Source organism: Calliphora vicina, chromosome 5 (assembly GCF_958450345.1).
Source record: "Calliphora vicina chromosome 5, idCalVici1.1, whole genome shotgun sequence".
Classification (NCBI taxonomy): Eukaryota; Metazoa; Arthropoda; class Insecta; order Diptera; family Calliphoridae; genus Calliphora; species Calliphora vicina.
The window spans coordinates 17,878,740-18,022,918 of record NC_088784.1 but is presented as its reverse complement, the minus strand read 5'-3'; positions in this window follow the sequence as shown (position 1 = coordinate 18,022,918).

Sequence of the window (144,179 nt, the reverse complement as noted above, 5' to 3'; positions counted from 1 at the left end):
TTCTCGAAATCAGTTTATCGCCAAATTTTGATTTCAATAACTTAATGGTTGCAGTCGTCGTATAACACGTAGTGCCTTTCTGTTGAAATCGCATCTAGCCCGAAACAATTGATCATGGTGCATTGACCTCCATTGACCGTAACGCTAGCTCCAGCTTCATTTTTAATGAAATAAGGTACGATAATTTTAACAGCACGTTAATTTTAACAGTCTGTAGAGTCTGTTGTGGCTTGGTCTCACTTCGTTAGCAAAAAATTAGCCTCATCGCTGAATATAATTTTGCGACAAAACAGTCAGTCGTCTATAAGTTGCTCGAATCGATGACTGATTTTCAATGAAAATTTGGATAATTTGGTAACGTTGTTCAAGAGTTATGATGATTTGCCAGATCATATACTGGTTATAAATGTCAATAAGTGGGCGCAGTATGATAGTTCGTTTGACGGTAATTTCTTTCGTAAGTTCTAAAGCCCTTAAAAACACCCTTTATTAAAAGAATTTAAAATCACTTCAATCTTTTAAAAAATTCTCTGAGAGTTATTAGGTTTTCCCTAATTAATTTGCCACGTAAAAAATATAAAGTAGACATGTTATATATCAATGGATAGGAAATTTTGTTTATTTTTCAAAAATATATGTACATAACTTTTGGCAATTAAAAAATTCATGGAATACTTTTTTGAAAAATATGACAAAAAAATGCTTTTTATTGAGTTTTTGCATAGATATACATTTTTCAAATTGAAATTAAATTTTTATTTATGAATTTTTTTAATGAAGTTTCACAGTTATGTAGATTTTTCTAAAAAAAAATTTTAAAAAAATTTTTAAATTTATTGTCCGGTATCCCGCAATTCCAAAAAAAGTTATGAGAAATCTCAAAAGTGGGATTTTTTAATTTGTTTGGCTATAATATCCACATCAGGGTCGGAGTTATCAGGACCCTTTACAAGATAATTAGGAAGATATAGGGCCATCTAAAATCGGTTACTACATTTTGATATCGACTATTCAATTTGAGAATTTTTGCCCTAAATTTGAATTTTATTAAAAAAATGGGCGTTTTTTGGATGGATCTGGTGCCCTTGGTATCAAAAATTTTCAAATTGTTTTTCATTTGGAATATTTCTTGTAAAGTTAGCTTTTCAAGAAGTATAAATATTTTATACATCTTCTTAGAAATTTTTTGAGTTAATTTCAAAAGAAGAAAAGTATTTTTTTTCCCAAAAAATTGGCGAAAAATCGCCATTTTAAAATTTTTTAATTTTGAAAGTATATAATTCTGAAGTTAGTCTTTATTTCTAAACAATTCTGTTTTTGTTAGTCCAATAAAGGAAAAATGGAGAAAATCGGGAAATATTTGAATCAAAGAACTTTGAAAATTTTACCTTTGGGTCAAAATAAGGAACATCTGAATGCATTTTAGAGGTATGGTTTCTTGGGCAAAGTTTCATATTTTGATTCCTAGAATACGATTTTCCATGTCACTTGGGCGATTTTGTTGCGTCACTACAAATCGACACGACTTAATATACAGTCTATACAGTCATATTTGTGGTTATGTTGTAGGTGATATTTTAGCTGCGATCGTAGGTCTTAATACCTCCACATTTTAGCTTCATTCGTAAGTTTTGAGACAGTCCTCTTTAAGCTTTATTATAACTTCCACTAATTTAGTGGGGAGTGTTTATTGGGTAAGTGCTGCTGTTTGCAAGATATGAGCCTGAGAAAATTATCACTTTTTTGCAAAAATTACACCGAGACCTCAAATTTTTGGAGGCCCATAAAAAATGCATGACTTTGGTCAAAACTGGGACACACGGATCTCTTTTTTTGTCTCTTATCACGTACTGATGTCCGTATGTGGTTATATTTCCATGACTTAAAAAATTACAAACAGTATTAGTAAATCAGTTATAGTCTGCTATTTAAAATCGAGCAAATCACCTGAGATATAAGTAAAAATCTGCTACCTCCTCGATTTTGTCACCCATGTTTCACCAAAATTACGTTTTTCATCCCAATTTTTTTTCATCAAAATTTTGTTCACCAAATTTTTCCTTCCGACATAAATTTGTTTGCCAACATTTTTATACCCTTCACCATGAGTGGCAAGGGTATATATAAGTTTGTCATTCCGTTTGTAATTTCTACATTTTTCATTTGCGACCCCACAAAGTATATATATTCTGAATCGTTATAGATAGCGGAGTCGATATAGCCATATCCGTCTGCCCCTCAGTGTGTTGAAATCAACTTTCTGAAGCCCCCAAATAACTTACATACACGATATCTCCGAAATTCTTCCGGCTCGGTTGCTATTTAAAATCGAGAAAATCGGTCCACAAATGGCTGAAATATAAGGAAAAAACCAGGACAACCTCGATTTTTTACCTATTTTTGACCCATATCTGGATTACTAAATCATTATTATAGACAATATGGATATCTAATGATAGATATTTGAAAGACCTGTGCAACGACGTATAAAAGACCATAGTAAGTTGGACCTACAATGGGTCAAAATCGGAAAAAATATTTTTTAACCGGATTTTTTTTTTCATATTAAAAAAAAAAAAATTTAAAAACTAAAGAAAACAATTTTTAAAATTAAAAATAAAATTATAAAATTTAAAAAAAAAATTTAAAAAACAATTTCGAAAAAACAACTGGAAAAAAATGAAAATTTTGTTTACCTAAAAATATTTAAAATTTTTATTTTAAAGTATAATTTGGTGAACGGTATATAAGATTCGGCACAGTCGAATATAGCTCTCTTACTTGTTTGCTTAAATTTTGTTCACCACAACAATACTTTTTTTTAATATTTACTTAAAGTACACTTTGGTGAAGGGTGTATAAGACTCAGACTTGTTTTTATTTATTTAGTTTTCTTTCTTCTTTTATTAGTTGGCCATTTTATTGTCTTTATAACATTTTATAACCATATATTTTTAAAACATTTACACGCTTGACTGATTTTGTGTAATCTATGGTTTGCTGCTATAGTTTTTGCTACTGTCTGACTTTTTGTAGTGTAAATAATGTTTTATATGTAAATTAGTAACGAAAATTTTAAAATTAAAGAGTTTATATAGAACACCTTAAGGTATGCTACAATTTTAAACTTAAATGTTCTGTTACAGCTGTTAACTAATAGTCAAAACCCTGGCTTAAAGTTGTTTGTATACTTTACAAATATTTAAACTTTGTTTAAGCTTTAACCAGGGTTTAAAATGTGATCAATTATTTGAACTCAATATGGAAATTAGTATGTACTTGAGTATAACTGTCTTTGTTAGTTTACTGTATAGATGGTTTTGATGCCCAAACAAAAACTGTGTTTAAATTTCCCTATAGTTAAGTCAGCAAGTCAAGCATAACAATTGTTATTACTGTTGTTGATTATTTATATCTTTATTGTATTTTTTAAACAAATTTTAAGAATTTTAAAACCAAATGGCTTTTCTTTGTTCAATAATATGTGCAGCCAAGTGGTTTTAGTGCCTGGGTTTAATATAAATTTCTTGACTTGTTTAAGTAAAGTTATTTGTTTATAATCAACTTCATATATTGGCATCTTATTCCATCCCTTTCCTTGCTTTATGGGAGTGTTTAGCTTCTTTGTTTATCTTGTTGTTAGCTTAACAACAAAAAGTCAAAATTAATTAATAAAATCATAAAGCATTTTTTGTTTATTGTTTTCTTAGCTGGAAACCAAATGAAAGCCAAATAGTTTTTTTATGCTGCTACGAATTTTTGCAAAAATTGATTAATTAAATGAAAATATGTATTTATTGTTTTAAGGAAAGTAAATAATAAACATAAATAAAACACCATAAATAAATTCTTATCTCTATTTACTTGAACTAAATTGTTGGTAAAAGAACAAAAACAATAGATTTTAATATTAAACGAATTAAACTTTCACACAAAAACTTTAATTTATAAAATTAGAATTCAAATAATATTAGAAATAAACTGTGGTGTGAATTAGAATGGCTCAAGAAAAGTAATTATTTAATTTGGAAAACGTTTGTTGTAGATCCATGATCACTGACAAGATCGAAGATTAGAACAGAACTAGAACAGAACTAGAACAGAACTAGAACAGAACTAGAACAGAACTAGAACAGAACTAGAACAGAACTAGAACAGAACTAGAACAGAACTAGAACAGAACTAGAACAGAACTAGAACAGAACTAGAACAGAACTAGAACAGAACTAGAACAGAACTAGAACAGAACTAGAACAGAACTAGAACAGAACTAGAACAGAACTAGAACAGAACTAGAACAGAACTAGAACAGAACTAGAACAGAACTAGAACAGAACTAGAACAGAACTAGAACAGAACTAGAACAGAACTAGAACAGAACTAGAACAGAACTAGAACAGAACTAGAACAGAACTAGAACAGAACTAGAACAGAACTAGAACAGAACTAGAACAGAACTAGAACAGAACTAGAACAGAACTAGAACAGAACTAGAACAGAACTAGAACAGAACTAGAACAGAACTAGAACAGAACTAGAACAGAACTAGAACAGAACTAGAACAGAACTAGAACAGAACTAGAACAGAACTAGAACAGAACTAGAACAGAACTAGAACAGAACTAGAACATAACTAGAACAGAACTAGAACAGAACTAGAACAGAACTAGAACAGAACTAGAACAGAACTAGAACAGAACTAGAACAGAACTAGAACATAACTAGAACAGAACTAGAACAGAACTAGAACAGAACTAGAACAGAACTAGAACAGAACTAGAACAGAACTAGAACAGAACTAGAACAGAACTAGAACAGAACTAGAACAGAACTAGAACAGAACTAGAACAGAACTAGAACAGAACTAGAACAGAACTAGAACAGAACTAGAACAGAACTAGAACAGAACTAGAACAGAACTAGAACAGAACTAGAACAGAACTAGAACAGAACTAGAACAGAACTAGAACAGAACTAGAACAGAACTAGAACAGAACTAGAACAGAACTAGAACAGAACTAGAACAGAACTAGAACAGAACTAGAACAGAACTAGAACAGAACTAGAACAGAACTAGAACAGAACTAGAACAGAACTAGAACAGAACTAGAACAGAACTAGAACAGAACTAGAACAGAACTAGAACAGAACTAGAACAGAACTAGAACAGAACTAGAACAGAACTAGAACAGAACTAGAACAGAACTAGAACAGAACTAGAACAGAACTAGAACAGAACTAGAACAGAACTAGAACAGAACTAGAACAGAACTAGAACAGAACTAGAACAGAACTAGAACAGAACTAGAACAGAACTAGAACAGAACTAGAACAGAACTAGAACAGAACTAGAACAGAACAGAACTAGAACAGAACTAGAACAGAACTAGAACAGAACTAGAACAGAACTAGAACAGAACTAGAACAGAACTAGAACAGAACTAGAACAGAACTAGAACAGAACTAGAACAGAACTAGAACAGAACTAGAACAGAACTAGAACAGAACTAGAACAGAACTAGAACAGAACTAGAACAGAACTAGAACAGAACTAGAACAGAACTAGAACAGAACTAGAACAGAACTAGAACAGAACTAGAACAGAACTAGAACAGAACTAGAACAGAACTAGAACAGAACTAGAACAGAACTAGAACAGAACTAGAACAGAACTAGAACAGAACTAGAACAGAACTAGAACAGAACTAGAACAGAACTAGAACAGAACTAGAACAGAACTAGAACAGAACTAGAACAGAACTAGAACAGAACTAGAACAGAACTAGAACAGAACTAGAACAGAACTAGAACAGAACTAGAACAGAACTAGAACAGAACTAGAACAGAACTAGAACAGAACTAGAACAGAACTAGAACAGAACTAGAACAGAACTAGAACAGAACTAGAACAGAACTAGAACAGAACTAGAACAGAACTAGAACAGAACTAGAACAGAACTAGAACAGAACTAGAACAGAACTAGAACAGAACTAGAACAGAACTAGAACAGAACTAGAACAGAACTAGAACAGAACTAGAACAGAACTAGAACAGAACTAGAACAGAACTAGAACAGAACTAGAACAGAACTAGAACAGAACTAGAACAGAACTAGAACAGAACTAGAACAGAACTAGAACAGAACTAGAACAGAACTAGAACAGAACTAGAACAGAACTAGAACAGAACTAGAACAGAACTAGAACAGAACTAGAACAGAACTAGAACAGAACTAGAACAGAACTAGAACAGAACTAGAACAGAACTAGAACAGAACTAGAACAGAACTAGAACAGAACTAGAACAGAACTAGAACAGAACTAGAACAGAACTAGAACAGAACTAGAACAGAACAGAACTAGAACAGAACTAGAACAGAACTAGAACAGAACTAGAACAGAACTAGAACAGAACTAGAACAGAACTAGAACAGAACTAGAACAGAACTAGAACAGAACTAGAACAGAACTAGAACAGAACTAGAACAGAACTAGAACAGAACTAGAACAGAACTAGAACAGAACTAGAACAGAACTAGAACAGAACTAGAACAGAACTAGAACAGAACTAGAACAGAACTAGAACAGAACTAGAACAGAACTAGAACAGAACTAGAACAGAACTAGAACAGAACTAGAACAGAACTAGAACAGAACTAGAACAGAACTAGAACAGAACTAGAACAGAACTAGAACAGAACTAGAACAGAACTAGAACAGAACTAGAACAGAACTAGAACAGAACTAGAACAGAACTAGAACAGAACTAGAACAGAACTAGAACAGAACTAGAACAGAACTAGAACAGAACTAGAACAGAACTAGAACAGAACTAGAACAGAACTAGAACAGAACTAGAACAGAACTAGAACAGAACTAGAACAGAACTAGAACAGAACTAGAACAGAACTAGAACAGAACTAGAACAGAACTAGAACAGAACTAGAACAGAACTAGAACAGAACTAGAACAGAACTAGAACAGAACTAGAACAGAACTAGAACAGAACTAGAACAGAACTAGAACAGAACTAGAACAGAACTAGAACAGAACTAGAACAGAACTAGAACAGAACAGAACTAGAACAGAACTAGAACAGAACTAGAACTAGAACAGAACTAGAACAGAACTAGAACAGAACTAGAACAGAACTAGAACAGAACAGAACTAGAACAGAACAGAACTAGAACAGAACTAGAACAGAACTAGAACAGAACTAGAACAGAACTAGAACAGAACTAGAACAGAACTAGAACAGAACTAGAACTAGAACAGAACTAGAACAGAACTAGAACAGAACTAGAACAGAACTAGAACAGAACTAGAACAGAACTAGAACAGAACTAGAACAGAACTAGAACAGAACTAGAACAGAACTAGAACAGAACTAGAACAGAACTAGAACAGAACTAGAACAGAACTAGAACAGAACTAGAACAGAACTAGAACAGAACTAGAACAGAACTAGAACAGAACTAGAACAGAACTAGAACAGAACTAGAACAGAACTAGAACAGAACTAGAACAGAACTAGAACAGAACTAGAACAGAACTAGAACAGAACTAGAACAGAACTAGAACAGAACTAGAACAGAACTAGAACAGAACTAGAACAGAACTAGAACAGAACTAGAACAGAACTAGAACAGAACTAGAACAGAACTAGAACAGAACTAGAACAGAACTAGAACAGAACTAGAACAGAACTAGAACAGAACTAGAACAGAACTAGAACAGAACTAGAACAGAACTAGAACAGAACTAGAACAGAACTAGAACAGAACTAGAACAGAACTAGAACAGAACTAGAACAGAACTAGAACAGAACTAGAACAGAACTAGAACAGAACTAGAACAGAACTAGAACAGAACTAGAACAGAACTAGAACAGAACTCGAACAGAACTCGAACAGAACTAGAACAGAACTAGAACAGAACTAGAACAGAACTAGGAACTAGAACAGAACTAGAACAGAACTAGAACAGAACTAGAACAGAACTAGAACAGAACTAGAACAGAACTAGAACAGAACTAGAACAGAACTAGAACAGAACTAGAACAGAACTAGAACAGAACTAGAACAGAACTAGAACAGAACTAGAACAGAACTAGAACAGAACTAGAACAGAACTAGAACAGAACTAGAACAGAACTAGAACAGAACTAGAACAGAACTAGAACAGAACTAGAACAGAACTAGAACAGAACTAGAACAGAACTAGAACAGAACTAGAACAGAACTAGAACAGAACTAGAACAGAACTAGAACAGAACTAGAACAGAACTAGAACAGAACTAGAACAGAACTAGAACAGAACTAGAACAGAACTAGAACAGAACTAGAACAGAACTAGAACAGAACTAGAACAGAACTAGAACAGAACTAGAACAGAACTAGAACAGAACTAGAACAGAACTAGAACAGAACTAGAACAGAACTAGAACAGAACTAGAACAGAACTAGAACAGAACTAGAACAGAACTAGAACAGAACTAGAACAGAACTAGAACAGAACTAGAACAGAACTAGAACAGAACTAGAACAGAACTAGAACAGAACTAGAACAGAACTAGAACAGAACTAGAACAGAACTAGAACAGAACTAGAACAGAACTAGAACAGAACTAGAACAGAACTAGAACAGAACTAGAACAGAACTAGAACAGAACTAGAACAGAACTAGAACAGAACTAGAACAGAACTAGAACAGAACTAGAACAGAACTAGAACAGAACTAGAACAGAACTAGAACAGAACTAGAACAGAACTAGAACAGAACTAGAACAGAACTAGAACAGAACTAGAACAGAACTAGAACAGAACTAGAACAGAACTAGAACAGAACTAGAACAGAACTAGAACAGAACTAGAACAGAACTAGAACAGAACTAGAACAGAACTAGAACAGAACTAGAACAGAACTAGAACAGAACTAGAACAGAACTAGAACAGAACTAGAACAGAACTAGAACAGAACTAGAACAGAACTAGAACAGAACTAGAACAGAACTAGAACAGAACTAGAACAGAACTAGAACAGAACTAGAACAGAACTAGAACAGAACTAGAACAGAACTAGAACAGAACTAGAACAGAACTAGAACAGAACTAGAACAGAACTAGAACAGAACTAGAACAGAACTAGAACAGAACTAGAACAGAACTAGAACAGAACTAGAACAGAACTAGAACAGAACTAGAACAGAACTAGAACAGAACTAGAACAGAACTAGAACAGAACTAGAACAGAACTAGAACAGAACTAGAACAGAACTAGAACAGAACTAGAACAGAACTAGAACAGAACTAGAACAGAACTAGAACAGAACTAGAACAGAACTAGAACAGAACTAGAACAGAACTAGAACAGAACTAGAACAGAACTAGAACAGAACTAGAACAGAACTAGAACAGAACTAGAACAGAACTAGAACAGAACTAGAACAGAACTAGAACAGAACTAGAACAGAACTAGAACAGAACTAGAACAGAACTAGAACAGAACTAGAACAGAACTAGAACAGAACTAGAACAGAACTAGAACAGAACTAGAACAGAACTAGAACAGAACTAGAACAGAACTAGAACAGAACTAGAACAGAACTAGAACAGAACTAGAACAGAACTAGAACAGAACTAGAACAGAACTAGAACAGAACTAGAACAGAACTAGAACAGAACTAGAACAGAACTAGAACAGAACTAGAACAGAACTAGAACAGAACTAGAACAGAACTAGAACAGAACTAGAACAGAACTAGAACAGAACTAGAACAGAACTAGAACAGAACTAGAACAGAACTAGAACAGAACTAGAACAGAACTAGAACAGAACTAGAACAGAACTAGAACAGAACTAGAACAGAACTAGAACAGAACTAGAACAGAACTAGAACAGAACTAGAACAGAACTAGAACAGAACTAGAACAGAACTAGAACAGAACTAGAACAGAACTAGAACAGAACTAGAACAGAACTAGAACAGAACTAGAACAGAACTAGAACAGAACTAGAACAGAACTAGAACAGAACTAGAACAGAACTAGAACAGAACTAGAACAGAACTAGAACAGAACTAGAACAGAACTAGAACAGAACTAGAACAGAACTAGAACAGAACTAGAACAGAACTAGAACAGAACTAGAACAGAACTAGAACAGAACTAGAACAGAACTAGAACAGAACTAGAACAGAACTAGAACAGAACAGAACAGAACTAGAACAGAACAGAACAGAACTAGAACAGAACTAGAACAGAACAGAACTAGAACAGAACTAGAACAGAACAGAACTAGAACAGAACTAGAACAGAACTAGAACAGAACTAGAACAGAACTAGAACAGAACTAGAACAGAACTAGAACAGAACTAGAACAGAACTAGAACAGAACTAGAACAGAACTAGAACAGAACTAGAACAGAACTAGAACAGAACTAGAACAGAACTAGAACAGAACTAGAACAGAACTAGAACAGAACTAGAACTAGAACAGAACTAGAACTAGAACTAGAACTAGAACAGAACTAGAACAGAACTAGAACAGAACTAGAACAGAACTAGAACAGAACTAGAACAGAACTAGAACAGAACTAGAACAGAACTAGAACAGAACTAGAACAGAACTAGAACAGAACTAGAACAGAACTAGAACAGAACTAGAACAGAACTAGAACAGAACTAGAAAAGAACTAGAACAGAACTAGAACAGAACTAGAACAGAACTAGAACAGAACTAGAACAGAACTAGAACAGAACTAGAACAGAACTAGAACAAAACTAGAAGTTTCTCGATATCAATTCTTTCCGAATAACTGCGAGTTAAGTTCGAAGGATCTGATGATACATCTGCTCCTTAGTATTTTATTTCACAAAAAGATAATTAATACTTAATATGTAGGCAATCTGATTTCTTACAATGTTTCCTCCTCTTGTGGTAGCATTTTTTTCACCAGTTTTTTTTCCAATTAAAATTGTTCTTAATATTTTTCTTAGCTATATTTTTTTTCCAAATTTGTTTGGAAAATATCTCTATTTTCACTTAAAACACGAATCGTCAAATAAAATTTGCAACCACTAAACGTTATCTGAATTTACTAAAATTTTCAATACGTATATGGTTTTAGATGTCCAAAAATTTAAATAAGATAATAAACCTTTCAACTAACTAAACTGTTTAAAAAAAATCTTAAATATTAATGACAAGTTCTGACATAAAATGCTTTTAATTTTAATGATTCTTTAATTCAATTATCATGCTGAAGATTTTCGTTATTTCATAAAACATCTATTCAACATTTATTTTAATATGAATAAAACCAACCAAAAATTTATTAGAAATAACAATTTGTTTAAAAACAAAATTGTTTTAAGAGAAAATAAAATTCAAAAATAAAATTAAATATTGCTGTAAAATAATGTAGCTATTGTTATAGCTGCTGCTGCTGCTGCTTGCATTGCTTTACTAATATTTGTAGTCCTTTTGAAATGAAATAAAAAACGTGACTATAATACTTTTTGAAATGATGTAATTTGTGCAGCAGTTTTATGTTAGTCTTGTTACTTTTGCAATTTAAGCCATGTAGCTGAATTTCAGCTACTCCACTTAAATATAATTTTTATTTCAGTTTTTCAGTCATGACTCATGGCCAACAGTTTTACTATGTATCTATGTATTTGTAATTTCTGTTGGCTTTGGCAGTTAGACAAAAATTCCACAAAATCTAAAATTAAAAAAAGAGAAGCAAAAATCTACACAAAAAACCATTCGTTGGTTCGTAGTTATTTACCAACTAAACATTTGTTATTTTTTGGTTTTGTCTAGTTGGCAAACGGATATTTGTTGTTAACTCTGGCTACACAAAAATTTAACTAAAACTCTTAGATGAGCTGCCATGTAAAGTTTTGCTTTTATTTTTGTTTTATTTTAACCGCATTGAACAGCGCGGCATGCTTTAAATGTACTAGGAGTGTAGATTGAAATAATATTATTTGTCTATGCTTATTATTGCACAACGTTGGGCTGCAATTATTTTGCATTTCGCACACACTCTATGGAAAGTGTTACCAAAAATAAAATATTTATAGCGGGTGCTTACAAATAGGAAAAGAGAAACGGGAAATGAAATAAATTCATTGGCTAGTTCCAAATCTGTTCTAACATGTCTTTACTTTTCTCATCGGTTTTCCACAGTTTGTATATTGTTTGTATCAAAGAACTACTTGATATGATAGTTAACCTTACCATGTTTATGTTCCAACATTCTTTTTTATTACTGATCCTGCATTTCCAGCTATATTTTTGGAAGTCTCATATATGCTTTCCAAACAAATTGGAATTCATACCAATTCAAAATCTAGTCTATTCTCCACCAAGTTTACGTCTTTTTCCGCATATACTCTATATTGTGCTTCCAGAGTAAAAATTAAGTGAAGCTGCTACCTTTCAATCATATCCAAGTATTAAATTATCGCTTGCGAATTTATATCTGCTTCCCTATTTTAATACCAATTGTTTCTTTGACTGCCTATTTATGCTAATTAGGTTGAGGTTTCTCCATGTCAAAAATTAGCTTTTTTTTAATCTGCTTGGTCTCTTTAAAATACCTTTCAGCATCATTTAAGAATGACCTTCGTCTATAGGCTCGTCTATAATCTCGTCTATAATCTCGTCTATAATCTCGTCTATAATCTCGTCTAAAATCTCGTCTATAATCTCGTCTATAATCTCGTCTATAATCTCGTCTATAATCTCGTCTATAATCTCGTCTATAATCTCGTCTATAGGCTCGTCTATAGACGAGACTATAGTCTCGTCTATAGTCTCGTCTATAATCTCGTCTATAATCTCGTCTATAATCTCGTCTATAGGCTCGTCTATAGACGAGACTATAGTCTCGTCTATAGTCTCGTCTATAGTCTCGTCTATAGTCTCGTCTATAGTCTCGTCTATAGGCTCGTCTATAGTCTCGTCTATAGTCTCGTCTATAGTCTCGTCTATAGTCTCGTCTATAGGCTCGTCTATAGTCTCGTCTATAGTCTCGTCTATAGTCTCGTCTATAGTCTCGTCTATAGTCTCGTCTATAGGCTCGTCTATAGTCTCGTCTATAGTCTCGTCTATAGTCTCGTCTATAGTCTCGTCTATAGTCTCGTCTATAGTCTCGTCTATAGTCTCGTCTATAGTCTCGTCTATAGTCTCGTCTATAGTCTCGTCTATAGTCTCGTCTATAGTCTCGTCTATAGTCTCGTCTATAGTCTCGTCTATAGTCTCGTCTATAGTCTCGTCTATAGTCTCGTCTATAGTCTCGTCTATAGTCTCGTCTATAGTCTCGTCTATAGTCTCGTCTATAGTCTCGTCTATAGTCTCGTCTATAGTCTCGTCTATAGTCTCGTCTATAGTCTCGTCTATAGTCTCGTCTATAGTCTCGTCTATAGTCTCGTCTATAGTCTCGTCTATAGTCTCGTCTATAGTCTCGTCTATAGTCTCGTCTATAGTCTCGTCTATAGTCTCGTCTATAGTCTCGTCTATAGTCTCGTCTATAGTCTCGTCTATAGTCTCGTCTATAGTCTCGTCTATAGTCTCGTCTATAGTCTCGTCTATAGTCTCGTCTATAGTCTCGTCTATAGTCTCGTCTATAGTCTCGTCTATAGTCTCGTCTATAGTCTCGTCTATAGTCTCGTATATAGTCTCGTATATAGTCTCGTCTACAGTCTCGTCTATAGTCTCGTCTATAGTCTCGTCTATAGTCTCGTCTATAGTCTCGTCTATAGTCTCGTCTATAGTCTCGTCTATAGTCTCGTCTATAGTCTCGTCTATAGTCTCGTCTATAGTCACGTCTATAGTCTCGTCTATAGTCTCGTCTATAGTCTCGTCTATAGTCTCGTCTATAGTCTCGTCTATAGTCTCGTCTATAGTCTCGTCTATAGTCTCGTCTATAGTCTCGTCTATAGTCTCTTCTATAGTCTCGTCTATAGTCTCGTCTATAGTCTCGTCTAAAGTCTCGTCTATAGTCTCGTCTATAGTCTCGTCTATAGTCTCGTCTATAGTCTCGTCTATAGTCTCGTCTATAGTCTCTTCTATAGTCTCGTCTATAGTCTCGTCTATAGTCTCGTCTATAGTCTCGTCTATAGTCTCGTCTATAGTCTCGTCTATAGTCTCGTCTATAGTCTCGTCTATAGTCTCGTCTATAGTCTCGTCTATAGTCTCGTCTATAGTCTCGTCTATAGTCTCGTCTATAGTCTCGTCTATAGTCTCGTCTATAGTCTCGTCTATAGTCTCATCTATAGTCTAGTCTATAGTCTCGTCTATAGTCTCGTCTATAGTCTCGTCTATAGTCTCGTCTATAGTCTCGTCTATAGTCTCGTCTATAGTCTCGTCTATAGTCTCGTCTATAGTCTCGTCTATAGTCTCGTCTATAGTCTCGTCTATAGTCTCGTCTATAGTCTCGTCTATAGTCTCGTCTATAGTCTCGTCTGTAGTCTCGTGTATAGTCTCGTCTATAGTCTCGTCTATAGTCTCGTCTATAGCCTCGTCTATAGTCTCGACGATAGCCTCGTCTATAGTCTCGTCTATAGTCTCGTCTATAGTCTCGTCTATAGTCTCGTCTATAGTCTCGTCTTTATGGAACAATAAATATAGTCTCGTCTATAGTCTCGTCTGCAATAGCATGATTTAGAGCAAATCCAATAATATCTTATCTATTCCGTCAGCAGTATATTTAGCTGTCTCATGGTAAGGTTGACCTTCGTCTATAGTCTCGTCTATAGTCTCCTCTATAGTCTCGTCTATTGTCTCGTCTATAGTCTCGGATAATAGCAGAAATGATCTTAAATTACACTAAATAATAATATTAATAATAATATAGAAACTATATAGTCTCGTCGATAGTTTCGCTCTTGCAAGTAGCCTTTGCACTAGCCTACAGTCTAAGCTTTACATCTGCATATAGCCCAGTACTTGCTCTAGCCTACTTCTAGTCTTGATACTAGTCTATAGTCTTTAAGCTAGTCTATGTAATAGTATTTACTCTATTTGATAGCCTAATATCTTCACTATTCTGTAGCTAGTGTACACACTAACCTCTGGCCTAGTCCTTACACTTGTCTATAATCTAGTTTTTATTCTAGTAAATTCTGTAAAAAAACTTTTAATGTGAAGTAAATGCTTATGCATAAAAGATACTTTATTATGTTGCTATTTATTCGTCATGCATCTTGCATTTCAGCTCCTTAGACGTATACTTGTTACGATGTGCCAACAACCAAAAATATTAAGTATACGCCCCAATGTATGCTGCAATTTAAATTGCAGTTATCTCTACCACTACACAAGTACTTAATAATATCAATAGAAAAAGTTTTTCTTGTTTTTTGTTGTTGTTGTTTGTTTTTCTATTATGTGGTCTACTTTAAAACCCATTTACTAGTTAAGAACAATTTTCATTTCAAATATTTAACATATTTATTGTTCCATAAAGATTTTTTTTTTCACATTTTGCACATAATATGCAAGTGTGTAAATAAATGTATGTAGATATGCCTGTGTATATAAGTATGTATAAGTTTTTTATGTATAGACCACCCACATGTTTTACTAAGTTTACTGTATGTATTTGGAAATATGTTGCCTGCTAGAGCTTAAAGATGTGTGATGGTGGCATAGAGGAGCCTGCATAGAGAAAAGAATCGAAATCTTTCACTTAAGTTGCATTATTCACACTCGAGTGCATACATGTTGTAGATAAGTCATGAATGTTGCCACTACTTATTATTGTTGTTGTCATCATCAACCATGGCAACATGGTATTTAGATATTTTTTTTTATTTTTTTTGTTTTTGCTGTAATGTTGCAATATTTTCTGTATATTTTTTAATGCTGGCAAGAAGTAGCAGAAAATTGAGGAGAAAAAAAAAACTTTCTATTTTTTTGTGGTTTCATGTAAAAATGATGGTGATAATGGCTGTTTTATAAACATTCCAATACACTTACAAAGTTTACGCACTTATGTACATTAGGGTGGTCCAGTTTGTATCACTGAATATATTAAATTGTTATCTTTCATTAAAAGTCTTATTTATTGTGCATCAAAAGTACCAGCTTTAAGGTTTTCTGTATTAAAAACCTGAAAACTTATCTGAAAGAATAGCTAAACATGAAACAGTTTTAACTAATACCTTCACATATTGCTTCATAAGTCCCAATTTGATGTGTAATGGTGGCAAAATGATCTTATGTTTAGAACCAAAGGCGGATTTATAAAATTTTATTTTGCAGCCTTCATGTTTTTTCTCAAAAGCTAATGTTTTTTTGATACAATGGTAATTTTTTTCTTTGGTTATATATAGTCTCGTCAATAGTCTCGCCTATTGTGTCGTCTATAGTCTCGTCTATAGTCTCGTCTATAGTCTCATCTATAGTCTCGTCTATAGTCTCATCTATAGTCTCGTCTATAGTCTCGTCTATAGTCTCGTCTATAGTCTCGTCTATTGTCTCGTCTATAGTCTCGTCTATAGTCTCGTCTATAGTCTCGTCTATAGTCTCGTCTATAGTCTCATCTATAGTCTCGTCTATAGTCTCGTCTATAGTCTCGTCTATAGTCTCGTCTATTGTCTCGTCTATAGTCTCGTCTATTGTCTCGTCTATAGTCTCGTCTATAGTCTCGTCTATAGTCTCGTCTATAGTCTCGTCTATAGTCTCGTCTATAGTCTCGTCTATAGTCTCGTCAATAGTCTCGCCTATTGTGTCGTCTATAGTCTCGTCTATAGTCTCGTCTATAGTCTCATCTATAGTCTCGTCTATAGTCTCGTCTATAGTCTCGTCTATAGTCTCGTCAATAGTCTCGCCTATTGTGTCGTCTATAGTCTCGTCTATAGTCTCGTCTATAGTCTCATCTATAGTCTCGTCTATAGTCTCGTCTATAGTCTCGTCTATAGTCTCGTCTATAGTCTCGTCAATAGTCTCGCCTATTGTGTCGTCTATAGTCTCGTCTATAGTCTCGTCTATAGTCTCATCTATAGTCTCGTCTATAGTCTCGTCTATAGTCTCGTCTATAGTCTCGTCTATAGTCTCGTCTATAGTCTCGTCTATAGTCTCGTCTATAGTCTCGTCTATAGTCTCGTCTATAGTCTCGTCTATAGTCTCGTCTATAGTCTCGTCAATAGTCTCGCCTATTGTGTCGTCTATAGTCTCGTCTATAGTCTCGTCTATAGTCTCATCTATAGTCTCGTCTATAGTCTCGTCTATAGTCTCGTCTATAGTCTCGTCTATAGTCTCGTCTATAGTCTCGTCTATAGTCTCGTCTATAGTCTCGTCTATAGTCTCGTCTATAGTCTCGTCTATAGTCTCGTCTATAGTCTCGTCTATAGTCTCGTCTATAGTCTCGTCTATAGTCTCGTCAATAGTCTCGCCTATTGTGTCGTCTATAGTCTCGTCTATAGTCTCGTCTATAGTCTCGTCTATAGTCTCGTCTATAGTCTCGTCTATAGTCTCGTCAATAGTCTCGTCAATAGTCTCGTCAATAGTCTCGTCTATAGTCTCGTCTATAGTCTCGTCTATAGTCTCGTCTATAGTCTCGTCAATAGTCTCGCCTATTGTCTCGTCTATAGTCTCGTCTATAGTCTCGTCAATAGTCTCGCCTATTGTGTCGTCTATAGTCTCGTCTATAGTCTCGTCTATAGTCTCGTCTATAGTCTCGTCTATAGTCTCGTCTATAGTCTCGTCTATAGTCTCGTCTATAGTCTCGTCTATAGTCTCGTCTATAGTCTCGTCTATAGTCTCGTCTATAGTCTCGTCTATAGTCTCGTCTATAGTCTCGTCTATAGTCTCGTCTATAGTCTCGTCTATAGTCTCGTCAATAGTCTCGTCTATAGTCTCGTCTATAGTCTCGTCTATAGTCTCGTCAATAGTCTCGTCTATAGTCTCGTCTATAGTCTCGTCTATAGTCTCGTCTATAGTCTCGTCAATAGTCTCGCCTATTGTGTCGTCTATAGTCTCATCTATAGTCTCGTCTATAGTCTCGTCTATAGTCTCGTCTATAGTCTCGTCAATAGTCTCGTCTATAGTCTCGTCTATAGTCTCGTCAATAGTCTCGCCTATTGTGTCGTCTATAGTCTCGTCTATAGTCTCATCTATAGTCTCGTCTATAGTCTCGTCTATAGTCTTCTATTGTCTAGTCTATGGTCTAGTCTATGGTCTCGTCTATAGTCTCTTCTATAGTCTCGTCTATAGTCTCGTCTATTGTCTCGTCTATTATCTCGTCTATATTCTCACCTCCATACTAGGGGGACCAGCCTAATGTACTTATATGGGTTATTACAATTACTTTAGCTCATGTCCTGACTCATAGGCACTGACTTTTATAACCAGGCATTATGGTTTTTGTAGTACACTGACATTAGTGTTAGAAAATGCTTCCTTATGTTTAGTTATTGTCTACATTAAATTGTGTTTGTCAGTGTAACAGCCAGTGCAACCTTTCTTTTTCGCTTGTCTCCTTCTCTGGTGCATTTCCGGCGGGGTGTCTATGAGTCGCGTTAGTTGTTCGGTTAAACAATTGATTTGCTTTTAACTGTGTTGTATTGTGTGGTGTTCTTAGCGGTGCTTGTATGAAGGCAAAACTTTTTTGGCCTTAAGAGCTTTAACTTTAAAAATTTATATTTATTTAAGCTGCTAAAAGTTTTAGTTATTTTTTTTTTAGCACAAGGATTAAAAATACTTTTATTGTAAGAAGACTGGCATGTTGTGTAGGGAGTGTGTGTTAAGGAAACAATGAAATATATTTAAGTAGTTAGAGATTTAAGTATAAATGCGTTTTGCGACAATAAAGTGGGCTTTTTTGGATCATAATTGGATTATGATATAAAAATAGGTTTAAAATATAACTGATTTGCCAATATGTTTAAGGATTAACAGCTATTTATTAAGAAAAATTATTAAAAAATACACCCTGAGAGTCTCTGGCTGGAATCCAGCCCGCCACCCTCAGTTTGATAGTCCAGCTCACTGTCGTCCAGTCAATCGGGGCTCCCTATGAAGCAGTGGCTACATTAACTGGGAAATTGTATCTCATTACAGCTCATCAAATAACTTTTGGAATTTTGTTAACAGTTTATTTTTAGCATTTTTTATAAATCATTTTAAAGCAAAATTAATTTTACTTTAAAACCCCAACATTCTAAACCAAATTTCCTTTTGCCAGCAATTATCTTAATTTTCCTTTTAATTCCTTAATTAAATCTTAAACAAAATTAAACACAATTTAATTTAGCAAACAAACTGAAATGTTTTCAAATCCCCAGGACAATACAGAGAATAAATAATGCTGATAAGGTTTGGTGATGATAAAGATAATGATATAAAAATGTTAACACAAGCATTTAATAATTCATTATATACAATTTAATTAGAGTAATTGTGTCTTTGTTGAAGATTGTCTGTGTTCTAAGTGTTTTTAGTAGGTTATTTAAGAAGATTTTCATATTCAATTACATTATGTTATTATATTAAACTTGGGTTGAAAAACACGCTTAAATGAGTTTGATTGTCAGGTTATTTTAAAGATAAGTCGATATAAAAAAATTACGTAGTTATACCAAAGTGAACCGAAAAAAATATGCAGGAGTTTTCATATGAAAATCATTAAATTACTTGCAAGAAAATCAATTGTCAAAAGTACATATTTTTTTCTCCACATGCATATAACGATTGGCCATGTATTAGCTGTCATAACATTGGTGTGTGTGTGTGTGTGTGAGTCTTTTGATGATCATTTTCATTCTCAATTCATTAATAAACCGCACATTATCAAAATAAAACCACAGATGTGTGTTAAACCAATGCACACCACAACTGCATAGAGCGGATTTGTGTGGTCTTAAAAACAAGTGTCTTCTTATAATGTTCCAACCGCTGAAATAGTAAATGTCTATGAACACACTAACGATTAATAAACATACATACGTATGTATGTAAGTAAGTAAGTATGTATGGAAATGAGTGCTTATTAGGGTGGCCCTAATTTTAATATATTGTTCTGCGTCATCTGAAAAAATGGGGTTAACATCGAAAGTTGTTATTCGTTTGAAAAGCCTATCGATGTCATTGTGTATGAACAAGATAATGCCCTCAAATCGCTTGTGCAGAATGTACAATGTGACAGGAGCACTGATATATAGCACTCGCCATTTACGGTGAAGGCCTGGCCAACGTGGCGCACCGCGGCGAATGTAGAATAAGTTGCCCTATGTGCCCCTAAAAAATATTGAATAAACCTATTTAACAGAACATTGTCCAACGATTTTAAATATGCTACTATCATTACAATCAGATTTTTGGCTAACAAGATATAGCCCTTCAAAGTTAACTGATTTTCAGTGTTAAAAAACACAGACCATTTTTAGGTAATTTGGTCCGCTTTCAGATACAGTATCTCGAAAACTAGATAAGGGATCATCATTATTTTTGATTCTGTTGATAGATGTATTTATTAAGAAAATAATGAAATCAAATTGTACTTTTGCTTTGTCTTTGTCAATGTAAATTGATTTTTACCAACTATCCATTCTTTCAATATGTCTCAACTTTGATGGAAAATAAAAAAACTATCAATTTCTATATTTGCCATATTTACAAAATAAGTTCTTTTGATTATTCCTTTACCTAATACAAAAATGTTCAGCTGCCCGCCCTTGCCCCATTTTAAGCTAGAGGTAAAATTTTGAAAAAAGACATGGATCCAAAAATGTGTTGCATGAATTTTTGGACAATTTATAAGATATAACAATGAAAACCCATTAGATTTTACGGATTATGAGCAATATTTTACAAAATATTTATAACTATATTTAAAAAAACTCTGTTCTAGAATATTTTATAAAAAATTTAAAAATAAATTTAAAATAATTTTTTTTTAATCTTTGGAATAATTCTAAATCATTAAAGGGAACATAAAAAATCAAAAATTTTAAAAACTATTTTATTTTACTTCACATAAAATTGATTTTTCCACAAATATCAACTTTGTTAACCCATAAGTAGGCTTCTAAAAGGCGTAGGACCCTTTTCAAACACTCATTTCATGGGTTGATCAATTACACAGTGCAACATTGAAAAAAACACGCGATCATGACTATATAGGTTCGACTCTACTACCAAAGGGTAGTAAAACCCTATACTCAGTTTGTCCATTTTGGTGACCGATTTTTTTTATGAGCCTCCAAAGTTTCTGAAAATCAGTGGGGCCTCTAAAAAAGGTGTCAACAGTTTTTGGTGAACAGCTAATTCAGACTTTGTGATACGGCTTAACTTTATATGCCAATAATATAGCTAATAGTCCGCCAAATAAACTGTGTTAAAATTTTTTTTCCAAAAAATAGCTTTTTCGTGCACTTTTGTTGAAAAAATATAGGAAGAAAAATTCTTTTTTTTTTACTTTTTTTAGAATAACTTCCAGGGTCTCCTAATTTTTCACTAACAATTTTTAGCAAAGTTGTAGCTTCATTTGTTGCATAGTGTTATCTATCATATGCCTTTTAAATTGTTTGATTATCTCTTTTGGTTCAAAAGTTATGATTTTTGCAACAAAAAAACTCAAAGCTATGCACATTGATAGCTGGTGTCCATATCATCTAATGCAGCTCAATATAAGTTTGTAATCAACGACCTATAGTGCTCGCCATTGACGGTGATGGCTTAGCTAACGATGTTCTCAAAGAAATATGGAAAAAATCCATAGTTTTTATTGATGCATTCGACGCTCTTGAATCTCATATGGGTTTCAAACTCGACAATTGCCTCAACGTAAAATGAACGAAAAACGAGGAACGTTGCACGAGCAGAACAACAATTTTCATAAATTATTTTATCATTTGCTCGAGTTGTTGAACGCTATAGACGTCCATGCTGATTTAGCAAAACAGCGGAAGAAGATCCTTTTTGAAGGGTAAAAAAATTTGAAATTTTAATTTTGAAATGCCAATATCTCGTAAACTATAATGTATAGTCTAGTTTGGAAGGGACTTACACTATGTAAACTTTCACTCAGAGATAATACGGTCCATTGTGATTCCCTTCAACAGTCAGATTCAGATTATTAATGCATAAAACTGGGACATAAAGAAAAGTAATAAGAAGAAAGCTAATGTCTTAGAGAAAAATCTAAATCTGCATAAAGAGGGTGAAGGTGATTACAGATTCGAATTCTCTGTAAAACATTCTTTAAATAGACAATATATTACCCTGATTATACCAAGTAGGTTACACAATTTATAATCAGCAACACTCCCAAGTACATTTGGAAATCTCTGTATTTTCGGGTAGCTGCATATAATGTGCTGTAGTGTCTTCAATTCCTCTACATCCCAACATACTCTACAAAAATCCTGTGTGCTATTATCATATTTACCTATACACAGCCTCAAAAGTGAGTAAACACCTGCGAATTGTTTGATTTTTTTTAAGATCATGAAAATCATTATAGTCCGACTTAAATCTTTTTTTTACAACCAAATCTATTATTCAATCAAATCTCTAACAAACCCAAACTAAATATTTTAATCGATGGATAAATTTTAGGATTTTCATTATCTTAAAAAAAATCAAATAATTTTTGAGGCTCACTGTACAAAGGCCAAAATTGAACAGTGACCGGTTATCAATCCTACTAGAATTCTGAGACTAAACCTATTCAAATCTAAACCAATCCAACCCAATTAGTGTTTTGGTTTCCTTTGCATCCAGTTTTTGGCAAAAGGCTTTGGACACTTGACAATCAGTCCTATTATTTTAGGATTGGTTGGAGATGAGCCTGTAGTAGTGCTAAAAAGGAGGTCTTACTCCAAGGCCCGTGATTCAGAATTGAGCCATGTGATTCCATGTCATGTGCTATCTCATTTCCCTCTATATTACAGTGGCCTGTTGCCGAACACAATCTGACATAGTAGTGTACTAATAGCTCTTTAAGAGCTCTCCTGTAGTCTTCCTCTAAGCTAGAATGTATTACATGATATTCCAGAGCCATAATTGCCGTCAGACTGGCTACATGGATTGTCACTACAGACCCCTTTGGGACATTCGCTTTTGTCAAATCCGTTGCTTTTCAGATCGCTAAGATCTTTGCCTGGAAGACGCTGCAATCGTCAGAGAGTCTTTATGACTATTTAATAGCTTTGTCGACCATTTAAACCCCAACCTCAGTACCAGGGTCCATCTTGGATTCATCAGATAAAACTGCAGCCGCTTCGAACAGTTGATCTCTACTGCGGAATTCTACTGCGGCGAGACACGGAAGTTAATGATCGCAACCCTATGATCCGTCATTCCAGTGGGAATCTGCCTGTAAAATATTCAAATCGGATAGAGCACAAAAATTTGGCTGCATTTTTAGTATTTCATATAAGGAGTGAGATCGAAAAAATCTTAACAAAGATAAATGTTAAAAAGAAACCAGTAAACCTATTGTTTTGATTTATTTTATTTGATTGAAATTATTATTACAACTTATAAAAAATATTATTTTTTTATATTTCAAATCAATAGTGATGAATTTATGAAAGTTTTCCGGAAACCCTTTCATTAAGGTTTTTATAGAGCTTTCTGTCACTTTGTTCGAACTGGTAGTCCATCTCCGTTTAAAATCTAACACAGTTTTAGACATAATTTTTGTGCTCTTCAATTCTCCTTTAACAAGAGCCCAATTTCTCTGGCCTTAGCTCCAGGAAGTTTGGAGGATTTGCCTCTCTTGGTACAAATACCTCATTATTGTTCTTTGTCCTTGCTTATCATAGTGACAGGATGCCAAATCAGGCCAAAAATAAGTGGAAACATTAAGAAGTCTTATGAATGGAAGCATTCTCTTTTCTAAACATTGATTTATGTAAATTTCGGTATTTATAGCGCCCTTTGTAACGAATGTGTGGCTTCTTTTGCTGCAACTGCATATTGCCAAGAACTTTTTGGGTCCTAAACTGCTTTTGAGTCCTAAGCTTTTCTACAACATTCTCTCCAGCATCAGCAACATAAAAATATTGACCCGGAATCTGCGAAAAATTATCCATTTTATCATCCATTATGCAGCAGTTATTTTTTTTTTGTATTAATTTTGACTTCAATTTCCGTGCTCTGTCTTTGGCATCTAAATTTTTAGCAGATTTCCTGTTTGAGCTTTGTATGTTTTTAAACCAGCATTGGCTTTAACTTTTCGTAGCAAATAGTCTGAGTACTGAGCTAACCGGACTGCTTTCCTACCGGATGTGTTGGGAGCTCTTTTGAAAATGCTTTCTATTTATTGGCTTTAGAAACATTATGTGGACCATTCCTTCTACATGAGCCAGGTTTTCTATCAACTGACAAGTTCTTCCGATACTGTTTAATAACATTGAAATCAGTTTGACGGCAGACCATTGATTGTTTGGCCAACTTTTTGTAGTACCAAGTTGGATTTTGTTGAAAATATTTAATAACTAGCTGACCCGGTGCGTTTCGCCACCCCAATTAGAAGAAAGAAATAGTACTATCAAGTCTCACTTTGTGAATCTAATTGAAAATGTCTAATTTCATATTTCTGGGTCTATTATTATAGAAAATACAAAAAAGTACCCATGAGAATAAAGAAAAAGTACCACGAAGTATGCCCTTGAATTTTCACTCACTTGGGACCATATACGCCTAATTTCATATTTCTATGTCCATTATTACAAAAAAGTACCAAAAAACCCACACTTGTGGTTTCCCACTCACTCGGTTTATATATAAGCTTTATTTCATGTTTCTAGGTTCATTGGTGAAGAAATTACAAAAAGTACCATTCCAATAAAGAAAAAGTACCAAAAAGTCTCCCTCTAGAATTCTCACTCACTTAGGACCATATATGTTTAATTTCATGTTTTTAAAACCATTGTTATAGAAATTTCAAAAAAGTACCATTAGAAGAACAAAAAAGTACCTATAGTTCAGTTCACAAATTTTGGTACCTAAATATTATCCCCTATTCCTAACACTAACTTCACTAAGATGCATATCAGCTAACTTTAATGTCTATAAGTGTAATAATTAAAATATTAAAAAGGTACCATTAGGAAAAAAGTACCAATTTCCCTTTTCCTCCTTGAACACACCTAAAGCTTGAAATTTAAAAATACTCCATTTTGCCAAAATTGTTTATGCTACAGACATGTCTCAAACGATTGAAATCTGTGTTAATGTGCCCAAGAAAAAATATGTTTTAAAAAAAGTACCAAAATGTTTACCCGGATTTGGACCAATATACACCTATTCACTCGAGTTCCAAATAACATCCTGATAGTTAATTTTTGTATGAATCCAGGAGCCAATGTTAAAACAATTATCAAAATTGGCTTAATAATTTCAAATATAATGTATTTTCCCGATTTTATCCCCTTTTTGGTACCTTTTGTATCCCTATTGCGGTGGTAAAATATTATTAAAATAATTTTCTGTATCGTGGTGGGAGCTCATAATAAAATATTCGTATGTCTATGTCAAATTATAAAAAAACATATTTTATGAAAAAGTACCAAAAATAAATACAATTTTTATACCTTAAGGGTTCGAATTTCCAAAAAGTACCAAACTTATATTTTTTATTTTTTAATAAGTAAAGAATGCGATTTAAAATTTGTTTATATGTTTATTGGTTTAAAAGATACATAGGGTGCCAAAAATGTACCAAAATACAGTTTTTACCCGTTTTCTCCCCTAAAATGTTCGAATTTCGAAAAAGTACGAAACACCTGTCAGCTTATTTATTAGATGAAGTAACGTGCAATTTTAAGTTTTTTTGTATCTTTATTAGTTGAAGATATTAGGTTACCGAATTTACCCGTTTTTACCCCCTAAACGTTCGAATTTCCAAAAATCCCTTCTTATCGGGTCGTTTTGGTGGAACCCACAGTTAAAATTTCATGATTCTAGCTTCAGCCGTTTGGGCTGTGCGATGGTGAATCAGTCAGTTAGTCAGTCAGTAACGTTACTCTTTTATATATGTATATAGATTTTAGTACGCACTTTTTTCTCTTTACTCTTGACGTACAAAAAAAAATCACATAATACTTGGGTTACAAGTTTTAAGGAAAAACGTGTGTTAAGGTTTTTTCGATCTAACTCCTTATCCAAAATACTTAACTTAAACTCAACTATAAGTCCTCAATAGCCATAGGCAATTTTATTAAAATAGTTAAGCGTTTAGAAGTTACAGTTTTATTTTCACCCCACTGTGCGTCAGCTGATTTTGCTCAAATATTCTGCGGAAATATTTTCGACTTTGTGAAATCCCTTATAAGGACCACGCTAATATACATGTGTTTTCATATAGAGAAAACTACATGTGATTTTACGCTTGTATGACAAATTCTACAAATATGTAGGTGTTAAACTGAAATGCAATATTTGAACAACTAGAGCTGGTTACCTGTGTTGTTTAAAATATGTGTGTTAAGTTATATACAACAGTTTAATACAGCTTTTTTGAACTCACCCTTTAAATTAGAATCATAGTTCTACTAACCGCAATGCAATAAAAATGTGCAACACACAGTTAAACAGAGTTAGAAAGAGTGAAGAGAGAGAGAGAGGGAAAGAGAGATTGAAATGAAAAGCTTTGGTTAAATTTAGTTATCTGTGTAAATACTACGTGCCAAAGTTAAACAAATTGAATTAAATTCGATGGCAAATGTAGGAAATGACATGTAACAAAATCTATTTCCGCATAAAATAATAATAATAGTACTTATTGTTTTGGTTCGGCTGCTATTTTTGGGAGGACATGTTGTAGTAATATTACAGCTATTATAATACGTAAACGCACACACAACTACTCTTAAAACAAAATGCATAAAATTGTATAGCTATTAGGGTGGCACTTATTTTACACTTTTATAGATATATAATGATTCCAAGATCCAAATGTTGTAAACTTTATCAAAATCGGATAACGTAAAGAGTTTTTATATTTCATTTAAACTTTCTATCCAGAAAAAATTTAGTGATGACTTTTAATATAAATTACTTACAAGTCGTTCGTTAATGTCTGTTTAAAAATTTATGAACAAACATTAAATTTTCTAACATTTCACAGTGAGGCCAAAAGTCGATTACGACTCCGTTATCAGAATTAGCAAATTGGCTAATTGATTAAAAGTTTTTGTTTTGATATTATTAAAATATGATATTTTAAAAATAAACAAATTAAAAATATTGGAATGCAATATGGCGATTGTACATACTAAAAAAAATAACAAAAAATTATTATTGTACTAGCTGACCCGACAGATGCTTGTGTTCGATTTGTGAATTTGTGAGAAGCGGTTTAAAAGGGTAAAAATAGTTAAAATGAAAAAAAACGTATTATTGAATGATAATTTTTATTCATATAGGACATAGACTAAAATATACATAGAAGCGCTACTGAGAGACAAAGAACCTAAGTTTGTTGTCAAAAACCTAAGTCTTGCAACAACAGAATACATGTAAATCAATGTACAGTGCCGAACTTAAGTATTGGCACAGAATGCTCATTGTACTTTAAAGTCTATTTAGAGGCAGTATTGTAGACATTTTTAATAAAAAACAAGTAAGAGTGCTATATTCGGCTGTGCCGAATCTTATATACCCTTCACCAAATTATACTTAAAAATTTTAAATATTTTTAGGTAAACAAAATTTAATTTTTTTTCCAGTTGTTTTTTGAATTTTTTGAAAAAAAAAATTTTGTCGATTGTTATTTTAAATTTAATTATTTTTTTTTTTAAATTTTAAAAATTTTTTTTTTTTTAAATTTAAAAATTTTTTTTTTTTTAAATTTTAAAAATTTTTTTTTTGTTTTTTCAATTTTTTTTTTTTTAAAAAAAAAAATTCGGGTTCAAATTTTTTTTCCCGATTTTGACCCATTGTAGGTCCAACTTACTATATTCTTATATACGTCGTTGCAAATGTCTTTGAAGTATCTATCATTAGATATCCATATTGTCTATATTAATGTCTTAGTAATCCAGATATAGGTAAAAAATAGGTCAAAAATAGAGGTTGTCTTGGTTTTTTCCTCATATCTCAGCCATTTGTGGACCGATTTTGCTGATTTTAAATAGCAAAATTCTCGAAAGCATGTCTGACCGAATTATTGAAGATTTGGATCCCGAAGATATCTGGGGTCTTCAGAAAACTGATTTCAACAGACAGACAGACGGACAGACAGACAGACAGACAGACAGACAGACAGACAGACAGACAGACAGACAGACAGACAGACAGACAGACAGACAGACAGACAGACAGACAGACAGACAGACAGACAGACAGACAGACAGACAGACAGACAGACAGACAGACAGACAGACAGACAGACAGACAGACAGACAGACAGACAGACAGACAGACAGACAGACAGACAGACAGACAGACAGACAGACAGACAGACAGACAGACAGACAGACATGGCTTAATCGACTCCGCTATCTATAAGGATCCAGAATATATATACTTTATAGGGTCGGAAATGAAAAATGTAGAAATTACAAACGGAATGACAAACTTATATATACCCTTCTCACGAAGCTGAAGGGTATAAATATATTTACCAGATAGACTGTTGAATTTCCTATAAAATATAACCAACTTCATTTCAACAATTTAATACCACTATTTATTAATAACAAAACAACATAAAAAATACTTCATTTCAATGAACAAAATTATTGGCACACTTCATTAAAAGCTAAAAAAACATTTGATTTAGGAAGCAACATTGCAAAATTTAGTATATAGTTGCAAGTGATTTTTGCTTTATAACTGCCTCGAGTAGCTTAGGCATAAATCCACCAACTTGTTTGTGATATCTGATCCAATACTTTGCCATTCTTCAACTAATTCCTTTTTCACTCGCTTATCTAGCTCTTCTCACAGATGCTCCATTGGGTTGAGATCCGGAGATTGTGGAGGGTGTAGTAGGGCATGCGAAATATTGTATGAAAGCCACATACGTCTAGTATAGCCGAATTTTTGGGGTCATTGTCATTTTGAAAAGTGAAAGAAAATGGTAAAATTAACTTTTCTGCACTTTTTCTGAGGTGTATCCATATATTTCACTTTGTCCATTATTTCGTCAATGAACACCAGCTCTCCAACCCCTGCAGCGGACATACAACCCCACACAATTACCTCTCCAGCACCATGTTTTACTGTTGAAGCAATATTTTGTTTTTCCAGCTCTTTATTGGGTTTTCTCCATACCGTTTGACGGCCATCAGAGCGAAAATTATTAATTTTGCTTTCATCAGAGAGTAGCACTTGGTGCTAAAAATCATGTGGCTTACGTAAATTCCTAAACGGCATATTCTAAACGCTTCTTTTGGTTCACAGATGAAATAAATGGTTTACGTCTAGCAATACGACAACTATAGTTTGTCTTCTAGAGCACTCTTCTGGCTATTGCTGCGTGAACTTCTTTCCCAAACTCTTCTTTAATCTCTGCAGCAACCTCTGTTAAAGATATTTTTGGACATAACTTGACCTTTATGATTATATGGCTGCATTTACGCTCACTTAACGATCTAGGACGACCTGTATATTTAGCACTTTCAATTGTTGATGCTCCCTTAAAACGTTGCACGATACACCGAATTGTAAAACGGCTCCTTTCCATAATCTCTACAATCTCAGCATACGATTTTCCTTGATTGTGCAAGTGAAAAATGATTTTGCGCTCAGATTCTGTTGTTTCCTTTTTTTTGTTAGCAATTTTCAGCAAAATTGATAATTATTGGGCAAATTTTTTACAAATTGACATTAACAGTTTTAGAAACGAAAACTGTTAAATAAAAGAAGATAAAATGGCATTTTTTATGAACAAAAAGTGGATAGATTGATAAAATTTGAAGAATCTGGTTAAATGTGCCAATAGTTTTGTTCGACGGAAATGGGGAATTTTTCGTCTTTTTATTATTAGTAAATAATATTGCAAAATTGTTGAAATAAAGTTGGTGGTATTTTGTAGGAAATTCATCAATCTATCTGATAAATATATTTTTTTATTAAAAATGTCAACAATATGGCCTTTAAATCGACCTTAAAGTACAATGATCATCCTGTGCCAATACTTAAGTTCGGCACTGTACATATTTTGAGTTTTTATAAAAAATATCGTTTTTTTTTTGTCAGAAATATAAGTTTGTTCAGAAATATGAGTGATCACAGTTCGAGCTCTTTTTGTTGATTAAACGCTTATTGGCCAAGTTATTTGCGAATTTAGATATTTTGAGTTTTTATATAAAAAATCAATTTTTGTTCAGAAATATGAGTAATCACAGATCGAGCTCCTTTTTTTAATTTACGCTTAGTGGTTAAATAAGCGTTTTGAGCTTTTATATAAAAAATCGATTTTTGGTCAGAAATATGAGCGAATTTAGATATTTTGAGTTTTTATAGAAAAATCAATTTTTGGTCTAAAATATGAGTGATCACAGATCGAGCTCTTTTTCTTGATTAAACGCTTATTGGCACAGTTGTTAGCGAATTTAGATATTTTGAGTTTTTATATCAGAAATATGAGTGATCACAGATCGAAGTCCTTTTCTTGATTAAACGCTTATTGGCACAGTTATTAGCGAATTTAGATATTTTGAGTTTTTATATACAAAATCGATTTTTGTTAAGAAATAGTGAGCACAGATCGGGCTCCTTTTCTTGATTAAACGCTTATTGGCCAAGTTATTATCGATTTAAGCTATTGTGAGTTTTTATATAAATAATCGAATTTTGGTCTGAAATATGATTGATCATAGACCGTTGTATTTTACAGATGTATTTAATAAGTGGGCGTATTAGTGGACGTGGACAATTTTTATTTCTGTAAAAACTTTTGCTGACTATTGCGAACATTAAAACAAAATTAGTTAAATCGATCCAGGCTTCCTGCTATTTTAGATATATCGAAAAAAATAATTGGCATGGTCAATTTGGCTTTCAGTAAAAACTTAAATTGGATTACTATGATCATTTAAACAAAAAATTAGCCAAATCGATGTAGCCGTTTTCCGAATTTAGATAAATCGAAAAAAGTGGGCGAGGTAAATTTTTCTTTCCGTAAAAATGACCAACATTTAAAAAAAAATTGTTTACATCGGTCCGGCAGTTCTCTACTGATGCAATTACCAACGAACCAAATTTGCTTTTTATACCCTTCACCTTCGTGAGAAGGGTATATGTATGTATATAAGTTTGTCATTCCGTTTGTAATTTCTACATTTTTCATTTCCGACCCTATAAAGTATATATATTCTGGATCCTTATAGATAGCGGAGTCGATTAAGCCATGTCTGTCTGTCTGTTTGTCTGTCCGTCTGTTGAAATCGATTTTCTGAAGACCCCAGATATGTTCGGGATCCAAATCTTCAATAATTCTGTCAGACATGCTTTCGAGAAGTTTGCTATTTAAAATCAGCAAAATCGGTCCACAAATGGCTGAGATATGAGGAACAAACCAAGACAACCTCGATTTTTGACCTATATCTGGATTACTAAGACATTAAAATAGACAATATGGATATCTAATGATAGATATTTCAAAGACATTTGCAACGATGTATATAAGACCATAGTAAGTTGGACCTACAATGGGTCAAAATCGGAAAAAAAAATTTTAACCCGAATTTTTTTTTTCACAAAAAAAAATTTAAAAAACAAAAAAAAATTTAAATAACAATGAAAAAAAATTTTTTCAAAAAAATTAACAAAAAAATTAAATTTTGTTTACCTAAAAATATTTATATTAAAGTATAATTTGGTAAAGGGTATATAAGATTCGGCACAGCCGAATATAGCTCTCTTACTTTTTTTCTTTAAATATTGCTAATTTGACTCAAAACTCGAAACTTCAAATAAAATGTTCAACCTCTAAAACGATAACCGATTGTAGACAACCTCGGAAAACCCGAAAAGTGCAAAATAAGGGCCAGCCTAATACATACATATGTACTAGTATATGTGTAAATTTTAGCATAATGATGATGATTATGATGACACAGAGCATTAATGACAGTTGTTATAGTTGATTGAGTTACAAGTGCTGACACTTGTGTGCGTGTGTGTGGCTTTGTGTTTAAATGTGTTTATGTCAGCATGTGTATGTGGGAGTGTTGGTGTGTGTTTCAAATTGCAATTCCGTTGAAATGTTGATGTTTTTGTTTGAGTTTCTCAAATGTCGTTATTGCAAGTAATAATTTTATATGGCCAATATTTACACTCAAACACACAAACGATATCAACCACCTCAAAAACTTTATGTCAAATAGTAAATACATGATTTACAGTGACATTGCTGGAATTCCTTTCAGGGCAATTATTTGAAGAGACCCGCCACCACTATTTCGTATTAATTATGATAAATTCCTTAATATTAAATTGGATTAATATTGTAGACCACCATGATGCCTTGAAACAAATACTTAATAGCAATAGTTGTAAATTGTTTCATTTACCTCCACAAAAATTCACTTAATTCTACAAAAATTCCATAATATTTTGCAGTAATTTCTTAAAATCATCACGTTTCCCAACTACTCTCTATTGACCACTTTACTTTTAAAACTTTCATGTCCCATAGGGTACCAATTAACTTCCTTTAAATGATTAGTACATGACAATATTCTTAATAACTATTGCCAATAACAAAAACTATTTACTTACAACAAAAATTTTTAGCCAGTATTTTTACACAATTTCCTTGCTGCATGTTCTTTTGTTGGTTAACTTTAATAAAGAAAGCCTTTTTATTAAATGTAATTATAGTCTATCATGGTTAGTCAAGTACTTTTTTGACAAGTTGTCTACCAAGTTGAAGCTGCATTTAATAAGAGTGCTAAACCAAAAATAGCAACCATAATACTAACAGCAAGTAATATGAAGTGCTATGTTTGGCTGTAACGAATCTTATGTAGCCTACGTTTGGCTGTAACGAATCTTATGTCAAGTCTTGGATCGAGCCTATAGGTCATAATACGAAAAGTCAACGCAAGCAACTTCGGCTATATGTACGTCATAGTTGAATATACAGCTGTTATTTCTCCCCAAATATAAACCACGATTAATTTTTTAGAGCCATAAATCCCCTTGAGGAGCCTATTCGTTCAGCCGAGTCTATAGTCGAAATTATAGTCTGCAATCGATTATTCTGTACTCGATTCTATAGTCAATTCAATAGTCAAGTCTATAGTCGAGTCTATAGTCGAGTCTACAGTCGAGTCTATAGTTAAGTCTATAGTCGAAACTGTAGTCTATTCTGTACTGGATTCTATAGTAAATTCTATAGTCGAGACTATAGTCTATTCTGTACTCGATTCTATAGTCAATTCTATAGTCAATTCTATAGTCAATTCTATAGTCTATTCTGTACTCGATTCTATAGTCAATTCTATAATCGAGTCTATAGTCGAGTCTGTCTATAGTCGAGTCTGTCTATAGTCGAGTCTGTCCATAGTCGAGTCTGTCTATAGTCGAGTATGTCTATAGTCGAGTCTGTCTATAGTCGAGTCTGTCTATAGTCGAGTCTGTCTATAGTCGAGTCTGTCTATAGTCGAGTCTGTCTATAGTCGAGTCTGTCTATAGTCGAGTCTGTCTATAGTCGAGTCTGTCTATAGTCGAGTCTGTCTATAGTCGACTCTATAGTCTAGTCTATAGTCGACTCTATAGTCGAGTCTATAATCTAGTCTATAGTCGAGTCTATAGTCGAGTCTATAGTCGAGTCTATAGTCGAGTCTATAGTCGAGTCTATAGTCGAGTCTATAGTCGAGACTATGGTCGACTCTATAGTCGATTCTATAGTCGAGACTATAGTCGAGTCTATAGTCGAGTCTATAGTCGAGTCTATAGTCGAGTCTATAGTCGAGTCTATAGTTGAGTCTATAGTCGAGTCTATAGTCGAGTCTATAGTCGAGTCTATAGTCGAGTCTATAGTCGAGTCTATAGTCGAGTCTATAGTCGAGTCTATAGTTGAGTCTATAGTCGAGTCTATAGTCGAGTCTATAGTCGAGTCTATAGTCGAGTCTATAGTCGAGTCTATAGTCGAGTCTATAGTCGAGTCTATAGTTGAGTCTATAGTCGAGTCTATAGTCGAGTCTATAGTCGAGTCTATAGTCGAGACTATAGTCGAGTCTATAGTCGAGTCTATAGTCGAGTCTATAGTCGAGTCTATAGTCGAGTCTATAGTTGAGTCTATAGTCGAGTCTATAGTCGAGTCTATAGTCGAGTCTATAGTCGAGTCTATAGTCGAGTCTATAGTTGAGTCTATAGTCGAGTCTATAGTCGAGTCTATAGTCGAGTCTATAGTCGAGTCTATAGTCGAGTCTATAGTCGCGTATATAGTCGAGTCTATAGTCGAGACTATAGTCGAGTCTATAGTCGAGTCTATAGTCGAGACTATAGTCGAGTCTATAGTCGAGTCTATAGTCGAGACTATGGTCGACTCTATAGTCGATTCTATAGTCTAGTCTATAGTCGAGTCTATAGTCGAGTCTATAGTCGAGTCTATAGTCGAGTCTATAGTCGAGTCTATAGTCGAGACTATGGTCGACTCTATAGTCGATTCTATAGTCGAGACTATAGTCGAGTCTATAGTCGAGTCTATAGTCGAGTCTATAGTCGAGTCTATAGTCGAGTCTATAGTTGAGTCTATAGTCGAGTCTATAGTCGAGTCTATAGTCGAGTCTATAGTCGAGTCTATAGTCGAGTCTATAGTCGAGTCTATAGTCGCGTATATAGTCGAGTCTATAGTCAAGTCTATAGTCAAGTCTATAGTCGAGTCTATAGTCGCGTATATAGTCGAGTCTATAGTCGAGACTATAGTCGAGTCTATAGTCGAGTCTATAGTCGAGACTATAGTCGAGTCTATAGTCGAGTCTATAGTCGAGACTATAGTCGAGTCTATAGTCGAGTCTATAGTCGAGTCTAAAGTCGAGTCTATAGTCGAGTCTAAAGTCGAGTCTATAGTCGAGTCTAACGTCGAGTCTATAGACGAGTCTAAAGCCGAGTCTATAGACGAGTCTATAGTCGAGTCTATAGTCGTGTCTATAGACGAGTCTATAGTCGAGTCTATAGACGAGTCTATAGTCGAGACTATAGTCGAGTCTATAGTCGAGTCTATAGTCGAGTCTATAGTCGAGTCTATAGTCGAGTCTATAGTTGAGTCTATAGTCGAGTCTATAGTCGAGTCTATAGTCGAGTCTATAGTCGAGTCTATAGTCGCGTATATAGTCGAGTCTATAGTCGAGTCTATAGTCGAGTCTATAGTCGAGTCTATAGTCGAGTCTATAGTCGAGTCTATAGTCGAGTCTATAGTCGAGACTATAGTCGAGTCTATAGTCGAGTCTATAGTCGAGACTATAGTCGAGTCTATAGTCGAGTCTATAGTCGAGACTATAGTCGAGTCTATAGTCGAGTCTATAGTCGAGTCTAAAGTCGAGTCTATAGTCGAGTCTAAAGTCGAGTCTATAGTCGAGTCTAACGTCGAGTCTATAGACGAGTCTAAAGCCGAGTCTATAGACGAGTCTATAGTCGAGTCTATAGTCGTGTCTATAGACGAGTCTATAGTCGAGTCTATAGTCGAGTCTATAGTCGAGACTATAGTCGAGTCTATAGTCGAGTCTATAGTCGAGTCTATAGTCGAGTCTATAGTCGAGTCTATAGTTGAGTCTATAGTCGAGTCTATAGTCGAGTCTATAGTCGAGTCTATAGTCGAGTCTATAGTCGAGTATATAGTCGAGTCTATAGTCGCGTATATAGTCGAGTCTATAGTCGAGTCTATAGTCGAGTCTATAGTCGAGTCTATAGTCGAGTCTATAGTCGATTCTATAGTCGAGTCTATAGTCGAGTCTATAGTCGAGTCTATAGTCGAGACTATAGTCGAGTCTATAGTCGAGTCCATAGTCGAGACTATAGTCGAGTCTATAGTCGAGTCTATAATCGAGACTATAGTCGAGTCTATAGTCGAGTCTATAGTCGAGTCTAAAGTCGAGTCTATAGTCGAGTCTAAAGTCGAGTCTATAGTCGAGTCTAACGTCGAGTCTATAGACGAGTCTAAAGCCGAGTCTATAGACGAGTCTATAGTCGAGTCTATAGTCGTGTCTATAGACGAGTCTATAGTCGAGTCTATAGTCGAGTCTATAGTCGAGTCTATAGTCGTGTCTATAGTCGAGTCTATAGTCGAGTCTATATAGACGAGTCTCTAGTCGAGTCTATAGTCGTGTCTATAGTCGAGTCTATAGTCGAGTCTATAGTCGAGTCTATAGTCGAATCTATAGTCGAGTCTATAGTCGAGTCTATAGTCGAGTCTATAGTCGAGTCTATAGTCGAGTCTATAGTCGAGTCTATAGTCGTGTCTATAGTCGAGTCTATAGTCGAGTCTATAGTCGAGTCTATAGTCGAGTCTATAGACGAGTCTATAGTCGAGTCTATAGTCGAGTCTATAGACGAGTCTCTAGTCGAGTCTATAGTCGAGTCTATAGTCGAGTCTATAGTCGAGTCTATAGTCGAGTCTATAGTCGAGTCTATAGTCGTGTCTATAGACGAGTCTATAGTCGAGTCTATAGTCGAGTCTATAGTCGAGTCTATAGTCGTGTCTATAGTCGAGTCTATAGTCGAGTCTATATAGACGAGTCTCTAGTCGAGTCTATAGTCGAGTCTATATAGACGAGTCTCTAGTCGAGTCTATAGTCGAGTCTATAGTCGTGTCTATAGTCGAGTCTATAGTCGAGTCTATAGTCGAGTCTATAGTCGAGTCTATAGTCGAGTCTATAGTCGAGTCTATAGTCGAGTCTATAGTCGAGTCTATAGTCGAGTCTATAGTCGAGTCTATAGTCGTGTCTATAGTCGAGTCTATAGTCGAGTCTATAGTCGAGTCTATAGTCGAGTCTATAGACGAGTCTATAGTCGAGTCTATAGTCGAGTCTATAGACGAGTCTCTAGTCGAGTCTATAGTCGAGTCTATAGTCGAGTCTATAGTCGAGTCTATAGTCGAGTCTATAGTCGAGTCTATAGTCGAGTCTATAGTCGAGTCTATAGTCGAGTCTATAGTCGTGTCTATAGTCGAGTCTATAGTCGAGTCTATAGTCGAGTCTATAGTCGAGTCTATAGTCGAGACTATAGTCGAGTCTATAGTCGAGTCTATAGTCGAGACTATAGTCGAGTCTATAGTCGAGTCTATAGTCGAGTCTATAGTCGAGTCTATAAACGGGTGTATAGTCGAGTCTATAGTCGAGTCTAGAATCGATTCTATATTCGAGTCTATAGTCAAGTCTATAGTCGAGTCTATAGTCGAGTCTATAGACGAGTCTATAGTCGAGTCTATAGTCGAGTCTATAGACGAGTCTCTAGTCGAGTCTATAGTCGAGTCTATAGTCGAGTCTATAGTCGAGTCTATAGTCGAGTCTATAGTCGAGTCTATAGTCGAGTCTATAGTCGAGTCTATAGTCGAGTCTATAGTCGAGTCTATAGTCGAGTCTATAGTCGAGTCTATAGTCGAGTCTATAGTCGAGTCTATAGTCGAGTCTATAGTCGAGTCTATAGTCGAGTCTATAGTCGAGTCTATAGTCGAGTCTATAGTCGAGTCTATAGTCGAGTCTATAGTCGAGTCTATAGTCGAGTCTATAGTCGAGTCTATAGTCGAGTCTATAGTCGAGTCTATAGTCAAGTCTATAGTCCAGTCTATTGTCGAGGCTGTAGTCGAGTCTATTGTCGAGGCTGTAGTCGAGTCTATAGTCGAGTCTATAGTCGAGTCTATAGTCGAGTTTACAGTAGAGTCTATAGTCGAGTCTATAGTCAATTATATAGTCGAGTCTATGTCATGTCCATAGTCGAGTCTATCTTCTATGTTGAGTCTATATATGTTCGAGTCTATTGTCGAGTCTGTAATCGAGTCTATATTGGAGTATAGGCGAGTCTATAGTCGAGTCTATATTCGAGTCTATTGTCGAGTCTGTAGTCGAGTCTTTAGTCGAGACTATAGTCGAGTATATAGTCGAGCCTTTAGTAGAGTTTATAGTCTATTCTGTAGTCGAATTTATAGTCGAGTCTACATTTGAGTCTATAGTCGAACCTTTAGTTGAGTTTATAGTCGAGTTTTTAGTCTAGTCTCTTTCTGTTTACGAGTCTATAGTCGAGTCGTTAGTCAATTCTTTAGTATTGTATATAGTCGAGACTAGAGTAAAATCTAAAGTCGATTCTTTAGTTGACTGTCTAGTCGAGTCTTTAGTCGAGTCTTTAATTAAGTATTTATTCAAAGAATTTTTTTTCTTTTTAACCACAACATTCTTGTGGTTATTTATAGACCGAGTTGAATGTACTGCATTTCTGTTGCACTTCTGAAATATTTAAATAAAATGATTTACTTAATATAAAATGTTTTTACTTTAAACATTTACTGTGTAAATTTCGTGGTTATGTTTTACATACATATGTGTATCGTGTCGTATTTAGCCCCCATCCCTGTCTGGCTAAAGAAGCTCAATCTGAATATTGTTTATAGCTAGTTTGTTTATTGTTCTGTAACCCTAGAGTATCTTAGTGTTTGTTGTTATTGCTATTATTTTTGTAAGTTTTTGGGAACATGCAACGACTTTTTTTAGATTTTGTTTCGGTGGCTTGTTTGGTTTAAATAAAAGTTTTCTTGCAGTTGTTTTTGCTGTTGTTACAAAAAATACACAATGTTTTGTAGTTTTTTGTGTCGGACAACATGTTTTGATTGTAAGTGCATATTGGGTTTTTTTTGATTGTTTTAATAGAGACCACACAATGAGTCGGTTATTTGGTCAGGTTGATAAGAACATTTTAGTTTTAATGGATGTTGGTAGTAGGTTAAACACCGTAACCATGTGAGATAATAAAAGTAATTAAAATGTTATTTTATTATTGCTTAAAATTATATTTTAAATTTTAAAATTTAATTTCCATATTTTATTTTGTTTAATTTTCATTTATATTATCGATTATTCGTTTTTTATTATGCTAACACTATTTTTTTGCTAAAAGTTCTACAATCTGAGTTTGAGCTTTAAAAAGTTTTTGCATGTTCATGAAAATGTTAAAAAAAATCGGAAAAAATAGAATGATGTTAACGACTTTACAAATGTGTTGCAATTTGCACCTATTTTTTTTTTGTGTTTTAGTAAAATTGGGCAAATATTAACTTTTCAAATGAAATTTTTTAGTTTGCATTTTTTTACTGAATGGTCAATTATCAGTAAAACGTGTCGTATGAGTGATAAAAAATTAAATATGAAAAATAAATAAGTAAAAAAATAAGTGGGTCAAGTCTGATCATACAATACCCTACACTGAGTAAATGGACTTATGTAGGGACATCATTAAATGGGCGTTACAAACATCAGCACAAACGCGATATACCCTACTCACTAGGGTGCTGTAGGTTATAAAAATAGTCATATTCTCTGGTGGACCAACATGCAATTGATTGCTATTTAATTTGAATAATGCAGTGAGGCATATGTTCTGTGAAAAATTATTTATTTGCTGGTGTGGTTACATTCATTAGTTTGATTCATATTTTTTTGATTAATATTAAATTGTTTTAAAAAGCTATTATGTTTAATCAAAATAGAAATATACAACAAAACTCTAATTGTATGAATATAATCTGACTATAGACGTGATAGACTCAACTATCGACTCCACTGTAGATTTTATTATAGACTCTACTATCGAATATAGACTCTACTAAAAAATCGTCAATGGACTCGTCTAAACTTTCTACTATGGACTCGACTATAGACTCGTCCATAGATTCGACTGCAGACTCGAATGAGGTCTCTACTAAAGACTTTAATATTGGCTTTACTATAGATTCGACTGAAGACTTGATTAAAGACTATTCAATAGACTTGACTATAGACACGACTCCAAACTCGAATTATAGCGTCGACTATAGACCCAATTAAAGACTCAAATATAGACTCCACAAAAGAGTTGTCAATAGACTCGACAGACTCATTTATCAATTCGATTAAAGACTCATCTATAGGTTCGACTTAATACACTCATAAAGACTTCATAATTGACTAGACTAAAGATTTGATTATAGACTCGTCAATAGACTCGTCAATAGACTTGACTGTAGACTCGACACCAAACTCGACTATAGACTTGTCAATGGAATCGCAAAACTGGACTAGAGACTAGGAAAAACACCCAACTATAGTGTCGATTATAGACTCAACTAAAGACTCAAGTATAGTTTCCGCAAAAGACTTGTCAATAGACTCGACTGAAGTTTCCTCTACAAACTCATTTATAAACTCGACTAAAGACTCATCTATAGTTTCGACTTAATACTCGACTTAGCAACTGCACTATCGATTCAACTAAAGGCTGGACTATAGACCTTACTAAACACTGGTCAGTTTTCACTATAGACTCGAATAGAGTTTTATTATTGACTCGACTATAAACTCGACTAAAGGCTCGACTATAAACTCGACTAAAGATTCGACTAAAGACTCGACAACAGGCTCCACTACTGACTCGAATATGTACTCAAATATAGACTTGGCTATAGGATCGACTATAGACTCCACTACAGACGAGAAAATCTATAGATTATATACTCGACTATAAACTCGACTATAAACTCGACTATATACTCGACTAAAGACTCGACTATAGACTCGACTATAGATTCGACTGACTCGACTATAAACTCGATTATAGACTCTACTATAGACTTGACTATAGCCTCCACTAGAGATGCGAAAACAGACTCGAAAGACACTCAATAAAGGCTCGGCTATAGACTCGACTATAGAATCGACTATAGAATCGACCATATATTTGAATATAGACTCGGCTATAGATTCTACTATAGATTCGACTGTAGACTTGACTATAGACTCGACAATAGACTCGGCTATAGACTCTACTATATACTCTAATAGAGACTCCACTATTAGCTGCACACAAGGCTCGTCCATAGACTCGTCTAGGGAATCGAATATAGACTCGTTAATAGACTTGAATACAGACTTTAGTCAAGTTTCCACTATAGACTCGACTACAGACGCGACAACAGACGCGACAATATACTCGACTATAGACTTGTCTATAAACTCCACTAAAGGTTCGACTAAAAACTCGACTATAGAGTTATTTATAGACGACACTTTAAACAGACTACAGACTCGAATATAGACTCATCTATAGACTTGGCTATGGACTCTACTCTAGACTATACTATAGACATTAATACAGACTACACTATTAACTACACTGAAGGCTCCTCCATAGACTCTTCTATAGATTCGTCTAGGAACTTGAATACTGGTTTATAGACTCGACAACAGACTGTGCTAAAGTCTTTTCAATATAGTCGACTAAAGTTTCCACTATAGACTAGACGATAGGCCCCATAATAGTATCGACTTGATTACAGATATATCCATGGACTCGACTACAGTATATACGTATATAGACTCAACTCTTAAGACAGCAAGTGATGCATCCATATCAGTGAAACGCACGAATAACAAAAGAAAAGAAAATTATTAGTGGAATGATAAAATAGCAAACTGAGAAAGGACTGTCTTCGATGCAGATGACAGTATCAATGAAGCAAAGTACGTCCAGCAATACTTGCAAAAGCCTATAAACCACAGTAAATTTAGAATGTTTCAAACAATTGTGTATGAAAGCTGATTCAATCCCATGGGATAAGGCATTTCAAAATGTAATGCAACGGCTAAAAGAAAAGAGGTCACCACAAATTGCATGTCCAAACCAGATGGAGAACCGTGGACCGATTCATCACCACCTACGACGAAAATTGAAGTAGATGTATTAGTGGAAGAAGACAAAAATGCACCAGTATTAGACTGTATTCCAAAAAGAGAACTTAAATTGGGACTTCAACTAGGACCGGATTTATTTGCGCAGATATTCAAAAAATGCCTGAATAAAAGCACCAAAAGTTCTCGGAGACCCTCCATTGTTCACACCAATATGTTTGATGGTCACTATTGGCAAATGCCTCAAACAAATTATACACAATAGATTGCTTGAAGTCGTTGAGAATGCAGATCAACTACAGATGCCATAAACTATGTTGTGGATGAAACCAGAAAGACACAGAAACTACTGCGCTGTCATCAAGCTTGACATGAAAAATGTGTTCAATTCTGCTTGATGGAATCATATTCTGTTCATCCCTCAGGAGTATTAATTTTCCAAAGTATTTAATGAAGATAATGCAAGACTACTTCGCAAATAGAATACTAAAAGTGGAAACTGACATAGGCATAGAAATCAGGTGTTCCCATGGATCGGTCTTGCAGATGACATTGCAAGCAAGGCACATAAAAGACGTCGAAATATATGCAAACGAAACAGTCAGAGAGAGTCAAAGAGTTGGGTAGCATCTATAAATTTACAATTAGCTGAGCACAAAACGGAGTTGGTTTTCATAAGAGCAAGGAAAGAAAATGTGGGAACATCGGAAATACAATCCTTAGAGGCTATCAAGTACCTTGGTGTTATTCTAGATGACAGACTCAGCTTTAAGTCATAGAGTTTTGATATCCCGAGTAACTAACTCAACGTTGTTGTATGGAGAACCAGTTTGGGAGAAAAATCACAATCAAAGAAGAACATGCTAGCAATATTTAGGAGAGGAAGTTTAAAAATCTGCATTGGTTTCAGAACGATATCAGGTGAAGCAGCAAATGCCGTTGCTGGAATTATAACAATAGATATTGTTGCTAAAGATCTATCCAATTTGTATAGAGAGTTAGCGGAGATTCCCTCAACTCCCATGAAAATCATCCGCAAGATGGCTAAGAAGATGGGAAAATATCCCAAAATTCTTAAAATACTTTTAGGCTACTCCCTCATATCGGAATGTGGTTAATTCGTTCACATGGAAAATATTTGTGTCGATTCGGGCGAGACAATATTATTGCCGTAATGTTGGGATGTTATAAATTAATTCATATCTGGAGTCAACCAAACACTACACAGAAAAAACAGATTCGTAATGGCAACCGAATTTGTTGCCAATCGAATGATTCTGCCTTGGTGATCTAATTTTATAGTTGTGGATACAAAATTTTAGAACTTGAAATAAAAACATGGTTGCTACAACGGAAATTCTTCTTTATCAAATGATTTTCAGTTGATATAACCGAAAAATTCTATGTATGCAACCGAATCATTCGATTGGCAACAAATTCGTTGGCCATTACGAATCTGTTTTCTCTGTGTAGTTAAGAGAGACAGAAGAATTTCGTAAAGCCAACCGGAATAAGGATATTACAGAGTCGCCCATTAAGCCTCTTATAGACTCAACTATAGTCTACGTTAGTTAAATTGAAGGTTTCATCTAATTCACAACAGCTGAACCTTATCAGCTGAGTCAACAAAAAAAAAACCTTTAAAAAAATCTAAAAATTTAAGTTTTTTTTTTGTCCTTTTTTTAACATCAAATCAGCTTTTTGCATAAATTTCATTTGAAAACTTCATTGAATAATTTAAAATGTCTTTAACAAAAATTTTAAAAAGGAAAACTGTATGTGTAAGTGTGTTAGCAAATCCCAATGAAACATAACATCCGGTTTCAGTTAGGAATTCTGTATGTCTTTGTTTCTTGTTGCTGTTAATAAACTTTGATGTTGATGTTTTAGGTTTTTGTTTGCCATAAGTAAATATATGAATAAACTGAATTCTACAGCATCAAAATGAAATCAATGATAAGCCATTAAAGGTTTTTTTTTTCTAGAAAAATATGAAGAAAAAACTGAAATGTATTCAAGATAATTTTAAGGAAACACAAAGAAAGCAAGTTTTGTAATAGGGAGTAAAAGACCAAAGTAAAATTATACTATAGTGTTTCAATGTAAATTTTAAAGCTATCATATGCTGCTTGTTTTATTCAGCTCACCAAACATCTATCCATCTATTCAATTCTTAGCATAACTTGTTTTGCAAAAGCCACTTATCTTTACAAGAAAATATATATTTCAACATTCATTCAATTTAAGGTCTATCTAAGTATCTCTACCTGTGAAACAGTTTCTGTTTCTTTTTGTGTTCTTCTTGTTTTATATACAACAGCTAAACACAAAAGTCATTATGTAAATTCCCCTAAAGGTGATGAGAAATAAATGATGTTATATGGAACAAAAAATGAAAAACATTTTTAGATATTCAGCTAACTATACATGAAAAGTTACAAACAACATCAAAACACACTTTTTATACTAAAAAAATCAAATCAAAACTGAGGCTGAGGCCATTTTAAAAGTGACAACATATTTTTTGATAAAATCCCTACAGTAGGCAAACAGAGACAGTTAACAAAACATGGCCAGTATTCAAAATTAAAGTAACAGCTTGTATTAATATTAATCATACGTCAAGGTGGTCAAAATTTTACAATGTTCAAGAATCTTGCTTTAGCAAGGTGAAAAATTAACGCTTCTAGGAAACTAATAATAGTATCAGTAGGGTACACTATTCTCTTCACTTTAACCTCCATTACTTTTGATATCTGCCATTTGATAACAACTTTATATTATTTTTATTTATACAATACTTTTGTTTGAACAAAGCAAAGATTTTCATGTTACATTTCCTCTTCTGTTGACAAGATACAAAGTCTAAGGTTTAAATGATTTTCGTCCTTTGCTCACAAAGCATTTTTTTTTCAAACCACTTGCTGTAAGAATGTGAAGAGGATGTTATTTGCCTTCTGCAAACATTTAAATAACGAGAACAAAAAAACTCTAAACACAAAATTGCTGTCTGCATAGATTTTGCCAAGGTAAGTTGAGTATTTAGTAGATAAGAGTGTGGAAGGATTATTAAAGGTCAGTGAAGCTTGAATTTTTGTAGTTTTTTTAAAGAACAGTTTAAGGATATTAAGCAGTTTAGGGAAAAGAAGAAAATTTAGAGATTTTCGAAACACTTACAATTCGAAAAAAGAGGAATGATAAAAAACATATAACAGCATTGCTAATGATGGATTTAAATGTTCATACTAGTTAGTATTTTAGTATTTATCATTGATTTTTATAACTTCACTTTCTTCGTTATTTAGTTAGACAGGACAATAGACCCGACAATAGAATCGACAATAGACTCTAGAAGACTTGATAATAGACTCTACAATAGACTTGATAATGGAGTCAACGGGAGACAATAGACTCGGCAAGAGATGCGACAATAGACTCAGCAATAGACCAGACAATAGACTCGACAATAGACTCCGCAATATGATCAACAATAGACACGACAACATACTCGACAACAGACTCGACAAAAGCCTTAATAATACACTCTACGCGGGACAATAGACTCGACAACAGACTCAGCAATAGACTCTACAATAGCATCGACAATAGACTCCACAATAGGATCGACAATAGCCTCGACAATAGATTCGACAACAGACTAGACAACAGACTCTAGACTCTACAATAGATTCGACAACAGACTCGACAACAGACTAGACAATAGACTGGACAACAGACGCGACAACTGGACTGGACAGCAGACTCGTCAATAGAATCGACAATAGACTCGACAATAGACTCGACAGCAGACTCGACAATAGACTCGACAATAGACTGGACAACAGACTGGACAACAGACTTGACAGTAGGCTCGACAACAGACTAGACAAAAGACTGGACAGTAGACTCGACAGTAGACTCGACAGCAGAATAGACAACAGACTGGACAGTAGACTTGACAACAGACTCAACAATAGACTCGACAACAGACTGGACAACAGACTTGACAGTAGGATCGACAACAGACTGGACAGTAGACTCGACAACAGACTCGACAATAGACTCGAGAATAGACTCGAAAACAGATTCGACAATAGACTCGGCAATAGACTGAATAATAAAGTCGACAGTGGACTTGACTATAGACTCGACAATAGACTCGACAAAAGATTCGACAATAGACTAGACAACAGACTGGACAGTAGAATCGACAATAGACTCGAGAATAGACTCGACAACAGATTCAACAATATACTGGACAATATACTCGACAATAGACACGACAATAGACTCTACAATAGACTCGACAACAGACTAGACAACAGACTGGACAGTAGACTTGACAACAGACTCGACAATAGACTCGAGAATAGACTCGAAAACAGATTCGACAATAGACTCGGCAATAGACTGAATAATAAAGTCGACAGTGGACTTGACTATAGAGTCGACAATAGACTCGACAATAGATTCGACAATAGACTAGACAACAGACTGGACAGTAGAATCGACAATAGACTCGAGAATAGACTCGACAACAGATTCAACAATAGACTCGACAATAGACTCGACAATAGACTCGACATAGACTCGGCAATAGACTGAATAATAAAGTCGACAGTGGACTTGACAATAGACTCGAGAATAGACTCGACAACAGATTCTACAATAGACTGGACAATAGACTCGACAATAGACTCGAGAATAGACTCGAAAACAGATTCGACAATAGACTTGGCAATAGACTGAATAATAAAGTCGACAGTGGACTTGACAATAGACTCGAGAATAGACTCGATAACAGATTCGACAATAGACTTGACAATAGACTCGACAACAGACTCGACAATAGACTCGAGAATAGACTCGACAACAGATTCAACAATAGACTGGACAATAGACTCGACAATAGACTCGACATAGACTCGGCAATAGACTGAATAATAAAGTCGACAGTGGACTTGACAATAGACTCGAGAATAGACTCGACAACAGATTCGACAATAGACTGGACAATAGACTCGACAATAGACTCGAGAATAGACTCGAAAACAGATTCGACAATAGACTAGACAATAAACTCGACAATAGACTCGACAATAGTCTCGACAATAGACTCGAGAATAGACTCGAAAACAGATTCGACAATAGACTTGGCAATAGACTGAATAATAAAGTCGACAGTGGACTTGACAATAGACTCGAGAATAGACTCGATAACAGATTCGACAATAGACTTGACAATAGACTCGACAATAGACTCGACAATAGACTCGAGAAGAGACTCGACAACAGATTCAACAATAGACTCGACAAAAGACTAGACAACAGACTGGACAGTAGACTCGACAATAGACTCGACAGCAGACTCGGCAATAGACTGAATAATAAAGTCGACAGTGGACTTGACTATAGACTCGACAATAGATTCGACAACAGACTCGACAGTAGACTCGACAACAGACTAGACAATAGACTGGACAACAGACGCGACAACTGGACTGGACAGTAGACTCGGCAATAGAATCGACAATAGACTCGACAATAGACTCGACAGCAGACTCGACAATAGACTCGACAATAGACTCGACAATAGACTCGACAATAGACTCGACAATAGACTCGACAGTAGACTCGACAACAGACTCGACAGTAGACTCGACAATAGACTAGACAATAGACTGGACAACAGACGCGACAACTGGACTGGATAGTAGACTCGGCAATATACTGAACAATAGACTCGACAATAGACTCGACAATAGACTCGACAATAGACTCGACAGTAGACTCGACAATAGACTCGGCAATAGACTGAATAGTAAAATCGACTGTGGACTTGACAGACTTCGTAATAGGCTCTCCAATGGACTCTAAAACAGACATGAGAGTATTCTCGACAATAGACTCGACAACAGAGTCAACAAAAGACTCGATAATAGAATCGACAACAGACAAAATAAACTTGACAATAGCCTCGACAAAAAACACGACAGTAGACTTGACAATAGACTCGAAAATGGACTCAACAATGGACTCGATAATAAACTCGACAATAGACTCGACAGTAGACTCGACAAGAAACGCGACAATAGACTGGACAATAAACTCAACAGTAAACTCGAAAATAAACTCGACTCGGCAGTACGCTCGATAATAGGCCCGACTTTAGAGTGACCTAAAGAATATTACACTATTCTAGTTCTTCCAAAACCTAAATTAAAGTTATAATTACTTCTTACAAAAACACTCACAGTCAATAGCAAAAGTAACAAAATTAATTGAATTCTTCGACACAATCGTAAAAGAGTACTTCGAAATCATAAGTACACAACAATTTGTTTATTTATTCAACAAAAAGCAGCCAACAAAGGTTTGTCTTTAATGAAAGAACTTCTATAGTTTTGTCTTTTATAAAAAAAACCCAAACTTTTTTTGTTTAACTTTTTGTCACGTTATTGAATACTAAGCAAATGTATAGAGATGATTTTGCAAAGATTTCTTATATAACCTTCATACACCATTGAAATATAAGGACAAACATATTTACACTAACATATCCTTGTACATAAGGATACACCATATGTTTGTATATTATTTCTCTCTTCTTTTTTTTTGTTGACTATTCATACTTAAATTAAAATGAATAAAGAGTTATCTCAATGCTGGCTGTGGTGCAGCGTTTCTATAGAAATAACCAGCAAGAAACAGACAATAAACACTAGAAAGCGGAAGCAATTCATAAAGTTAAATATCCGCTAGCAGTGTGAATGAGAGTATAAATGGTGGGAGGAGGCTAAGGTGGTGTCGGGTGGTGGGAGAGAGTTTGTTTGAGTTATGGATACTTAGCTAAATAATTTTGTTTTATAAGTAGTCATAAATAAAACTATGAATTTGTGAACTTATATTTACACTTATTAAACAAAAAGTTTCAAGAGCAAAATCCCATAGAAATCATTAAAATTTTAGGAGAAAATTTTGTTTCGTAGATATATTTCCGGTTTCTTTTGGTATTAAATGTAGAATCCATACCAAAAGAGACATAAAACACCAGTTATTAGTTATTAAATTTCGTTTTACATTTCGTACTTACATTAATTTTAAATTACACAGAAAATAACAAAAAGATAAATATTATATTTATAGTTTTCTGAAAGATATCATTTCTGGAAATATTATAAAAGCAAAACAATATGAAAATTTGTATTATTGCGTGGTCCAGAGCCTTCCGAAGTATACCTATTTTTTTATATAAATTTCAACTTTAGACAACATTTTTTTTCAAATCGCATAGCAGCTTTCAAAAAATTAAGACCTGTTTTGTATGTCCCAATATATTCTTCAATATTGTGCAAAGGGATTTCATAGCCTCGAGCCTGGTGCCTTCAATAAATCAAAAAATCTAAAAAATTCCAATTTTGGGATTTTTTGAAAGTTTTTTGGGAATTGTGGGATTTTCATTAACAATACACAAACATCTTTTTCACTTTTGGATTTGGATCGAAAGTTTCTATATAATTGTAAAATTTCATTAAAAACGATTCATAAACAAAATTTTTATTGAATTTTAAAAATTAAAATTTTCGATATTTTTGAAAAAAGTCTTTTATAATTTTTTTAATTCTTAAAAATTTTGTACATTTTTGAAAAGAGGACATAATTGCCTACACGTTGATATATAATGTGTATTTCTTTTCTTTTCGCTAGTCAAATTAATGGCTACCAAATACATAACTCGCAGCAATTAGCTTCATCTTGTTGTCGTTTAGATGTTAAAGATTTATTTCCTCTTTTTTTCAGATCCCCCACTATGCAACAGTCGATGACCTGATCGTGCATTCGTCTACATTAACATACACAATCATATGTCACACATAAACATTATATAAATAGATAATTTTATAAAATAAAAAAAAACGAGTAAGAAAGTATGGTCGGTCAAGCCCGACCATATAATACCATACACCAAGTAAATGAGTAAAAATATTTTTCTTTTAAAATATCAATAATTTATATTCGTGAATGATTTTCGGAAGTGGGCCTTATATGGGAGCTATGACCCATTATGGACCGATCACCATAAAATTAGGTCGTGTGATTTATGTCTATATGAAAGTTATTTATGTTGAATTTTGTGTATATACCAAAATTTTTAAGTGATTTAAGCACGTTACAGTGATTTTCGGAAGCGGGTCTATATGGAAGCTATGACTAATTATGGACCGATCGTAACAAAATTTGGTGACATGAATTTTGTGTATATAAAACTTATTTGGAGCGGAATTTGTGTAGATACATATATAAATTAAACATTTATGACCGATAAAGTCCTATTTCGGAAGGTCATTTGTATGGGGGCTAGGTGAAATAATGGACCGATTTCAGCCAGTTTCAATAGGCTTGGTCCTATGTACCAAATTTTATCGACCTGTACTCTGCGCACAAGGTTTACATGGACAGCCAGCCAGACAGCCAGCCGACCAGACGGACTGACGGGCGGACATCTTTTAATCGACTCAGAAAGTGATTCTAAGTCGATCGGTATACTTTAGACTAATATTTTTGGGCGTTACAAACATCTGCACAAACGCATAATACCCTCCCCACTATGGTGGTGCATTGTATAACAAAATAGTTGTTGGCGAGAAAACGTATACTTCTGACATAACCTTTAATTTTATAATTTTTTCTGAAAAAGAACTTTGGTTTAAACAATCAGAAATGTGTTAAATGAAGAATTTTGAGTTTAATTTGTCAATTTCATGTTGCACTTTTTGCACTTTTTGAGAAATATAATTTTTTGTAGGCAGCCTCCGCTTGCAAATTGGCGAACTTGCGGAAGTTTGGTTGGATGAGCAATAGCAAGAGGAGAAGAATGCTGGTGTTTACAATTGTATTGTTGGTAAAGTTGAATGCGGCAATGTTTTGAATGAGAAATCGGCTTATGTAAAGGAAAAAGTACGAATTTTTTGTAAGAATATCTCAGTTAGATAGAAGAGTTCTCGCCATATTGGATCCGCCATTTTGAATTTGATAAAGTTTACCACAGATTCGAAATCAGCAACCTTGAAAACCTCCGTAGACCGATTTTTATCCTTGTTCAGTGATTCCTTATAGTTTTGGCCCCAAAAAATGGGTTAAATTACCTATAGTGCAACATTGGATAACCATGCCTTAGAAACGCTCGTGCAGAATTGAGCTGTGTACACGCAGAGAAAAAATATAGTTGTGCATGTTTACTGTAACCATTTCAATATTGTTACAACTTTTTAACAATATTATAGTCACAGTAACTATTTACATGATTGTGGTAACCATAATATGATTAATTTAGGATTCGCATTATTGTATCAACTATACTGATTGCTGTTGAGGGTGATGGCTTGGCATAAATAAATGTGGACCAATAACACCGACAGCCCAAAATCAACACCAAACAGTGACTTTTTCGCGATGCATTGAATGATCTTAAATCACTTGTGGTTCAAAATTGTAAAAAATTCGACAATTTTGTATCATGTATAAAGACTAAAGATTAAAGGTAAAATATGACTGTAAAAAGACATACGACTGAAGTTAAAATATGACTGTATTAAGACTTATGACTGAAGCTAAAATATAACTATATGAAGACCTATGACTCAAGTTAAAATATGACTGTATAAAGACATAATATTGAAGCTAAACTATGACCGTTCGAAGAACTTCGATTGAAGCTTAAGTATAACCGTTCATTGACCTACAATTGAACCGAAAATATGACTGTTTAAAGACCTTCTTTTGAAGCTAAAATATGGCTGTATAAAGACCTAAGATTGAAGCAAAAATATGACTATATATTTTTTATTTTATCTTTTTTTCTTTATTGAATCTTTCTTTTTAGAAATTTACAATAAGTATTCAAATCTTAATCTAAACTAAAACTAAAGTTGTTATTGCCGCTGCAATGGCCAACATGAGTGCTCGTTAAATGATTATCTGTCCAGATGCAGAGTTTCCAATCGCCTCAGTCGTCTATGACCCTCAAATGACAGAAACGCCCTGGCAAGGGCGTGTGGATGATCCATTAGTTTTGAAATATATTTTAGACTGTAGAGTTTGATCTCCTCGCGCATTATGGGGACATTGAGATCCCTATCCCGCTATTACTATTGCGAATGTACCATGGAGCACCTGTTATTATCCGTAACAGTGCTGAATGCTTTCTTTGCAATTTTTCAACGTTATATAGCCATATCGGTTTTATAATTGTTTTGTACAAAAGCAATTTGTATTTCAAGTCTAGAGCAGACCGTGGGCCAATTAACCAGTACAATTAAACTGACCTCAGTTTTATTTGCGTAACCTTGGCTTCAATATGGTGGGACCATGTTAAACGGCGATCAAGATGGATACCGAGATATCTCACTTGGCTCTGTTCTGGGATTTTCATATTATTTATCTGTATGGAAGGGCAACTTTCTCAACCTGAAATATGGCAGTATAAAGACGAATGATTAAAGCTAAAATATGACTGTATAATAACCTACACATAAAGTTAAAATATGACTGTTTAAAGACCAACGATTGAAGTTAAAATAAAAATGTATAAGGACCTAAAATTGAGGGTAAAATATGACTGTATAATGTCCGATGCTTGCAGCTAAGATATGACTGTATAAAGACCTGCAATTGAAGCTAAAATAAGACTGCATAAAGACTTTCGATTGAAGCTAAAATATTACTGTATAAAGACCTACGACTGAAACAGAAATATGAAAAATGACTGCATAGACCAGACCCCTTTGATTGAAGCTAAAATATGGTTGTATAGAGACCTAAGATTGAAGCTAAAATATGGCTGTATGGAAATCTCTGAATGATGCTATAATGGGACTGTATAAAGACATGCGATTGAAGTTAAACTATGACTGTATAAAGACCTACAATGGAATCCAAAATGTGAATGTTTAAAAATCTACTATTGAAGCTAAAATTTGTTGGTCTTTATACACATCGATTGAAGCTACGATGTGACTATAAAAAGACCTATGACTGAATCTAAAATATGACTGTATAAAGCTCTACGATTGAAAAAAGTTACCAATGAAGTTAAAATATTACTGTGTAACGACTTATGTTTGAAGATAAAATGTGACTGTGTAAAGACCTAAAGATCCGTAAAAATTGTAGCTAAAATATGACTGCATAAAGATCTAAGATTGATGCTAAAATACTACTGTGTACGATTGAAGAAAAATACGACTGTATAAATATCTACGATTGAAATACAAATATGATTTTATAAAGACATTTGAATGAAGCTGGAGTATGGCTGTATAAAGACTTTCGATTGAAGACAAGATAAGACTGTATGAAGTCTTACGATTGAAACTAAAATATGACTATATAGTGACCTACGATTGAAGCTAAGATATGACTACATAAAGATCTTCGATTGATGCTAAAATATTACTTATAAAAACTTACGTTTGAGGCTAAAATATGGCTGTATAGAGACCTATGATTGAAGCTAAAATATGACTTTAATAAGACCAATGATTGACTAAAATATATGGCTGTATCAAGACCTACGATTGAGGCTAAATTATGACCTGCAATGGAATAAAATATGACTGTAAAACACCTGCGATTAAAGCTAAAATATGACTGTGTTAAGACCTACGATCGTAGCTGAAATATTGAAGGCAAAATATGAATGTATAAAGATCTACTATTGAAGTTTAAATTTGGCTTTATAAAGATCTAAGATTGAAGCTAATATGTGACTATATAATATGGTATAAGTTAAAATCCTTCATATTGTTTCCCCTTTATAAGTATCTTGAATATGTTCTTTAAACTCCCTTTGCCAGCTGGCTTTTACGTGCATCTTTCTTGTTAACCTTTGGCACTTTATAGTTCATTTCTACTTTTGCATAACTCATCTCTTTCATTTTCGATTTGTCTACTTTTATGTGTGGGGCTGTGCTTTTTCAACCATCTCTACTTTCCTGTACTCAATTTGAAATTGTTTTCAAGTATCATCTCTACAAAACCTAAGTGGCCAAACAACCTGCAGCACAAAAATAAATTCGTTTTCTTAAACTAAATGCCACTTTTCAGTAGGAATATTGTGGCCATATGCATAAATTGTAAAAAGCAGGTTGCAACAATATGTGGGAGTAGCTGTATGCAGCAAGAGGTAAAGAGATTTTTATTATGTTATCTTGTGTTTTTATATTTTAAACCTAAAGATATATGAATTTCATGCAAAACATTAGTTTCTTACAGATAAAACAAATATAAAAAAGAGAAAGGAAATTTGTGTAAAATAAAAAAAGACAAGTATTTTCATTTTCTTTTTAATGTTTTTTTGCTGCTGTTTGGTTTGTTTGTAATTTTTAAAGAAATAATAGTTTTTTCATAACCTGGGGTTCAAAAAACATGTAAACATTTTTCCAAGATGAAAAGCACATTATTTGCTCTAGAAAATATAAGATACAGAAAAGAAATAAAACAACCACAATTGTAGAAAGATATGGAAGAAAATATAAAGAAAAATAGCCTTAAACTTTAAAGAAACAATAAAATCAGCTTAAGGCCAGCCACACAACTTTTCATCTATATAAATATTTGTTGGATGGCAAGCAGAAACAAATAATTTTTTTTATTGTTGTAAAGAAAAACAAAAATGAGGAAACATTTTTATTATATTTTTTTTATTTTGTGTGTAATAATTTAAATATGATCATTTATTACGGAGTGAAACACAAACAATAGAGGACAACTATACATGAAGTACTGGGAAAAAAATTACTTTATTTACTTCTTAAACAGATTCTAATTCATGACAATGTTCTGCTAGATACAATACTAAACAAAGCACGTACTAACGGGGGAAGGTATCCCTGAAAGGAGATTTGGAGATTAAATTAAAAAGGAAGAACTATGAAAAACTAGATATAAAGAAGATATAGATCGACGATCAATGAAGATCACAGATGTTAGACGACATCATCTGTATAGAGAAGTAGTTTGTTGTCATTGTTTTAAAGGCTATACAGCAGCAGTAATGAGGTATGATGAAGCCATTACTGCTGTTTTCAAAAATACATTTCCATGAAGATAAATCAGAGCATATGGACAACAAACTTTTGCAAAAACTGACTGTAATTTGTCTACAAACTTCTTGTCACTTTTCATCTGGATTCCAATCCCTTAATCTAGAATTACATAAAAGTATGTAAATGTTAGAACTTTTTTCTAATACCATTTTTGTGTCATACTTCATTTTTATTACAAAATTTTGTTGTTGTGAGTTTCTTTTTTTATATAAAGTGGACTATATATATTTTGTAACACGCATACAAACTTATCTTATGATAAATATTTGTCTAATGCTAACAAGTTGAAATCCATATAATACGCATAAATATTTGTTGAATACAACTTATACTAACAGATTTACTATTATATTCATATGGACATGTCTGTTTGGTTAAATACAAAAAAAAAAAAATGTTATTTACTGACAGCCAGACAATATGAAATATTGTAGTTAACTTTCTTTTAATGTATGTATTTTGTTAAATGTATGTAAAAAGGCTTATACATATAAATATGTATGTGGCAGGCACAGTTTTATTTTTTGCCTTTTTATACTTCTTAGTTTAAATTCGTCATTTGGTTAGTAATTTCCACAATAATTTTTTAGCTGCATAAACTATATAAAAAATTCAATGGTCAAAACAAAACAAACATTTCACTTAGCGAAATATTTTAGCCGTTTTTATTATTTCATATTATCGTTTGATTCACGATTTCGTGAAAGAAAGCGATGGCCCCATATTAATGGTAACAAGAAGAATACACGCAAAAGACAGCTGGCAAAGGGAATTCAAAGAACATACTGAAGACACATATAGAGGGTCCAAAAAACCGGTTTCCGGTTTAACCGAAAATGTGTGTATTTGAAAAAACCGGTTTTGATTATTGTGTTTTAAAAAAGCCGGTTAAATGGTTTCGGTTTTTGTCTTTTTTATATAAAAACTAAAAATATCTATATTCGCTAATAACTTGGTCAATAAGCGCTGAATCAAGAAAAGGAGCTTGATCTGTGATCACTCATATTTCTAAACAAAAATCGATTTTTTGTATAAAAACTCAAAATATTTAAATTCGCTAATAACTTGGCCAAAAAGCGTTTAATCAAGAAAAGGAGCTCGACCTGTGTTCACTCATATTTCTTAACAAAAATCTATTTTTTATATAAAAACTCAAAATATCTGAATTCGCTAATAACTTGGCCAAAAAGCGTTTAATCAAGAAAAGGAGCTCGATCTGTGATCACTCATCATTTATTTCTGGCCAAAAATCGATTTTTTTTATAAAAACTCAAAATATCTAAATTCGCTAATAACTTGGACAATAAGCGTTTCATCAAGAAAAAGAGCTCGATCTGTGATCACTCATACTTCTTCACAAAAATCGATTTTTTATATAAAAACTCAAAATATCTAAATTCGCTAATAACTTGGCCAATAAGCGTTTAATCAAAAAAAGGACCTCGATCTGTAATCACTCATATTTCTTAACAAAATTCGATTTTTTGTATAAAAACTCAAAAATTAATAACTTAACCAATAAGCCTTTAATCAAGATAAGGACCTCGATCTGTGATCACTAATATTTCTGACCAAAATTCGATTTTTTATATAAAAACTCAAAATATCTAAATTCGCTAATAACTTGGCCAAGAAGCGTTGAATTAAGAAAAGGACCTCGATCTGTAATCACTCATATTTCTTACCAAAATTCGATTTTTTATATAAAAACTCAAAATATCTAAATTCGCTAATAACTTGGCCAAAAAGCGTTTAATCACGAAAAGGACCTTGATCTGTGATCACTCCTATTTCTTAACAAAAATCGATTTTTTATATAAAAACTCAAAATATTTAAATTCGCTAAAAAAAAACTCAAAATATCTAAATTCGCTAATAATTTGACCAATAAGCGTTTAATCAAGAAAAGGACCTCGAACTCTGATCACTCATATTCCTGTCCAAAATTCGATTTTTTGTATAAAAACTCAAAATATCTAAATTCGCTAATAACTTGGCTAATAAGCGTTTAATCAAGAAAAGGACCTGTGCTCACTCATTTTTCAGACCAAAATTCGATTACTGATATAAAAACTCAAAATATATACATTGATTTACATGTATTCTGTGATTGCAAGACTTAAGTTTTTGACAGCAATCTTAGGTTCTTTGTCTCTCTGTAGCGCTTCTATGTATATTTTATTCTATGTCCTATATGAATAAAAATTATCATTCAATAATACGTTTTTTATACCCTACACCACCATAGTGGGGTGGGTATAATGCGTTTGTGCAGATGTTTGTAAAGCCAAAAAATATTAGTCTAACACCCTTCACTTTCTGAGTCGATTAAGCGATGTCCGTCCGTCCGTCTGGTCGGCTGGCTGGCTGGCTGTCCATGTAAACCTTGTGCGCAGAGTACAGGTTGCAATTTTGCAGATATTTCAATGTAATTTGGATAATATTTTTTTTTTGGGCTCAAGGACGAAGCCTATTGAAACTGGCTGAAATCGGTCCATTATTTAACCTAGCCCTCATACAAATGTCCTCCCGAAATTGGACTTTATCGGTCATAAAGCTTTAATTTATAAATGTATCTCCACAAATTCCGCTCCAAATAAGTTTTATATACACAAAATTCATGTCACCAAATTTTGTTACGATCGGTTCATAATCAGTCTAGCTCCCATATAGACCCGCTTCCGAAAATCACTTTAACGTGCATAAATCGCTTAAAAATTTTGGTATACACACAAAATTCAACATAATTAACTTTCATATAGACATAAATTACACGACCTAATTTCATGGTGATCGGTCCATAATTGGTCATAGCTCCCATATAAGGCCCTCTTCCGAAAATCACTCAAAAATATTAATTATTGAAATTTTTAAAGAAAAATATATGGTGACCATACTTTCTTACTTGTTTTTAAACTAATTTTACCCTTCTCAAACCGCTTCTCACAAATCGAACACAAGCATTTTTTAACTTGGACTTTAGCCTCGATCGTAGGTCATATTTTAGCTTCAAGCATGGGCGTTTATACAGTCATATTTCAGCTTCAATCGTAGGTCTTTATACCGTCATATCTTGGCTCCAATCGTATTTCTTTATACAGTGATATTTTAGCTTTCATCATAAGCTTTTGTCCACGAGTATTATTTATCTTCTATTGTAGTTCGATAAGCGTAGAGAAACGTGATTGTTGTGGTAAACATAATATGATAAGATTTATGATTGTTTTTTAAACATATTACAATGATTATTAGTATCATGAAATATTATATTATGATCAAATATAGTCGTAATATTAAATCATACTATTTTTCTATTAATCATAATAAGATTACCAACATATTATAAAGTAATATGAGCATAACATTATCATACAGGATCCTAATATGTTATGAAGTAATCATATTGTATTGCGATCGAATGAAATCATATTTTGATATAAAGAAATAATATTATCATTAAAGGTATTTTTTGGTAATAAAAATTTAATTTTAAAGGGTTTAAGTTTTAGTAAATTGTAGGTGTTTAGACAGTAAAATCTAATTTGCAATCTTCTGAAAATAAATTGCAAAAAATTTAATTTCGTCTGATCATTAAGCATTATGTTTTGCAGAAAAAAACCATCACTCCAACAAGGGCTAAGCTTGATTAATACTATGGAAATGCTGCACCATCAATTTCAATGGTAAAATAGTGGTTTATTGAAATTCGTTGTGTCAGTACAAGCACCAAACGTTCTGGACGCCCCGTTGAGTTCTCTACACCCGAAGCAATTGAAAAAAATCCCAATATGGTGTTGGCCGATCGTAGATTGAAAGTGGGAGAGATTATGGAAGCCATTGGCACAGACTACAGGTAAGACAATAGACGAGACTATAAACAACTATATAGATGAGAATATAGACGAGACTTTAAACGAGACTTTGGTGAGACTATGGACGGGTATATAAACGACTATGACGAGAATAAATACGAGACTATTGATGAGAATAAAAACGAGATTATAGACGAGATTTAAGACTGGATTTTAGCCAAGATTATAGGCGAGATAATAGACAAAACTTTTGACAATGCTCACTATTGATTGCTGCCGCCATCTCGTCTATAGTGCATAGAGTGCATAGAGCTGAAAGGAGACTAATAAAATAATTTTTTATCCAAAAACCTGTGTTTCATTGAAAAAGTCATGGACTTTTTGAATTATACTTATATGTTTCAGACACAAACATAATTCAAATCGTGCGTATCATTAATAAATGCAATTCCCTATATATATGCTTAAAGCCTAGTTCATTATTTGGTCATATTTGAACTTCAATTATAGGTTTTTATTCAGTCAAGATTTAGCTTAAAATTTGGCTGTTTATTATATTTTGATCTCTTCTAATATTCATACAAAAACTATTTTAATTTTTCTACTAAGTTGTAGGGCATATAAGTTTCGTTGCAACTGCTAAAATACTTAAAAGTCTTACTTTATTAAGCAGAAATTACCTTAAGCGAAAAAGGAGCTAAAACACAAATTATGCAAAATAATATTATTGTATTTTATAGATAAGATAATTCACTGAATACCATACAATTTACCAAAAAATATTTAATTTTATTTAGAACTAGCTGACCCGACAGATGTTGTTCTGTTCTAGTTAAAAAAATGCTTGTGTTCAATTTGTGAATTTGTGAGAAGCGGTTTGAAAAGGGTAAACAGTTAAAAACGAAAAAACGTATTAGTGAATGATAATTTTTATTCATATAGAACATAGAATAAAACAAGTAGGAAAGTATGGTCGGTCAAGCCCGACCATATAATACCCTACACTAAGTAAAAGAGCAAAAAAAAATTTTCTTTTAAAATTTCAATAATTTATATTTTTGAGTGATTTTTGGAAGTGGGGTTATAGGGGGGCTATGACCAATTATGGACCGATCACCATGAAATTAGGTCGTGTGATTTATATCTATATTAAAGTTAACTATGTTGAATTTTGTGTGTTTACCAACATTTTTAAGCGATTTATGCACGTTAAAGTGATTTTCGGAAGCGGGTCTATATGGGAGCTATGACTAATTATGGACCGATCGTAACAAAATTTGGTGACATGAATTTTGTGTATATAAAACTTATTTGAAGCGGAATTTATGGAGATACATATATAAATTAAACACTTATGACCGATAAAGTCCAATTTCGGGAGGACATTTGTATGGGGGCTAGGTGAAATAGTGGACCGATTTCAGCCAGTTTCAATAGGCTTGGTCCCTGGGCCGAAAAAATAATATGTACTAAATTTGATCGACATGTCTTCAAAATTGCGATCTGTACTCTGCGCACAATGTTTACATGGACAGCCAGCCAGCCGACCAGACGGACGGACGGACATCGCTTAATCGACTCAGAATGTGATTCTAAGTTGATCGGTATACTTTAAGGTGGGTGTTAGACTAATATTTTTGGGCGTTACAAACATCTGCACAAACGCATAATACCATCCCCACTATGGTGGTGTAGGGTGTAAATATACATAGAAGCGCTACAGAGAGACAAAGAACCTAAGTTTGTTGTCAAAAACCTAAGTCTTGCAACAGCAGAAAACCTATGTCTTGCAACAACAGAATCGAATTTTGGTCTGAAAAATTAGTGATCGAGATCTTTTTCTTGATTAAACGCTTATTGGCCAAGATATTAACGAAATTAGATATTTTGAGTTTTTACATAAAAAAAATCAATTTTTTGGTCAGAAATATGAGTGATCACAGATCGAGCTCTTTTTCTTGATTAAACGCTTATTGGCCAAGTTATTAGAGAATTTAGATATTTTGAATTTTTATATAAAAAAATCGATTTTTGGTCAAAAATACGAGTGATCACAGATTGAGCTCTTTTTCTTAATTAAACGCTTATTGGCCAAGTTATTAACGAATTTAGATATTTTGAGTTTTTATATAAAAAATCGATTTTTGCTAAGAAATATGAGTGATCACAGATCGAGCTCTTTTTCTTGATTAAACGCTTATTGGCCAAGTTATTAGCGAATTTAGTTATTTTGAATTTTTATATAAAAAATCGATTTTTTGGTCAGAAGTATGAGTGATCACAGATCAAAGTCCTTTTCTTGATTCAACGCTTATTGGCCAAGTTGTTAGCGAATTTAGTTATGTTGAGTTTTTATATAAAAAAATCGATTTTTTGTTCAGAAATATGAAATATGATCACATATCGAGCTCCTTTTCCTGATTAAACGCTTATTGGCCAAGTTATTATCGATTTAAGCTATTGTTTTATTTAAGTAATCGAATTCTGGTCTGAAATTTGATTGATCACAGACCGATGTATTTTGCAGATGTATTTAATAAGTGGGCGTATTAGTGGACTTGGAAAATTTTTATTTATGTAGAAACTTTTGCGGACTATGTATTGTGAATATTAAAAAAAATTAATTAAATCGGTCCAGCGTCCTTCGATTTTAAATACATATATCAAAAAAAAATATTGGCGTTGTTAAATTTTTCTTTCAGTAAAAACTTAAATTGGTTTCTATGATCATTTAAACAAAAAATTAGCCAAATCGGTGTAGCCTTTTTCCGATTTTAGATAAATCAAAAAAGTGGGCATAAAAGTGGGCGTGGTCAATTTTTAATTCCGTAGAGACCTAAGTTAGGCTATGACCAACATTTTGAAAAATTTGTCTAAATAGGTCCGGCCGTTCTCTAGTGATGCAATTACCAACGAACGACATTTGATTTTTATTTATATAGAAAATAAAACTTTATAAAAATAAGAAATGATTTACTTATGAGACCTTTTAACCTGAACGTTACATTTTAACTACCACTAGTTACGCATTACATTAATGTTTAGGGGTAATAAATCCAGACAAATTAAAATAAAACAAGTAAGAGAGATATAGTCGGCTGTGCTGAATCAAATATTCCCTTCAACAAAGTATACTTTACTTTCTAAGGTAAAAAAAAAATAATAAAAAAAATTATGAAAAAAAAACGGGTTAGAAAATATTTTTTACGATTTTGACCCATTGTAGATCCGAATTACAATGGCGTTATATATGCCGTTGGAAAGGTCTTTGAAATATCTATCATTAGATATCCACATTTTTATATTAATGACTTAGTAATTCAGATATAAATCAAAAATATGTCAAAATCGAGGTATTCGTGGGTTTTTGCTTATATCTCTGCCACTTAAGGACCGATTTTCTCGAACCGGATCTATAGCGAATAAATTGATGTGTGAGTCATGTATGTAAATTATTTGGGGGATAGGGAAATGCGATTTCAACACACAGACGGACAGACGGACAGACGGACAGACGGACAGACGGACATGGTTATATCGACTACGCTATTTATAATGATCAAGAATATTTACACATTTACACAAACGGAATGACAAACTTATATATACCCTTGCCACTCATGGTAAAGGATATAAAAAATATCATTTAGAAAATAAACTCTGTTGTAAATGTCTAAATTTACTAAACATTAATGCCAGATATGAAGGATGTATCACACACAGTCACCATAACAAAAAAAACAAGAAAATAAAAAGTAAAGGATGCGAAAAAAATAAAAACAGAAAAAACTTTTGTATAAAAAATATTACAATAAAAAAATACAAAATGTTTCTAAGCTTTTGCTATGAAGCCTGCTGCAGCTTCATTTTAATGCCTTGTATATTAGGTCAACGGGGGTCGTTGACTTAATTTTCTAGCCAGTCATTCATTACTTCAAAAAAATCTAAAAAAAACTATTTAGAAACTCCTACATAACAACACAACAGTGATTTTGTTTTAAGATTAAATCTAGAAAACGTCTAGAATAAAAAATTCTTAACTCATCATCATCTTCATGGTGATGATGATGATGGCTATGAATATGATTAACGGAGTATGTTGTCTAATTATTTCTTGGATTTAGCAAGGAAAATAAACTAGAAAAATCTACATTATTTTCTTTATCTTTTGCAAGAGATATTAGCAGGGAAGCAAGCGGTTTAGGTCACTCTTATAAAAATGTGGATTAAAAAAATTTACATTTTTTTATACTCTGCTCAACAGCAGTAGCCTGTTTTGTTAAATTATTCATGAAAGACCTGATTACAGTGGGATAACGAACATTTATGTCATGTCACTTTAGAGTTAATTTACATAGTTTCTTATTGTATGTTTGTTTTTGTTTTCAAACAAACAATAGAGTGCCTGTATATGGGTTGAGGAATTAAAGAATAGATTGTTTTTAAAATGGAATTTATTAGCTAGATTTCCAGCTGTTATAAATATGTAAATAGTTTGAGTTTGAAGGCATATATTGGCCAGGATAAATGACTCGGGCGAGGATGGGATTAAAGATTAAACATGAAACTATATTTCCCATATTTAGATTGTATTTTGAAACGTTTGTTCAATATAAATTTATTCAATGTATTGACCATTGTTAGCGATGACCTTTTGCCATCTTTCTGGCAACATATGGATACCAAGCCAAAAGAACTGATTATCTTTTGAGGCCAAAAACGAATCAAGCCAATTTAGAATACTCTGACCTGATGAAGCGTATCCCAGAGAGAGCATTCTGCACCGATATAAACAAGTAGCAGTCACAAGGGGCAAGATCTGGACTATAAGGAGGATAAGCTATACCATAACTTCGGCGAGCTATCATATAAATTAAGACCTTCCATTAAAGCTAAAATATGACAGTATACCGACCTTCGATTGAAGTTAAAATATGACTGTATAAAGACCTTCGATTGAGGTCAAACTATGATTGTATAAGGACCAACAACTAAAGCTAAAACATGACTGTGTACAGACATTTGATTGAAGCTAAACTATGACAGTAAAAAGACCTTAAATTTAGTCTAAAGCATGACCCTATAAAGACCTTCGATTGAAGCTAAAATATGACTGTAAAAAGGAATTTAATTGAATCTAAAATATGACTGAATAAGGACCTTCGATTGAATCTAAAATATGACAATATAAAGGCCTTCGATTGAGTCTAAAATATGACTGAATAAGGACCTTCAATTGAAGCTGAAATATGACTCTATAAAGACCTGCGGTTGAATCCAAAATATGACAATATAAAATCTTTCGATAGAGTCTAAAATATGATTGTACAAAGACCTTTGATTGATTCTAAAATATGACTGTATAAATACCTTCGACTGAAGCTAAAATATGAATGTAAAAAGACCTTTGATTGAATCTAAAATATGACTGAATAAACCTCTTTGATTAAATCTAAAATATGACTGTATAAAGACCTTCGATTGAAGCTAAAATATGACTGCATAAAGACCTTTGTTTGAATATAAAATATGACAGTATAAAGACCTTCGATTGAAGCTAAAATATGACAGTAAAAAGACCTTAAATTTAGTCTAAAGCATGACCCTATAAAGACCTTTGATTGAAGCTAAAATATGACAGTAAAAAGACCTTCAATTTAGTCTAAAGCATGACTCTATAAAGACCTCTGATTGAATATAAAATATGACTGTATAAAGACCTTTAATTGAAGCTCAAATGTGGCTGTATAAAGACCTTTGATTGAAGCTAAAATATAATTGTATAAAGACCTTTGATTGAATCCAAAATATGACTGAATAAGGAACTTCGATTGAATCTAAAATATGACTGTATAAAGACCTTTGATTGAATCTAAAATATGACTGTATAAAGACCTTTGATTGAATCCAAAATATGACACTATAAAGAACTTTGATTGTGTCTAAAATATGACTGTATAAAGACCTTCGATCGAAGCTATAATATGACTGGAAAAAGACCTTTGATTGAATGAAAAAAATATGACTGTATAAGGAGCTTTGATTGAATCCAAAATATGACTGAATAAGGACCTTCGATTGAATCTAAAATATGACTGTATAAAGACCTTCGATTGAGTTTAAAATATGACTGAACAAACCGCTTTGATTGAATCTGAAATATGACTGAATAAGGATCTTCGATTGAGTCTAAAACATGGCAGTATAAAGACTTTCGATTACAGCTAAAATATGACTGTAAAAAGACCATTGATTGGGCCTAGAATATGACTGTATAAAGACCTTCAACTGAGTTTAAAATATGACTGTATAAAGACCTTCGATTGAAGCTAAAATATGACTGTATAAAGACCTTTGATTGGGTCTAAAATATGACTATAAAAAGGCGTTTGATTGAACCTAAAATATGACTGTATAAACCCTTTGATTGTATCTAAAATATGACTGTATAGAGAACTTTGATTGAATCTAAAATTTGACTGTATAAAGACCTTCGATTGAAGATAAAATATGACTGTATTCAGACGATCCATCGAAGCTAAAATATGAATGTATAAAGTTTTGCGCTTGAAACTCAAATATGACTCTATAAAGACCTTTGATTGCATCTAAAATAGGACTGTGAAAAGACCTTTGATTGAAACCAAAATATGACTGTATAAGGACATTTGATTGAATCTAAAATATGATTGTATAAAGACCTTCGACAGAAGGTAAAATATGAATGCAAAAAGACCCTTGATTAAAGCTAAAATATGACTGTATAAAGACCTTCGACTGAAGCTAATATATGAATATAAAAATACCTTTGATTGAATCTAAAATATGATTGTATAAAGACCTTCGATTGAAGCTAAAATATGACTGTAAAAAGACCTTTGATTGAATGTAAAATATGACTGTATAAAGACCTTTGCTTGATTCTAAAATATGACTGTATAAAGACCTTTGATTGAATCCAAAATATGACTGAATAAGGACCTTCGATTGAATCTAAAATATGACTGTATAAAGACCTTCGATTGAGTTTAAAATATGGCTGAACAAAGACCTTTGATTGAATCTAAAATATGACTGAATAAGGATCTTCGATTGAATCTAAAATATGACTGTATAAGGACCTTCGAACCTAAAATATGACTGTATAAAGACCTTTAATTAAAGCTAAAATATGACTGTATAAAGATCTTTGATTGAATATAAAATATGTCTGTATTGAGACCTTCGAATATGACTGTATAAAGGCCTTTGATTGAATCTAAAATATGACTGTATAGAGACCTTTGATTGAATCCAAAATATGACTGTATAAGGACCTTCGATTGAACCTAAAATATGACTGTATAAAGACCTTTAATTGAAGCTAAAATATGACTGTATAAAGACCTTTGATTGTGTCAAAAATATGACTGTATAAAGACTTTTAATCGAAGCTAAAATATGACTGAATAAAGATCTTTAATTTAAGCTAAAATATGACTGTATAGAGACCTTCGATGTAGTCTAAAATATGACTGTATAAAGGCCTTTGATTGAGTCTAAAATATGACTGTATAAAGACCTTAGATTGAAGCTAAAATATGACTGTATAAAGACCTTAGATTAAAGCGAAACTAAGACTGTATATAGACCAAATATTGCTTTATAATTTTGTAATTTAGTTTCTATGTACATATTTTCATGTTTGCTATTTAATACCATAAAATTTATTTATTTCTCCTTATTCACTTTACTTTCAATACCCTTCCTTAGAGCTTATAATATTAGATACATATTTAATACATTTAACACATTTGCTTAGTTCATAATACCATAATTATCAAATTAATTAACAAACATATTAAAATTTACTAACAAATTAAATACAAACATATTAAGCGTAAGTATAACAATAGTTTTAAAGTAATTGTAAACAATTGTTAATTCAGGAATCATATAGATACAATTATTTAAATCATATTAATATGTATATGATAGTATTTACAAATAAATAGAATTTATTAAAATAAATACAATTTAATACTTGCATAGTTATGAATATAAAAATCTCATTAAATCACTGGCTACATTAGTTATCATAAATAATATGTATTTGCTTTTTAAGCCTAATTTATACTAAACAAATATAGAAAGTCCAACACATACATATTTAAATTTAAACAAATACAGATATTAGCAACTAACATTATTGTTTAAAGCTATGGAATATTGCAAATATAGGCATGAATTTATGTGGCATAAATAATTAAAATAATTTAGGGATTTAATTAAACGTTAATAATGATTTGTGGTATAATAGGGATTAGATGAAAATCTATAGTAAGTAGTAGATAGACGTATTTTTTTAGAACACTCAGAAATAATTGTAATTTTGCACACCGAATCGAATAGTGTAGATTCATTTGCTGGTGACACAATAATTTACTTGTCGGATAATGACTAACAATAATGCTAAGATAATATCCCATAGAAAATCTTTTATCGCCATTATGTCCGCATACCTATTAGCAATGGTATATTCTTAAAAACTATCAACAAAAAATCATTATTAATTAAGTAAAATTATTATTCTAAAAACCCTTTCATAGTTTTACTATGATTTTTGCAGCGAAGCGAACCGGGTTTGCTAGTAATTTCATAAAATGTTAAAAAAATATGCTACAAAAATCTAATTCTCAGCATATTTGTTTTTAATATTTAATAACAAACATTTTTTTTTTCATATTTATTTTATGTAATTTAATGGCAAAAAACCACATGTGCAAAAAAATTTATGAATAAATAGATCTATAATGTTATTTTGTTTATTTTATGTTTTTTGCTAAAACAGCAATAATTTTATGAAATTATTATCAAATTTATAGTGTAGCTTTTGCAAAAAAACAAACCTTTATCCCCAAACATATGCATAAATTATGTTATAATTATAATTATACATTTCAGACATAATGAAATTAGTTTGTCATACGGTTTGTGATTTCCACATTCCTATTTCGGCTTCAGGAATTTATACAGTCTTAATATACTCACTTTTATTTTAAATCAGCCAGGGACCAAAAATAACAGGCACGCTTTCATTTTGGTGAGAAATTAACAGACTTAAAACTTTTAAAAATCGTCGAGAGAGCGATTCTTTATAAAGTCATATTATTGCTTCAAACGTAGTCCTTTATACAGACATATCTAAGCTTCCATCAATGGCCTTTATACAGTCATATCATAGTCTCAAACGATGGTTTTTATAAAGTCATATCTTAGCTTCAATCATTGGTTTTTATACATATTTTATTTTAGCATCAATCGAAGTTCTTTAAAATATCATATTTTAGCTTCAATCATAGGTTTTCTTATAGTCAAATTTTATCACTAAGCATAGGTCTTTAGATAGTCACATTTTAGCTTCAATTACAAGTTTTTATAAAGTCATATTTTAGCTTCAATGGCAGGTCTTTTTAAAGTCATATCATAGCTTCAATTGATGGTATTTATAAAGTCATATTTTAGCTTCAATCATAGTACTTTATACCGTCATATCTTATCTTCAATTTACGGTCATAGCTTCAATCGCAGGTCTTTTTAAAGTCATATCATGGCTTCGATCGATGGTCTTCATTAATTTATATCATATCTTCAATTGGCGGTCTTAGTTTCAATTGTAAGTCTTTACGCAGCCATATTTTGACTCTATCGAAGGTCTTTAAAGGGTCATATTTTAGCTCAATCGTAGGTCTTTATAAAGTCATATCCTAGCTTAAATCGTATGTCTTTACAAATTCGTATCTTAGCTTCAATCGATGGTTTTTATAGAGTCATATCTAAGCATCAATCATAGAACTTTATACATTCATATCTTAGCTTCAATTGATGGTCTTTATAAAGTCAAATCTTAGCTTCAAGCGTAGGTCCTTATACAGTCTCATTTTATCTTAATAATAGGTCTTTGAACAGTCATATTTTAGCTTCAATCCAAGGACTTTATAAAGTCATATATTAGCTTCAAGCGTAGGTCTTTATGCAGTCTCATTTTATCTTCAATCTTAGGTCTTTATACAGTCATATTTTAGCTTCAATCGTAGGTCTTTATAAAGTCATATATTAGCCTCAATCGTAGGTCTTTACACAGTCATATTTTATCTTCAATAATAGGTCTTTAATAAAGTCATACTTTAGCTTCAATCGAAGATCTTTAAAAGGTCATATTTTATCTTCAATCTTAGGCCCTTATACTGTCATATTTTATCTTCAATCTCAGGTCTTTAAACTGTCATACTTTAGCTCCAATCGTGAGTCTTTGTAAAGTCATATCTTAGCTTCTATTAATGGTCTTTATACTGTCATATTTTAGCTCCAATCGTGGGTCTTTATAAAGTCATACTTTAGCTTCAATCGAAGGTCTTTAAAAGCTCATATTTTAGCTTCAATTATAGGTCTTTGTAAAGTCATATCTTAGCTTCTATTAGTGGTCTTTATACAGTAGAGTGCTCCAAGATTGTATGGACGAAAAAAACTTTTTAGGTACAGGCCGTCCCCCCCTCTAGAATTGTTCTATGTATTGTAGAAACACATTGTGTAAAATATTAGGATGATAAGATAACGTTAACTGGTGGCGCAACGACGCTGAAGTTTTGAGGTGCATTTACAAGGGGAAAATATGCAATTTTTTCAGTTTTTGTAAAAATTTTGCCATTAAATAATGACTTTTACAATTTAATTTAAAAGAATCGAAATGTGTACGTAATTGTCGTTATAATAAGATATAAAAGACAAAAATTGGTGAAAAAATGTTAAAGTTATTAAAAAATCGCCAGGCCATTAACGTGTCTCAGGCCACTAGAACAAGAAATTTATGAACAAAATTAACATATTTTGAGAAATATTAAAATAAAAGCTTATTTTTACTTAAAATATATCCATATTTACTTGTATATGAGTTTTTGTCCTCGTAGGATACCGTTAACCTATTCGCAGGAATGACCAAAAAAATTAAATTTTTTTAACGGCAGTTTCAAAACTCCAATTTCAAATTTTTAAAAATTTTGTTAAACAAATTTCAGAATTTTTTAATCATCACATGGGGATTTATTGACAACATAATAGGAAATAAAAATGTGAAAAAAGTATGTCAATACCTCCTATAGTTTTTCCGTACCTGCGATATAAATTTTGCGATTTTCGAGAAAAACTAATTTTTTGGCCATATTTTTGGGAATGACCAGAATTTCCTTACTGTAATGATTTTTAAGTAAAAGCTATTCAGAATAATATAGTCCAGGTAATTTTAAATATAGTCTGAAAGTTTTACTAAAATCGGAAAACTTTAACCCTTAAATCGTGAAGGTCAAAGGTCAATTTTTTCAATATTTGGAATTTCTCATGGAAAGATTGCGAAATATTATATATATTTGGGCCGATTTTGATGAAACTTAAGAAAAATATAAAATTAAGTCTAGTATTCACAATAACAGTACAAAAAATGGAAAACTTCAGCGTCGTTGCGTCACCAGTTAACGTTATCTTATCATCCTAATATTTTACACAATGTGTTTCTACAATACATAGAACAATTCTAGAGGGGGGGACGGTCAAAATTCGCAATTTTATTTTTTTGGAGCACTCTATTATACAGTCATATTTTAGCTTCAATCGAAGGTCTTTGTACAGTCACATTTTAGCTTCTATCTTATTTCTTTATACAGTCTTATTTTAGCTTCAATCGTGGGTCTTTATACAGTCATATTTCAGCTTCGCTCATAGGTTTTATACAGTCATATTTTAGATTCAATCATATGGATTTCTACACTCATATTTTTGTTTCAATCGTAGGTCTTTATTATACCCTACACCACCATAGTGGGGAGGGTACAATGCGCTTGTGCAGCTGTGTGTAACGCCCAAAAATATTAGTCTAACACCCACCTTAAAGTATACCGATCGACTTAGAATCATTTTCTGAGTCCATTAAACGATGTCCGCCTGTCCGTCAGGCAGACTGGTCGGGTGGCTGTCCATGTAAACCTTGTGAGCAGAGTACAGGTCGCAATTTTGAAGATATTTCTATCAAATTTGGTAAATATTACTTTTTCGGCGGAAGGACGAAGCATATTGAAACTGGCTGAAATCGGTCCATTATTTCACCTAGCCCCCATACAAATGTCCTTCCGAAATTGTACTTTATCGGTCATAAATGTTTAATTTATATATGTCTCTCCACAAATTTCGCTCCGAATAAGTTTTATATATACAAAATTCATGTCACCAAATTTTGTTACGATCGATCCATATAGACACCTTTCCGAAAATCACTTTAACGTGCATAAATCGCTTAAAAATGTTGGTATACACACAAAATTCAACATAGTAAACTTTCATATAGACATAAATCACACGACCTAATTTTATGGTGATCGGTTCATAATTGGTCATAGTTCCCATATAAGGCCCACTTCCGAAAATCATTCAAAAATATAAATTATTGAAATTTGAAAAGAAAAATGTTTTTGCTGTTTTACTTAGTGTAGGGTATTATATGGTCGGGCTTGACCGACCATACTTTCTTACTTGTTTCTTATTTTAGTTTAAATCTGGGGTTGGTTGGTTTTTATGCAGTTGTATTTTAGCTTCAATCATAAGTCTTATATAGTCATGTTTTAGCTTTTTTTTAAAGAGTCATATTTTAGTTTTATTTTTGGGTTTTTAATCAGTCATAATTTACCTTCATATTGAAGCTATTATGCAGTCATATATTTGCTTCAATTAAAGATTTTCAAACAGTTATGTTTTAGCTTCAGTGTGATTAATTCCACTCCTTAAGTCAAAGACGATGCTAGGTATACCACCCTACGATATCTGTATATCAAATTCATTTCTTTAAACTTTGATCTAAGATATACAATACTATTTCGAGTTAATGTTGGTTTCTACTCCTGAAAACTTTCGAGAAAATATAATCGCTGATGCGTTCGCAAAAAACGGGTCGCGCTTGGTCATAACTCTTGAGTAAAGAGACACTCATGGACTCTTATTGCCGATAATTTCCCTTGAAAATTCAAAGAGTCCTCTGTGACAGAGAAAAGGACCAAGACTATCTTAGCTCTTGATTGGAAATCTGTCAGGCTTCTAACGGGTATAATTACTGAGCACTGTATGTATGAATGTTATCCACGTTCTTATCAAATTTGTTAGAAGTACCAATTGGTTCTTCATGGGCACATGAGTGACACAGTCATCAAATCGTGTAGGGCGATTGTTAATTTTTGATGCTTAATTCACAGCATAAGTGAACATTTCTGGGTCGCAGAAGCTCAGAGTGGGCATACTAATTAGCGAGCAATTCATGCTACCTAACCTAACTTCAGTCTTTGTTCCTCCTTGTTACGAATTTGTACTTGAATTCAAATATGGCGGTTTTAGCGGCTTTAAATTTGCATAATGTTTCTCAACCTTCGAATTTTATGTTAACAGCGGGATATTGTTAGCGTACAACATTCAGTTGAGCATTTTTTATAAATATGGCAACACTAATGATTATAAAGCTAACATTAACATCTAAAGCTTTAGAATTCGAATATACTAGTTTTAAGATCATTGTAAAAATAGAGCTTTCAAACAGCATCTAAATGGTAAAGCAGCGTTTAAAAATTGGGCGTGAGAACACCAACCAGTAAGTCTAAATTGAAGCATTGTGAAGTAAATACAAATTAACAGCCTTTAAGTGTGCTGTATATTCTGTACATTATAAAGTGCAATTTAAGTGTGTGCATTATAAACGTGTGTGTATTAAAAATACATAGTGACTATATATACTGTTGTTGTGTATATTTGAATAAATAAAGAGTTGTTACAAATTTAAAAAAAAACTACTGAACTGCTATTATTTGCAATCAAATGTATCCGTTTTATTTAAAGGAAATAAACCATAATTTTTAAAAGGTAAAACGTAACAATATATTAGCTTCAATCGTAAGTTTTGTAAAATAATATTTAAAGTTCATTACGAAGGATTTATCCAGCCTTATTATACCCTTCGCCATGAGTGGCAATGGTATATATAAGTTTGTCATTCCGTTTGTAATTTCTACATTCTACATTATTTCTACGACCCTATAAAGTATATATATTCTGGATACTTATAGATAGCGGAGTCGATTAAGCCATGTCCGTCTGTCTGTCTGTTGAAATCAATTTTCTGTAGACCTCTGATATCTTCGGGATCAAAATCTTCAATAATTCTGTCAGACATGCTTTCGAGAAGTTCGCTATTTAAAAATAGCAAAATCGGTCCACAAATGGATGAGATATGAGGAAAAAACCAGGACAACCTCGATTTTTTTTTACCTATTTTTGACCTACATCTGGATTACTAAGTCATTAATATAGACAATATGGATATCTAATGACAGATATTTCGAAGACCTTTGCAACGACATGGACCTACAATGGGTCAAAATCGGAAAAAATATTTTTTAACCCGAATTTTTTTTTTCACCAAAAAAAATTTAAAATACAAAAAAAATTGTTTTCTAATTTAAAAAAAAAAATTTAAATTTAAAAAAAAACAATTAGAAATTTTTTTTTTCCGAAAACAGAAAAAAGAATTTGTTCATTTAAAAATATTTAAATTTTTTATTTTGAAGTATAATTTGGTGAAGGGTATATAAGATTCGGCACAGCCGAATATTGCTCTCTTACTTGTTTTATCTTAAATCTTAAGACTTTATCTTATTTCAGCTTGAATAGTAAATCTGTATAGAATCATATTTAATAAAAATTTGTTCACCAACAAATTTGTTTTTCGCTTACTAATTTGAATGGTATTCAAAATGCCGCACAACCGAATGTAGCACTTTTGTTTATTTATTTTTTTCTTAAATGAATGAGTTGAAAAAAATTGGCATATGGCTGGAAGGTGATAATGGTTTTATTTATTGAATTTATGACATTTGCAATTGTGAGGGCGTAATGTAAAGCTAACATGAATTTAATTGAGTGGAAAAGGGATAACGATAATGATAAACAAGTTAGAAAGATATGTTTGAATTTAAATTTCCTGCAGCTAAAAGTGGAATTCTAAAAAATAAACTCTACTCTGTATTGAAAATACAAGAACAATAATTAAAACTATAACAACATTAAACTCTTATAGTAATTACAACATTATGCTAAGCAATATTATTAATGTTCGAATAAGTTTCCATTAAAACTATTAATATATTAAGAGGTTGTCTTTTATAATGCTTTATAATTTTTTAGTTTTTCAAGCGATTTTCCTGATTTTCTATAGCAATTTGCCTAACACAATGATAAATATTTTGCAGTAATATCATTAATTAGAAAGGAGTATTTTGTAAGTAAGCGTGATTTACACACACATAAATAGAAAAAAATTACAAAATTTACTTATAAGTTGATGAAAATCCAGATTCTATGTACTTTGTGGAGTGTTAAATTAATATTTCAAATTGCTACACACAAAACCGCACCCTTTTATTTATTTACTATAATAAAAATGCTTATAAATGAAATAAAAAAATAATTTCTTCGAATTTTCTTTATTTCCATCCAACTTTTCCCACAACCCTTTTTATACCCTACACCACCATAGTGGGGAGGGTATTATGCGTTTGTGCAGATGTTTGTAACGCCCAAAAATATTAGTCTAACACCCACCTTAAAGTATACCGATCGACTTAGAATCACTTTCTGAGTCGATTAAGCTATGTCCGTCCGTCCGTCCGTCTGGTTGGCTGGCTGGCTGGCTGGCTGGCTGGCTGGCTGGCTGGCTGGCTGGCTGGCTGGCTGGCTGGCTGGCTGGCTGGCTGGCTGGCTGTCCATGTAAACCTTGTGCGCAGAGTACAGGTCGCAATTTTGAAGATATTTCGATGAAATTTGATACATATTATTTTTTCGGCTCAAGGACCAAGCCTATTGAAACTGGCTGAAATCGGTCCATTATTTCACCTAGCCCCCATACAAATGTCCTCCCGAAATTGGACTTTATCGGTCATAAATGTTTAATTTATATATGTATCTCCACAAATTCCACTCCAAATAAGTTTTATATACACAAAATTCATGTCACCAAATTTTGTTACGATCGGTCCATAATTAGTCATAGCTCCCATATAAGGCCCACTTCCGAAAATCACTCAAAAATATAAATTATTGAAATTTTAAAAGAAAATTTTTTTTTGCTCTTTTACTTAGTGTAGGGTATTATATGGTCGAGCTTGACCGACCATACTTTCTTACTTGTTTCTATATTCTACTAAGGCCTTTTAGTAAGTTCCCATTACTCTCAATTAACAACATTATTTAACTAAATGTAATTACTTTAAATCATATATAAACTTAAGCTGTTTACTTTCCCTTAAACACTAATTAAAATTAATCATACGCCACTACCCTCTTTTAAACATAAACAAAAGCCATAACACTTATTTAAATCGCTTTATTTTAAATATTTTCTCATTTGTCTTGGGAAAATTTATTTAAACTTAAACAAACGCAAAACTAAAATGAAACTATTTAGGTACTTACTTAAAATGTCAGTAGAAATTATTGTGCTACAGACATGATAATTTGTTTGTCACGACAAATAACACGTACTTAACTACAAACTTACAGTCATAGCTGTAACTTGTGAATAAAATACAAAATACAAATATTTTTTATATTATTTTAGTTTTTGTTTCCAATTATAAATATTTATTTTCCAAATTATTTATTAGTTAAATAAAGTATTTGTCTAATTTATTAATAATATTTACAGTTAAATTTATGCATATTTATATCTTTTAAAACCAAATAAATTATAAATAAAATCATTTTATATTAGTTTAATTAAATTATATTGATATTTTTTTAGAAAATAGTAAAATTTTATATATTCAAATAAAACAAAGTTAAATAAAATTTAAATTTATTTCATTTAGATACAAATAAAATCAACTAATTTCTTTGGAATATTTATTCAAACAAAACACAAAAAACTAAAATTATTCAAACAAAAAATGATTGAATAGAAATAATTCTAATAAAACTTTAGAAATATTTTTATTTCTCACAAATTTGAAACAAATAAATTTATTTTTCCAAAAATTACTGAATAAAAATAATTCTAATAAATGTTAAAGAATATTTTTATTTCACAATAATACTGATGTAAAATATCTTCTGATTGCATTCTGAGTTGAATAAGTTATTTTCGACACGAATTACAAATTTTTTTCAGATTTAACTTGTTTTTTCTTAGTTTGGGAATGGAAAAATTCCGGGAAATTGGAACCCTAGTTCTCTGATATCTAATATTCTATTTTTAAAAACTACTACTTAATCATTGATTATCACTAGAATATGGACACAGATTAATGGTTTCAATTGGAGGTTTATTATTAATTTAAATTGTGAAGAACAAAATTCATGAATTATTTTTAAAAACTGTTTTTAAAGTAACTAGTTGTTCAAAATGATCGTCTTACATGGCATTCCTCCTAGGGCTATTTAATAACCCTGCAAGTGAAATTAGACGTTCAAAATATCGTTGAATTATTTCTGAGCATTGTTTTTGTTTATTTATAGCAAATGAAGGATCTTTTTCATAATCCTCGGAAGAAAAATCTTTATCGTCCGAGCTCATTTTCACAAACAAAAATATTTTTTTATAAAATTGTTCAAAAATTTGTTGTTAAAATATTTGACTTTTCTTTACAAATAAAATTATTCAAAGAAAATTTCTATGAATAAAAAAGTATTCCAAAATTTTTTGTTGAATATTTAAATATTTTTCTTTTTTTTGGAGAAATAAAATTATTCAAAGAAAATTGCTTTGAATAAAATCTATCAACAAATTTTCGAATAAGTAAAATAATATTTTATTCATAACCAGTTGAATAAACTAAATTAATATTTAATTTTTACTATAAAAATATAATTTGAAAATAATTACATGTTTTCATATTGATTAGAATATTTTAAAATCTATTCATTATATAATAAATAAAATACAACTTATTGTTACTAAAATACAAATACTATTAGTATAATTTTATAAATGTTTATTAAAAACTTTTAAGTATAATTTATTTAATATCGTATTCTATTGAAATCAAATAATATTTAATGCATTATATTCTAAATAGATATATATTAATTAGTAACCTATTCTGAATAATATAGAATGATTTCAATATAAATTTATTTTTTTAAATATAACTAAAATTGAAAAATAATTAAGTTTTTGGAAATATTTTGAATAAAAATATTCACAATTTACAGCTATGCTTACAGTTTTTCTCCATTTCGTTTTAATAGAAGCTGGCAACTTCATTATACAGTCATCCATATAGTTGTGCTGACACCAAACTCTATAACAATTTGATTTCGTGATAAAAAGAACAAATGCAAGCATACTTTAGGGCGGCGCTGAATTTGTATTTTCTTGATTTTGCTGCTTCCTTTCCTAAACATTTCCTAAACATTGTCTGCATTTGAGTTTTCGTTATAGAAGAAAAAAAAAGTTTAGATCTTGGCAGCATCGAAAATCGTAAATAAGGTCCTCTCTAATATACATGTGTGTATTACTTGTACTAGCATGTGAACTTTCTTTTATTTTTTCTAGATTTTTCTTTTAAAAACACTCCTTTATTCTAAGGTAGATTGTGTAAGAAAATTTATAAATAAAAAATAAGTTGCTTGCTAGTTCATAATATAAAAATCATCAAAGAGCAAATGTTGTAACAAAACCTTACAATGCAACATTAGGTGCCACAAAATAAGGTTCAAGTAGAGTTGAAAATAAAAATGAACTTGTTACAATTTTTTTAAAACAGCTCTCATCATATATTTTTAAAACACATGCTGCTATTTCTTATAGAGATAAAGTCATGTTAAGCTTGTAGATAATATGCAGATTAAAATGTAAAATTATGGTTAAATTTATATAAAGAAATTTGCTACACAAAAATAAATTGAGAGGTAAAGAAATTGCTTAAAATTTTACATGCAAATTCAGGTATGTATTCCATAACCTGAGGAAAATTATAGCTGTAATATAGTCTACATAAAGAGTGAGTCAATTGTATATGTATTAATTTAATTAAAACTTAAAACGTTCAATATAAAAAATTTTCAAAAATATGTAAATTTATTCAAATACACTGTGTGTAATTTCTTAAGTCATGGAAATATAATCATATACGGACACCACTATGTGATAATAGACCAAAAAAAAAGACCCGTGTCTTCAGTGATAATTTTCTCAGGCACATATCTTGCAAACAGTTCGGAATTTTGATTTTACATTTTATGAATTAACTTTTTTTTTGTTTATGAGTCTGTAAATAAAAATTTGAGAAAAACTGATAACTAAATGTCGTCCCTATTATTTTTTCCAAAACTGTATTTAGTAAAAATTGGTTAATAATTTAAACAGTGTAATTTTTAAAGGAAATTATAAAATCTGTTATAAAATCTCTAGCCAGAGCCAGAAAAAACTTTTAGTATTTATTCCTAAAACAAACGCATACTTATTATTTATTTCACCATTTATTTCATATTAATCATACGTCTATGGTAAATTTAAAGCTAACGCCATAAGGTATGCTACACAATTATTGTGATTACATGTGTTGTACAAAGAGTGGGTGGCGTATACTTAATATTATATTAGGCTTCACATTCAATAGCATGTATACGTTATGTGTCCTATAATTATTAGGAGTATGGAAATCAGAGGTGAAAAATTAAGAATTTAAGATAAGGAGTGAGATCGAAAAAATGTAACATACATAAATGTTAATAAAACAAGCAACAGAGCTATATTTGGCTGTGCCGAATTAAGCCATGTCCGTCTGTCTCTCTGTATGTCTGTTTGTTGAAATCAATTTTCTGAAGACCCCAGATATCTTCGGGATCCAAATCTTCAATAATTCTGTCAGACATGCTTTCGAGAAGTTTCCTAATTAAAATCAGCAAAATCGGTCCACAAATGGCTGAGATATGAGGAAAAAACCAGGACAACCTCGATTTTTTACCTATTTATACCCTACACCACCATAGTGGGGAGGGTATTATGCGTTTGTGCAGATGTTTGTAGCGCCCAAAAATATTGGGCTAACACCCACCTTAAAGTATACCGATCGACTTAGAATCACTTTCTGAGTCGATTAAACGATGTCCGTCCGTCTGGTTGGCTGACTGGCTGTCAATGTAAGGTCGCAATTTTGGAGATATTTCGATCAAATTTGGTACATATTATTTTTTTGGCTCAAGGACCAAGCCTATTGAAACTGGCTGAAATCGGTCCATTATTTCACCTAGCCCCCATACAAATGTCCTTCCGAAATTGGACTTTATCGGTCATAAATGTTTAATTTATAAATGTATCTCCACAAATTGCGCTCCAAATAAGTTTTATATATACAAAATTCATGTCACCAAATTTTGTTACGATCGGTCCATAATTAGTCATAGCTCCCGAAAATCACTTTAACGTGCATAAATCGCTTAAAAATGTTGGTAAACACACAAAATTCAACATAGTTAACTTTAATATACACATAAATCACACGACCTAATTTCATGGTGATCGGTCCATAATTGGTCATAGCCCCCATATAAGGCCCACTTCCGAAAATCACTCAAAAATATTAATTATTTCAATTTTAAAAGAAAAATTTTTTTTGTTCTTTTACTTAGTGTAGGGCATTATATGGTCGGGCTTGACCGACCATACTTTCTTAATTGTTTTTTGTTGTTTATGAGTCTGTAAATAAAAATTTAAGAAAAACCGAAAACAAAACAATGGAAACTTTTCCAAATATTTCATTAGTGGCCTAAAATCTGAACTATTTTTTTAAAAAATTTTAACATTTTTGTAGTATTTTATTTGTATACTTTTATTAACTTAATTTCACAAAAAACAAAGGACATAATTAATTAAATTCTAAAAATGAGAAAACAAAATTAAGAGATTTCTTTATTACGGCATTGACAAAACAATGGAAATTTAGGTATTATTTTAACAAATATGGTCTAAACTTTGCAATAACTCAATATCTTGTTGGGTATCCCTTATTTTTGATAAATGCTATACATCGACGATGTATTGAACCAATTAAAGATTCAATGGTCTTCTTTGAAATATTTTGCCATTCCCTTATAACCGCCTCCGATAAATCTTCCTTCCTGGTGTAATTTTGGGTCCTTATATTACAATCTATAATTTCCCATAGATTTTATATGGGATTGGGATCTGTCAATTGGGCAGGCCACTTCAAAACACGTACCTCGTTGAATTGTAACCACTCGGTTACAACCCTAGAGGTGTGTTTCGGGTCGTTTTCGTGTTGGAATCTAAAAACTAGGGGCATATTTTCCTCAACGTATGGATACATAACATCGTTTAATATGGTTCTATATTCTATACCTATCATGGTATCTTTTGTAATATGAATTGGGCTCATACCTCACCCTGAAAAACATCCCCATACCATAATATTGCCACCGCCAAACTTTACAGTCTTATTTGTGTACTTTGTATCTAATATTTTTCCATTTGGTCATCTTACAAATGTTCTCCCATCACTGACTCTTAAATTGTATTTGTATTCGTCGGAAAAGAGAACAGTATTCCATTTCTGTATCGACCAGTTTAAATGATCCCTGGCAAATTGTAGACGAGCAGAACGTTTCTTTTTAGAAATGAGTGGTTTTTTCACAGGACGATAGCAACCAAGACCAGCCTCATTTGCGCTGCGACTAACTATTCGGGTACTTATTTCTAATTTTAGGCTATTAACAACCTCTCGAGGAGTTATTGTTGGGAATTTCTTGAACTCTCTCGCTATTAAATTATCTTGTCTAGGAGTAGTCTTACGAGGTATACCACCTAAATGTTGAGTTTTTACAGAACCGGTCTCACGAAATTTCTTTATAATTTTTGAAACTGCTGATTTATTCATTGAATATTTGTCACAGATACTTTTTTGTTTTAAACCAGCTTTAAAATCGTTAATTATTTTATTTTTTAAGTCTTCCAAATCTTAACTTTAGCCATTTCGTTAACTTTAAAAAAAGCTTAGAAAAAGAAATTGTGAAAAATTGCCAGAATTTAAAAATAAAATAAACGTAAACAGGATGCTTTTGACATCGTTCTTTTAAATATTATTTTCGTTTTACACTTCCTTCTTGCAGAAGTTTAAAAGTTTTTATTGTTTTGACAGTAGCGAAATAGAGAATATTTTTAATTTTGTTCCCTTTTTTCAGAATATAATTAATTATGCTGTTTGTTTTACAGTTAATTTATATAAATAAAACTATACAAGTAAAATACTAAAAAAAAAAATTTATTTTAAAAAATATTTTAAATTATGATGTTTTGTCAACCACTACATATTGTCTCTATTATTTTTTCCAACTTTTTTAGTAAAAATTGGTTAATAATTTAAACAGTGTAATTTTTAAAGGAAATCCTACTAGTTTTGATACTTAATAAAATTATTATTATATTATGTATTACAAAATGTCTAGCCAGAGCCTGAAAAAACTTATTAGTATCTTTTTTATTTTTTTTTAAATTATTAGTATTTATTCCTAAAATAAACGCATACTTATTATTTATTTCACCATTAATTTCATATTAATCATACGTCTATGGTAAATTTAAAGCTAACGCCAAATGGTATACTACACAATTATTGTGAATACATGTGTTGTACAAAGAGTGGGTGGCGTATACATAATATTATATTAGGCTTCACATTCAATAGTAAGTATACGTTACGTGTCCTATAATTATTACAAGTATGGAAATCAGAGGTGAAAAATTAAGAATTTAAGATAAGGAGTGAGGTCGAACAGATTTTAACATACATAAATGTTAATAAAAAAAGAGACCACTAAACAGTTTTAATTTTTATACCCTTCACCTACGTGAGAAGGGTATATACATTTAGGGTATTCGAATTATTTGATTTTTCCCTTGTTCGAATAAAACGAATAATTTGAATAAGAGATTTTAACTTCTGCGAATAATTCGATCACACGTTTAAAATCAATCGAATTATTCGAATAATTTATTTTTTTTAAAAAAGTAAAAAATGAAGTTTTGATGTACATCTTTTAATAATTTATTGTTATAGAAAAACAAAAAATAACGTTAAAGTTAACAATTCAAGTATTGATAATGTTAAAAAACATTCGAACATTATTAAATTTTCAACAGAAATATTCTGATCAGATTAACTCCCGAACAATCTACAAAACAATTGACTAGCAAAACCTTTAATTTCCGTTTTGGATCTGTGCTTTAACAAATTTAAGCTAGTTGACATAATCCTTAATTCAAATACAATATAAACGTATAAAGAACTTTTTTATGTCGTTTATTAATTCGGGTTTTAAATTCACTATTTCAAAATTATTTATAACAAATTGTATTATACATCAAGCCCTATCAACGTTGCCGTATCTCTGCTTAATAAAGTGGTCTTTACACAATAAAGGGAATCTCTCGAAAGTTTGATATCATTGTCAGTGAACGTGGCTAATTTGAAGTCAGACAGTGCATGATTGACGCATTTACAAATATGCAAAAAGTTTATTACCATGTTAGACAAAGATGTTCTAGGATGTTTGCAATATTTGTGTTTTGCAACTTATATACATACATATATTTTAAGATCATGGCCTTCATCTATTTCAATGTAATCATTACAAATGTCATCCTCAATATCACTTTCGACGACCGTTTCAAAATCACATTCTCCATCACATTCAACTCCACTTTAATCTATGTTAATATTTTGATTATTAATTGCGATTCTTCTAATATTTCGCCAGCTAAATAACAAATATTTTATTCCGTACCTATTATTTTCTTTGGTTCAAGTCCTAAGTTAAAAATTTTGAAAGATTTGCTTTTAAAATTGTAACTTCTTGCAGTAATATTTATATATTTATAGAAGGAGCTATCGGAACACTCATCTACAGTGATCGAAAGTCCCTTTCCAATTTTTGTGAGTCATTATTACTTATTTAAATTTGAAATTATGAAAAATTTTAAGCAATTTAATAAATTTAATTATATATGAACATTTATTCGTTTTATGCCCGTAATTTCAACAAATATATATCTTTCAGTGCTTAGTTACTTATGGAGTAAAAATATTTTGTAATTTTTACTCTTAGATACTGATTTGAAATTAATGTCAAGTTACCTTTTAGGTAACTTTATCTGCTGGGTGTTTTACGCCCTAGATATCTATTTGTTGAAATTACGGGCATTATTCGATTATTATACCCTTCACCATGAGTGGCAAAGGTATATATAAGTTTGTCATTCTGTTTGTAATTTCTACATTTTTCAATTGCGACCCTACAAAGTATATATATTCTGAATCGTTATAGATAGCGCAGTCGATATAGCCATGTCCGTCTGTCAGTCTGTGTGTTGAAATCAACTTTCTGAAGCCCCCAAATAACTTACATACACGAATGATACATCAATATCTCCGAAATTCTTCCGTCTCGGTTGCTATTTAAAATCGAGAAAATCGGTCCACAAATGGCTGAGATATAAGGAAAAAACCAGGATAACCTCGATTTTTTACCAATTTTTGACCTATATCTGGATTACTAAGCCATTATTATAGACAATATGGATATCTAATGATAGATATTTCAAAGACCTTTGCCACGACATATATAAGACCATAGTAAGTTGGACCTTCAATGGCTCAAAATCGGAAAAATATATTTTTTAACCCGAATTTTTTTTCATCAAAAATTTTTTTGTCATAAATTCTTTTTCCCAAAAAATTTATTAAAGAAATTTAAAAAAAAATTTTGAAAAAACTTTTTTTAAAAAAAATTAAAAAATAATTTGGAAAAAAATAAAAAATTTTTAAAAAAAAAAAAAAATATTTTTAAGTATAATTTGGTGTAGGAAGGGTATATAAGATTCGGCACAGCCGAATATAGCTCCCTTACTTGTTCTACATAAAATTGTTCGAATTATTCGTTATCCGACAATGGCCATTTTTCAATTGTTTGAATAATTATTCGTAAGAAATTATTCGATTAATCGAACGATCATTAGTCGAATATGTAAGTTTGTCATTCCGTTTGTAATTTCCACAATATAATTTTCCGACCCTATAAAGTATACACATTCTGGATCCTTATAGATAGCGCAGTCGATTAAGCCATGTCCGTCTGTCTGTCTGTTGAAATCAATTTTCTGAATACCCCAGATATCTTCGGGATCCAAATCTTCAATAATTCTGTCAGACATGCTTTCGAGAAATTTGCTATCTAAAATCAGCTAAATCGGTCCAGATATGAGGAAAAAACCACGACAACTTCGATTTTTGACCTATTTTTTACCTATATCTGGATTACTAAGTCATTAATATATACAATATGGAAATCTAATGATGGATATTTCAAAGACCTTTGCAATGACGTATATAATATTGTAAGTTGGAAATATAATGGGTCAAAATCGGAAAAAAAAATTTTAAGCCGAATTTTTTTTCACCAAAAAAAAATTTAAAAAACCAAACATTATTTTTTAAAATTTAAAAAACCAAAAAAAAATTTTAAAATTTAAAAAACCAAAAAAAAATTTTTAAAATTGAAATTTAAAAAAAACAACTCGAAAAAAATTGAAATTTAAAAAACCAAAAAAAATTTTTTTAAAATTTAAAAAACCAAAAAATATTTTTTTAAATTTAAAAAAAAACAATTCGAAAAAAATTTTTTTACAAAAAATTAAAAAAACAACTTTGGGAGAAAAAAAATTAATTTGTTTACCCCAAAAATATTTAAAATTTGTATTTTGAAGTATAATTTTTCACAGCCGAATTTAGATCTCTTACTTCTTTTTATTTGATTCAAATTATTATACCAACTTACAAAAACTATTATTTTTGTAATGAATTTATGAAACTTTTCCGGAAACCGTTAAGGGTTTTATAGTGCTTTCTGTCACTTTGTTCGATATTTAGTCTCATCTTGTATCTATATTTAGTCTCTTCTATATAATCTCATCTGTAAAGTATTATCTCCTCAATATAGTACATATCTTCTATGTACTCCCGACTGTATAAAATCGTATCTCTATAAATTCTTGTCTCGTCTGTATAATCTCCACTATATTGTCTCGTATCATCCTGTGTAGTCTCGTCTATATAGTATCTTCTCATTTATAAAGTTTCAGCTCATCTATATAGTATCGTATATGTTGTCTCGTCTATATAGTATCATATCTCTATAAAGTCTTTGTAATCTCTTCTATATTGTCTTGTCTAAGTATATAGTGTCAGCATGAAAAAGTGTTAAGTATTGCTAAGTCCATATTTACCTTCATTACAAACTTTTATTTCAATTATTCTAACCATCAGAAATTATTATTTTTGCAACCTCAAATTCTGGTTTAAATAAATCTTAAAACTTTTATTTAATAGCAAATTGTGCAATATTTATTTTAAAACTTTCTATTATGCTTTTAATTAAAACAAAAGAACTAAATATAGTTATTTTATTCTACCTCATATAAAAATTATTTAAATATTTTATTCTAGCAACAACTAACTGCCTGCAACAAATAGCAAATCCTTTATAATGTGGGTAAGCATGGCAAAAAAAAACTTTAATCCTTTTTACTTAACTGCAAGAAAAGTAAGAAAAGATTTGTTTCCATCCACCCACCTTACAATTTCTACTTCATTTTCTCAACTTAAGAAAAGTTTTTTTTACAATATATTCCCTGCTCTGGTATTCCTTTTGCTTCAGCTCCTGGGGTAAAGGTATTAACATGCAGGGATTTCCTTACATTTTTTTTCTAGCACCAAAATGTACAATAAATCCGGCAAATAAAAGTTAGAAAGAAATTCAACAAAATCAACAACACTACAGCAAATTTTGTAAGAAACTTTGACATTTCTACAAGACCTAGAAAAAGTATGGCAAAAACACAAAACTTTCAACAAAAATCTGACATTGTAGCCGAGTAATAAGGCATAAAATTGTTAAGAATTTTTTTGTTAAGGGATATAATTAAAATGTATACAAGGTTTCCCCAATTGCCAGGCATTTAATGAGGAATACAATAAAACAATACGGAAAAGCAAAGCAAACATTAACTTTGAAAATTTGTTGCCAAAAAACAAATAATATTTCTTAATGAAGTCCAAATCCTTGACTTTGTTTCTTTATTTTCCAAGAATTTCATTAATATTCATCAATTTAAAAGAAAGGTTGATGTTTATAGATTTAAATTTAAACAGTTAATTTAATGGAAATGAAATCAAATTAAAAGTGTGTTTTTATACCCTTCACCTAAGTGAGAAGGGTATATATAAGTTTGTCATTCCGTTTGTAATTTCTACATTTTTCATTTCCGACTCTATAAAGTATATATATTCTGGATCCTTATAGATAGCGGAGTCGATTAAGCCATGTCCATCTGTCTGTCTGTCCGTCTGTCTGTTGAAATCAATTTTCTGAAGCCCCAGATATCTTCGGGATAAAAATCTTCAATAATTCTATCAAACATTCTTTCGAGAATTTTCCTATTTAAAATTAGCAAAATCGGTCCACAAATGGCTGATATATGAGGAAAAAACCAAGACAACCTCGATTTTTGACCTATATCTGGATTACTAAGTCATTAGTATAGACAATATGGATACCTAATGATAGATATTTCAAAGACATTTGCAACGACGTATATAAGACCGTAGTAAGTTAGACCTATAATGGGTGAAAATCGGAAAAAAAAATTTTTAACCCGAATTTTTTTTTTACAAAAAAAAATTGAAAAAAACAAAAAAAAAATTTTTAAATTTAAAAAAAAAATTTTAAAAAAATAATTTAAAATAACAATCGAAAAAATTTTTTTTTTCTGGAAAAAACAGAAAAAAAAATTAAATTTTGTTTACCTAAAAATATTTAAAATTTTGAAGTATAATTTGGTGAAGGGTATATAAGATTCGGCACAGCCGAATATAGCACTCTTACTTGTTTTTTTTTTAATTTTTTAGGGAAATAGAAAAAAGTGTTTTACTAATGCTTTTATTTTAAATCATTACAAATTTAAAATGTTATTATTTTGCTAATGCACTAATTGAATTTTACTTAAACAAGAGATTAAATTTTATTTGAACCTTTAATGTACTTTTAAAATTTGGAGTAAAATTGAGGAGTATGAAGTTATAATTACTATAAATCATATGCCAATATAAATACTAGGGTGGCACTTATTTTAAAAATTGACAATTTTCTTTGGTCCCAATGCTGAAAGTTTCAGCAAGATCGCTTGAAGCTTAATAAAGTTAGTAACTGTTAAAACTGTTAATTTCATTGGAACCGTTAATCAAATCTTTTAATTTTTGATCTCATAGTAATGTTATCCTGCCGCATAATCAACATAATTATGACTATACAAACTAGCTGAAATATTAATACCAAACAAACCATATCAACATATAGTATTTGTGAAAAATTTAAGTCAACTAGCTCATTTTGTTTGCGCCCTATCGTTACAAATGGAACGACCAAATTAATATACAGTGGTGGCCACCAATTTAAGACAAATACTTGAATTTTTTTATCAACTGAATTTTAAGTGCGATAGAGACAAAATAAAAGGACCTCTAAGGGTATGAAATTTATTATTGTTTCTAGTTTCTGAAAAATGTTTGGAAAAATAGGTAAAACATATATGGACAAAGATATGTGGAAATACGTTGACCCAACTCAGCGAACATCCGCTGTTAATAACATGATATGACCGAAACTAATGGAACTAAAAATACGAAATTTGGTCCGAATATTTTATAGTAATAAAAATATAATGATATAAATGTGAGAAAATATGTTTATTTAAAAAGAAAATTGTTTTGTCAAGTTGTAGAAAAATTGTATGTGTTCGTGGTGAATATGTATGAATTAACACAGTCGAATAAAACACACTTGTGTGTTAAAACAGTCCTCATGCATACATATTTGTGGAAATATTTTAAAAAATAATTGACAATCACGTGGAATTTAGCAAACAATTTTTGTCTTAAATTCCTGGCCATACATTTCAAAATGTTTGTCCAAATCATTTCGTTTATATTTTATTTCACACTAGCTGACCCAAAAGACGTCGTCCTGTCCAAGTTAATAAAATGCTTGTGTTCGATTTGTGAATTTGTGAGAAGCGGTTTGAAAAGAGTAAAAACAGTTAAAAAGAAAAAAACGTTGTTTGTTTGTTTGTTTGTTTGTTTGTTTGTTTGTTTGTTTGTTTGTTTGTTTGTTTGTTTGTTTGTTTGTTTGTTTGTTTGTTTGTTTGTTTGTTTGTTTGTTTGTTTGTTTGTTTGTTTGTTTGTTTGTTTGTTTGTTTGTTTGTTTGTTTGTTTGTTTGTTTGTTTGTTTGTTTGTTTGTTTGTTTGTTGGTTTGTTGGTTTGTTTGAGCATCACGCCTAAACGGCTGAACCGATTTTATTGAAATTTGGGACATGGATAGATCCTTACTTGGAAGCGTCAATAGGCTAAATCTTTTTTTAATACTTGGACCAGAAAGAGATTTAAAGGGGGGAAAACCGGTAAAATTGGTACCTTTAGTTCTTAAACAATCAAGAGTAAACGGCTGCACCGATTTGATTGAAATTTGGAACATAGATATTCGTTTACCTGGAAGCAATAATAGACTATATAGTTTTTCTTAACTTGGACCACAAAGGGACGAAAGATGGCAAAATTTGTACCACCCATACAAAGTAAATAGTTATTTTCGAATATCTGCAGAACTAAAATTGTGACTATATTCAAACTTTATACGAATCAATTTCGTATCACTGTTTGAAGTTTAACTAAAAATGGGACGGATCGGAACAGGGGGTGTGACACCACCCATACAAAGTAAATAGTTATTTTCAAATATATGGTGAACTATAATTGTGGAAGACTTGAAATTTAGTCCGAATAGCACCCTTATAGTTTTACATCGTTTTGCTGAAAATGGGCGGTATTAAATTAGTGGGCGTGGCACCTACCATACAAAGTAAATAGTTATTTTCGAATATCTGGAGAACTGTAAATGTGAAAGGCTTCAAACTTCATATGAGTTAATTTCTTATCAGTGCCAGAAGTTAGTAAAAAAATGGGAAGGATCGGATCTCGGGGTGAGTCACCTCCCATACAAAGTAATTAGTTATTTCTAAATATCTTGAGATCTATAATTACTATATTCTTCCAACTTTGTCCGAATAGCTCTCTTATAATTTTACATAGAATGAAAATGGGCGGCAGTGGATAAGTGGGCGTGGAACTTCCCATGCAAAGTATATAGTATTTTCGAATATCTGCAGAACTATTATTGCGACAGACTTCAAACTTTATACGAATCAATTTCTTATCAGTATATGAAGTTTATCCAAAAATGGGACGGATGGGAACAAGGGGTGTGGCACCCCTTCTTAATTTCTGGCATAACAGGACACTGGCATCAACGTAATTTACACAAAGTTTAAAGACTCTTACAATTAGATTCACTTGATATTCGAATATTTATATATTTTATCTACAATGGTAACAAAATAACTCATTTGAAGCATTACTTTAACTATTATAATAAATAGCTTTATTATAAGGAGTCTGACTAAAAATAGGCGAATGTCTTAAAAAAAGCTTCAAGATTTTTTAAAATCACTGGATATTTTTTATACCTTCAACGGCATAGTATGCAATTAATCACAAACAAGAAATTCCGGTATTAATTATATTCATTTATTTGCTTATAAAATCTTTTCACATTTTTTTTATTTTACTTCAACAGGGGTAGCGAAGCGCACCGGGTCAAGCTAGTAAAATATACAGAGAGACAAAGAACCTAAGTTTTTTGTCAAAACCTAAGTCTTGCAGCAACAGAATACACGTAAATCAATGTACATATTTTGAGTTTTTATATAAGTAATCGAATTTGTTCAGAAATAATAGTCATCACAGATCGAGGTCCTTTTCTTGATTAAACGCTTATTGGCAAAGTTATTAGCGAATTTAGATATTTTGAGTTTTTATATAAAAAATCGATTTTTGGTCAGAAATATAAGCGATCACAGATCGAGCTCTTTTTCTTGATTAAACGCTTCTTGGCCAAGTTATTAGCGAATTTAGATATTTTGAGTTTTTATATAAAAAATCGATTTTTGGTCAGAAATATAAGTGATCACAGATCGAAGTCAATTTCTTGATTAAACGCTTATTGATCGAGTTATTAGCGAATTTAGAAATTTTGAGTTTTTATATAAAAAGTCGATTTTTGTTCAGAAATATGAGTGATCATAGATCGAGCTGATTTTCTTGATTAAACGCTTTATATATTAGCGAATTTATATATTTTGGGTTTTTAAATAAAAAATCGAATTTTGGTCAGAAATATGAGTGATTACAGATCGAGCTCTTTTTCAACGCTTCTTGGCCAAGTTATTAGCGAATTTAGATATTTTGAGTTTTTATATAAAAAATCGATTTTTGGTCAGAAATATAAGTGATCACAGATCGCTGCTTTTCTTGATTAAACGCTTATTGCCCCAGTTTTTAGCGAATTTATATATTTTGAGTTTTTATATAAAAAATCGATTTTTGGTCAGAAATATTAGTGATCACAGATCGAGGTCCTTTTGTTGATTAAAACCTTATTGATCGAGTTATTAGCGAATTTAGATATTTTGAGTTTTTATATAAAAAATCGATTTTTGTTCAGAAATATGATTGATCACAGATCGAGGTCCTTTTCTTGATTAAACGCTTATTATCGAAGTTATTAGCGATTTTAGATAAAAAATGTTTTTTTGTTGATCACAGGTCGAGCTCCTTTTTTTGATTAAACGCTTATTGTCTAAATTATTATCGATTTAATCTATTGTGAGTTTTTATATAAGTAATCGAATTTTGATTTGAAATATGATTGATCACAGACCGATGTATTTTGCAGATGTATTTAATAAGTGGGAGGGGACAATTTTTATTTATATAAAAGCTTTTGCGGACTATGTATTGCGAACATTAAAAAAAGTTGCCAAATCGGTTCAGGCGTCCTGCGATTTTAGATATGTATAGCGAAACAAAATTCACGTGGTCAATTTTTCTTTCAGTAAAAACTTAAATTGGATTACTATGTTTAAACAACATTTTTCGTTTCCTCCTAATGTAATTACAAACATATCAAATTAAAACTCCTTTTAAATCATTAAAAAAAGCCTAGAAGGTTTATATTTCATATTTAATGAAGTAATTGTCTTTTAGTTTAAAAATATATTAAATTCAATTTTATTATTAAGGATTTTATAAGTAAATTAAATCATACGACAGAAATTATAGGAAAGTTATTGATTGGAGTCATATAGTATAATATATAGTTTTATAAACTATAGTCTGGTTATGCACAGTTTTTTCCTCTGTAGTCTTATCATCTAAAGTTTCACCAGCTATAGTCTAGTCTGATTTAGTCTCGTTAGTTCAAGATATTTCGTTGAAAATATAAGTTATCACAAATGATCGTCTTTTTTCATTGGGACTACTATTTACCGACTTATATCCGTGTATATATTTCAAATCATTTTCATATAAAAATTAGATTTGTACGACTTATATATAGCTTTTATTTTGAAATATTTCTTCAATATAAATTTATGCAAAGTATTGGTCATTGTTTTCTATGATATTTTCTTATCTTTTTTTCGAAATATGGACTACGAGCCAATGGAACTGCTCATCTTTTGAGGCCAAGAACGAATCAAGCCAATTTCGGATACTCTGTTCTGAAGCATATCCCATAGCCTGCCTTCTGCATTGATGGAAACAAATAACAGTAGAACGGGGCAAGGTCTGGACTAAAGGCAGGTGAGGCAAAACTTTCCAATCACTCCTGTCTAAATAGTTTTTAACAGGTATTGTCATGATGGAGCATTACGGTTTCATGTCTGGCCGCTTATTCTGGGCGTTTTATGTCAAACACTTGCTTTAAATGAATCAGTTGCATTCAGTACAGAATCCTTGTGATGGTGTGGCCAGATTTCAGTATCTTTTTGGTCCCACCAAAGGCAGAGCATTACCTTAGGACCATGGACATTTGGTTTTAGTGTTAATTTGGTTGGTTGGCCGGGCTTCCCGTACAATCTCTTACTCTTCGGGTTATCGTAATGGATTAGTTTTTCATCACAAGTAATGATTCTGTACAAAAAATGATTTTCTATTATAGCCTTCAAACAGCATTTCACACATGTAAAATTGTCTTTCTGCAATTCGCGTGGTACCCAATTTCCCTGCTCTTGGATGAATCCTGCTGCTTGCAAACGTTTTGAAAATTGAGTAGCTTCCAATTAGTAGTAGCTTCCCGAACTAGTGATTTTACCCATCATTTAGGGTGGGAAATAGTTACATCAATAGCTAGGAGACCAGTTATTTTAACAAGTGCATGTCCCTTATTACAATGAGACTTTCTAATAACTGGTCCAAATTTTCGAAGCAAAAAACGTTATATTATAATGTTTAATAACTAAGTGGGAATAAATCCCAGATATGTATCCTTCAAAATTACATAAAAGTCATTAAAAACAAAAACCGCCTTCAACAGATATGCTTTAAATCCAGCATTTTTAAGTCATGCACCAATAAAGATTTTCAATAACAACAGAAAAATTCCGTAATTTTGAACGAATCAAATTGAGGTTTTAAGTAAGGCCTCTAACATAGAAAATAGTAGTATCAAAATTGACTTAAATTTGATTTTATACAATTAAATTTGATGATTGATCGAACTATACATGTTTTCCAAATTTAACATGGTCAGAATTCTTATGTTTTTTTTTAAAAAATTTTTAGAATTAATTGATTTCACTGTGTGTAATATTTTGAGTCATGGAAATATAACCATATACTACTACTACAAAAAAGCAGTTTTGCCAATATTTTGTTATGGACCCAAAAAAATTCGAAGTCATTTTTGCAAAAAAGTGATCATTTTCTCAGACTCATATCTTGCAAACAGTACGAAATTTTGATTTACTCTTTGAGGCAAAATTGTAGCCCTTGTCATAAAGAACAATAATTGTAAACATATGAAATCAAAAAAACTTCATCTTCAAGATCAAAATTGCAAAAAACTTTAAAAAATTCGAAATAAATTGAGAAATACTTTTTTTTAAGCTGCCTTAAAGTATGCTTTAGTTTATAATAATTTAATAGTTTATAGCCCAAAACATTTCTAATTTCTTTAGATTTAGTTTTAGGAAGTTCATATGTTCTAGAAAGTTGTTCACTGAGATCTTAGGTTCATTTTTGTAGTTGATTGTTTCCTTGAATTTGGAACGGTTTGCTACTTATGAACCTGAACAGGGGAAAAAAGGTAAAAAAAATCGAAATTTTTTTAAAAGATTGTGATCTTGAAGATGAAGTTTTTTGATTTTATATTTTCACAATTTATGTTAAAGGGCTACAACTTTGCTTCAGAGAGTAAAGCAAACGATATGAGCCTGAGAAAATGATAACATTTTTGCAAAAATAACACAGAGGCCCCAAATTTTTGGGGGCCCATAAAAAAAACGCATGACTTTGTTTTATACCGATTAAAACTACGAGTGTGACAAAACCGGTCAAATGCCACTATTATATTACGAACTCTTAAAAAAGTCCAACCAACATTAGGGAACATAATAAATAATAACAAACTCGTTAAGCCATAAATTAACCTCATCGTTGAACATAATTTGTGATCAGTTTCCAACTGACCCGACAATATTAACTGTTAAAGCTGATAATATTAACATTAAAGCTCTAGATGATCATTGTGGAAATAGAACATTCTAGTTTTGTACGTTAGATAATTCATGAAGCTACTATAAGGTGGCACTATATATATAATAGGCGCTGTTAGAGTTAACATCAACTGTATTACTTACCAGTGATTTATGTAAATTATAAAATGAAAAGTTAATAAACCACCCTTTTTAAAAGGTAAAAACCTAACAATATTATTTTTTTAACATTTTTTGTGGTTTTGGATACAATCTCTTTGTTATTATTACACAAAATATGAAAACTTTGCAAATATATTACAAACATAAAATAAACTCCAATAAAATTATAGAAATGAATATGAACATGACCAGCAAAAACAGTAATATAACCACCATAAACCGCAAAGTTGTTTTTTTAACCTCTCTGGTTGTCATTTACTTTTTAATTAACCCATTTTTTTAGCAATTAAATGACACCATATCTGACTAGCAATATAAAATTCATTTAAATTAAATTTCTTCCAATGAATTATTAATTAATATTGTTGTAATTTTAAAAGGCATTTACATTGTTAAATTGAAAACTATTTGTGTATTACGCACAATTTTACCGGATTTTTTTTTATTTTTTGTTCACACACAATTCCAAGTTAAATGTGAACAATTAAAACCACTTAGTATTATTTTGGTAGATTTAATTATATGCATACAATACACAAAAATAATAATACCAACTGTATGAAAATATAGGAATTACATATATTGTCTACATAAATATATTTAAGTCAAAAGTAAATTTAAGCTGCAAACAACCAGCATTTTACACGCATATTTTTAACCCCAAAAAACATTGCCTGGAATATGTTTGTTCGATTCTGTGTAAATGTAAAATGCTATTATTGCATTTAACATTGTGTTTAAAGTTAAGTGCCAGTTAAATTCATAATCGTATATAAAATAATTAAAATATATGGAATGTTAACACAATTTACAGACAACATTGAGGTGGTTTAAAATAACATGCAAAAAATTAAGTCAAAAAGTATGAAATTTTAATGAAGAGCCATGAAATTACATGATTATTTTATAAAGCTTTCTAAAATTAGTGGAATTTGAGTTTAAAAATTTAAATTCATTTTTAGCAAACCTTTAAATTAAGTAACACAAATTTTAAGTTTTAGGGAAAACTTGAAAAATAATTAAAACATTTTTGGCCAGTTCATTTCGTTTATATTTTATTTAAAATTGTGGGAAAAACAATTTGTTCCTTTTATATTAATTGTCATTATGTTGGCTTTAATTGTGCTTATTTTCAACTATTTAGCTGCATTATTTTCAAAGTTATTCTATGAAATTCTCTGAATGGTCATAATTAATATTAATAATACGCTCTGTTAAACAGTTAAGATGAAATTTCAATTTTAAGAAAAATGCTTAACAATTTTATGAAAAATTCTTTAAATTAACAAAATAAGGAAACAAAGGAATAACTTAGTAATGCAAAACACAATTTAATATATAATTTAATATAAAAATCATGTGGGATAGATTATAATTTATATAGAAAAAATCATGTGGGATAGATTATCAAAAGCAATTCGTAAAAGTTTTCACTTAAAAGCCATGTGATATATTGATGTTCTGTGACCATTTAAGTCCATTAATCTAAAATTATTTACACATAATAATGCTATAATAAAAACTCATTTACCACTGATTGCTTTTCTCTTATAACACTCTTGTTTATAACACATTTTTTTAAAATCACCAGCAAGACTTTTGTGACATTAAAGTAATAACCTCTTCACAGTAGTCTAGTCAACATTAACGGCTTTAAGGAAATTGCACTGTAATAACAGCGGTACAGGCATTTTATTACAGCCGAAGGTCAGGCTGTTAAATGTTCGCATGCTTGAAAACAGAATAAGTGAAATAAGAACATTTTTAAAAGTATAACAAACAGAAAATTCATAATGTGTATGTAAAAAATATACCGCAAAAAGAATAAATACTACACAAATTGTTGTTATTAAATATACAAATGAATATGCATTTATGCTTGCAACACAAAGAGAAAAAGAAGAATAAATACATGCATATATAGCCAGTAGAAAATTTCACGTCTTAGTTGACTTTACAGCTCTCTCTATCTTGCGCAATTGATCAATAGGCTGCAGAGTCGACTAAGTCTATATTCGACTATAGACGAGACAATATAAGATACAAAAGATGGTACAATATGAGAGAATATAGACGAGAATCAAGATGATACTATAGAAGAAACTACAGAAGATACTGCAGATGAGACTGTAGACGAAACCTTAGTTGAAACCATGCACGAAACTTTAGACAAGCCTGAAGAATCGACTATAGACTCGACTATCGACGAGACAATAGACGAGACTATAGATTGCACTAGAGGAAACTTTAAACGAGACTATAGACTGCAGTAGACGAGACTATAGACTGCAGCAGACGAGACTATAGACTGCAGTAGACGAGACTATAGACGAGACTATAGACGAGACTATAGGCGAGACTATAGACGAGACTATAGACGAGACTATAGACGAGACTATAGAAGAGACTATAGACGAGACTATAGACGAGACTATAGACGAGACTATAGACGAGACTATAGACGAGACTATTGACGAGACAATAGACGAGACTATAGACGAGACTATAGACGAGACTATTGACGAGACAATAGACGAGACTATAGACGAGACTATAGACGAGTCTATAGACGAGACTATAGACGAGACTATAGACGAGACTATAGACGAGACTATAGACGAGACTATAGACGAGACTATAGACGAGACTATAGACGAGACTATAGACGAGACTATAGACGAGGCTATAGACGAGACTATAGACGAGACTATAGACGAGACTATAGACGAGACTATAGACGAGACTATAGACGAGACTATAGACGAGACTATAGACGAGACTATAGACGAGACTATAGACGATACTATAGACGAGACCATTGACGAGACTATAGACGAGACTATAGACGAGACCATTGACGAGACTATAGACGAGACTATAGACGAGACCATTGACGAGACTATAGACGAGACTATAGACGAGACTATAGACGAGACTATAGACGAGACTATGGACGAGACTATAGACGAGACTATAGACGAGACTATAGACGAGACTATAGACGAGACTATAGACGAGACTATAGACGAGACTATAGACGAGACTATAGACGAGACTATAGACGAGACTATAGACGAGACTATAGACGAGACTATAGACGAGACTATAGACGAGACTATAGACGAGACTATAGACGAGACTATAGACGAGACTATAGACGAGACTATAGACGAGACTATAGACGAGACTATAGACGAGACTATAGACGAGACTATAGACGAGACTATAGACGAGACTATAGACGAGACTATAGACGAGACTATAGACGAGACTATAGACGAGACTATAGACGAGACTATAGACGAGACTATAGACGAGACTATAGACGAGACTATAGACGAGACTATAGACGAGACTATAGACGAGACTATAGACGAGACTATAGACGAGACTATAGACGAGACTACAGACGAGACTATAGACGAGACTATAGACGAGACTATAGACGAGACTATAGACGAGACTATAGACGAGACTATAGACGAGACTATAGACTATAGACGAGACTATAGACTATAGACGAGACTATAGACTATAGACGAGACTATAGACGAGACTATAGACTATAGACGAGACTATAGACGAGACTATAGACGAGACTATAGACGAGACTATAGACGAGACTATAGACGAGACTATAGACGAGACTATAGACGAGACTATAGACGAGACTATAGACGAGACTATAGACGAGACTATAGACGAGACTATAGACGAGACTATAGACGAGACTATAGACGAGACTAGACGAGACTATAGACGAGACTATAGATGAGACTAGACGAGACTATAGACTGAACTAGACGAGGCTATAGACGAGACTATATACGGAGACTGTAGACGATACTATAGACAATACTAAAAACGAGACTATAGACGAGACTTTAACTGAAACTATAGAAAAGACTATAGACTGCACTAGACGAGACTATAGACGAGACTATAAACGAGACTGTAAACGAGATTATAAATGAGGCTATAAATTATACTATAGACGAGACAATAGACGAGACTTTTGACGAGACTATAGACGAGACTATAGACGAGACTATAGACGAGACTATAGACGAGACCATTGACGAGACTATAGACGAGACTATAGACGAGACCATTGACGAGACTATAGACGAGACTATAGACGAAACTATAGACGAGACTATAGACGAAACTATAGACGAGACTATAGACGAGACTATAGACGAGACTCTAGACGAGACTATAGACGAGACTATAGAAGAGACTATAGACGAGACTATAGACGAGACTATAGACGAGACTATAGACGAGACTATAGACGAGACTATAGACGAGACTATAGACGAGACTATAGACGAGACTATAGACGAGACTATAGACGAGACTATAGACGAGATTATAGACGAGACTATAGACGAGACTATAGACGAGACTATAGACGAGACTATAGACGAGACTATAGACGAGACTATAGACGAGACTATAGACGAGACTATAGACGAGACTATAGACGAGACTATAGACGAGACTATAGACGAGACTATAGACGAGACTATAGACGAGACTATAGACGAGACTATAGACGAGACTATAGACGAGACTATAGACGAGACTATAGACGAGACTATAGACGAGACTATAGACGAGACTATAGATGAGACTATAGACGAGACTATAGACGAGACTATAGACGAGACTATAGACGAGACTTTAGACGAGACTATAGACGAGACTATAGACGAGACTATAGACGAGACTATAGACGAGACTATAGACGAGACTATAGATGAGACTATAGACGAGACTATAGACGAGACTATAGACGAGACTATAGACGAGACTATAGACGAGACTATAGACGAGACTATAGACGAGACTATAGACGAGACTATAGATGAGACTATAGACGAGATTATAGACGAGACTATAGACGAGATTATAGACGAGACTATAGACGAGACTATAGACGAGACTATAGACGAGACTATAGACGAGACTATAGACGAGACTATAGACGAGACTATAGACGAGACTATAGACGAGACTATAGACGAGACTATAGACGAGACTGTAGACGAGACTATAGACGAGACTATAGACGAGACTATAGACGAGACTATAGACGAGACTGTAGACGAGACTATAGACGAGACTATAGACGAGACTATAGACGAGATTATAGACGAGACTATAGACGAGATTATAGACGAGACTATAGACGAGACTATAGACGAGACTATAGACGAGACTATAGACGAGACTATAGACGAGACTATAGACGAGACTATAGACGAGACTATAGATGAGACTATAGACGAGACTATAGACGAGACTATAGACGAGACTATAGACGAGACTATAGACGAGACTATAGACGAGACTATAGACGAGACTATAGATGAGACTATAGACGAGATTATAGACGAGACTATAGACGAGATTATAGACGAGACTATAGACGAGACTATAGACGAGACTATAGACGAGACTATAGACGAGACTATAGACGAGACTATAGACGAGACTATAGACGAGACTATAGACGAGACTATAGACGAGACTATAGACGAGACTGTAGACGAGACTATAGACGAGACTATAGACGAGACTATAGACGAGACTATAGACGAGACTGTAGACGAGACTATAGACGAGACTATAGACGAGACTATAGACGAGACTATAGACGAGATTATAGACGAGACTATAGACGAGACTATAGACGAGACTATAGACGAGACTATAGACGAGACTATAGACGAGACTATAGACGAGACTATAGACGAGACTATAGACGAGACTATAGACGAGACTATAGACGAGACTATAGACGAGACTATAGACGAGACTATAGACGAGACTATAGACGAGACTATAGACGAGACTATAGACGAGACTATAGACGAGACTATAGACGAGACTATAGACGAGACTATAGACGAGACTATAGACGAGACTATAGACGAGACTATAGACGAGACTTTAGACGAGACTATAGACGAGACTATAGACGAGACTTTAGACGAGACTATAGACGAGACTATAGACGAGACTATAGACGAGACTATAGACGAGACTATAGACGAGACTATAGATGAGACTATAGACGAGACTATAGACGAGACTATAGACGAGACTATAGACGAGACTATAGACGAGACTATAGACGAGACTATAGACGAGACTATAGATGAGACTATAGACGAGACTATAGACGAGACTATAGACGAGACTATAGACGAGACTATAGACGAGACTATAGACGAGACTATAGACGAGACTATAGACGAGATTATAGACGAGACTATAGACGAGACTATAGACGAGACTATAGACGAGACTATAGACGAGACTATAGACGAGACTATAGACGAGACTATAGACGAGACTATAGACGAGACTATAGACGAGACTATAGACGAGACTATATACGAGACTATAGACGAGACTATATACGAGACTATAGACGAGACTATATACGAGACTATAGACGAAACTATAGACGAGACTATAGACGAGACTATAGACGAGACTATAGACGAGACTATAGACGAGACTATAGACGAGACTATAGACGAGACTATAGACGAGACTATAGACGAGACTATAGACGAGACTATAGACGAGACTATAGACGAGACTATAGACGAGACTATAGACGAGACTATAGACGAGACTATAGACGAGACTATAGACGAGACTATAGACGAGACTATAGACGAGACTATAGACGAGACTATAGACGAGACTATAGACGAGAGTATAGACGAGACTATAGATGAGACCAGACGAGACTATATACGGAGACTGTAGACGATACTATAGACAATTCTAAAAACGAGACTATAGACGAGATTTTAACCGAAACTATAGAAAAGACTATAGACTGCACTAGACGAGACTATAGACGAGACTATAAACGAGACTGTAAACGATATTATAAATGATTCTATAGATTAGACTATAGACGAGACAATGGACGAGACTATTAACGAGACTATAGACGAGACTATAGACTGAACTAGACGAGACTATGAACGAGATTAGACGAGACTACAGACTGAACTAGACGAGACTATAGAAGAGTCTTTAGACTGCACTAGATAAGAGTATAGACTGGACTATAAACGAGACTATAGACTGCACTAGATGATACTATAGACGAGACTATAGACGAGACTATATACGACACTTTAAACGAGACTATAGAATATACTATAGACTGCACTAGACGAGACTATAGACCAGACTATTGACTGCCCTAGACGAGACTAGAGACGAGACTATAAACGAGACTGTAAACGAGACTATAATTGAGGCTATAGATGAGACTATAGGCTAGACAATAGACGAGAGTATAGACGAGACTCTAATCGAGATTATAAATTATAAATCAAACTATAGACGAAACTATAGAAGAGACTGTAGACGAAACTGTATAGATGACTATAGATGAGAAGATAGACAACACTATATGCGAGAAGATACTGTAGACAATAAACAAGTCTATAAACGAGATTATAAGCGAGACTATAAAAAAAAACTATAGACGATACTATAGTGAAGCTATAGCATAAGCTATAGACGAGACTATAGATGACTATAGAAAACACTACAGAAGAGGATAGAAACGAGACTGTAGACTAGATGCGACTGTAGATGAGATTGCTGATTCGACTACAGACAAGATTATTGACTATAACTCAAACAAAATACAGAGAAGACTGTAGATTAAACTGTAACTGACACCAATTACGAAAATGTAGACGAGACAGTAGGCAAGATTATAAACACGACGAAACAATAAACAGTTGAAGATAAATAAACTCGACTGTTTTTAGACTCGACCATAGGAAAGATCATCATGTAATGTTACCAACGCACTGTTATCCTATAATATACATCTGTATACCTTTGTAGGGAAATGCATAAAAATACATCACGTCTTTTGTTGCTGTTACAAGTTCTGTGGCTGATGTTGTTGTTACGGTTGATGTTGCTGCTGATTTTGCTGTTTGTGCTTGTACTGCCGGAATTGTGTATATGCCAGTGTATTAACGGAAATGTAAACTGAATGTTTTGTAAAGAAATAAGTACGTGCAACGCAAGACATCATTTATATTCTTTTCGTTTAAAGGCACATGCTACATTAGGCAAAAAAGTATACAAATGTATGAAATGATTTTCAGTATTTTAACAAATTTTTGCATAGAATAAAATAATTACTAGACGAAAAACTAATAAGAAGTATGGCAGAAACAAACACTTTTAATATAAAATAAATTTCAGGCAAATGAGCTTAGCATTTCCACAACTAAAGAAGAAATTTTCCAAAAAATTCATAATTAATATTAATCATACGCAATAGTGTCCTGTTTTGGTTTAAGCCTTTAAAACTCTTAAGTGAATTGAAAACTTTTTAACTTTTTTGTTAATATTTTAAGAAAAACTAGCAAGTAATACAGGAGTTATTTCTTTATGGATACATTTAGCTGTATTTTGAGTTTCTCACTACCCCAAGTTAACACTCTAAGGATATTAATCCTGTTTAACAAGTGATATACATATTCCATTTTCCTGTCTGTTTTCTTATATGACTTTTTTCCTTTATACAGTTTCCATGTATACATGTTTGGTCTTGTTAAAGTTTTACATTTAAAATTGCATTTATGGTTTAAGACTTGCAAAAGAACTCATCATAATAAAATGAAATCTTAATAAGTTTAATAACTACAAAATGTTGAAATGTTAAGAACCTGAAGAAGTTCTCATAAGAAAATGTTAATTTTATTAAAGAAAATATGTAAAAATTAACGGAGAGCATATGATCTATAAGCATGGAAATAAATTGCGTTAAGCTGCATAAAAGGTTTTTTTACCAAACAATTTGTCTCAATTTATTCAACTTATTTAAAAAATGCCTTTTTTACTATAAAACAATCCTTTCCTTCTTTAATGTTCCCATATTTTAAATGGTTTTTATTTGTATTTTTTTTCAAATCTTTAACTTTACTACTCCATTGGTTTTCTATGAGTTTATCTCGTTCTCTCCCAATTTCCATTATAAACATTTCTATTGACTTATTTAAAAATGTTAATCACGATCTCTTTTGGTTTCAGTTTACATTTTGCAACATTGTAGATTAATTCGTTACTGGGGGTTTTTGTTTTCGAAATTATGTGCTTGTTTTAATTTATTTTAAAGAGAAGCAAACGGAATTACAGCAAAACAAAAAAAAAAACAAATATAAAACAAACTGAAAAACTATGGACTGGAATGAAATAATCTTGTTGTATGTTTGAATTTAATTGATGTTCAGCACAACACCCAGACAAGTGGGGGAAGTTTGCGCGAGTTAGTAATTGAATTTAAAGTCTAAATATTATACCTAAAAACTCCATTTATAAGGCCATATATTAGTTTCGTTCATGGGTCTTTATAAAGTCATGTTTTAGCTTCAATCGTTTGTTTTTATTCAGTCATATAAGTTATATTTTTACATCGTCATATTTTAGTTTCAATATTTATACTGTGATATTTTATATTTAACCATAGAAATTTATAAAGTAATATTTTATATAGTCTCATCTATAAGTCTCTTACATAGTCTCGCCTAAATATTCTCGTCGATGTTGCCTCGCCGATACGTTTCTTTTATGGATTTCGTCTATAGGTCTCGTTTTTATATTCTTTTCTATAAGTATCGTCTATCGACTATAGATAGTCTCGACTATAGCTAGTCTGGACTATAGCTAGTCTCGACTATAGCTAATCTCGACTATAACTAGTCTCGACTATAGAGAGTCTCGACTATAGCTAGTCTCGACTATAGCTAGTCTCGACTATAGCCTGTCTTGACTGGAGATAGTCTCGACTATAGCTAGTCTTGACTAGAGATAGTATCGACTATAGCTAGTCTTGACTAGAGATAGTATCGACTATAGCTAGTCTCGACTATAGCTAGTCTCGACTATAGCTAGTCTCGACTATAGACAGTCTTCACTATATATAGTCTTGACTAGAGATAGACTTGACTATAGATAGACTCGACTATAGATAGACTCGACTATAGATAGACTCGACTATAGATAGACTCGACTATAGATAGACTCGACTATAGATAGTCTCGACTATAGATAGTCTCAACTATAAATAGTCTCGACTAGGGATAGTCTCGACTATAGTTAGTCTCTACTATAGATAGTCTCGACTATAGGTAGTCTCGACAGAAATAGATTCGCCTATAGATAGTCTCTACTAAATATAGTCTTGACTATAAATAATCTCGACTATAGATAGTCCCAACTATAAATAGTCTTGACTATAGCTAGTCTCGACTATAGCTAGTCTCGACGATAGCTAGTCTCGACTATAGATAGTCTCGACTATAGATAGTCTTCACTATAGATAGTCTTCACTATAGATAGTCTTCACTATATATAGTCTCTCTAGAGATAGTCTCGACTATAGCTAGTCTCGACTATAGCTAGTCTCGACTAGAGATAGTCTCGACTAGAGATAGTCTCGACTTTAGATAGTCTCGACTATAGGTAGTCTCAAATGTAGATAGTCCCGACTATAGATATTTTCGATTATAGGTAGTCTCAAATATAGATAGTCTAAACTACAGATAGTCTTTACTATTGGTAGTCTCGACTATTGATAGTCTCGACTAGAGAGAGTCTCGACTAGAGATAGTCTCGACTAGAGATAGTCTCGACTATAGATAGTCTCAACTATAGAGAGTCTCGACTATATATAGTCTCTACTATAGAGAGTCTCGATTATATATATTCTCAACTATAGATAGTCTCAACTATAGATAGTCTCGACTATAAATAGTCTCGACTATAGATAGTCTCGACTATAGATAGTCTCGACTATAGCTAGTCTCGACTATAGATAGTGTCGACTATAGATAGTGTCGACTGTAGATAGTCTCGACTATATATAGTATCAACTATAGATTGTCTGGACTATTGATAGTCTCGACTATAGCTAGTCTCGGCTATAGCTAGTCTCGACTAAATAGTCTCGACTATAGATAGTCTCGTCTATAGATAGTCTCGACTAGGGATAGTCTCGACTATAGTTAGTCTCGACTATAGATAGTCTCGACTATAGGTAGTCTCGAATATTGATAGTCTGGACTAGAGATAGTCTCGACTATAGATAATCTCGACCATAGATAGTCTTGTCTATTGATAGTCTCAAGTATAGATAGTCTCAACTACAGATAGTCTCGACTGTAGATAGTCTCTACTATAGATAGTCTCGACTGTAGATAGTCTCGAATATAGATAGTCACGACTATTGATAGTCTCGACTATAGATAGTTTCGACTATAGATAGTTTCGACTATAAATAGACTGAGTCGACTGTAGACAGACTCGACTTCAGAAAGACTCTACTATAGACAAACTCGACTAAACATAAATTCGGCTATAGACATAATCGACTATAGATAAACTGAAAATAGTTATATTCGAAAATAGTCTCGACAGTAGATGTCGAGTTCATCTATTGTAGAAAGCCCCGACTATAAATAGTTATAACACCTTCATAAAAAACCCATTAAATTTCTATAATTAATATGAATCATACGATCATACGCTTAGTTGATTCCTGTTAATTTTCATTAATAAAACTGTAAATGACATTTGGAAACATTTGGCCAGCCAGACACAACACTCAATACTTATCTCTTTTATTCTTTTCTTTTTGTCACTTGCTTTCAACAATCCAATATACTGTAATATTCTTTAATCATACTCATTCAAATCAAGTACAGTTTAATAGTATAACAAATATTGTTTTATTCCTAATATATTTATTTTATTTTTAAGCTTTAAGTTTCTTTTGTTGCTTTTATTTTACTTCAATTAATTACTGAAATGGCATTATGGTTCTTTGCATCCTTTTTTTTGTCTGCTACTCTTACAATTTGCCTATTATTCCTATTATTATTATTTCTTCTGTGCTCTTGCTGTATTTGTAATTCATCTTGTTTTGTTTATTGTTATTTTATCTTTATTCGTATTTTTTCTATTGCTAACCAACATTAACTGCCCATTCGTCTGTTTTTGTACTGCTTTTTTTCTATATTCCACATTTATTTTTTTTTTTCAACTTCAACTATCTCAAGAGTCTTTAATTGGTTTCTATTGTTTAACTGCTGCAGAAGACAAAGCGAACAAAAAGAGCAGTGAGTTGAAGCTTAAAGTAGAAAAAAAATCGCTTACTCTAGAGTTTTCCAAACACTTAAATTCATCACTTGTTATATTTTCTTTTATTTCTTTAACTGCGTGCTGTTAATTCTTGTATATTCTTTTCTATTCTTTGTTTTTCTATATTATATTTTCTGCTAAACTTGTTTTGCACAAAAACAATAAGCGAACTGTAAAAAAAAATATTTTAGTAGGGGAATAATAATGAGACAGCCGAGAAGAGTATACAAGAGATACACAGGCCATTTTACTAAACATAATAAGAAATAATTAGAAACATTGTAAGGGGCTTTCCTTTGAAACGTGTTTGTTGGAAAATAAGATAAAATCTCGACTATATATAGTCCAGACTATCTATATTGGAGTCTATCTTTAGTCGAGACTATCTATAGTCGACACTATCTATAGTCGAGACTATCTATAGTCGACACTATCTATAGTCGAGACTATCTACAGTCGAGGCTATCTACAGTCGAGACTATCTATAGTAGAGACTATCTATAGTCGAGACTATCTATAATCGAGATTATCTATAGTCGAGACTATCTATAGTCGAGACTATCTATAGTCGAGATTATCTATAGTCGAGACTATCTATAGTCGAGACTATCTATAGTCGAGACTATCTATAGTCGAGACTATCTATAGTCGAGACTATCTATAGTCGAGACTATCTATAGTCGAGACTATCTATAGTCGAGACTATCTATAGTCGAGACTATCTATAGTCGAGACTATCTATAGTCGAGACTATCTATAGGCGAGACTATCTATAGTCGAGACTATCTATAGTCGAGACTATCTATAGTCGAGACTATCTATAGTCGAGACTATCTATAGTCGAGACTATCTATAGGCGAGACTATCTATAGTCGAGACTATCTATAGTCGAGACTATCTATAGTCGAGACTATCTATAGGCGAGACTATCTATAGTCGAGACTATCTATAGTCGAGACTATCTATAGTCGAGACTACCTATAGTCGAGACTATCAACAGTCGAGACTATCTATAGTAGAGACTATCTACAGTCGAGACTATCTATAGTCGAGACTATCTATAGTCGAGACTATTTATAGTCGAGACTATCTATAATCGAGACAATCTATAGTCGAGACTATCTATAGTCGAGACTATCTATAGTCGAGACTATCTATAGTCGAGACTATCTATAGTCGAGTCTATCTATAGTCGAGACTATCTAAAGTCGAGACTATCTATAGTCGAGACTATCTATAGTCGAGACTATCTATAGTCGAGACTATTTATAGTCGAGACTATCTATAGTCGGGACTATCTATAGTCGGGACTATCTATAGTCCAGACTATCTATAGTCCAGACTATCTATAGTCCAGACTATCTATAGTCCAGATTATCTATAGTCCAGACTATCTATAGTCCAGACTATCTATAGTCCAGACTATCTATAGTCCAGACTATCTATAGTCCAGACTATCTATTGTCCAGACTATCTATAGTCCAGACTATCTATAGTCCAGATTATCTATAGTCCAGACTATATATAGTCCAGACTATCTATAGTCGAGACTATCTATAGTCCAGACTATCTATAGTCGAGACTATCTATAGTCGAGACTATCAACAGTCGAGACTATCTACAGTCGAGTCTATCTACAGTCGAGACTATCTATAGTCGAGACTATCTATAGTCGAGTCTATCTATAGTCGGGACTATCTATAGTCGAGACTATCTACAGTCGAGGCTATCTATAGTCGGGACTATCTATAGTTGAGACTATCTATAGTCGGGAATATCTATAGTTGAGACTATCTATAGTCGGGACTATCTATAGTCCAGACTATCTATAGTCCAGACTATCTATAGTCCAGATTATCTATAGTCCAGACTATATATAGTCCAGACTATCTATAGTCGGGACTATCTATAGTCGGGACTATCTATAGTCGGGACTATCTATAGTCGGGACTATCTATAGTCGGGACTATCTATAGTCGGGACTATCTATAGTCGGGACTATCTATAGTCCAGACTATCTATAGTCCAGACTATCTATAGTCCAGACTATCTATAGTCCAGACTATCTATAGTCCAGACTATCTATAGTCCAGACTATCTATAGTCCAGACTATATATAGTCCAGACTATCTATAGTCCAGACTATCTATAGTCCAGACTATCTATAGTCCAGACTATCTATAGTCCAGACTATCTATAGTCCAGACTATCTATAGTCCAGACTATCTATAGTCCAGACTATCTATAGTCCAGACTATCTATAGTCCAGACTATCTATAGTCCAGACTATCTATAGTCCAGACTATCTATAGTCCAGACTATATATAGTCCAGACTATCTATAGTCGAGACTATCTATAGTCGAGACTATCTATAGTCGAGACTATCAACAGTCGAGACTATCTACAGTCGAGTCTATCTACAGTCGAGACTATCTATAGTCGAGACTATCTATAGTCCAGACTATATATAGTCCAGACTATCTATAGTCGAGACTATCTATAGTCGAGACTATCTATAGTCGAGACTATCTATAATCGAGACTATCAACAGTCGAGACTATCTACAGTCGAGTCTATCTACAGTCGAGACTATCTATAGTCGAGACTATCTATAGTCGAGACTATCTATAGTCGAGTCTATCTATAGTCGGGACTATCTATAGTCGAGACTATCTACAGTCGAGGCTATCTATAGTCGGGACTATCTATAGTTGAGACTATCTATAGTCCAGACTGTATATAGTCCAGACTATCTATAGTCGGGACTATCTATAGTCGGGACTATCTATAGTCGGGACTATCTATAGTCCAGACTATCTATAGTCCAGACTATCTATAGTCCAGACTATCTATAGTCCAGACTATCTATAGTCCAGACTATCTATAGTCCAGATTATCTATAGTCCAGACTATATATAGTCCAGACTATATATAGTCCAGACTATCTATAGTCGAGACTATCTATAGTCGAGACTATCTATAGTCGAGACTATTTATAGTCGAGACTATCTATAGTCGAGACTATCTATAGTCGAGACTATCTATAGTCTCGACTATCTATAGTCTGGACTATCTATAGTCCAGACTATCTATAGTCCAGACTATCTATAGTCCAGACTATCTATAGTCCAGACTATCTATAGTCCAGACTATCTATAGTCCAGACTATCTATAGTCCAGACTATCTATAGTCCAGACTATCTATAGTCCAGACTATCTATAGTCCAGACTATATATAGTCCAGACTATCTATAGTCGAGACTATCTATAGTCGAGACTATCAACAGTCGAGACTATCTACAGTCGAGTCTATCTACAGTCGAGACTATCTATAGTCGAGACTATCTATAGTCCAGACTATATATAGTCCAGACTATCTATAGTCGAGACTATCTATAGTCGAGACTATCAACAGTCGAGACTATCTACAGCCGAGTCTATATACAGTCGAGACTATCTATAGTCGAGACTATCTATAGTCGAGTCTATCTATAGTCGGGACTATCTATAGTCGAGACTATCTACAGTCGAGGCTGTCTATAGTCGGGACTATCTATAGTTGAGACTATCTATAGTCGGGACTATCTATAGTCGGGATTATCTATAGTCGGGACTATCTATAGTCGAGACTATCTATAGTGGAGACTATATATAGTCGGGACTATCTATAGTCGAGACTATCTATAGTCGAGTCTATCTATAGTGGAGACTATATATAGTCGAGACTATCTATAGTCGAGACTATCTATAGTCGAGACTTTATATAGTCGAGACTATCTATAGTCGAGACTATCTATAGTGGAGACTATATATAGTCGAGACTATCTATAGTCGAGACTATCTATAGTCGAGACTTTATATAGTCGAGACTATCTATAGACGAGACTATCTATAGTCGAGACTATCTATAGTCGAGACTATCTATAGTCGAGACTATCTATAGTCGAGACTATCTATCTATAGTCGAGACTATCTATCTATAGTCGAGACTATCTATCTATAGTCGAGACTATCTATCTATAGTCGAGACTATCTATCTATAGTCGAGACTATCTATCTATAGTCGAGACTATCTATCTATAGTCGAGACTATTTATCTATAGTCGAGACTATCTATCTATAGTCGAGACTATCTATCTATAGTCGAAACTATCTATAGTCGAAACTATCTATAGTCGAGACTATTTATATGAAAATATCTATAATCCAGTGCATCTATATTCTAGACTGTCCATCTATTTACCTAAAGTCAAAGACTATCTATATTCAAGCATATCTGCAGTCTAGTCTAGTTTATGTTTAAATATCCTTTGATTTATTTATTTGTTATTTTTATGATATCACCCATACTGCTTCTCTTTAACACTTGACTTAATATTTATTTGTTAAAATCAGTTGCAGTGGATATAATAGTGGTCTAAACGCACTTGCTCCTTGGTAACCTTGTTTTATACGAATATAGAATGTTTGTGAGTGTTTTCATTATTATAAGTATTTCTTTGTAGTGGCATTTGTATTATTCTTGTTTTTATTGTTTCATTAATAATTGTTAATAATCAACAATGAGGCATTACTTGTATTTAGAAATTGTAGAAAGCAGCTAAAATAGCAGCAGTGGCAGCAAAACATAACCCACTTGTAGTTGAAGAGCCAGTTTTTTTTAGTTTAACTTTTTTTCGCCAGACAATTTTTTTATATACAATTTGTTTTATTTAGCTTTCTGGTAGTTTTTGTAATGATTTGGTTTTTTCAGTTGGTTTTTTATGGTAATAATTTAGAAAGTGCTATTTATGTTTTTGTATTTGCTTATTTTAGTTGTTATATTTTTTTTTCTTGTTTAAGTAGAGTTGAATAATTTATTTGTTTTTGATTTTATTATAATTAGTTAGAATTTTTAAGCAACATTAAATATTTATGTTAATTTTAGTTTAGTTTTGTTCATGACATTTATTGAGCATTTTATTTTGTCTAAATAAAGTGGATAGTTGTGTTTAAGAAATTTTGAAACAAAATTAGCAATTGAAATATGTTTGTATATAATTTGGCTTCTCCATTTACAGTTTGAATATGCATTCAAAAATGTTTTACCTTTAGTTCTGTATTTAACAGAGAAAGTTTAGTCTGACAATTAAACATATAACTGAATGCTAAGACCAAATTCCCAAAGACAATGAATTTTATAGACCAACTATGGAGTGACTGAGAAACACACCTATCAGAAAATTATTTAATCAAATCAACGTAAAACTTTTAATACTTTTTCTGTTTGTTTGTTCGTTTATTTGCCCTGTTTGACTGTTTTAAGCCAGCTTAAACTGGCAACTGCAAGAATACAAAGTTTAAAAGAAGAAATAAGGAAAATGAAAAGTTTAGTTTTTCGGTTAAATTAAATCAATAGACTTAAACGTAAGTCACGTAAACTTTGGCTGGAAATGTTGTTGATTAAGTTAAATATTTTGTAAAGAATTTCAAAAATGCATATATATGTCTAAACAAAAAGTTTTGTTAGGGTTTGTATATATTTTATTTTACGAAATAAACTCAAATACTCTCTAAATGGCAAAAGGTTGGAGTCCTGTATGTTTAACAAGACTTAAAATGATACAGAGAGCATGAAGTTGAAAGTTAGATTTTGAAAGAAATCAAATGCAAGCAAACAAATATTCAACATTTCTCCAAATAGCAACATTTAATAATATTTTTAAACATTTAACCCTTCATCTCTTCACTTATTTCCATAAATACCTGCCATAGAAACTGGAAATCAAGAAAATTTCACAATCTTGAACTCTCCTACAAAAAACCACTCCAAGGTGTTTGTTTTACAATTTATCATACTGTTTCCACAGCAAGATCGCAAACACTTACATCCTGCTAACCAATTCTCCGTTTGCTACTCATATTTATACCCCATCAATAGCAAAGTATCCTTAACTGTGTGTCTGTTTTTATCTGCTACTAACAATAATGCCAATGGTAATATTTACTTATCATCATCTGTATCATATTTTTATAGTTTGATTTGTTAACCCCCACTCCACATCCCTGTTCGACTTGAGGTTATGTTTCTTCAACTGCTCAAATATGTACCATGTTATACTTACTTGATCTAAGACCTTTATCTGATTGCATTTGTTATACACACTTCCAAGCACAAAGAAAATATCATCTAAGAATTTATTTAGTACTATTTGCATAAGATTATTGACTGGCATTACAGTTTACTCGATGATGATACCGTCATGCATTATACCAAGTTTAGAGTTTTATTCTTTTGGGTTTTCTTCCTTTCAATGTATTTCAAAAATTTTTGTGGAAAGCTCCCTGGGAAATTTCGTAAGCTGTCTTGAAATCAAGAAATTTATGCACATTCTTCTAATAATTTTGTAAAGGTCTATCAGTTGTTTAATGTAATAGTAATAAAAGTACGAGGTTTGTGATATTACGAGACTAAAGATGAAATAATAAATAAGATAATAGACTCAACTATAGAAGCCAATGAAACAATATGAGACTATAGAAGAGACAATAGGAGATACAATAGACCAGACTATAGACGAGACTATAGACGAGACTATAGACGAGACTATAGACGAGACTATAGACGAGACTATAGACGAGACTATAGACGAGACTATAGACGAGACTATAGACGAGACTATAGACGAGACTATAGACGAGACTATAGACGAGACTATAGACGAGACTATAGACGAGACTATAGACGAGACTATAGACGAGACTATAGACGAGACTATAGACGAGACTATAGACGAGACTATAGACGAGACTATAGACGAGACTATAGACGAGACTATAGACGAGACTATAGACGAGACTATAGACGAGACTATAGACGAGACTATAGACGAGACTATAGACGAGACTATAGACGAGACTATAGACGAGACTATAGACGAGACTATAGACGAGACTATAGACGAGACTATAGACGAGACTATAGGCGAGACTATAGACGAGACTATAGACGAGACTATAGACGAGACTATAGACGAGACTATAGACGAGACTATAGACGAGACTATAGACGAGACTATAGACGAGACTATAGACGAGACTATAGACGAGACTATAGACGAGACTATAGACGAGACTATAGACGAGACTATAGGCGAGACTATAGACGAGACTATAGACGAGACTATAGACGAGACTATAGACGAGACTATAGACGAGACTATAGACGAGACTATAGACGAGACTATAGACGAGACTATAGACGAGACTATAGACGAGACTATAGACGAGACTATAGACGAGACTATAGACGAGACTATAGACGAGACTATAGACGAGACTATAGACGAGACTATAGACGAGACTATAGACGAGACTATAGACGAGACTATAGACGAGACTATAGACGAGACTATAGACGAGACTATAGACGAGACTATAGACGAGACTATAGACGAGACTATAGACGACAATATAGACGAGACTATAGACGAGACTATAGACGACACTATAGACGAGACTATAGACGAGACTATAGACGACACTATAGACGACACTATAGACGAGACTATAGACGAGACTATAGACGAGACTATAGACGAGACTATAGACGAGACTATAGACGAGACTATAGACGAGACTATAGACGAGACTATAGACGACACTATAGACGACACTATAGACGACACTATAGACGACACTATAGACGAGACTATAGACGAGACTATAGACGAGACTATAGACGAGACTATAGACGAGACAATAGACGAGACTATAGCGAGGCTATAGACGAGACTATAGACGAGACTATAGACGAGACTATAGACGAGACTATAGACGAGACTATAGACGAGACTATAGAGACTATAGACGGGACTGTAAACAAGACCATAGATGATAATATAGAAAAGAGACTATATACAAGATAGTATAGACGAAAGCTTATAGTCTCTCTAGGCGAAAGACTATTATTAATAAAATATAGACAAAATACTATAGACGAGAGACTACATACGAGAGACCACAGACAAGAGACTATAGAGGAAATACTATAGGCGAGATACTATAGGCAAGAGTCTATAGACGAAAGACTATAGATGAGAGACCATAGACTGTAGACAAGAGAATGTATACTATGGACAAGGGACTTTTGATGAGGGACTGTTGGCTATAAACTATTGACGGGAGATTATAGACGAGAGGCTATAGTCGAGAGACAATAGATGAGAGACTATATACGAGAGACTGTAGACAAGCTACTATATATGAAAGACTATATACGGGAGTGCCACATACAAGAGACTATAGACGAGAGACTATAAACGAGAGACTATTGACAAGAGAATATAGTCAAGAGTCTATAGACGAGAGACTTTATTCGAGAGGATATGGACAAGAGACTCTAGACGAGGGTTATAAACGAGAGGTGACTGAAGACTATAGACTATAAACTGTACACTATGGACAAGAGAATTTTTGCGAGTGACTATTGAGATACTTTAGATGTATCGAGACTATAGATGAGAGACTATAGACGAGAGGCTATCGACGAGATTCTATAGACGAGAGGATATGTTCAAGAGACTCTAGACGAGAGACTATAGACGATCGGTTATAAAGGAAAGATTATAGACGAGAGACTGTAAACGAGACAATTTGGTTAGTCATCATGACAAAATTTTAATAGATGGCTTCTTTTTACTCTCTGTGTAGAGAACTATGTGAGATGGTAGTTAGCCTCCTTTATGTTTAAATTCAATCCACTTTGTAAATACTGGTTTGATCCTGCATGTTCATCGACCTTTTTGGAAGCTCTCCCAACTATTTTTACATTTATTGTGTTTCGTTATGCTTCAAAATTTTGTTTCTTATCTATTCTCGTATATGTTTATTTTCTAGCTATGAGTGGGTTAATGACGGAAATTACACATGCAGCTTCTAGAGTTATTATTATACCCTTCAAATATATATATATATGTTTGTCATTCCGTTTGTAATTTCTACATTTTTCATTTGCGACCCAACAAAGTATATATATTCTGGATCGTTATAGATAGCGAAGTCGATGTCGTCATGTCCGTCTGTCCGTCTGTATGTTGAAATCAACTTTAAGTAGCCCCCAAATTACTTGCATACATGATTCATACATCAATATATCAAGAATTCTTCCGGCTCGACAAAAGCGGCCCACAAATAAGGTAAAAACTGGGACAACTTCGATTTTTGGCCCAATTTTTTAACTACATACACTGGTGCATATTCCCATAAACGCACTTAATTTTTTTATGTATTTTTGTTATATCTTTGTTGTTCTCACCCAAAAACAAAATTTGAGATCAAACGATGTTCGGATGTCAAAACGTAATTTCGGTGGTGGCAGTGTTATGGTTTGATCAGCGTTTTCTGCATTTGGCAAGTCGAAAATATGTTTTGTTCCGACAAAAATGAATAGTGCGATTTATAACGAACTGTTGGAAGATGTTCTTGTCTTATGGATGAAAAAATGGATGAAGATTGCATATTCCAACAAGATAATGCTGCAATCCATGTTTCTAAGCAATCGAAATATTGGTTTAATGAACATAGCATTCCTCTGTTGGACTGGCCGGCTTGTATTCCGGACTTAAATCCATTGGAGAACTTGTGGGGATACATGGCCCGTAAAGTTTATGCAAATAATGCCCAGAATGAAAGCATAAAGACAGTGGCAGAGCTGAAACTAAGAATTAAACAAGTCTGGGAGGAAATTGATTCCAATCTGCTTAAAAAATTAGTGGAATCAATGCCAGACCGTATTTTTGAAACAATCCATAACAAAAGATCATCCATACATTATTAATAATGCTACAGTGGCCCATAAATTAAAGTGCGTTTAGAGGTAAATACCCTTAAAAATGGCTATTAATCTCAAAAATTAAGCAAACAAAAATAAATAAAGTACAAATGAATTTTTTTTAAAAAAAATATTTTAGGTGAATTCTTAACTAATTTAAAAACCAAATTTGTAGCCCCCTAAATATGTTCATGTTTAATTTTTACAATCTTTTTAAAAAAAAAAGAAGTGTGCGTTTATAGGAATATGCAACAGTGTATATTAGGGTGGCCCCTAATAAACGAAAGTTGGATTTTGGCCATTCTCACCCCCCAGTTTGGTGAACATTAGTAAAAAAATCATCCTGAAAAAATTTTAGGTAAATCGGTTGGGGTTAAGACGTGCCACAAGCCCTCTGAAGTTTTTAGATGCATTTACAAGGGGAAAAAATGCATTTTTTCCAGTTTTTGTAAAAATTTTGCCATTAAAAAATTACTTTTGTAATTTAATTTAAAAGAATCGAAATGTGTACGTAATTTTCGTTCTAATGACACATAAAAACCAGAAATTGGTCAAAAAATGTTAAAGTTATTAAAAATTCGCCAGGACATTAACTAGATTAACAACTAGAACCAGAAATGTAGGAACAAAATTAACTTATTTTGATAAATATTAAAATAAAAGCTTATTTTTACTTAAAATATGTCCATATTTACTTGTATATGAGTTTTTTTCTTCGTAGAATACCGTTAACCTATTCTTAGGTATAAACAAAAAAATAAAAAAATGTTAACGGCAGTTTCAAAACTCCATTTTCAAATTTTTAAAAATTTTGTTAAACAAATTTAAGAATTTTTTGATCATCTCATTAGGATTTATTAAGAATATAATAGGGAATGAAAATGTGAAAAAAATATAAAAATATCTCTTATAGTTTTTCCGTACCTGCTATTTAAATTTTGAAATTTTCGAGAAAAACCAATTATTTGGCAATTTTAACTCGAATGAGCCCTATTTCCTTACACTTATGAATTTTCTAAATATACTCTAAAAGTTTTACTAAAATCGGAAAATGTTAATCCTTAAATCGTGAAGGTCAAAGGTCAAATTTTTCAATATTTGGAATTTTTCATGGAAATATTTCGAAATGTTGTATATTTTTGGGACGATTATGATGAAATTTAACAAAAATATAACACAAAGCCTAGTATTTACAAAAACAGCATAAAAATTAAAATTAACCCGAATATAGCTCTCTTACTTGTTTTCTCACCACTACTCCAAGGCAGCTCTGTCGAGACAGAGTAATTAAATTGTGCTTATAATTGATTTCGCCCATAGATAGATATCATTAGTCTAGATAAAAGGTTGCTCAGAATTTGATTATACAGGGACAATAATGGTTAAGATATTTTATTACTTCTACTATAACCCTCGTTTAACTTTCTTCCGCTCACCACTTTTTGTGCCAGCAGCATTCAAGCAAACATTCCCTAACAAAGACCAACAAATGAACATCAAATTTACAGTGCGAAAAATATAAAGAACTAAAAATTATTTAAAAACCAAAGAATTGTATGGAGAAAAATTTGTTTGCCAAAAATGATTTGCATAAAATTCAAATGAAAAATGAATAAGTTATTTTATGCATTCAGAGAGTAAGAAGAATATATATGTTTGAGTGTGTTTAAATGTAAAACTTTATGCAACAACTTCCACAACAATTTCCAAGATTCGAACCCTGTAGTTAGTACAGCTGTGAGCTCGATTTGTGTGTCACAGGCATTTAAGAAACGTAAGCTCGACATTTAACAAACAAACCCTGGGAATTTTATGATTTTTAGCAAAAATATTTAAGGGTTCTTCGAAATAGAATGAGAGGGAGTTGGTGAAAGATAAGGGTGGCCAAGCAGAGCAAGATGATGTTGTAAAAGACATTGTTTTAAATGTTGATGATAATTGTAATGATGATGATGATGACGATGTTATTCAAGTTACTGCTGTTGTGGTTCCTGTAGTTGCTGGCTGATTTAGTTTTGGGTTGGTTGGTTTTGGTGGGTTTTGTGTTGCCTGTGATAAAATTGTAAATGTCTTTGTGTATAGTGGTGGTTAGTTGCATGTAATAGTATTATGATTAGAATAAAACAATGATGGTTAAATTACTGAAATATTTATGATTTTTAACTGTAAATGTAAAGGAATCTTAGAACTAAAATAGTATGGACTACAAACACAAAAATTTGGTGAATATTTGATGCAAAACCGCTTTATATAGAATGATTGTTTTTTAGGTTTATTTTATCAAAAATAAATAAAATTTTAGAAGGAAATCCAGTAGAAGAGAAGGAAATCTAGGTTGCTGTAGTGAAATTAAAAGATAAGGATTTGGCATTCATGCTTAGACCTGGGACAATGCAATAGTATGTTCGAAAAATCTTAATATAATTCGAAAATTGTGTTCGAAAATTATACAGCATTCAAATAAAAGTTTGTTTTAAAAATGTTTTTTATTACTCATTTATTTTTTCTTATTTATTTCTAAGTAACTCTTTAATCATTTGTCTCTAAATTATTTACAAAATATCTATTTAAATCTTAAATTTGATAATTCTTCTTAAAAGAAAAATCTTTATATTTTAAGAAAAATAAAATATGTTTTTATCTTTTCAAGTTGTTTCTTTTTTTGTCATAAATATGTGTGTTTAAGCATATAATTGTGCATGATTTTTACAAGATGTCTGTACAAGTGATGTGTGTCCATGTGTATGAATAAAACTATCTGATGTCATATGCAGCAGCAGCACTAGCTTAAACTGCTTCAAAGACAAAAATTTTACACAAAAAATAAAAAAAAATAAAACTTCCAAAAATCTATAAGCAACATGTTCTTTCCGGCAACATTTGTGTTGCATCTTCTGTTTCTGTTTTTTAGTTTTATTTTTTTTATGGTGAATTTTTAAATGCATTCTTACATGTGCTAATATATTAAGGTGTCCCTTTTTTAAAACTATTAAGGTTATTTAAAATCCAAATGCTCAATATTTAAATAAACTCATAGTTACGGCTGTATGGTACTTCATCGAATAAAATTTGGGATTTGGGACGATAAAAATTCACATAAGATCTAAGAGAGTCCATTGTATCCCGAAAGAGTCAATGTTTGGTGAAGATTTTGGGCTGGCGGTGTTATTGGTGAATTTTTCTTTGAGTTTTATAATGGCCAGGCTATCACTGAACGCGATAATGTGGACACAAACGACATGTGTTTTAAACATGAAGACCTTGGATGCTTCCAAAATCAATAAAGTGTAAAATAAGGGCCACCTTAATATAAACATATTAGTTTGTAAGTGTATGTTATCTCTCATTCTCTCATAACTGCATGCAACTGTTGTTTGGTATTTGTGTTTTTAAATGTCTTTTATAAAGTTGTTTAACATGTGGAACATGTGCGTTTTCACTATTAAACATCCAAAAGCCAAGGCATTTTGCAACGTGAAACTATGACAATGTAAGTAGAGATAACTACTCCTGCAAATAGCAGTAATAACAACAACTTAAACAATAACTATAACTATAACAATAAGAATAACAATAAAAGCAAGAACAACAACTGTAAACATTAGTCCCCTAAAAAAAAAGGATAAACATTAATATTTATACCAACAGAAGAAGGTAAACTTTATGACACTCATTGAACACTATTATCATGGGAGAGAATGGGTAGGGAGATCATGTGTGTTTAGTGGGGTACATATTTAGAAACAGGAAAAGGATGCCTAGAAAAGGGATGAAATAAATGTATAAACATGCATGTAAGTTTAGGCTTGCGTGGTTATGTAGGGGATGGAATTGCTGGTACTAAATATCAAACATTTCTCTACAGAAAATTAGAAATAAAGATACGATTTTTGTGGAAAAATTTTAGATTATTCAAAGAAAATCAAAGTAATGAATGATGAAAATTTAACTTATCAATAAATTGAAATTAAATGACATCCATTTTTATTGTAAATTGCTAATATTATTCTTTTTTTCTGTGATTTATTGCCAAATATAATTTTTTTCATAATAAGTGCTAGTTACTAATAACTTTCTAAAAATAAATGGACCCCTCACAAAAATATTCATTAAATTCACACTGTTAAATAAATGATAAATATTGTTACGTTTTAACCTTTTCAAAATGTTGGTTTATTTCCTTTAAATAAATCGGATACTTTTGATTGCAAATAAAAGCCGTTTAGTAGTTTAAAAATTGTAAAAACTCTATATTTATTTAAAATGTACAACAACAGAATTAAATAGTTACCAGTGTTTTTCTATACACGTTTATAAATTCGCAGAAATATACCCACACTTTATAATGTACACGAATTCACTTGAAAATATAGCACACTTTAAGCACACTCAGTTGATGTTTATTCGAATAGCGTCTCTAAACTGACTAACGACTGCAACATCTGCTACTATTTATAACACTGCCATCTGCACTCTAGATTGTTCTTTAACTGTCAAAGCTCGTATACACACGCCATCTCTGGTGAACTTTCTACAATGTCCTTTAACTGTCAAAACACGAATATTCAAATTCGAAAATACGAGTCGCAGCAAACATTCAGCGTTGCTATAATTACGATCAATGATCAACTCAAAGATTTTATTTAACATAACAGATATGTTACAGTTTGAGAGGCACTGCTTTCAAATAGCTTTAAGCAACTTTAAATCTGCCCTTAAAATCGTTATATTTGAATTCAAGTACAATTTCGTAACAATATAGTAAAGCACAGAATATAACTTCAGACAAATACATTCAATTAAAATTACTTAAATTTTTATGCAAACAATCCACGGTGGTCAATTCCAGCCAAAAATCCATAACTTCTTTATTTCTCCATAAAAATGTTTGAAATTTGGTATTTGTATTAAGAATAACATAACCAACCGATCGATAAATATATCGATGTTCAAGTACAGGGTTTGGTCAAAAAAGCATGGACGTTCTAAAAGTATCAAAAAATTGCATGTAAGCGGCTGAAATTTCTTCCAAAAATAAAGAATAAAATATATGATCGAAAAAAAAATCGGTCATTCAAATTTCGGATTACATATACAGGGTGTATCCAAATAATCATGGACGTTTTAAAAGCATCAAAAAAATAGGTTATTCATGTGAAATGCCTGAAATTTAGTCCAAGAATGACGAATAGCATAAGTGATTGAAAAAAGCTGTATTACAAATTTCGAAATACATATACAGGGTTTGGCCAAACAAACGTGGACATTTTGAAATTATCGAAAAAGTCAGGTTATTCATGTAGAATTTGACATTTGGTGTAAATTTAAGAAAAACACACTTGATCCATCGCAAAAAATATTATAAGTTGAATATAGGAGTTGGCCAAATAAACATTGACGTTATAAAAGTATGTCATTTTTGTAAATGGCTTCAATTAGGTTTATAATGAAAAATAACATAAATGATCCATTGAAAAAAGTTTGACATACAAATACATGGTTTGGCCAAATCAGCATATATGTAAATAACTCTCAAACTTACATAATTATTGAAATTGACAAAAAAAAAAAATTTGTAAAATATGTAGGCACTGAAATCGTTGTGGTTATTAGAATGACAGATAACTGCAGCTGAAATTTATAGTACTTACTCTTGATACTTTATAGTATTAGATATTATTTACACTTAACCTCTAATAGCCTCATTTAATTTGTTCTGGCCTTTCAAACATTTTTTTAATTTAGTTTCTATATATTTCAAATCATTTCACTTTTATATAAAAATAACACGCGAAAACTCCTTAATAACTACGTAGAATGGTTAACTGCTAACTGTTTTATAAAAGCATGTGCTAATTTGCAAAAAAAAAAACTTTAAAGAAAAAAGCACAAGTAAAAAAATCACATTTTTCTAATATTAATATGACAAGAAAAAACCTTTGACTTTACAGCTCTATAAATAACCATATAGTTACTTTATAGTCAAAATAGTTATGATAGTGTATATTTTGAAGTGTTAAGAAAAATTTACCATCAAAATTTTATAAAAATTAAAAAAACAAAAAAAAAAGCATTTTTGGCCGGAATTTACCACTTTGCAATCCAAAAAAATATTTAAATTTGTTATAGAATTTCGGAGGCGTATGATTATTATTTAATTCAAACAATTCGTAAATACTCATACGCCTTATGATTAATTACAGTGCAAAAGACACACTGTCATGACCAGGGAAACCGGAAATATGCTCTAAAAAAAGTGTTTTAAGCGCTTTAAATATGCAGTAAAAACTTTAAAATATGCTCTTAAAATTTAAAAAATATGCTCTTAAAAAAACAAACTTTTACATAATTTTTAGCAAAAAATTATACTTTTATTTAAAAAAATCAATACAATTCATTTCTAAGTAAAGTAACATAAAATAAACAAAAATAACATGAACTAAAACAAGTATAACAAAAAATAAATACAACATAAAAACAATAAGCTATGTAAAGGCCTCGAGAGGTATTTTTTGATGATTTTTTATGTAAATATAAAGTCACTTCTTCAATTAAGGTCATTATTGCAATAAATTACAAAATATTGACTTAAATTTTCAAATAAAAATCGTTGTCTATTGGATCTAAAAGCATTTTTATACATAGAAAATGTTCTTTCGACATCAACTGATGTTATAGGAGCAAATTTAAAAGACAATATTTTGTTAACACTTAGAACGGTTAAGTTTGAATTAGAACTAAAATTTTAAATTTAGATGGCGCTATTATTAAAATAGTGGTTATTTTATATTAAAAAAAGCCATATATTTTTCAATTTTGAATTTTAAACAAAGGAAGTAAAAACCTGTAACACAACAGCGAAAAATAAGTAAGACAAAATTTGTTTTTGATAAACTCAAAATATGTTATTAATCAGTAAAATATGCTCTAAAAATGCTAAATATGACATAAATGTATTTAAGGGTAAAATATGCAAAAATATGCACTAACAAATCGATGCCAAAATTCTTAAATAATTCTGAAACGTGTCTTATCCATGTGCTCATTAGACTCACCAGAAAAAAAATGCATTTGCATATTTTGGTTTCCCTGGTCATGACAGTATAGATTCGACTCTACTACCAAAGGATAGTAAAACCCTATAATCAGTTTGGCGATTTTGATGACCAATTTTTTTATGGGCCTCCAAAGATTCTGAAAATTAGTGGGCCCTCAAACAAAAGGTGTCATCATTTTTTTTTAAATTCTCATTGTTAAATAACTGGTAAATTATACTATAAAGAGTATAAACATATTCAATTAAAATTACTTAAATTTGTATGCAAATAATCCAAAATAATATTTAAATTATTTGTATAATTTCGGAGACGTATGATTGTTATTTAATTTCAACAATTATTAAAAACTCATACGCCCTATGATTAATTACACAGCGAAACAGTGCAAAAAACAGACGGTCTTGACAGTATAGATTCGACTCTACTACCAAAGGGTAGTAAAACGCTATACTCAGTTCGGCGATTTTGATGACCAATTTGTTTATGGGTCTCCAAAGATTCAGAAAATTAGTGGGCCCTCAAACAAAAGGTGTCATCAGTTTTTTTTTTTAAATTCTCATTGTTAAATAAATGGTAAATGAAGAGTATAAACTTTTTCAATTAAAATTACTTAAATTTTTATGCCAATAATCCAAAATAATATTGAAATTATTTGTATAATTTCGGATGATTGTTATTTAATTATTGAAAACTCATACGCCCTATGATTAATTTCACAGTGCAACCATGAAAAAAAACACACGATTACTGTATAGATTCGACTCTACTACCAAAGGGTAGTAAAACCTTATACTCAGTTGGGCGATTTTTAAGACCAATTTTTTTTTTATGGGCCACCAAAGATTCTGAAAATTAGTGGGCCCTCAAAAAAAGGTATCATGACTTTTTGGCCAACAGCTTATTCAGACTTCTTGATACCTATTAACTATATATGGCAATAATAAATTTAAGAGCCCACCAAACAAATAGTGTTTATATATTTTGCCAAAAAATTGCTTTTTCATGCCCATTTTTGAAAAAGTTTAGGAAGAAATATTTTTTTTCACTATTTTTAGAATAACAAATTATGTTTTTAAAATTGTCCAAGTTTGGATAAGTCTGGGGATATTAGTCCGCTTAAGTAAGCCTACTTTTAGATTCCACGCTTTTGAATTAAGTTCTCTTTCTGGATCATATAAAAATAATATATATTCCTAAAGAAAATATGTTTCTATAAAAGAAAAATTATAAGGACTTTTTTGGGAAAAAACATAAGAAATTCTGCCCTTTTTATAGTGACCAGATGACTGCTAGCAGGTTGTTTTTATGTTATTCAGAATTTTATTGCATATATGGCTGGTATTCTAAAAAAACGTCGACACTCATTAGAAATTTTATTAAAATCGGGCTATCCGTACAGAAGTTACAGATTTATTTCCACTTTTTTTTCAGTTCCATGATGTTTTTCAATCAAATCGCTAACAAAAGTAACTTATTTTTCAGCCATATAATAAGTTGTTCTTACTTAGCTGCAATATAACTTGCAGTCTTACTACACTAAAGGAAAAACTGCAATTTAAAAATAAAAACACATCGTATTAATTCAATAGAAAACCCATACAAAGATACGATAAATCAATAATTTGCAACTCTAAATTAATATTTTTCCATATTGAAATAAAAAACTTCAACATTACTAGACATTCGTTAATGTTTCTTATTGACTCAATATTGATTTGATTGATTTTAAGTTGTTTTTTTCTAGGTGTATGTAAGTAAAGTTTTTGCTTTGAAATCAATAAAATTTCTTCAAAGATCAAAGCTTTCGATAAATTTCCTACAGAAAATTTATATTATCCACAAAAATTTCTATAGAAAATTAACATTTAAACATGGATTTTTAACCAGATTGATGTTTTAGTTATAAATATATTCTGACACCTATGGCTTATTAAAAAGTACTATTTTTCACTTCTTTGGTACAAAATATAATTCAGTTTCAACATCGTTGTTAAGTTCATATTGCATGCCTGAATGAACAAGTCTTTTAAGGATGTATTCATTCATGTTTAGTTATTTGTTTATTGTAATGGGAGATAAAAATATTTGCAACTAAATATTTGGTATTTGTGTTACACATAGTATTGTTTATTGTAAAGTTAGAATGTCGTAAAAATATTTGTTGAGAATGCTCATCACATGGTTGCAGGGAAACAAACATAAGCAGGCCAGTTTTTTTATTTTTACATATTTCTTGTAAAAATTATCTATTTAAAGTATGGAAATCGCAATATATATGGCAGATCCACATTAGTATATATACTCTGTGTCCTCATAACATTCGAAGGCGATCTAGCTATGTCTGTCCATCTGGTGCATAAATATTTTATTGTCATATATTGATGGTGGGTATACAAGATAAGATGATTTTTAGAAAAACAAAATAAAATCAAGGTAAAATACTAAGAGATGATTGAAAACTCTTAACCTTCCCACTTGCTTCAGTACAAAGCTGTACAATGTTCTACTAACCCGAGGTGGTCAATTTTAACACCCTGTCAAAGTCACAAATTAAATTTGTGGCCATAAATTTATCTAGGCTCTCTTAAAGTCTATGTCCTGTGCTACGAATCGTTCATACATCATTTCACCATCGGACCAGTGTTTAGAAGAGTCATATTTATTACCACTTTTTTTGCGATTGACCAAACTGTGAGACAACTTTTTATACCCCTCTGTGGTTCAGATCTCCTATGTTTCTTTTAAAGATTCTTTATTCATTTCATTTTACTTTAACAAATTGCTCGACCAAACGTTATTCATCTTGTCATGATATTGGGAGGATGGGCTACCATTAAGACATAGGATATTCTTTTTACGGGTCATCCATTAGATTAGGTTCGCTCCTAACTTCGTAGGGGCTTTTCCTATGGGTGGAACGTTATATATGCACTTTTAAAGATAGCGTGGTTGGTAGTAGTGCTGGACCCCTTAAAGAAACTTAACGCTAACAGTTCCCCTGTTATTACGTTAAGTTAATTGGAAAGAATGTAGTAGGAGTAGATATTACGGAATTGAGTACTGAGGGTGGGGTAGCTGGGGTTACAGCTACGGTTTGCAGGGACAATGGCGAACCCGTGAGAGATGAGGGTCTTACCCTGACGGAGGTTCATGTCAGAATAATGGAGTATGAAGGGCAGTTTAAAGTTTTGAATATATACGGTCTTCTGGGAATGTCGAGAGACTCTATTTGTGAATCGAGTACCATTCAAAAGTTCGTTGAGATGGCTCTCCTCTCTGACAAGGAGCTAGATATCTATGTTATATCTACTAACAGTCTGAAGGTCACCTCGCACCGACGAGAACAAGGGAATCCAAAAGAGTCGATTGGTAGAAGATCGCCCATATGGCATAGATGGTGCTAAGCTTGTTCGTCAGATCGCCGTGGAGGAGTTGTCAAGTGACGCACCACGTGATATTATGAATAGCAGCCAAACGAATGAAGATATTGCTAGGAGCGGAATCAGGAAACCTCAAGCTTATCTGACTAAGATGAAGAAAAGAGATCCGAGAAGTTGACAAGTGACGTACACGTGATATTATTACTACCAGCCTATAGAAGGAAGAGATTGATAGGAGCGGAACCAGGAAATCTCTAGCTTATATGGCTAAGATGGAAAAAAGAGATCCGGTTTCATTTACCTCAAAGGAGAAGTATATTCTCAAAAAGCATCGCAGAACGTCGCTAAATCCAAAAGAATTTGCGGTTCCGTAACTCCAGTTTTGGGTTTGTCCTCATCTGGGGAGTGTCATGCAGATGCTGACATCGACCAGACATTTTCACAGGTACAATGGGTGAAGAGGGCAGGGAAACTTCCGGCTAGTTCCCCTAAGGTACTCTGTAAATTGGACCTTAAAAGGAACAAAGCTGGCAGTATTCAGCATTCTTCAATTTTCCGATGCACCCAAATTGATTGATACAACATTATTTAAAATCGATCCACAAGTAGCTGAGTTAAAAGAAAAAACCCACGACTATTTCTACATACATTGTACAAAAATGCCAGTCTCTCCCTGCTTTCATCTCTTACAGTATCGTGAAAATCGTTATAGACAGCGTGGTCGATATAGTCATGTCCGTCTGTACATGATTGAGACATCAATATAACCGCTATAGTCCAGCTGTTGTTTCAATCGAAAATCAGCCTCCAAATGACTGAGATATTAGCAAAAACCCACGACTACCTCGATTTTTTTTATATTTTTGGATCTATATCTCGACTAAGTCATTAATATAGACAATATGGATATTTAATGAGAGACACAGTGGCGCCATTTGTATTTTTTCGTTGAAAAAATCATAACTTTTGATGATGAAGGAATATTGTTACGTTTTAACCTTTTCAAAACGTTGGTTTATTTCCTTTAAATAAACCGGATACTTTTGATTGCAAATAAAAGCCGTTTAGTAGTTTGTAAATGGTAACAACTCTTTATTTATTCAAATGTACAACAACAACAGAATTAAATAGTCACTCAATGTTTTTTATACACATTTGTAAATTCGCAGAAATACAGACACAATTTATAAAGTACACGAATTTACTTGAAAAACACAACACACTTTAAGGCACTCAGTTGATATTTATTCGAAAAGCGTCTCTGATAAACTCACTGACGACTGCAACCTCCGCCACTATTTATAACACTGCATTACCATTTAGAAAGCTCTATTGTTCTTTATCATTTAGAAAGCTACAATGTTCTTTAACTGAATATTCGAATTCGACAGCGTTGCCAACTTACGATCAATGGTCAACTGAAAGCTTTTATTTAATAATGCCCACAGATTTGTTACAATTTGCTATTACAGCACTGTTATTTGAAAGCATTATGCTACTTTCAAATCAGCCCTTAAAATCGTTATATTTGAATTCAATTACAATTTCGTAACAATATCTTTGCCCCTATGTGCGCCATAGCAATTTGGACTGACATTGGGTCAAAATCAAGAAAAAAATTTTTCACCCAAAAAAAAAAATTATCATAAAATCTTTTTCAATAAATTTAAAAAAAAATTAAAAAAATAATTTTTTTTAAAAACTCCAAGAAAAACATTTTAAATCTTTTCCAATAAATTTTATAAAATAAATGTTTGCCATAAAAATAATTTTTTTCAATAAATTTAAAAAAAAAAAATTAAATCTTTTTCAATATATTTAAAGAAATAAAAAATCGAATTTTAAACAAATTAAAAAATAAATTTTTGGCCTAAAATTTAAAAAAAAAAAATTAAATCTTTTTCAATAAATATGAAAAAATAAAAAAAAATTTAGCTAATAAAATATTAATTTTTGGCATAAATTTTGTTAAGAATTATTTAAAATTTGAATTCTGAAGTATAATTTGTTGAAGGGTATATAAGAATCTGCACAATCAACTATAGTTATCTCACTTGTTTTATTTCATTTAATTCCCTTAATAAAATTAATTTCCTGATTTGACAAAATTTTATTTCAAGATTGAATTAAAAAAAACAAAGTAAAACACACACAAGCAGCAAAATCAATTTCATTTTCAATTGTAACTTGACCTCCTTTAATGACACAATTTGTTTTTTTTTTTCATAATTTTCCTTTATTTTTTTTTGCTCTAGATTTCTTTTCTATCTGTTGTCGTACAGTATTCCAAGCAATAATTAAATTGCAATTACTACATGCCACGGCAAAAGTAAAAATGCGTGTTTTGTGCACAAAAAGGACAATGAAAGGATGAATACAAAAAAAAGGAGCTGAAGAAGCAGAACAAATTTTTATGCAACACCAGAATCATTACCATAGAACAACAACAACAGCAGCAGCAACAATATAAGTCAACACACACAACCACAAAGCTAAGGCAGCAGCAAAAAAAAAATAATGCTGGAAGCAAAAATGAATACGAAAAACCACCAGCAGGACACATCTATTAGTATGATTCTCTTGTGTTTCCTGTACGAGATTTTAGTTGTTGGTTTCTAGTTGTTTTTTTCTTCTTTGGTTTCTCTTTTCTTTTTTTTCCTTACAGAATTTTCTTAATTTCTTTTCTCTTCTTGTCTAGTTAAAGTGTGTGTGTGTGTTTGATGTTGGTTGGGAAATGTGCGTGCTTGGCATTAACAAGGATATCCTTAGAAAAAAAAAACAACACAACACATATATATTGCATAGAATTTAAACAGCATAAAATTTCTCCTTTTTGTAAATTCTTTGATAGGATTTTGTAGCCTTTGTAATATGTTTTCTTTCTTTTTGGCATCAAATTTTTATTATAAAATTTTGTTATTTTATTTTTATTTTTCTAACATTTACCACAAAGTTTTAGTTACAAAAAGCACATGTCCTTGACAATCTAAAAATTGTTATGAAATGCAATTTATGAGTTTTTTTTTATAAAACAAAAAAAAATAAATAAAAATTGTTTGTATTTATTTGTGTGCTATTTGTGAGCCTTTTTATTAACAAGAGTTTGTTTCGTGTTGTGGAAAGAAAAACATATAAATAAAACTGTGAACAAAATTGTAATTTTTACACCAACATGAATGCTGTAGTTAGTGATATAATTCTATTTTTTGTTTAGGAAAAATTTCAACACAGTGATTTTGAAAGTTATTTTTTTTTCATGCTGCACTTTATAAAGTAAAATGTAGCATAATTTATGGGGCAAATATTAGCTGGACAAGTTATTGCAAATATAAGCTAAAAACTGAATTGAGATCTTTATAAATCTCGTTTTTATAGCTAGAGAAAATACTTGATATTGATAAATTTTCTAAAGAAAATATAAAATTTCTAAGGAAATTTTTATTTATCTATAATTTCGTATCAAAAATGAAAGTTATCGATAAATTTTTAATAAGTTATCAAGTTATCGATAAATTTTCAATAGAAATTTCCAGTTATCAAAATATTTCTTAGAGATAAATAAAGTAATCGATAATTATTTAGAGAAAATTATGGTTATCGATAAATTTTCTATACAAAAAAAAACAGTTATCGATAATTATTTGAATTTTTCCAGAAAATTCGATGTAACGAAATTTTTTTTAGAGAAAATTAAAATCGTTAAATTTTCTATTGATAAATCTAAAGTTATCGATAAATTTTCTATACTAAAAAAAACTGTTATCGATAATTATTTTAATTTTTCCAGAAAATTCGAAGTAATGAAAATTTTCCAGAGAAAATTAAAATTTATCTTTAAGTTTTCTATTGAAAGCAAAAGTTATCGATACATTTTCTCTAGAATATTAAAGTTATCGAAAAAATTTGTATAAAAATTCAAGCTTTTGATAAATTTTTGTATAGCGAATTGAAGATATCGAAATATATACTCTTCAAAATTAAAGCAATCGATAAACTTGCTATAAAAATTAATGTTATCGATCAATTTTCTGTTAAAATATAAAGTTAACGATAAATTTCCTATATGATATTCAGTTATTGAAAAATTACAATAGAAAAAGTAATTTTATCTATAGATTTTCTCTTCAAAATTAAAGATATCGACAAATTTCCTATAGAATATTTAGTTATCGAAAAATGTTCTATAGAAAATTAAAGTTATCGAAAAAATTTGTATAAATATTTGAGCTTTCGATAAATTTTCTATAGGGAATGAATGTTATCGAAATTTTTTTTTATAAAAAATTTAAAGTTATCGATAAAAATTACTGTTAGATCAATATCGAAAATCAGGTATCGAAAAATGTTATCTAGAAAATTAAAGTTATCGAAACAATTTTTATAAAAATTGATGTTATCGAAAAATTTTGTATAAAAAAATTAAAGTTATCGATAAGAAATTAATGTTATAGATAAATTTTCTCTTCAAAATTAAAGTTATCGTTAAATTTTCTAAAAAATATTCAGTTATCGAAAAATGTTATCTAGAAAATTAATGTTATCGAAACTATTTTTATAAAAATTCAAGCTTTCGATAAATTTTCTATAGAGATGAATGTTATCGATAAATTTTCTATAAAAAATTAAATTATCGATAAAAAATTAATGTTATTTCTTCAAAATTAAAGTTATCAATAAACTTTTAAAAAAATATTCAGTTATCGAAAAATGTTGTCTAGAAAATTAAAGTTATCGAAAAAATTTTTATAAAAATTCAAGTTTTCGATAAATTTTCAATGGGATATTGAAGTTATCGATAAATTTTCTATAAAAAAATTAAAGTTATCGGTAAAAAGTTAATGCTATAGATAAATTTTCTCTTCAAAATTAAAGTTATCGATAAATTTTTTAAAAAATATTCAGTTATCGAAAAATGTTGTCTAGAAAATTAAAGTTATCGAAACAATTTTTATAAAAATTCAAGTTTTCGATAAATTTTCTATGGGATATTGAAGTTATCGATAAATTTTCTATAAAAAAATTAAAGTTATCGGTAAAAAGTTAATGCTATAGATAAATTTTCTCTTCAAATTCAAAGTTATCGATAAATTTTCTAAAAAATATTCAGTTATCGAAAAATGTTATCTAGAATATTAAAGTAATCGAAACAATTTTTATAAAAATTCAAACTTTCGATAAATTTTCTATAAAAAAATTAAAGTTATCGAAAAATTTATTTAAAAATATTATCGAAAAATTTTCTATATAAATCGTTTGTAATCGATAAAAATTCAATGAAAATTAAAGTTAAAGTTATTGATAAATTTTTTTCTGGAGAATTAATGTTATCGATAAAGTTTCTATAGAAAATTAAAGTTATCAATAAATTTTCTATAAAATATTCAGTTATCAATAAATTTTTGATAGAAAATGTGGTAAACTAACATCTTGTTCAATATCTGCAATCCAGCAATTTACTTAGCGACCGTAAGTATGGCTTTCATTGGAGACGCTCTACGAGAGACTTACTGACCATCCTATTTGAAAGAAGGTATTATTACATTCACCGTTTTGACGAAAGTAAACTGTTGGATCTACATATTTCCAAGACGTTTGATAGAGTATCGATTTTTCTCAGTTATAGCACTGTACGAGTTGTTATTGATGGAATGTCTTTAGACGAGTTCAAGATCAACTCAGGTTTACCGCAAGGCTCTGTTCTTTCTTTTACTTTGTTTCATATGTTTCTAAATGAATTTCTAAGATAGTAACAATTTCCATTCATATTCAACCAATTATAGATCAAGCCTGTCGGAGATTGTGCCAATTCGCTTAATCAAGATATTGCGAAAATCTTTGAATGGGAAATTTGCTATGGTTTGAGGTTTATCGTATAATTTTTGAATATTTTTAGGTAAACTAAATTTTGTTTTTTCAAAATTGTTTTTCAAATCTTTTTTAATTTTTTTTTTTAATTTTTCCAAATTTTTTTTTTAATTTTAAAAAATTTTTTCGGGAAAAATAATTTGTGACTAAAAAATATTTTTGCCTATTTTTTACCTATTGTATGTCCAACTTATAGCCTTATATACATCGTTGCAATGGACTTTGAAATATCTATCATTAGATATTCATATTGTTAATGACTTAGTAATTCAGATATAGATTCAAAATAGGCCAAAAATCGAGGTTGTCCCGGTTTTTTTCTTATATCTTAGCCATTTGTGGGCCAGATTGTCGATTTTACATAGCAACCGAGCCGGAAGAATTCCCGATATATTGATGTATTAATCATGTATGTAAGTTATTTGGGGGCTACGGAAAGTTGATTTCAAAATACAGAAGGACATACAGACGGACAGACGGACATGGCTATATCGACTTCGATATCTACAACGATCCAGGGTCGCAAATGAAAAATGTAGAAACTACAAACGGAATGACAAACTTATCTCATAGTGAAGGGTATAAAAAAGAAAAACTACACTACAGAAAATGTTCCTTAATTTTCTATATGGGTGATTTCATGCCAAGCGAACCAACTTTTGAAACAGAAGTCTTGAATTCAAACAAAAACCTTTTAAAGGAGTGGACCTAAGCTGTCTTTTGAGCAAAACAAAATTTAAAAAAAGTTAGATTTTCCAAAAAATGGCAAACATTTTATGTTTGAGTTACAAAATATTTATTTTAACAGATATCCAACTTGCATCCTACTAAGCAACCAAAAAGGTCTTCAAAGAAAAAACCTAAGGGTCTTTTGAAAAAAAGTGCCCATTTTAAAAATGTTTTCGATTTCGGAAAAAAATTTTAATTTTTTTAAAATTTTTTTTTTCGAAAGATTAAGAAAAACTACATATGTATATAAACAATTTGGGACACATTTTGCTAAAATAATAGGTAATAAGTTACAGCGATGGGGAAAAACCACCTTTTGGACCAAAATGTCAAAATTTCCCCCCTCTAACTCAGAGAGTTCTCGAATGATCTTATTTAAAAATTGTGTCTGAATTACTATCCAATAGGCCTAACCTTGGATAGGACTCATCTCGATCGGAAGACATCGATTTTAAAAGTTGATTCACTTGGCATATACAGTGGTTGACAAAACAATGGAAACTTTTCCAAATATTCCATATGTAGCCCAAAATTTAAAATATTTTTTTTTTAGTATTTTACTTGTATAGTTTTATTTATATAAATTAAATGAAAAACAAAAAACATAATTAATTATATTCTGAAAGGGAATGACAAATATTCACAATTTGGCTACTGACAAAACAATGGAAACTTTTAAACTTCTGCAAGAAAGAACTGTAAAACGAAAATAATATTTAAAAGAACGATGAAAAAGCATCCTGTTTACAGTTATTTTATTTTAAAATTCTGGTAATTTTTCACAATTTCTTTTTCTAAGTTTTTCTCATAATTCCATTTTTTCAAAGTTAACGAAAATGGCTAAAGTTAAGATTTGTGAAGACTTAAAAAATAAAATAATTAACGATTTTAAAGCTGGTTTAAAACAAAAAAATATCTGTGACAAATATTCAATAAATAAATCAGCAGTTTCAAAAATTATAAAGAAATTTCGTGAGACCGGTTCTGTAAAAACTCAACATTTAGGTGGAAGACCTCGTAAGACTACTTCTAGACAAGATAATTTAATAGCGAGAGAGTTCAATAAATTCCCAAAAATAACTCCTCGAGAGATTGTTAATAGACTAAAATTAGAAATAAGTACCCGAACAGTTAGTCGCAGGGCAAATGAGGCTGGTCTTGGTTGCTATCGTCCTGTGAAAAAACCACTCATTTCTAAAAAGAACCGTTCTGCTCGTCTACAATTTGCCAGGGATTATTTAAACTGGTCGATACAGAAATGGAATACTGTCCTCTTTTCCGACGAATCCAAAAACAATTTAAGAGGCAGTGATGGGAGAACATTTGTAAGACGACCAAAAGGAAAAATATTATATCCAAAGTACACAAATAAGACTGTAAAGTTTGGCGGTGGCAATATTATGGTATGGGGATGTTTTTCAGGGCAAGGTATGGGCCCAATTCATATTATAAAAGATACCATGGCAGGCATAGGATATAGAACCATATTAAACGATGTTATTTATCCATACGCTGAGGAAAATATGCCCTAGTTTGAAGATTCCAACACGACAACGACCCGAAACACACCTCTAGGGTTGTAACCGAGTGGTTACAATCCAACGAGGTACGTGTTTTGAATTGGCCTGCCCAATCGCCAGATCTCAATCCCATAGAAAATCTATGGGAAATTGTAGATCGTAAAATAAGGACCCAAAATTACACCAGGAAGGAAGATTTATCGGAGGCGGTTATAAGGGAATGGCAAAATATTTCAAAGGAGACCATTGACTCTTTAATTGGTTTAATGCATCCCACACACATCCCAAAGCTTAACTATTTTCAGATAGGGCTGTTGTATGGGGGCTAGGAGAAATAATGGACCGATTCTAACCAAATTCAATATGCTTAGTCCATGGGGCAATATAAAGGGTTGTGTTAAATTTGTTCGAATTATCTTTCAAATTGTGACTTGTACTTTGATTACAAGGTTTACATGGACGGATACGGACTGACGGACATCGCTTAATAGACAACCCGTGGAGAGATTGGTATATTTTAAGATGGGTGTTAGAACAATATTTGGGTATTTTGATTATGTCTCTGTCAAATATCAATTCCATTCATTCATTTATATTTATAGTAATTTGTGCTTGACAAAACACTGTGCTCTTCTACAACTACAACCAACTTACTTTTTCCGGTTACTGTTTGAAAACATCATCAACGACAACAACAACAACAACAGGAACATTATGACACACTTGTTGTTAGCACGTGTTTATGACAGATAAAAAGTTTTTATGCAACATTTTCTCATCAAGCTCTTCACACCAACACAAAAGTAAATAAACACTACAAACAAACAAACAAAAATACATACATAACAAGCCTCCTATACTAAAAGCAAAAGAGACATTTCTATGTAATAGAGCAAGAGAGAGAGAGTGCTATAGAGAGTATAACAGTTTACTATTACAGTTTCATTTCCGTTTTATTTCACAGCCATTATTCATGTTGTTTACTGGGTTTTACTTACAACACACACATCGCTATAGGAATTCTGAGCCCAGGCTAAACCGCACAACAATATTTCCAGTTACAAATGAATCTAACAAATCAACAGCAACAAATTCAGTTAATTCTTAGACTTTCAACGTTACGGTACTGAAAAGAACGCGTAAATTATTTTAATATTCTAGAGGAAAAAAAACTAGTAGTTGTGTTAAAATAAAACTGTAGGGAAAAGTTAGTGAAATTCAAAAAAAAGAATATTTTAGCTATAAACCTAATAAAGAATAAGAAAACAAGGTGCCCGTAAAACTTGTTGCTAAAGTGTTAAAGAAAAAAAAGTTTGAAAAAATAAGTAATACTGAAAAATATTAAAATACAAATGTAAAAAGTTTTATGGAAAGAAAATAAAGCAAAAAAATAGTAAAAAAAAATGTTAACCAAAGAAATAAATTGAAAAATAATAATAAATTTTGGAATGTAATGAAAAAATATAGCAAATAAAGAAAAAGGTAAAATGAAAAGAGCTGATTTTGTTGGAAATTCATATGAAATATGTATTTTCAACTATTTCATCTAAGTTTTTATAAAAAGTTAATTACAGGAATTAAAGCCTTAACAATATAATAAAAAAAATATTTTAAAACTCCTACAAAAGTTGAAATGTGCAAAAAAAAGCAGTGATAAATAATTTTTAAATTAAAATAAAAATAATAGAAAATTCTGAAAATAAACTATTTATTACACCTACATATATTTAATTTTGAATGGATCTTTATCATTATTTAATTTTAGTCATAGAATGTGATTGCAAAAATGTTTGTTACTATTATTAAATTTCCAAGACAAGAATATACAGGATATGTCAGATCTTCTATAAATGTGAAAGTAGCCATTCAACTCTTTATAGATTTTTTGTATTCAAAACTTTATCTCAATACCAATTTTTAAGAGAATATTGAAGTTAAGGGCCTCATTTTATAAAACAAAACGTTTGGAAACATAAGCAAATTTGTATGAAGAATACTGCGATAAGGGTTTTGAACTTGATAATTTTTAGATAGGCTGATATTTAGCAGTCCTTAGAATGCATGTGGGTTTTTTTTCTGGAATTTTGGACCCTCCACCACCATAAGTGGTGAATGAGGGTATATATAAGTTTGTCATTCCGTGTGTAACATTGAGAAATATTCATCTGAGACCCCACAAAGTATATATATTATTGATCCTTATGAAATTTTAAGTCGATTGAGCTATGTCCGTCTGTCTGTCTGTCTGTCTGTGTAAAACACGCTCACGTCCAAAATAGACAAACAAAATCGTTAAACTTGCAAGAAAAATGTTTATTGTTCTCCTAAGCAGTTTGGTATTGAAAATCAGCAAAATCGGTTCAATGGAACCAGAGTTATGAACCAAAATGTGAGACAACCTAAAAAAAACATGATAATTTTAAAATTGTTTTTGTTATATGTGCAAATATATTGCAGATAATATCATCAAATTTTACACACGTTATTTTTATATTATAGGAATCCGTTCATGATTTCTCTTAGCCCCCATACAAATTTCTTCCCGAAATATAATTCTATGGTCTGTAAATGCCTACCAAATTGCAGTATCCACACAAAATTCAGGAAAAATAAGTTTTGTGCTTAAAAAAATCACAACACCAAATTTTTTGTGGATCGGCCCATATTTGACCACAGCCCCCATATAAAGTTCAATTCCGAAAATCACTTAAATAAGCATACATGTCTTGTTAATATCGCTATTAAGTTTAAATTCGTCATAAATAGTCCCAATATATACCAAAATCGATATACCTAATTCTATGAAGATCGGCCAATAATTGGTTATAGCTTATATAAGGACCACTTCCGAAAAACATATTAACCTACATAAATATCTGAAAAATATCAATATCAAAACAAAATTGTATACAAATCTCTAATTTATATTTAGAAATCATTCTACGGGATTTTGTGAATATCGGTCCATATTTAACCATAGCTCCCATATAAGGTCCACTTCTGAAAATCAGTTAAGTACTCATAAATCTCTTATAAATAGCTTTATCATGCTAAAATTCGACAAAATTAATAAGCATATACATAGAAATTACTGTACCAAATTTTACACAAATTGGCCAATCATACTACTAGATTTTGGGAATATCGGTCCATATTTAACCATAGCTCCCATATAAGGTCCACTCTTGAAAATCATAAAACTCCTCATAAATTTCTTACAAACATACAGTGGTGGCCAGGAATTTAAGACAAAAATTGTTTGCTAAATTCCATGTAATTGTCAATTATTTTTTCAAATATTTCCACAAATATGTATGCATGAGGACTGTTTTAACACACAAGTGTGTTTTATTCGACTGTGTCAATTCATACATATTCACCATGAACACATAAAATTTTTCTACAACTTGACCAAAAAAAATTTTCTTTAAATAAACATATTTTCTCACATTTATATCATTATAATTTTATTATTATAAAATATTGGGACCAAATTTCGTATTTTTAGTTCCATTAGTTTCGGTCATATCATGTTATTAACGCGGATGTTCGCTGAGGTGGGTCAACGTATTTCCACATATCTTTGTCAATATATGTTTTACCGGTTTTTCCAAACATTTTTCAGAAACTAGGAACATTAGTAATAAATTTCATACCCTTAGAGGTCCTTTTATTTTGGCTCTATCGCACTTAAAATTCAGTTGATGAAAAAAATGCAAGTATTTGTCTTAAATTGGTGGCCACCACTGTAGTTATCAGATTGAAATTCGAAACAAATTTGTTCTATATATGCAAAAATCGATGTTCCAATTTATGATGATAGGCCCATAATTGGTCATAGCCTCCATATAAGAATCACTTCAGGAAAACACATTAACCTGCACAAATATCCAAAAAAATCTATACTGAATCAAAATTTTACACCGATCAGTAATTTGCATCCAAGAATCGTACTAGAAGATTTTTTAAATATTGGTCCATAATTCGTCATAGCTCCCATATAAGGTCCACTCTTGTTAATGGCATTGTTTATATGAAATTGTACAAAAATAGCACTCAAATACTTAGGCCCATAATAGGTTATAGCTTCCATATATTGAACCAAAATAGTACACTGAGCAGTAATTTTTAAAATCATACTACTGAATTTTGTGAATATCGGTCCATATTTGGAAACAGCTCCCATATAAATACATAAAAATCACGTTAAAATATTTTATGACAATCGACTCATAATAGGTCATAGCTCCCATACAAGTCCCAATATCTTGAAATGTGTCTAAATATATTTGTATACCCTTTTTTATAACCTGTTTCTTCAGTGAAAAATCTTCACTTGAGGTTAAAAAGGAAAAATGTTGATCCAAACGTATTAACTTATTATTAAGTATATAAATTGTTAAATTTAATACGTTCTAATAGGAATTTCAATTATAAATTACTGAATTAGATCTGCGTAAACTAGTCTTACTAACAATTGTTATATTATTTCAGTTGTTATACCATCATATTTAGGTGGAGGGTATTTAAGATTCGGCACGGCCGAATATAGTGCTGTTACTTGTTATATATATAAAACTATAGTTAAAAATTAAATTTTGTCTTTCTATCATGATTGCAACCCGTGCCGACTTGCGATTTAGTTTTGAGGTGCATTTACAAGGGGAAAAAAATGCATTTTTTTCAGTTTTTGTAAAATTTTTTTTAATCATCACTTTGTTATTTATTGAGAATATAATAGGGAATAAAAATATGCAAAAAGTATGACAATATCTCTTATAGTTTTTCCGTACCTGCGATTTAAATTTTGCCATTTTCGAGAAAAACTAATTTTTTGGTCATATTTTGGCGAATGAGCCGAATTTCCTTACTGTTATGAATTTTAAGTAAAACCTATTTTGGATATTATAGTCCATGTAATTCTAAATATTGTCTGAAAGTTTTACTAAAATCGGAAAATGTCAACTCTTAAATCGAGAATGTCAAAGGTAAAATTTTTCAATATTTCGAATTTCTCATGGAAAGATAGCGAAATGTTATATATTTTCTGGCCGCTTTTGATGAAACTTAGAAAAAATATAACACAAAGCCTAGTATATATAATAACAGCACAAAAACTGAAATTAATCCTTAATATCACTTGGGGTTAAAATTACCCCAAACTTCTAAAACTATTAAAAAATTGTCAATTTCAATAGTGCTGATGAAAATTTGATATTTATAGGAAACCAACTTTAAACTATTGTGTTGTGTATTAGCAAATAGTATTACGAAGCCATTTTGAGCAAGTAAGTAACCATATAATACTCTACACCAAGTAAATGAGTATAAATATTTTTCTTTTAAAATATCAATAATTTATATTCGTGAGTGATTTTCGGAAGTGGGCCTTATATGGGAGCTATGACCAATTATGGCCCGATCACCATAAAATTAGGTCGTGTGATTTATGTCTATATGAAAGTTATTTATGTTGAAAAATATGACTAATTATGGACCGATCGTAACAAAATTTGGTGACATGAATTTTGTATATATTAAACTTATTTGGAGCGAAATTTGTGTAGATACATATATAAATTAAACAATTATGACCGATAAAGTCCAATTTCGAGAGGACATTTGTATGGGGGCTAGGTGAAATAATGGACCGATTTCAGCCAGTTTCAATAGGCTTGGTCCTTGGGCCGAAAAAATAACATGTACCAAATTTTATCGAAATATCTTCAAAATTGCGACCTGTACTCTGCTCACATTAATGACATAAAATTATACAATTAATTAAACCAATTGGATGTATATTACAAAAAAATGTTCTCTGTTTTATCTCAATTAAAAGTTGTCCACCGAATTTAATGAAGATTAATCCATTGTTTCATATACTGAAAATACATTTAACGCAACTGTACCTCTTATTGCTCACTGTTAAGGCTCAAAAGGATGTGATGTAACTAATTTCCTTATGCAAATTTGATTCAGGATAAAAACTTACATTTGAGTTTTAAGTTTAAAGTTTTTACCCATCCTACTCCACATTTCTGATAACAGCGTGTCTCAATATATACCGATTTTCTCCATTTTTCTTTTATTCGACTAACAACAAATGTATATGTGAAACAAAAAAAGAGTTATTTAAAAATTGTGACTGACTCCAAAGTTATATGTATTTGAATTTACAAAAAAAAATAAAAAGGCGATTTTTCGCTAGTTTTAGGGAAAAAAGTACTTTGATTATTTTTAAGTTTTCTAAAAAATTTCAAAGATGATGTATTAGGAATTTACACTTTTTGAAAAGCTAACTTTACACTAAATATTTTAAATGAAAATAAATTTAAAAATTCTTGATAAGGAGGGGACCAGGTCCATTCAAATAACGTCTATTTTGTATGTAAAATTCAACTTTAGGGTAAAAATTCTCAAATCGCGTAGTCGATATCAAAATAGAGTAACCAATTTTAGATGGCCAAATATGTTCTTAATTATCTTGTAAAGGGTTCCGATAACCCCGCTCCTGGTGTAGATATATTATAGCAAAAAAACTAAAAAATCCCATTTTTGGGATTTTTCAAAACTTTTTTAGGAATTATGGGATTCCTAATTACAAATTTCAAAATTTGTTTTTATTTTTCTATATCTAATAGAAAAGTCTATATAACTGTGAAATTTCATTAAATAAAATTTTAATAAATAAAAAAATTAATTTTAATTTGAAAAAATGTTTAACTTTGCAAAAACTCAATAAAAATCATTTTTATGTCATACCTACACAACCAATTTTTTCAAAAAATAATTACTAAATGTAAGGATAAAACTGGTTATCATAAAATTTTTGAACCTTTTGTCTATTACTAACAAAATAAAAAAAAAATAATACAAAAATTCCAACAAACGAGTTAGATATTAGTATTTTTATGCTAACGGCAGCCATTCACCATACAAAACGTATGAACATACCCAGGTATGTTGCTGTTGACGTGCGTAAAGCAGTTCTGCTGTTGACATAAAGATTAAACGTTCTCATGTCCAAAATACAGAACTAAAATCAACAAACTTTAAACAATATTCTTTATAATTTTCCTTAGAAGTTTTGAATATCAGTTAAATCGGACCAGCAGATCCAGAGTTATGAACCAAAATGTAAGTCAACTTTCAAGTTGATATTTTTCCGAAATGTTTTCCTATTTCCTTTAAAATGTACAGCAGATAATACCATGTAATTTGGCAACAGTTGTTCCTATTAGAAAAAAACAAACTCTTTAGAAAACAAGTAAGAAAGTATGGTCGGTCAAGTCCGACCATATAATACCCTACACTAAGTAAAAGAGCAAAAACATTTTTCTTTTAAAATTTCAATAATTTACATTTTTGAGTGATTTTCGGAAGTGGGCCTTATATGGGGGCTATGACCAATTATGGACCGATCAACAAGAAATTAGGTTGTGTGATTTGTGTCTATATGAAAGTTTACTATGTTGAATTTGTGAATTGTGAGTATACCAACATTTTTAAGTGATTTAAGCACGTTAAAGTGATTTTCGGAAGCGGGTTTATATGAGAGCTATGACTAATTATGGACCGATCGCAACAAAATTTAGAGACACGAATTTTTTATATATAAAACTTATTTGGAGCGCAATTTGTGGAGATACATATATAAATTAAACATTTATGAACGATAAAGTCCAATTTTGGGGGGACATTTGTATGGGGGCTAGGTGAAATAATGGACCGATTTCAGTCAGTTTCAATAAGCTTGGTCCTTGGGTTGAAAAAATATTATGTACCAAATTTGATCGAAACATCTTCAAAATTGCGACCTGTACTCTGCGCACAAGGTTTACATGGACAGCCAGCCAGCCGACCAGCCGACCAGCCAGCCAGACGGACGGACATCGTTTAATTGAATCAGAAAGTGATTCTAAGTCGATCGGTATACTTTAAGGTGGGTGTTAGACTAATATTTTTAGGCGTTACAAACATCTGCACAAACGCATAATACCCTCCCCACTATGGTGGTGTAGGGTATAATGATAACAATCAGCTTTTGGTATCCTAGCCTTCGTATAAATGGCCTCCTGTAATATGGCTTTATGGTACATAAATGCCTATTGAATAGCAGTATCCATACAAAATTCAGCAGCAATAAGTTTCAATTAAAAAGAAATTACAAAACAATATTTAGTTTGGATCATAACAAAAAACACTGAATATGAAAATTAACACAGCACTATAACTCGCAGCTGTATGCTATTTAATACAATTAAAACATGTAAATTGTTGATTCTACCGCAATTGAAATTCCAGTACTAACTATTCTAAGAATTTTTAGTGTTTTCCATAAAAACTTGTAAAACTGTTTTTCTGCAAAATTTCAAAATTGTCTATAGGTGTAATAAATCTTATTTAACAATAAATCGAAATAAATTTTAAAATAATTCTACAAAAAAAACACCCATTTTACTGTTAAATTTCTTTTTAGCACAGCTTACCGGCAAAGTAAATACAAACACAAATCTAGTGCAATTTAATATTGCCAAAAAAAAAAAAAATAACCAAACATTTCTGTGAAATATTTGTTGAAAAAATCTCATAAATTATACAAAACAAAAAAAAATGAAAACAACCACCTCTAAAAACTAAAAAATTTTATTAAAAAAATAAAAATACTTATTTATACAGCCAAATAAATAAAAACACATACGTTTTTAACATTAAAATTGAATACAAAAGGAAGAAGAAAAATAAAACCGGAAACAGTTGCTACACAAAAGCATACACAGGAGGAAATAAATAAAACACACTAACAAATTCATAGAAACTGTTTGTTCATTTGTTATCTATGTAAAACTAGAAGAGCGGGTGTAGAAGAGCTGTTTATATTTACGACTCTCAGAGCGAGAGTGTGTGTTTGATTATTAAAGTGAAACAGCAACAAAAACTGCTTGTTTACATTATTAGTGTGTGAGTAAGGATGTGTGTTTAACAAAAAATACTAAAGCATCCTAACTCTGTTTCATTTTAATGTATGAAAGCGTGTGATCGCTGTTTTTATTATATCTCCCCCCCCACAACTTTTTGCACAACTTTTATTCAGTGGGGAATCACATCCTGTCACATTGTTACTGTGGGACTGACAGTAAAACTCAAACTGTAACAATTCATCTTCATCGTCTCATTGTCTCGTTAATTGTGCGTGCAGTTGACACAATTTAAATTTGGTTGTTCATTTTGTTCTGTTTTTTTAACACAATACATCAACTGTCTACATATTTTTTAAACAAAATAAAGTTGATTCTTCAAAAAAAAAAAGAAATAAATGAATAAGTGTGTTTAGTGTTTAACAATTTACACCCTCTCCACATACTGACAGGAAGACAAAAGAAGCTGCTTTCCGGAAAGTGATGCTTTAAATGGTGAGTTGAATTTTATTATACATTTTTTAAACTAAAATTATAAAAATTAAATTAAAAAGATTTTAATCATTTAAGAGAAAATCTCACACAGATTTTTCAGAAACCAAAACCAATTAAAACAATAATTTATTTACACAAAATATCATTACCTTTCCCCTAAAATAACACAGATCTACATTGATTTTAGAGCAGCCAAAACTAAAACTGATTTTGTGAATACTCCCAACCAAATTTGTTTTATTATTTGTTGGCCTGTGTTAGCTTTAATCAAATTAAAATAAGTATTCTTCTTTAAATATTGTCTCTTGACAACCACCCTACGTATGAGTATTATTAAACCAAAGTAATTGCCAATAACTCATACGTCTCTTACAAACCTTTACTTTATTTCTTAAACAACTTTCGCAAGTTTAAAATAAAAACTTAAAACCAACAATTAAAAACTTTCTAAGTTTATTTTTAAATGTTCTTATCTTCTAAATATAACTTTCTAATTCCTCATTTAGCTTTACTGTTAGTTTTAA